Raw genomic sequence first — 135,053 nt, 5'->3', positions numbered from 1 at the left:
TAAGGCACACAGAGTAAGTTGTGAGTGGGTGAGAACAAGGAGCAGGTGCCAGGTGTTAGAAGCACTCCCAACCCAGTCCTAGCATTCTGGCTAATGCTAGCTTTGAGGTTTTGCAAAGCTGCCTCTACTGTGCTGCCACCACGTGGTCTATGCTTTTAGGACTGTTCAATGAACATTTATTTGGGATTATAACCCAAATGTTTAGGAACAAGTTGCATGTGTGTGTGTGTATTTCATACAGAGAGAAAAGTGAGAAGCAACCTTCATCTCTGGAGATTTCCAGAGGACATTTGTTGACCTCTTTTTGACTTACATGGCTTGCTTGGGATGTCTCCCTGTCTGGCTCCATGGTTTGTTTACTTAGAGTCTCTCTTTCTCTCATTGCTTATTAAAAACCAGAGAGTGAGTTCCATGAAATCAGCAATTGAGGCTCCACTACTGAATCCCAAGGACCTAGCTCAGAGCTTAGGAAATAGTTGTTGAAAGTTTGAATGAATGTCTAGAACGCAAATCAGAACAACTGTTTCACTTATTGAAGAGACTGTCTTTTCCCCATTGTATATTTTTGCCTCGTTTCTCATATGTTAATTGACCATAAGTGTGTGGATTTATTTCTGGGTTCTATATTCTGTTCCATTGACCTATGTGTCTGATTTTTGTGCCAGTGCCATACTGTTTTGATTACTGTGGCTTTGTAATATAGTCTGAAGCCAGGGAGCATGATTCCTCCAACTCTGTACTTCTTTCTCAAGATTTTTTTGGCTATTTGGGGTCCTTTGTGTTTCCATACAAAATTTGAAATTATTTGTTCTGGTTCTGTGAAAAATGCCATTGGTATTTTGGTAGGGATTGCATTGAATATGTAGATTGACTTGGATAGTATGGTCATTTTGACAATATTAATTCTTCTAATGCAAGAACACGATATATCTTTCCATCTGTTTCCATCATGTTCAATTTCTTTAATCAGTGTCTTATAGTTTTCTGAGTACAGGTCTTTAACCTCCTTAGGTAGGTTTATTTGTGGGTATTTTATTCTTTTTGATGTGATGGTAAATGGGATTGTTTCCTTAATTTCTCTGTTTGATAGTTCGCGGTTAGTGTATAGAAATGCAATAGATTTCTGTATATTAATTTTGTAACCTACAACTGTACCAAATTTATTGATGAGCTCTAGTAGTTTTCTGGTGGCATCTTTAGGATTTTCTATGGATAGTATCATTTCATCTGCAAACAGTGACAGTTTTACTTCTTTCTTTCCAATTTGGATTCCTTTTATATCTTTTTCTTCTCTGATTGCTGTGGCTAGGACTTCAAAAACTATGCTGAATAAAAAAAGTGAGAGTGGACATTGTTGTCTTGTTCTTTTCAATAAATGGCGCTAGGAATACTGAACAGCTATGTGTAAAAGAATGAAGTTAGAACATTCTCTAACACCATATACAAAAATAGACTCAAAATGGATTAAAGACCTAAATGTAAAACCAGGTACTATAAGACTCTTAGAGGAAAACATAGGCAGAACACTCTTTGACATAAATTGCAGAAATGTTTTTTTTTTGATCCATCTCCTAAAGCAAAGGTAACAAAAACAAACATAAACAAATGGGACCTAGTTAAGCTTAAAAGCTTTTGCACAGCAAAATAAACCATTGACAAAATGAAAGGACAACCTACTAAATGGGAGAAATGTCTGCAAATGATATGACTGATAAGGGGTTAGTATTCAATGTATTTAAAGAGCTCATACAACTCAACATCAAAAAAACAAAACAACCAAATTAAAAAATGGGCAGAAAAACTGAATAGACATTTTTCCAAAGAGGAAATGCAGATGGCCAACAGGCTCATGAAAAGGTGCTCAGTATTACTAATCATCAGGAAAATGCAAATCAAAACCACAATGAGATATTATCTCACACCTGTCAGAATGTCTACGATCAAAAAGACCAAAGATAACAAATGTTGACAAGGATGTGGAGAAAAGGGAACCCTTGTATGCTCTTGGTGGGAATGTAAAGTGGTGCAGCCACTGTGGAAAACAGTATGGAGGTTCCTCAAAAAACTAAAAATAGAACTGCCAGATGATGCAGCAATTCCACTCCTGGTTATATATCCAAAAAATAATAATTCAAAAAGATATATGCACCCCAATGTTCATAGGAGCATTATTTACAATTGGAAGCAACGTAAGTGTTCATCAACAGATAAAGACAAAGAAGATGTGGTGTATTTATATAAGATAGATAGATAGATAGATAGATAGATAGAATACTACTCAGCCATAAAAAAGAATGGAATTTTGCTGTGTGCAGCAACATGGATGAACTTGGAGGGCATTATGCTAAGTGAAATACGTCAGACAGAGAAAGATAAATACTGTATGATATTATATGTGGTAACTAAAAACTATAACAAACAAGTAAATAGAGCAAAAAAGAAGTAGACTCACAGATACAGAGAACAAACTGTGGTTACCAGTGGGGAGAGGGAAGGGGAAGGGGCAATATAGGGGTAGGAGAAAGAAAAAGGTTATTATGGGATTATATGAAATCATATGTGTGAAACTTTTGAAAATTGTAAAGCACTGTAGGATTTAAAGAATCTTTCATTCAATAAAAAATTTTCTAAATAAAAATAAATTTAAAAACTAAAAAATTCATCCTTTTCCCACTGGGAAAAAAGCAAACAAACAACTGTTCCACTCCTCAGAATGGCCTTTGGTTTGGAGCCCCATAGACTGTAGGGCATCACCCTGGGATATCTCCCCTATGATGCCTGGCATCAGGCACAGGGCCACATTTCAAACTCCCACCCCACTTCTGCTCTGGGGTTTTGCTCTCTCAGGAGGCTGCATCCAGCATGGGGCTGAAGGATGCCCTAGAAGGAGACAAGCCTCCCAAGCCGCAGCCCTTCCTGCCTCTTTGAGTGGTCCCTCCATGGGAGGGGCAGAGGAGGCACCTAGCGGGGCACCCTTCCTCCTACCCACACCTTTTCGTAACATCTGGTGCTGTCTTCCCACACACTCTTGTCACATCCTGAGGAAATCATCTGTGGCAAGACGAAGTGCGACAGAAATTGTACCATCTTATCGGTAAGCCTGCGCAAGTCCTGTGCCTTCCCTGACCATCTGGTCCATACATGAGGCAGTGGGGTCGTAAGGGAGGGAGGGGTGGGGCACGGGCCCCTCTGGGCACCTCTAAGCCTCTGAGTCAGCTTACATGCTTACCAGCCCCAGCTGACTGTGGGCCAGGATGCCTTGTGGGACTCTGTCCAATTCTTCCAGTTCAAATGACAAAAGCCCGACTCCAGCTACTTGGGTACAGCGACGTGGGCTGGCTCAGGTAGTGGGAGCAGACAGTGGCATTGTTCACAGAATGTGGTCATCAGGCTATGGGATCAGAGTTGGCTCCACATCCCTCTCCTTCCCCATCTTTTGTCATTGCTCGTCTCTCCTTATTTGGGGTCTTGTTCTTAACCTGCCCTAGAGCAGACAGGCTTTCTCCAGGTGGGGAAAACAAAATGTGAAATGTGGCCACTGTGACACTCAGTTTGGCAATCCCACTGGAACAAGTTTCTTCCACATGGCATCCTTGTGTTCCATTTTTGAAAATTATGTAAAGCTTCCTATTGAGGCTAACGATGTATATATAAGTTGTAAAGAAAACCTGTCATTAGGAATGCCCATTTACCCTCCACCCAGCTGGAGCAATCAAACATCACAATATTCTGAGGCGTCTGTTGTTTCCCTCCACTGCACCCCTGCCGCTCCCTCCCTCCCCAACGCAGAAATGCAGAACCCCAGCTGCCTTTTCGTTGAGTTTATCACATTTGGATGTGTCCTTCAACAATATCTCCTTTTGTTTGCATCTTTTGAACTTTATCTAAGGTATCAAATGACGTGTTTTTCTCCTATGACTTACATTTTTCTTACGTCATGTTCCTAAGATTCATCTGTTGATGCGTATAACAGCAGTCCTTTCATTTTCACTGCGATTTTGTATTCCATTGTTTGCTCCAATTTTAAAATCATTTTCAGTAAAATGTGTCCAGTTTAAAAATGTAAAATACTTTTAGATTCACAATGATAACATCTTACATAGCCATAGTACATTAGTAAAACCAGGAAATTAACACTGGAAAATGTACCCAGTTTTCCTTCTGCTACTACAAATAATGCTGTTGTGAACATTCTTTATGTGCCTCCTGATACACCTGTGAGAAGCTTTAGCAAGCTGTGTTTTGAGTAAATAAACTGAGGTATAGAATTAAGTATATGTTTAATCTTATGCCAAACTGTTTTCCAACAATAGTCCTCAGCTCATATAGCTCTACACCTTCACTTATAGTTTTCATTTTCTTCAAGAGAGTCTTGACTCTTCTCAGCTCTTTGCTATTTAACGAACTTTTTAAAAGCTTTTTAAAAATTTGAAGTATAGTTGATTTACAGTGTTTCAGGTGCATAGCAAAGTGATTCATTTATACATATTATTATATGCATTTTTAATTAAACTTTTTATTTTGAGATCATTATAGATTTACAAGTAGTTGTAAGAAATAAGACAGATCCTGTGCATCATTTATCCAGATTCCCTCAGTGGTAGCGTCTTGCAAAACTATAGTACCATATCACAACCAAGATACCGACAGGTGCAGAACATTTCCATCCCCACAAGGGTCCCTCATGAGGTCCTTTTATACACCCTCTTCCTCCTGCCCCACCCCTTTCCTAATCTCTGGTAACCACTAAACTGTTCTTTGTCTCAATAATTTTGTCATTTTAAGAATGCTATATAAATGAAATTATACAGTATGTAACATTTTGGGATTGGTGTTTTTCACCTGGCATACTTCTGTGGCGATTCACCCAGGTTCTGAGTATCAATAGTTGGCTCCCTTTTACTGCTGACCAGTATTCCATAGTAGGGATTACCACAGTTTGTTTACCATTCACCCATGGAAGGGCATCTGGGTTATTTCCAGTTTGGGGCCATTACAAATAGAGCTGCTATGAACATTCATGTACAGGTTTGTTTGTTTGTTTGTTTTCGTGTACAGGTTTTTGTGTGAACATAAGTTTTTATTTCTCTGGGATAAATACCAAGGAGTGCAATTGCTGGGTCATATGGTAGCTGCATGTTTAGTTTTTTTTCTTTTAAAGGAATAGCCGAACTCTTTTCCAGTTGGTACCACTTTATATTCCTACCAACGTCACATGAGGGATCCGGTCTCTCCACATCCTCACCAGCATATGGTTTTGTCACTATTTTTTGAGCCATTCTGTGAAGTGTGTAGAGATATCTCACTGTGGTTTTAATCTGCTTTTCTCTAATGGCTAATAATATTAAACATCTTTTCATGTGCTTATTTCCTGTCTCTATATCCTCTGAAATATCTGTTCATGGCTTTTGTTCATTTTTTAATTGGATTGTTTGCTGTTTTACTGTTGCATTTTGAGAGTTCTCTATATATTCTAGGTATTAGTCCTCTGTCAGATATGTGGTCTGCAAATATTTTTCTCCCAGTCTGCAGCTTATGTTTTCATCCTCTTAACAGGGTTTTTTGCAGAGTAAAAGTTTTCAATTTTGGTGAAGCCCACCTTACTGATTTTTTTTCTTTTAAGAATTGTGCTTTTGCTGTAATGACTAAGCCCTAAGTCTCAAAGATTTTCTATGTTTTTTCCTAAAAGGTTAAAAATAGGTTTATGTTTTACATTTCAGTTCATGATTCACTTTGAGTTAAATTTGTATGAGCTATGAAACTTAGGTTGGAGGCTTATTTTGGGTTTTTTTTTGGTCTATGGATGTCCAGCTGCTTCAGCACCATTGTTCTTCCTCTAGTGAATTATTTTCGGCCATTTGTCAAAGATCAGTTGGGCCTTGTTACTGTTGGGGAGGGGGTGAACATCCGGTCTCCCCACATGGTCTTCGATGACACTACAGGTGGGAGTCACTGCCCACCTCCCCCCACCCCATACTGCCCAGTGGGGACAACAGGCCCAGCTCCCATCTTGGCCTTCTCTGATGCCCCCATCCCAGCTGAAGGATTGGGGCACCTTGATCTAGCTTAGAGATGGTAGAAGTCTATACTCACCGCTTGGACTTTACTGCGGTAGGTAGGTGGGAGTGGGGGGACCTCACAGTTTTTCTGCAGTGTTTGACTAAAAGTTTTCTGTCTTACTAAGCTGCCCCTCTGCTGCTCCATTGACTAGAGAGAGCAAGCTTTGGTTGGGGCTTTATTTTTGTCTGTGCTCAGTGGTGTTTTTTAGTCACTAGCTTCTTCAGCTCCAAGTCCAGGACATAAGAGATAAAAGGAAAACCCAGGGAACTCATCACCATGTCATTCCTCAGGCCCTAAGGTCCAAAGCTGGTCTGCCTTCTTCTCTCCACCTTTTAGAATTTTCTTATGTTTGTTTTGTACATAATATCTAGAGTATTTAATTGTATTTAGCAGGAGGAACAGGGAAAAGTATGTTTGCTCCACCTTTCTACCTACATATTTTAATGTAAACTTTTATTGAAATGTATCATGCATGCCTAAAAGTCAACAAATCACAAGTGTACAGCTTAATGAATTTTTCCAGAGTGAACATATCTATCTAACCACCACTCAGATCAAGAACAGGAATATTTTATATATATATGTATAACTGAATCACTTTGCTGTACACTTCAAACTAACATGACATTGTAAATTAACTATACTTCAATTAAAAAAAAAAAAGAAGAGGAATATTGCCAGCATCCCAGAAGTCTCCGTCATGCCCCTTCCCAGGCATTGCTCTGTTCCCACAAAGGAAAGAACTATTCAGATATTTCAGCAAAGACTGGTTTTGCCCATATTTAAACTTTGTATAAGTGGAGTCAAACAATATGTACTCTTTCTTTTATATTTATTTATTATTTATTTATTTGTTTTGGCTGTGCTGGGTCTTAGTTGCAGCACACGGGATCTTCACTGCAGCATGTGGGATCTTTAGTTGCAGCGTGTGGACTCTTAGTTGTGGCATGCATGTGGGATCTAGCTCCCTGAGCAGGGATTGAACCTGGGCCCCGTGCATTGGGAGCATGGAGTCGTACTCACTGGACCACCAGGGAAGTCCCGAATAATATGTACTCTTGCATCTCTGGCTTCTTTCATTAAATACTGGGTTTGTGAGAGTCACCCATGGTGTTGCAGGTAGTAGTAGTTGATCCATTTTTGAGGTTGTATAGTGTTCCACGGTGTGAATATATCAGTTTATTTATCCATCTGTTGTAGAGGGACATTTCAGTTGTTTCCAGTGCTTGGTTATTACAAATATTGCTGTTATGAAAATTCTTAGATGTGTTTTTTGATGAATATATGTGCCAGATATACACGTGTATTTCTTCTGGGCATATACCTAAGTGTAGAATTGCTAAATCATAGAGTATGTCTATTTTCAGATTTAGTATATACTTCCAGCTTTCCAAAGTAGTTGTACCAAGCAGCAGTGATACATGAGAGTTCCAGTGTTTCACATCCTTGCTTACACTTAATATTGTCAGTCTTTTAATTTTAGACATTCTGGTGGATAGGTAGTGATTTCTCACAGTAGCTTTAATTTGCTTTTCCTTGATGCCTAGGAAGGTGTTATCTTTCTTTAAGGAGGATTTACATTTGTTTATGCCAGGCACTAGGGAATCCTAGCAAACGGTATTCACTTAATCCAGTTTCAGAAACTGAAACGCTTTGGAGACGGACTGAAGTCTCTGTGAGAGCTGGTCTCCTTGCAGTCCAAACTGATGACTAGGCTGCACTTCTCTGGGTTCTCATCCCAACATGAGTCTCTCTTCTTCAGTGAGTCCTAGACTCCAACTATCTACCCCATTCCTTTGAGCCTCACTAGTACACCTCCCAGACTCTCGGCTGACTTGTCCAGAATTAGTAAATGCTTCTGGGCCAGAAGTAGTCCAAATGTTGGGCACACCTTCCTGGATTCCCATTTTCTCCAAAATCTAGGCCCACTACGTCTTTGCTACTTTGTTCTCTCTCCAATACCTTCAAGTATATTTTTAAAAACTGTGCCTAGTTTTTCTTGGTATCCGGAATGAATCACCTAAACTTCTATCAGAAGAGGCATGGGGTTTTTAAAAAATTACTTCTTGTTCCTTCTTCCTTTTACAGATATTCTCCCTTATACCTTTGAATATATTTGCTACATTTGCTATACTTATTTTACACAGTTGATCTGTATGCATTGTGTCCAGTTTGTTGTATACCTTTTATAGTGGTTTTAATCCTCAAGTCTCTCCTGGTTTTGGCTTGTGAACTCCCGTGTCCCTTGTGGTTATCAGCTGTCCAATCAGATAATGAGTAAGGGATACGATGAAGGTCTGTTTTTGTCACTCCTGGTAAGTATGAAGGGTGGTGTGGGGATGACCCACACCAGATGGAGAGCCCTGGGTTCTCCAGAACTGCTACTCAACCTCCTTCTTGCTTTTGTGTCACAGAGAAATCTCTCTAGTCAGGGACTCCTAGATTCTTCGAAAAAAGCAGCAATGATAGAAGACAAAGTCTTTAGAATGGTCTCATGAGTGGGGTCACCTACTGTCCTTGAAACCATCATCCGCCATCCATGAGGGTCTGGAGGAGACTGGGATGGAAGAGCAGATGTCTGGGCATCTGGGCAGCCTGCATGTGCTTCATCAGAATCCCAGACGGGCATGGCTCTGCTATGAGCCTGGCACCCCGAGCAGCCAAGTTGCTGCCGCTCATTCCTTTTCTCCCGTGACAGGCTCCAGCCAACCTCCGGGAAATACAGCAGCAAGGAACGAACAGAACTTAACATCTCTCCACCACCCTTTCTTCCCACCTGTGTACCTGCCACCCCCGCCTCAGACTGCTACTAACATTTCACATTAGTCACCCAGCTTAGTCTCCCAGGGGTTAGTCACAGTGTTTATATTAGTTTCTCCGTCTTACTTCTGTAATTTCTCTGTCATTGATTTCTTGGGGGAGGCAACCAGAAGACAGGGCTAGTTCACTATATTGCACCTCCCTTTCTCTTCCTTGAATTCCTTATCATCATAATTAACGTTCTCTTCTTTTTCCTCCTTCTTCCTCTTTCTCCTTTTCTTTTTCAACTTTAGGTTTGATTAGAGTTTCCTTATCTCTACTTTGCAAATTACTCTGCAAGAGAGTCTTTAAAATTTATTTTTATTTCTACGCTATTTCCTTTTGATTTGTTGTGATGTGTGTTTTTCGTAAATCGCCTTTATCCAGTCATTCTAGCTATGAATCACTCATCTGAGTGAGAAACTGAGCTTCTCTCCCATCAAGTTCTTACTGTGGTCCATTGAAGTGAGGCTTCCAGGCTGCTTAACCTACATAGGGTGGGGTGGGAGTAGATGTTAAACTATGTGTAAATTAGCAGGTCACATTCAATAGTGTCTGGATGGCCAGAGAGCTGAGCAGTGGGTGGATTTTTGAAAGGTTTGCCCACAACAAAAATATCAGGCCAATGTTGGAGGAGGTCTAAAGCAATCCAAATATGGGCAAAATTTCTGCCTCATGGTCTGCGGCTGTCATCTTTGCTGATGACCCTTCAATAAAGAGGGGATTGGTTATTGTGAGAAGATCAGAAGTTTCAGTTATTGGGGAGATTGTTAACAGTGGGCTCCATGCTTAGAGCCATAAGATCCACAGTCTCTGTTGTAAGAATTTTCATATGGCTGAGAGATGATTAGGGTATGAGCTCACAGACCTCCTTATTGCTCTCATGGAATGCTGTGGTCTTCTCTCTTTTCTTCTTTTGTTCAATTTTTTTTCTTTTTTTTATACAGCAGTTTCTTATTATCTACTTTATACGTATTAATGTACATATGTCAATCCTAATCTCCCAATTCATCCTACCCCCACCCCACCCCCGCTTTCCCCCTTTGGTGTCCATATGTTTGTTCTCTACATCTGTCTCTATTTCTGCCTTGCAAACCGGTTCACCTGTACCATTTTTCTAGATTCCACATATATGCGTTAATAGACGATATTTGTTTTTCTCTTTTTGACTTACTTCACTCTGTATGACAGTCTCTAGGTCCATCCACGTCTCCACAAATGACCCAATTTCATTCCTTTTTATGGCTGAGTAATATTCCATTGTATATATGTGTGTGGTCGTCTCTTGATGATGGGAAATGGAATGAGATCACAAGAGAATCTTAGAGGGCTACCGCTCCTTATTCTATGGAAGGTCTAGATTTCAGAGTTATCAGTGATTGGATGAATTGAAAAACTGTCTGGATGAGTAGATGAATTAATAGAAAGGATAAAAGGATCTATGGGAGATGGAATGGACTAATTTTTGAATGGGTGGCTTTGTGGGTGAATAGCTGAATAGAAGACTGTCCGGAAGAGTGGGTGTAATTATGTATGGATCTATGTACATGGGTGGATATTGGAGTAAATGAATGTAGATAAATGGATAGACAGATGAATGGAAGGGTGGTGGGTGGACTGACAGACAAAATAGGGGGTGGATAAATGGCTACATATACATGCGTGTAAGTCTGCATCATGTGTGTGAATGGAGGTATGATGAAGTAGGTAGGTGGATGTTTGATGGATGGATGGGGATAACAGATGGATAGAGCCAGAGCTACATAGGTGGGAATGATGGATAATGAGCGAGTGTGTAAGTGGATGAGGGCAGTGGATAATGGATGGATGACAAAAGGGTGAACTTTGAAATCAGGCCTGTGTTTTCATCTTGACTTTGCATCCTAGCTCTGTGACATAGGGTAAAATCCTTTAATTTCTCTAAGCCTTGGGAAAATTTTAAATATTCAAGAAAAAGTAAGCCGTAAGTGAAAAATTTAAGGGGAAGTATTATTGAAAATAAATACTTCCAAGGATAAAAACATTCAAGAAATAAATATCAGAGAGGGGTTAAGGTTTTTCTGGAAGTTAAATGTCTGTAAATCAAAATGTAGATTTCAGGAGTGGAGAAGCTGTGTTAAGATTTGGAAATATTTAACTATGAAATAATAGTAATACCAAATATTTTACAAATTGTAGTTACAAACTAAAATGTAAATACTATTTATGTAAACATATTAATATCACAATATGTGATGATGTGAAGGAGGGGAAGGAAGACTTTGGATCTGGTGTCCTCATCTTTCATATCAGGGAGTCCAATGATAATGCCTACATTGAAGTATGGAAAGTAAAAATGATTACTCTCATATCAATGTGTTTTTTCCCTCTAAACTCCCTTTTCGTAATTATAGAAGGATATTTTACAAAACTCTCTTGAAGTGAATAAATATTTATTTGAAATTTTATCATTGTTTCATGTTCCTTTTGATTTCTTTTTCAGGTTTTAACTACAAATGAACTGAAATACAATAACATTACAAATAACATATTAAAAAAATCACATATTTATCAAAATATTTCAATATATATACACTTGATCTTAGCCAAAAAGCTGAGAAGTGATAAAATATTTCAGTATATCTATTTAGCTTTTCTGGAACACATACATGAAACGACGTCTAGAATGATACCCTCCTAATGTAAATATTAATTATTTATGAGTAGTGGCATTTGAATTTCTTTAATCTCTACACAGTGCTTGAATAATTTATAATAAGTATGCATTCTTTCTACAAAACTCATACTGGTTTTACCTCATATGAAAGAGAAAATTAAAAAAAAATAATTCTCTGCTTATTCAGATCTTGTCATCATTACTGAAGTAGTTTATTTGTAGGCGTGCTCTGTAACCCTCTAGCTCCAGGCTTACTGTTAATTCTCTCTGGAATGCAACCCTTAATCTCAGGACATAGAAACTGCCATACTCGCTTTATTTTGTACGCTTGTTAGAGAAAAGTGTTCCTTTTTAAAGTGTGAATTATGTGCCCCACGAACGTCCCAGTGCAGTGAGGTGGGAGGAGAGAGGAGGGTGTGCCTCCACAGATTCCCAATCAACACATAAGAATCATGCTCATGGACTTCCTTGGCGGTGCAGTGGTTAAGAATCCGCCTGCCAATGCAGGGGACACGGGTTTGATCCCTGGTCTGGGAAGATCTCACATGCCACGGAGCAACTAAGCCCGTGTGCCACACCACTGAGCCTGCGCTCTAGAGCCCGTGAACCACAACTACTGAGGCTCTGTGCCTAGAGCCTGTGCTCCGCAACAATGAGAAGCCCGTGCAGTGCAACGAAGAGTAGCCCCCGCTTGTGGCAACTAGAGAAAGCCTGCATGCAGCAACGAAGACCCAAGGCAGCCAAAAATAAATAAAATAAATAAATTTATTTTAAAAAATCATGGTCATATGAGGTTATCCATCCAAAGACGTGGAATAAGATTCAGTGGTATTCAGATAGACAGTACAGTGATTTGTAGATTCCTGACTCATTGCCACAAATATTTTGTTCTGTCCCCCTGCCCTCCATGTGCCCCTGTGGCCTGAGGGGGCCCATCTTTGCAATCTCACACAAAGTCCAGTGAAAGAGTGTGATTTTTAAATTCTAAAATGTGTGTAAGCATATTAAATGAGTAAAGAAAATTCATGTATAGAGGACTGGACTTTATAAAAAAACAAAAGCTTTGTTCTTTTCTTTTTTCAATACATGAATTGTTTTTAATATTTACTTATTTATTTTCTTATTAGTTATCCATTTTATACATATTAACGTCCATATGTTAATCCCAATCTCCCAATGCATCACACCATTCCCCCCACACCCTGCCACTCTCCCCACTTGGTGTCCATACGTTTGTTCTCTACATCTGTGTCTCAGTTTCTGCTCTGCAAACTGGTTCATCTGTGCCATTTTCTAGGTTCCACATATATGCGTTAATATATATTTGTTTTTCACTTTCTGACTTACTTCACTCTGTATGATAGTCTCTAGATCCATCCACATCTCTACAAATGACCCAATTTCATTCCCTTTTATGGCTGAGTAATATTCCATTGTATATATGTACCACATCTTCTTTATCCATTCGTCTGTTGATGGGCATTTAGGTTGCTTCCATGACCTGGCTATTGTAAATAGTGCTGCAATGAATATTGGGGTGCATGTGTCTTTTTGAATTATGGTTTTCCTGGCTATATGCCCAGTAGTGGGATTGCTGGGTCATATGGTAATTCTATTTTTAGTTCTTTAAGGAACTGTCATACTGTTCTCCATAGTGGCTGTATCAATTTACATTCCCACCAACAGTGCAAGAGGGTTCCCTTTTCTCCACACCCTCTCCAGCATTTGTTGTTTGTAGATTTTCTGATGATGCTCATTTTAACTGGTGTGAGGTGATACCTCATTGTAGTTTTGACTTGCATTTCTCTAATAATCAGTGATGTTGACCAGCTTTTCATGTGCTTCTTGGCCATTTGTACGTCTTCTTTGGAGAAATGTCTATTTAGGTCTTCTGCCCATTTATGGATTGGGTTGTATGTTTTTTTTTAATATTTAGCTGCATGAGCTGTTTATATATTGTGGAGATTAATCCTTTGTCTGTTGATTCATTTGCAAATACTTTCTCCCATTCTGGGGGTTGTCTTTCCCTCTTGTTTATGGTTTCCTTTGCTGTGCAAAAGGCTTTAAGTTTAATTAGGTCCCATTTGTTTTTTTTAATTTTTATTTTCATTACTCTAGGAGGTGGGTCAAAAAAGAAAAGATCTTGCTGTGATTTATGTCAAGGAGTGTTCTTCCTATGTTTTCCTCTAAGAGTTTTATAGTGTCCGGATGTATATTTAGGTCTCTAATTCATTTTGAGTTTATTTTTGTGTATGGTGTTAGGGAGTGTTCAAATTTCATTCTTTTACATGTAGCTGTCCAGTTTTCCCAGCACCACTTATTGAAGAGACTGTCTTTTCTCCATTGTATATCCTTGCCTCCTTTGTCATAGATTAGTTACCATAGGTGCATGGGTTTATCTCTGGGCTTTCTATCCTGTTCCATTGATCTATATTTCTGTTTTTTGTGTCAGTACCATATTGTCTTGATTACAGTAGCTTTGGAGTATAGTCTGAAGTCAGGGAGTCTGATTCCTCCAGCTCCGTTTTATTCCCTCAAGTCTGCTTTGGCTATTCGGGGTCTTTTGTGTCTCCATAAAAATTTTAAGATTTTTTGTTCTAGTTCTGTAAAAAATGCCATTGGTAATTTGATAGGGATTGCATTGAATCTGTAGATTGCTTTGGGTAGTAGAGTCATTTTCACAATATTGATTCTTCCCATCCAAGAACATGGTATATCTCTCCATCTGTTGGTACCATCTTTAATTTCTTTCATCAGTGTCTTATAGTTTTCTGCATACAGGTCTTCTGTCTCCCTAGGTAGGTTTATTTCTAGGCATTTTATTCTTTTTGTTGCAGTGGTAAATGGGAGTGTTTCCTTAATTTCTCTTTCAGATTTTTCATCATTAGTGTATAGGAATGCAAGATATTTCTGTGCATTAATTTTGTATCCTGCAACTTTACCAAATTCATTGACTAGCTCTAATAGTTTTCTGGTAGCATCTTTAGGATTCTCTATGTATGTCATCTGCAAACAGTGACAGTTTTACTTCTTCTTTGCAATTTGTATTCCTTTTATTTCTTTTTCTTCCCTGATTGCCATGGCTAGGACTTCCAAAACTATGTTGAATAATGGTGGTGAGAGTGGACATCCTTGTCTTATTCCTGATCTTAGAGGAAATGCTTTCAGTTTTTCACCATTGAGAATGATGTTTGCTGTGGGTTTGTCATATATGACCTTTATTATGTGGAAGTAGTTTCTCTCTATGCCCACTTTATGGAGAGTTTTTATCATAAATTGGTGTTGAATTTTGTCAAAAGCTTTTTCTGCATCTATTGAGATGATTGTATGGTTTTTATTCTTCAATTTGTTAATATGGTGCATCACATTGATTGATTTGCATATATTGAAGAATCCTTGCATCCCTGGGATAAATCCCACTTGATCATGGTGTATGATCCCTTTAATGTGTTGCTGGATTCTGTTTGCTACTATTTTGTTGAGGATTTTTGCATCTATATTCATCAGTGATATTGGCCTGTAATTTTCTTTTTTTGTAGTATCTTCGTCTGGTTTTGGTGTCAGGGTGATGGTGGCCTCATAGAATGAGTTTGAAAGTGTTCCTCCCTCTGCAGATTTTTGGAAGAGTTTGAGAAGGATGGGTGTTAGCTCTTCTCTAAATGTTTGATAGAATTCACATGTGAAGCCATCTTGTCCTGGACTTTTGTTTGTTGGAAGATTTTAAATCACAGTTTCAACCTCATTACTTGTGATTGGTCTGTTCATATTTTCTATTTCTTTCTGGTTCAGTCTCGGAAGGTTTTGCCTTTCTAATAATTTGTCCATTTCTTCCAGGTCATCCATTTTATTGGAGTAGAGTTACTTGTAGTAGTCTCTTAGGATGCTTTGTATTTCTGCGGTGTCTGTTGTAACTTCTCCTTTTTCATTTCTAATTTTATTGATTTGAGTCCCCTCCCTCTTTTTCTTGATGATTCTGGCTAATGGCTTATCAATTTTATCTTCTCAAAGAACCAGCTTTTAGTTTTATTGATCATTGCTATTGTTTTTTTTTTGTTTCTATTTCATTTATTTCTGCTCTGATGTTTATGATTTCTTTCCTTCTGCTAACTTTGGGTTTTGTTTTTTCTTCTTTCTTTAGTTCCTTTAGGTGTAACATTAGATTGTTAATTTGAGGTTTTTCTTGTTTCTTGAGGTAGGCTTATATAGCTATGAACTTCCCTCTTAGAACTGCTTTTGCTACATCCCATAGGTTTTGGATCATCGTGTTTTCATTGTCATTTGTCTCTAGGTATTTTTTGATTTCCTCTTTGATTTTTTCAGTGATATCTTGGTTATTTAGTAATGTATTGTTTAACCTCCATGTGTTTGTGTTTTTTACGTTTTTTTCCCTGTAATTTATATCTAATCTCATAGCGTTGTGGTCAGAAAAGATGCTTGATATGATCTCAGTTTTCTTAAATTTACTGAGGCTTGATTTGTGACCCAAGATGTGATCTATCCTGGAGAATATTCCATGAGCACTTGAGAAGAAAGTGTAATCTGCTGTTTTTGTATGGAATGTCCTATATATATATCAATGAAATCTATCTGGTCTATTGTGTCATTTAAAGCTTGCGTTTCCTTATTAATTTTCTGTTTGGATGATCTGTCCATTGGTGTAAGTGAGGTGTTAAAGTCCCCCACTATTATTGTGTTACTGTCAATTTCCTCTTTTAGCAGTTGCCTTATGTATTGAGGTGCTCCTATGTTGGGTTCATATATATTTATAATTGTTATATCTTCTTTTTGGATTGATCCCTTGATCATTACATAGTGTCCTTCCTTGTCTCTTGTGACATTCTTTATTTTAAAGTCTATTTTATCTGACATGAGTATTGTTATTCCAGCTCTATTTTGATTTCCATTTCCATTGAATATCTTTTTCCATCCCCTCACTTTCAGTCTGTATGTGTCCCTAGGTCTGAAGTGGGTCTCTTGTAGAGAGCATATATATAGGTCTTGTTTTTTTATGCATTCAGTGAGCCTGTGTCTTTCAGTTGGAGCATTTAATCAATTCACGTTTAAGGTCATTATTGATATGTATGTTTCCTGTTACCATTTTCTTAATTGTTTTGTGTTTGTTTTTGTAGGTCCTTTACTTCTCTTGTGTTTCCCACTTAGAGAAGTTCCTTTAGCATTTGTTGTAGAGCTGGTTTGGTGGTGCTGAATTCTCTGAGCTTTTGCTTGTCTGTAAAGGTTTTGATTTCTCCATCGAATCTGAATGAGATCCTTGCTGGGTAGAGTAATCTTGGTTGTAGGTTCTTCCCTTTCATCACTTTAAGTATATCATGCCACTCCCTTCTGGCTTGTACAGTTTCTGCTGAGAAATCAGCTGTTAATCTTAAGGGTGTTCCCTTGTATGTTATTTGTCATTTTCCCCTTGCTGCTTTCAATAATTTTTCTTTGTCTTTAATTTTTGCCAATTTGATTACTATGTGTCTTGGCATGTTTCTCCTTGGATTTATCCTGTATGGGACTCTCTGTGCTTCCTGGACTTGGGTGGCTATTTGCTTTCCCATGTTAGAAATGTTTTCGACTATAATCTCTTCAAATATTTTCTTGGGTCCTTTCTCTCTTCTCCCTCTGGGACCCCTATAATGCGAATGTTGTTGCATTTAATGTTGTCCCAGAGGTCTCTTAGTCTGTCTTCATTTCTTTTCATTCTTTTTTCTTTATTCTGTTCCATAGCAGTGAATTCCACCATTCTGTCTTCCAGGTCACTTATCCATTCTTCTGCCTCAGTTATTCTGCTATTGATTCTTTCTAGTGTATTTTTCATTTCATTTATTGTGTTGTTCATCTCTGTTTGTTTGTTCTTTAATTCTTCTAGATCTTTGTTAAACATTTCTTGCATCTTCTCAATCTTTGCCTCCATTCTTTTTCCAAGGTCCTGGATCTTTTTCACTATCATTATTCTGAATTCTTTTTCTGGAAGGTTGCCTATTTCCATTTCATTTAGTTGTTTTTCTGTGATTTTATCTTGTTCCTTCCTCTGGTACATAGCTCTCTGCCTTTTCGTCTTGTCTATCTTTCTGTGAATGCGGTTTTTTCCCCACAGGCTGCAGGATTGTAGTTCTTCTTGCTTCTGCTGTCTGCCCTCTGGTGGATGAGTCTATCTCAAAAACTTTGTTCTTGAAATAGGTAGCTTGTGAGTATAAAATTAAACTATGTATTAACAATTAAGCTCCCATTTAAAAAGTAAATATTGTGCTCTGACAAGACAGAACAAATGTATGCAGATATTTTGGGGTAAAAAGCTATTAATTAGAACATTTTAAGAGCAAGATGAATTTTGAACAATAAGTATTAAAATTTATTACAATTTATGCTGAATGTTAAAACTGATAATCCTATTTTTTCTCACATAATGTTTTTTCCCCTATCAGACAGTGCAGACTGAGGAAGTGGGGAATAAAAAAGTCACTTCTTTATTCTATTAAGTTAAAACAAATCAGACTTTTGGTTTGAAGCCATCTCTGTCTAAAATAAGTTGCAGGGCAGGTGGTGCCATATAACATGATAGTATTGGCCCTCAGTTTAAAAAATCATAAATATAAAGGTAAATTGGTGAAAGTTTTACAATTGGAAATGCTTTCTATTTGAGGCACTTCAATACAAAGACCATTTATTTTAAAAGATAGTAACATGTTACTGTACAATAAAATCACAAGTGTTGATTTTAATCTAAAATTTACTCAAAAAACTTAATTAAATAAACCCTTGTAAAATCAAATCTTAGGTGTGAGTTTTACTTTAAGGACGATTCTGTGTTTCATCCATGGGGCAATGGTGCAATTACAGAGGTGCCAAAAGAGATGCATCCATGTCATTTTGACTCTTTATACTGTGAACTATGATACACAGAAGCACATAAAGCATAACTGCATGGCTCAATGAATTATCACAAAACAATATATCCACCAGGAGTTCAAGAAGTAGAACGTTGCTACAATCACAGCAGGCATCCTCATGCCCTTCCCAGTTACTAAGCCTTCCTTTCTTCCCAAACTAACCACTTTTCTGACTTACAACATGCAGTTTCATTTGAGTGGTTCTAGAAGCCTGGGGTTTGAATTCTATTGGGTTTCAGCTTTTCACTCAACGAAATGTTTGTAAGATCCATCCATGATGCTGTGGTTACTGTATTCATTGCTGTATGTATTGTATATGTATGTGCTCATGTATGTGTATGGTGCAGTTTCCAGGTGGGGCTATTATGAATGATGTTGTTATGAAACATCTTGCCGGTGTCTCTTGCATGCAGGCAGTGTATTTCTGTGGGTATATGTATAGGAGTGGGATTTCTGGGTCAGATGATATGCAATGTGTTCAGCTTCAGTAGAAAATGCCAAAATGCTTTCAAAGTGATTACACCAATTTACACCCCCACCAGCCACATATGAGCATTCCTATTCTTGCCAACACTTAGTATCATCAGTCTTTATAACTGTGGCCATTCTGGTAGAGATGTAGTAGAATCACTCTGTAGTTTTAATTTTTATCTCCTGAATGACTAATGATATTAAGTACATTTTGATATATTTGTTGGCATTTGGATATCCTCTTTTGGGAAGTAAGTATACAAGTACTTTGCCCATTTCTCTGTTGGGGGTATGTTTTTCTTGTTTACATGTATAGGGATTTTATGTACAGATTCTGGATACAAGTGTTTTACTTATTATATAAGTTGGAACTCTCTTTTTCTTCTCTGTGGCTTGCTGTGTCACTCTTTTAATGGTGTTTTTGCTGAAAAGAAGTATTTAATTTTCATGTAGTTCAATTTATCAATCTTTTTAATAGTTAGTGCTACTTGTACTCTACATAACAGATCATTACTGAGGTATTCCACTTCCATTTCAACTTTGGAAACAGGCAGTTTCTTATGAAGTTACACATACACATACCCTTTGATCTAGCAATTTTTACTCCTAGGTTTTTCCCCAAGAGAAATGAAAACATAGATCCATAAAAAGATGTGTGCAGTTTTATTCATAGTAGTAAAAAAAATTGTAAACAACCTAAATGCCCAGGTGAATGGATAAATTATGGTATACTCATCCAACGGAATACTAACTAGCAATAAAAATGAATGAACTTGTACATATCCACAACCACATGAATGAATCTAAGCAAAAGAAGCCCGACACTGAAGACTATGTATTGTGTGATCTCATCTATATGAAATTCTAGAAAAAGTAAAGTTATCTGTAGAAGTAAAGCATATCAGTGGTGGTTGAATGAGGTGAGAGGATGGGGTAGGGAGGTAAGTGTAGTATTGACTGCAAAGGGGTATCAGAAAGTTTTCTGGAGGTCATGGAAACATTCTATATCTGGATTCAAAACTCACTGAAGAGTAAGTAGGCTTAAAATTAGTGCTTTTTGTTGTATGCAAATTATATGTCAATAAAGTTGATTTTTTTTTAAGCTTATTTCCTATTGTCTCCGAGGTTTTGGTCTAATCACTAGGAGGCTAGAGTGCTGTTAACTGAGATGGGAAAGTCAATGAAAAGAGGTTTGGGGAGAAAGGTGGGAGTTCTGCTTGGACTTCATTCTCCAGCAGGCCCCAATCAGCCATCTGCAGTCACCACTGTCTCTCACGGCTTCTAGCAGGCAGTCATCTATCTGGAGGTTATTTCTCAAACACAGCCCTTTGCTTCTGGACTGGCCCTTTCCAACATTCACCCGGATTTCTGGTGGCTTAGCTTGAAGCTTTAGGGGTGTAGGTATGTGTGAAAATTTAAATACCCACAGGGGCTAAGCACGTGATGTGGGGACCTCAGCAACCCTAAGAATACAGGGACCACCTGAAAGGGTGGTCTCTACTCAGCTCCAGTTCCTTGTTGTAGGACTTGAGTACTGGCCCAGGGTTTTTCCAAGAAAAAACCCCCGAGATTCAAACTCTCTCAATGATTGCAGCTAATTTAAAAACAAATGTTAAGTGGGCCAGTTAGACCCCATGTGTTGGGCCCAGAGACAGCCAGTTCCCAACATCTATTTTTTAACAAGGCACATTCTGGTGCAGGGACCTGCTCCAGCAGCTCTCATGCGAACCCTCACACTCTGGGCAGCTCAGCCTGGCCACCGGGAGCCTGTGGGCCCCTGGGAGTCTCCTGCTTCTCGCTGGTCCCACCCTCGGCTCTGGACCTGCTGGGGCATCTCAGCTCTGACCTTCTCTAGCAGCAGTGCCCCCAGCAGCCACCAAGACAGGAAGGAGGCCTCCTTCCTGAGAAGCTACCTTTGCCAGCCTGGCTCCCTTTCCCAAGTACAATGCAGCCCCAGCGGCCTTTTAAACCCAGAAATCTGGTTGCATCTTGCCTCTTAAAAGCATGTTGGTGGCTTCCCATTACCCACAGGCAGCATCCAGTTACTAAAGGAGGTGTAGACGGTACGTGGCACACCTTCCCTCCAGAGCCTGCTTCCCAGCTACACTCCGCCTCCAGCAACTTGTAACTGTGCTACCCACCCCCGACCCCCCTCCAGGCAAACATACCACAAGCTTCTCCCCTGTGAGTCTCCAAGCCTGTAGCTCCCCCTGCCCAGAACACCTTCATTCTAAGGCCCCTGCTCCACAAACTTGCTCCCACCCTTCAAGATTCAGCTGGAGTTCACCTCCCCTACTCCTGATCCCTAATCCACTAGGGAACTGGCCTCTCTCACCTTTGTGATACCACCACATACCCGCCTTTGCCCTGCATTCCGATGCAGGCATCTGTCTGCACTTCTCCTCCATGGCACTATTGCAACTGGAATTATTAGCCAATCTCAACCGCACAATTTGTGTGCCTTCTTGGTTATGTCTGTCTTCCACCGGGGAACGGCTTCTATTTGTTTTGTTCACCGCCACAAGCCTGGTGCCCGGCACTTGCCTGATGCCCGAGCCTGCGACAGGATGGGCAATTGGACACTCCCCGAGACGGACAGGGCCTGAATCGGACATAGCTTTCTCTCTGGTGCCCGCTTCTGTCTCAGGGCCAGACCCCAGGAGGTGCTCCGAGAACCGGAGTTAAGGAGGGATGGGAGGATACCTGAGCGCCCTGCAGCCACAGAAAGATGGTTCCCTGGCGGCGGCGCTGCAGGGAGGCTGTGACCCCACAAGGCGGGCTGGGGTGACCGCCCTGCCCACGACACGTCGGAGAGCGTGGGGGAAGACATGTGTGCCTGCGGGCCCTCTCGGTGCTTCCTGGCACCCTTTTCTCTACCTTCCTCGTTCTTGAATGTGTTTACTGCACTTTCGTACTGAAAATACAGATAAACAGACTAAATGGCGCTTTATCGCGCGGCGGGGGAAGGAAATCTTCTCAAGGACACGCCAGAGGCAGGCGCCGGCGGGCTGAGACCCCGGGCGGTCCCGGGGTGTCCAGGATGCGGGAGTGGGGTGGGCGAGAGGAGCCCGGCGGGCCCCAGGGCGCCGGGGCGGGGACGCTGAGCTGCGGGAGGCGCGCGGGGCCGGGCCTCGGGGGGCCCCCGGACGCGCTTGGTGGGGACGCAGAGCCGGTCTCCCCCGCGCCGCTCCAGCGGGCGGGGCGTGGTGCCCGGCGTCTCACCTCCGGGCCCGGCGCGGCGGGCGGCGCCCCCTGGTGGCTGCCTGCCCCTAGGCCTCGCTCCCATGGCGCCCGCGAGGCGCGGCTCTGCAGACCCCAGCGCCTGCCCCGCGCCGCCTTTCGGTGGAAATGAGAGAAAAGGGCCCCGGACCACAGTCCGCTGTGCCTCAGGTTCCTCATGGGAAACGGCAGGATAATTGCATCTCACTGGGCTTGTGGTGACGATTAAAGGTGCAAACGTATGTGAACCTCTTAGGACAGAGTGAGTGGGCGCTCAACACACCTGATCTATTGAAACGCTGGGCTGCAGGAGCCCTTCTGGAATCTCGGTGTGAATGGAGAGGAGGCTGGAGTCAAGGAGCCAGACGGGAATAGCGTGAAACCTGTCTCGGTCTTTCGCAGTGGGGGACCCAAGGGAGAACTCATCCGAACCCGCTGCTTCCTCTTCCGTAAGCTGGTGGTAGTGAGGTGTAATGAGGGCTGAGGTTTAAACAAATGTTGGGCCCGGTCTGGGATCTCTGAGGTCACGTTTATGGAGCTGGTGTCTGTAGAAGGGGCTGCACGCTGATGGACCACAGATAAAGGAGAAGGGGGTAGCAACACACTGAAGGCCTGGATGGATGCCCCTTTAAATTACCTGCCCCGTTCTGCCCTGAGACTCAGACTTTTTGACTCCCAGCTCAAGTCTGGGGTTCCAACAGGCTCAAGTAGGGAGAGAGAGGAGGTGGGAGGGGAAGAGAGGGGATAGAGCAGCTTCCACCCCACGCTGGGCTGGGGCAGCCTTGGAGCTCTGGCCAAGAGGGAGGACGCAAATGGGTGGTTCCTCCAAGCACAAGACGTGGGGGCTCCCTGGGAGCATGCCAGGTGTGCTGGGGGTACCGAGAGGACCGCTCCCTGAAGGATGGCAGGGCCCACTCAGGAGCCCTTTCCCAGTGTAGACAGAGCCCTGGAGGGGACCTGAGATAGAAGGACCTTCCTGGGATGGGTTGGCTGGGGCTCTGAGGCCCTCCTTCCAGGCCCAAGTGGGAAGAGGTGGGCGCTGATTCAGCCAGGACCAGGGGGTCCCACCACTCCTGGCCACCCTCAAAACCCTCCAGGAACCGCTAAGCCCAGACACGACTGCCTCTCCAGAGATGACCCCTGCTCTCCTTCATGCACCCTGTGTCCAGTGAGTTCTCAGAACTCCCACAGGTTTTCCTGCTTCCTGATCTCTGCCTGGAATGTCTTTCCCTGAACCTTGGGGTCTCTTGAAATCTAGCCCATCCTGCAAGGATGGATCAAGCCCCTACTCTGATCTCTCAGCCGAATGAGCTCTCAGCACTTGTACCTAATTCTTGCTCCTAATTATGTGACCTTGGAGGTTAGGGATCATGTGTGTATCATCTTTTGTCCTCATCTACATCAGGTACTAAGTGAATAAAGGAAGGCACAAGTCACAACTGGGAGGGCCTCGTTTTCTCCATTTGTAGGGTAGAACTAGTCGTGCTGGCCTTTCAGGGCTGGTGGAAGCTCTGGGTGAGATTCCTGCACAGAGGATTGGCGCACCCCCTCTTCCTCCTCAGACCCCTTCTCTCTGGCTCCTCAGCCTCCCCGCTCCCTTGGCCATTTGCCCCAGAAAGTCTCTCCCATCTCAGGAGTACCCTTCCCCGACCCCGCATCTCCCTCTGCCAATACTCCATCTGCTTCCTCTGAGCCAACCTTCCTGCCCACCTCCCCGTTCCTCGGCAAACTGCCTACGGGCTCAGCTTTGCCTGGAAATCATCTCCTCACCTTTGGGGACCCAGTACTGATGCTGCCTCCTTTGGAGAACTTCTTTTTGCTGGACCCCCTCCCCCAACACCTGATGCACTTGACTTAAGTGTCCCAGTGAGCACCTACCTCCATCCAGGTTCGCCCCAGTGGTGGAGGAGCCTAGCACTTATCCATATCTGCTGTCTCTTCTGAGCTCACAAAAGGATTATCTTTCCCTATCCCTGTGGCAGTTAGGCAGGGACACCGACTAGTTCTGGCCAAGGGGCTGGGAGCAGAGGTGAAGCCTGTTACTTCTGGGCCAAAACGTTTACTTACCAGTGCAAGACCTTCGAGGACTGCCTGGCCCTGCCTCATCCATCATGGCAGCATGTTATGAAATGGAGGTACTGAGCCACCGCTTGGAGGCCACTGCCCTGAGGGTCACCCAGAGCCGCAGTAGACTAAGACGTAAACTTCTGTTGTGTCATATTGGTGAGGTTTGTTACCCAGCACAGCCAAGCCTATCCTGACTGAGTTTCCAGTTAAAGGAGTTTGTTAAATGAATGGATGGCTTTGTGAACTGTAAAGATCTGTGCACATTTTAGTTACTGTTATTGTCATCAAGCTGTAGCAGGTGCCTGGGATCAGGGACTTCAGCAAGCTGTGGTGACCCCTGTGTAGCACGGCAATGACACTGCAGGGGTGGGGTGGAGAGCGGATGAGTGGGTGAGCGGGCAGGGTGTATCTTGGGAGAAAAACTTTCTCTCACTTATAATTTGCCAAGGGCTTGTCCACGACCTGTTTACATATTTAATCTCTGGTTAAAGGTTATAATGAATTCTGTGCTGTTGGCAGGAGATGGACATTTTTCCCAGCTATTTAGTTCTTGTGGTTGTAAAAGATAGTATTTCTCTCTTGGATTCACAGTTTTTATTTTTGTTTTATTTTCTTTCTCTCTTCCTCGCTCTCTGTCTCTGTCTCTCTCACACACACGCACACACACACACACACAGTCCCTGGGAATCTGTAATATAATATTTTAATATTAATTTGATAGTGACTGGATTCACCCCCAGATTAAATGTATCTCTTCATCTTTGAATGCAGCTGGAGAAAATCACAACGTGGCTTTGTTTCCTAAGCGAGACTCTGCTAACCCGTCACCAGGTGGGCGTGTCTCCTTGAAGGTCTGTCTGTGTGCAGCTCTCTCAAGGCCTTTTCTCCTAAAAGCCTTTTCCTCTTTGTCCCTTTTCTCCGTGACTCTCCTTTAACTTCCGGTGCTATAGGGCTGACGCGACCCTGGTTAATGAACAGTTGTAACGTTCATTACTTGAAAAGCAGGTGGGTAAGTGAAATATTACCTGGTTCTCTCCACCTCCGTTACCTACCTTGCTTGGCCCTCAGTAGATTCCCCCACCTCCATCCCATGGGCTAGTGAACTTCCGAGGGAACAGACTGACTCAGTAGGGGAGCTGGAGCAGACAGAGAGGTCTGGACAGCCTGGTTTGAGTCCAGATCCGGCCAGTTATTATTTGCATAAACTTGACTACACGGTCACTTCCTTGATTTCAGATTCCTCATCTTCAAATGGAGCCTTAAGACCAGTCTGGCCTCCAACATGGGGCTATGATAAGGATCACCCCAAAGGGCTATGGGCCAAAGGATGATTTATGTAGATGTGGCATTTAATTCTCACTGCATTTTCCCTCTCCTGTGCCAAGAAGGCTCAAGGAAGGATGGGATAAAAAGGTTCCTGCATACCCTTCCTTTCCTGGCTTTTTTGTTCAGCCCCCGAGGGGCTGGGAGAGGGAGTGGAGCAGAGGGGTGGGCTTCCTAGGACTGGATGTGGGGATGGGGAGCATCATTGCGAGTACACAGGACCCTAGTCTTGGGATCTGGCCTCTTCAGGGTTTCCAGGCTCAGGGAAGAAGCAGGGCTTCTAGGAGGCCTCAGACTGGGAAGGGACCAAAGACCCACAGTGGCAGGACCAAAGACCCACAGTGGCAGGACCCAAGGACATGCAGATGGCTCTGAGAGCCAAACACAAGGCTGGTTGAGGTTGAATTTCCGGCCAGTCAGCAGCATGAGGGCCTGAAGTCAGATACAACCAATATGAAGGAATGACAGTGACACATTTTGCACTCTCAAGCTTGTAGAGGGAGAGTTCCACCCTTAGGACTGGTAGAACCCAATATAAGTGTGGGCTCTTGCATTGTTTTCCATGTCCACTAGCCCCTGATTGGAGCCTTCTCCTCCTCCAGCCACCTTTGAGCTGACCACAGGCCCAGTGTGGGTCCGTGTCTCAGTGGTCTAAGCACACGTGGACATCCTTGAGGCCCTGATGACCCACCACACAGGGTCTAACAAGCCGCATCAGCCTCACACGAGGGGCCAGTTAAAAATGCCACGCCTGGGCCCCCTTCAGCCCCATATAAAGGGCCTCTGGGGCTGGGCGGAGAGGGTTGGGAATCTGCATTTTAACAACACACTCTATGAGAGTCCAACACTCAAGGAAGCTTGTTAAGCTTTGCACCGGAAGTGAAATGAAGGTGACACCATTATAGTCCCAGCTGGCAGGTTTGCTGTGGGCCAGTCGTACTGGCTGTGACCAAGTGATCGGCGATGATTACGATATTAGTTCTCTTTTGTGTCATGGACTTAGCTGTCCATGTCCAACCCCACTTCTGCATATAAACTCAAGGGCAGGGATCAGGGCTCCTGAGAGCCCAGCACTGTGGGGTCTCGACAGTCACCTGCAGAGATTCACTGAAGGGACATGAGGCACCTGCTGCTGCTCTGTACCAGGATGATGGGTTAGAGTGGCATCACCTCCCATCCCCATGGCCTTGGGCCCCCAAGGGTTGGGGCAGGGGCAGCTCCTCTGGCCAGAAGGTATAGGTTCTGTCTGCTCTCTAGCCGATATACATGACAGTACAAATTCATGACCAAATTATATCAACAGCAGAATTATAATATATTAATAGCAATATCATAATAGAAAAAAGGCTTGGGAGGGCAACCATCTTCCAGAATCTGAAGGTTGGCATTCATTCTTCATGAGCTCAGCTGAAGACAGTGCCTTCAGAATTTGGTTAAATGGCAGCGAGAAGGACCAGGGTTAGTTGCAGGGAATCATTTTCCAAGCAGGCCATTTAAGGGCCTGAGGTTGCATGGAGCCTCCCTTCCAGAGTGAGATCTGTGGAAATAGAGCTGGTGGCTTTGGAATCAGGCTGTCTGCGACAGTGGCTTTCACAAAGACTTCGGTCCCATGGCAGTGTGGCCGTTGACATTCCACCATATGAGGCCTTTCTGGAGGTGGCTTCTGGACGGGTCTTCCAAGAGCAGTGGCACTCAAGAGATCTGCATGTGGCCACGACCAACTTCCAGCTGCTCCAGAGGACATGGCGAGTCAGCTCCCTGTTTGGTAAAGGCCAGGAGCGGGCTCAGTCCGATGGGGCGTGGACGGTCAAGGTCTTGTTGACGATCTCCGAGTTCTTGCTTGTGCAGCCCCAGCCCTGCCCAGTGAGCCCACTCTGGGAGGAGGCCTTAGTGTAGATGGAGGGCGGGGAAGCTCCGGGAGAACCACGCGCCAGCGCCGCCTTGCACAAGGTCGGTCTCCAATAAATAAAATACTTGTGGACGAAAGGCCTCCCTTGCTGGTTTCTGACTCTGAACCTGCACCCACAGCGAAGCGCCTCTCAGCCCAAGTCTGGAGAAGGCGCTCACGCCTCTGGAGGCGGTGAGAAGAGGCTGAGGAAATGCTGATGCGTGTGTTCAGGGCCAGGAGAGTCAACCTCTCGGGCCTCTACTTTGTGGGCTGCAGATGGCCGAGCAGCCTGGCAGCTTTTGACATTCCCTGGGCTTCATCACCTGTTTTGCGGACATCCCTGATGGCCTCCCTTTACTCCACGACACACAGGCTAAAGTCCAGACGAGGGAGCCCGTGTGAAGCCACCTCATCTGCGCCTGGGGAGGCTTGTGGGGGAGGGGTTCTTCCCACCACTCTGAGGTGACGAGTCCTGTCCTCACACCGTGGAGTGGGGCCTGGGCATCACGGCTATCCACAGCCGGCCGCAGGTCTTCACCACAGCGTGGCATTCTTAGTTCGAGATATACCCCCAGAAAGACAGAGATAAACATGCACAGACCCGTGTACGGAAGGGCCTAGAGTTAACGTGAACGGCATTTGGATGGCCCATCCTTGGGTGTCAGTCCCAGCTCTGGCGCCTGAGCGTGGGTAACTGAGAGGGGAACAGCTGGCCGTACTTCCCAACGGGGAAGCTTCCAAAGTGGCCTCTTGGGGCAGGAAGCGAGGATCTGAGGGGAAGGGAGCCAGCCCCCCCTGGGTTCTGTGCTGGTGCCGAACCCGGAGGCAGAGGGCGCTGCAGCCGGCCTCCTCCTCCCCCAGCCTGGTTCTGGCCAGTAAGAGCTCAGCCCTCCCTTCTTCCTCTGGGCAGATACCCAGAGGTCTCTCCGCCTGGGAAACCACCCACTACGGGGCTGGGGGCGCAGAGCTGCCTCAGTGAGCATCCCTACTGCGCAGAATGAGCCTGGGCCTCTGGGGGCCCCTCCCAAGGGGCCAGGGAAGACCCAGCCCTCCAGCTCTGTGCCCCCCCGGCCCGGTGCACAGCGGCCCCAAGGGACCCTGGGGTGCTCTGGGAGGGGGGGACAGGGAAGGCAAATGGTGGTGGGGTTTTCTCTCTTATTTAAGAAATGAAAAGGAGATGCCGTGTTAACGTTAGTAAATGTGGGCAGGTGCGGGGCAGGGTCCGCTCTCGAGAGCAGAGCGGCGGCCGAGGTCGCCTGTCAGATGAGGCTGGCGGCCTTCTCCTGCACGTTGTACTCCTTGTTTTTCTTCACCCGCCAGCTGATGTAGAGGAGCAGCAGCGTGCCCAGAGCCTTGTAGCCCACCTGCAGGCCCAGGTACCTGTGGGGCAGGAGACAGGCCCTGTGAGGGGTGTGGAGGCTCTGTGGGCAGCATCACAGCGGCCCGGGCCAGGGGTCCTCACCACTCAGGGCAGGATCCGGGCCCACCCAGGTGGGGCCGCTCTCCTCATTCCTTTTAACCCCAGGACCACAGGCCTCGCAGGGAGTAGGCAGGGAGTAGATGTGTGACTCCCAGTCCACTGCTTCTCGTCCCTGCCCTGGCGACCCCTGGAGGGCCAGAGAAACACTGCAGACCCAGCCGCGTGGAGGGTCCTGCTGCCCAGCACAGCCAGGAGGGGGCACCTTCCCGTTGCCTCTTGGTCTGCCCCTCTCCAGGCCTTCCATGCCACTCCCACGCCGTTTCCAGATCCCGTCCTGCCCCCTGAAGCCCACTCTCCCTGCTGTTTCTGTCTGTGTGATGAGGTAGCAGGTGAGGTGGCTGGAGGAGGTGCCAAACTCAGTGGTGCTGCAGCTGGGTGCTGCCTGCCCTTGGCCTCTGCCAGGAGCCGTGACGGGCCACCTCTTTCTGAGCAGTGGGAGGCTGGCCTGGCATCATCATCCCACAGCCACGGCCTCTCCCTTTGAAAAACCTCTTTCTGCTGTTGTTCCCGCCCCCCGAGGGTGAGTGGGGACCGCAGAAGGGGGGCCACAACAGAGCAGCCCCTGAGTCTTGGACGGCTCTCTGTGGGCCCTGAAATGCCGGTCACCGGTGGCCCCGCTCCCTGCCCAAGGCAGCTCCCCTCCTGCACTCTCCCTTGGAGGCCTGAGAGCCTCACAGTTGCCACCGGAGCAGATGACGGCCTCTGCTTGGGCCTGGGGCCTGGCACGTCGTGCGGGCCCTCACCTGTCTCGGAGAGAGTCGTTGTCGTAGTAGATGCAGGCCCCTCGCCTTCCAGAGCACTGCGCGCCCCAGCGGATGCAGGAGTAGTCGATGGTGAGGCCGTAGAGGGCTGGAGACGGCAGCCAGGCTGGCGTCAGTGGGAAGAGAGTTCAGAGAGCTCAGGTCACGTGGAGCTGCCAGGAGAGGCACCCGGCAGGGTGGGGAGCGAGCCCTCTAGCACCCCTGCACGGCTCACGGGCATGAGCACGGCTCTGCCCCACCCTGGGAACCACAGTGACTTTGGAAAGCAGAAGAGCTTTCCATGAAGCCTGAATTATTCTTTCACCAGAGGCTTAGAAGAGAAAAGGGGCCTGAGCCATCCTTCCAGGGCAGAGTGAGTCGCAGATGTCACCGTGGGCCTGCTCAGACAGATACCATAGTTCCCACACTTGGGATTGCTAGGCTCCACTGGGTGGCAGGAGGCTCTCAAGGACACCAACTCCTCGGGTCCTCACAGCAGCCCGGAGGTGGGTGGGTGTCCTCATTTTAACGGGGAGGAAGGTGGGCTTGGCTGGCTCACCTTTGCATAGGCAAGCGGGGTTAGGGCTAGACTTTGCACCCTAGTTTTTGGAGGTTCAGATCCCACATTCTTCCACTACACGAAGCTGCCCTGCTGGTTTAGACAACACCCCCAGCAGACCCCCAATACCCTGGCTGCTCAGAACCTCCCAGGCCCCCTGAACTTCCCCACAGCTGAGTGGCGAGAACTGGTCCAGCAGGGGCCATGCCCTACGGCTGCTGAATACTCGGATGAGCCCCACATCCTTAGCTACAGCTCCAGGCAGTCACTGGACCGGGGAAGGGCTTGGCTGGATCCACACCTGGGCCAGGCCACCCCATTCTCAGAACCACTCTGAACAGCCTCTCAGACTCTGTTTTGGGCCCTGTGGGAAGCTGCTTCTGGAGGAAAGAAAAAGGCAATCTTCTGCTTCTGGCTCTGCCCAGAGGTGGGAACCTTCAAGAACCAGCCTCTCTATTCAGACCTGCTGGCTCCCAAATCTCCAGGTGAACAGGGGATGGAAACTGGACACAAGGACTGACCTTCCTGAATGCTGTTCCCTAAATAGAGATAAAGTCCAGAAAAATTTTAAGCCAAGTCCCAGTGGGTAATTTGAAACTTGCCAAGTCCTTTTTTCTACCCAGGGTGGAATTGCCTTCTCAGGTGATGAATGGATCCCTCCAGCCTGGGTTTTCTATCTGTGGTGGCCACACTGAGTTATCTGAGCTCAAATGACAAAACAAAGGCAGCAGGTGCTTTGAGCCTCAGGAGAGGGGCTGTTTTCACGGTGGCTGGAAGAAGAAGGGCAGGGCTCTCCAGAGCCCATCCTGGCTGCTGTTGGGCTGGGCAGAATGTAAGGTTTCCTTCCCAGTGGAGGTTTCAGAGCAAGTTATAAATGATAAGTTATAAATGGAAAGGCACTGTGGTGACGACCATACCTCTGCCACCAGGACAGGATAGATTCCAGTGTCCTGTGTCCTTTGTGCTTGTAATATAGGCCAGAGGAGCAGAGTCTGAAGGGGGGTTTCTGAGGCGAGAGGAGCAAGTGGCCAGAGACCGAGAAATCCCACTGACAAAACTGATTCACTCCTCATCACCCCACACCTCCCCCAGATTTGGTCGGAGAGGGCCTCCTGCTCAGCAGGCCCAGGAGAGACATCACCCACACACCCCAGTGTGATCATGGAAGCTGCTACGGGGTGAAGTGCAGATCAGACTCCCAGATAATAATGCACCATGAGCTCTGCAGGATTTTCAGCGTTTAAGGTCAGAAAGTGCACCCTGATCACAGATGAAGTCCCTCCACTGCAGTCACCGTATTCCCGCTGCAGTGCATGCCCCCCGGTCCTCAATAAATCTGTCATTTTATCTGGTCCCTTTACTTAGTGTGAATCCGTCCTGGAATCAGTCCCTTTACTTAGTGTACCTTCACTGCAAGGGTCTCCATATTAGTGCCCTGTGTTTATCTAGTGCTTGGAGGTGTCCAGAAGGGACAGTCCAGCGTGAGCAGTCTGGGAAAGGACCTGCAGGGCAAGCTGGGTGTTCCCTGATGCCTGCAGGCAGCTCGTCCTCCTGTAGCCAGTCCTGATTGCTGTGCACAGTTCCCTTCCTCCTGGGTTCTGGGCTGCTTGAGAGCAGGCAGGGTTGGTCGGCAGAGGGCCCCACTTTGCTAAATAGAGGTAGGAGGAGTGTATTTTGTCAAATGGAAAGGAAGCCAGGGCTGGGCTCCGCTGCCGCTGCCGTTCTGACTGGGACAGGAGCACGAGGTTTTGTTCCTACAGCGAATTCTTGGAGAGAGATGAAGAAATACTTGCCTTCAATGTTCTATTAGGCATTCTCAGCTGCGTCCACTTTTCCTTTTTCTTACATACTTTCATTTGGTGTTAATGCCATAGATGGAATCTTTCCTAACCTCGAGTGATGGGGAAACCGCCCATATGGGATTGGGCATTTACTGTTGTGTTGATTGTGTACAGCTTCTCTTTACGACAGAGATGAGACGGGGCTTTCCCCGTCCCCACCCTGCACCCCACAGCTCTCTGATTCCCCGTCATCTGGGGCCACGAGGAGGGGGGCATCTCTGACACTTACCCAGCAGACGCATCAGCAAGAACTGTACTCCGATGGCAAATGACTTTTCCTCCTGGTTCACCACGCTGAAAAGGCACACAGGAAATCAGCAGTGGGCGGACTCAGGGCTGTGCCTTCCCCCCACCGGGGCAGCCACAGCCTCAGGGCGCGTCGGAACCTGCCCTCACGTGGCCTGGCTGGGTTCCCCGGGGCCCCGAGCTCCCGTTGCTCCTCTCAATGGTTCTCAAAGCATGATCACTGGACCAGCAGCGTCAGTATCCCCTGGGAACTTATTTGCAAGGCAGATTCTCAGGCCTCGCCTCAGAAGAAGAGTCAGACACTCTGGGGATGGGGCCCAGCGATCTGTGTTGGAAGAAGCCCTCCAAGAGATTCTGTGCACACTCAGGTTTGAGAACCACTGGTCTCTGTGATTTTCTGGGCTGCCCAGAGCCCCCTCCAAGAAGCAAAGGGCAGAGCGTCTGGGAGCGGAGAGGATACTGAAGGCTGTGTTTATGGCCGCAGGTCTGAACAGCTCCTGTGGTGTTTATAGCAATAGAAGACAGCCCTGATACTAAGTATAATTAGGGCCCCTGGGCTGTCGGCTCCTGTGTGCAACTAAAAGAATCCTCTACTCTGGGCCGGCTTCGTGGGCATGCGACCTGTGTGGCCTCACAGGGCCCCACCCTCAGAAAGGTCCCGTGTTTGCTTTAGTGCTCTGCTGTGGCTGGCTTGAAATTCTTAATAATTTTCAAACCAGGAGCCTTGCATTTCCATTTTGCACTGGGTCCTGAAAGTTATGCAGCCAGTCGTGCTCCCACCCTTCTTCTCTAAAGAGGAGAAAAGTGCTTGGCTGAGGAAGGAGGTTCAGAGAGAGAGAAGGCAGGCTGTCTGGAGGAGGTACCACCAGGCCCTGTCATCCCGGCTGGGCGTGGAGCAGAGCGAGGACACGCCCTTCCACGAGGTGGGGGGCCAGGGGCGGGCCAGCTGGGGCACCAGGCTCCCCTGTGCCCTGAGTACACACACTCCTGAGCGGGAGCTGGCTGGGGGAAAGCATTCGGGGGCTGAGGGGCCAGCAAGGGAGGGAACTCAGAAGTAATCCCCAGGTCTCTGCACACGTTTTGTTTTACCTCCATAGTTCTGCTAGCAAACTGGAAAGGGACCTTCTTTCAGCTTCTCAGAATACCCACTGGGGTGAAGCAGCGGGGAAGCACCCACTGGGATCCCCCAAGTGGGAAGTGCCTCAAATCTCAAATCTCATGGACACTCCCTTAATTGCCCATAGATGCCTTCAGTGGTCCAATCCATAGTAGAAGCTTCTGTGTCTTGGTCCTTATCCCTGGGCAGACTCCTCTGGATTCTCAGCTAAATGGGACTTGGGAACCCCAGTTTGGCTTCTGATAGAGATTTTGAGTTCCTTGTACTCTCTGTCTCTTCAGCCCCGAATTAACGCTGGCTCTCTGACCTCTCTTTCCTGATACATTTTCGGCAAACCTTCACTCCCAGCCTGTATTTCCATGCCTGGCTGGAGGCCACGACTGATACAAATAAGGTTTGGGTAACCTACAATGCCATCGTTAAGCCTCCCCTTCTCCATACTACACAGCATCCATTCTTTCATCTTTCCCAGTGGGATTTATCTTTAAATCATTTTGGGATACTGGGGCCTCTTCTCCAATTTCACTCCAGCCCCTGACCAGAGATTTTCTAGAAAAGCCCACTCTGTGGTTGAAATGGTGCTTTGCCTCCACTACTTCCCCATCCCTGGGGCTTGACAGCCCTCTGGGAGGTGATCTAACAGGGATGCCCTTCTCTGCTGCTCAGGGACTTCCTTATCCTATTCCCTCTCTTCGTCATGGCCACCCGCACACCTTTCTCAGGATCACTGGGTCCACCATGGTCCATCTGACTTGGGGTGCAAGAAGGGAAGCCCACTCAGGGGCCTTGGGTGAAAGCACGGGTACTTGGAATGCACGGATGGGGAGCAGTGGAGGAGAGGGTGGTGCTCAGAGGCAAGGTGCTCCCAGCGTCCCTACACAGTCTTGCGGAGTATGCTAAGAATGCAAGATCCTGACTGTTCGCTTCGTGGGCCATTTCCCAGGGTTGTGGCTGCAACGAGCATCCTTGAGGCATGAGGTAAAATCTTCTAGACCAGCAGCAGGCTTGGTCTATATAAGCAGTGGCTCTCCTAAGCTCAGTGTTCCTTAGCTGTGACCTACACCCACTGCAGGCGAAACATACACCTGAGCCCCTCCACGTCACCCAGTAGGACTTGGGGGGCATGGATAAATGATGCAGCATGAGGTTCACACTGCTTGCTGTGCTGTGAGCAGCAAAGTCCTTTGGCTTTGACCCGGGAGTCTCCCGGCCTCTGCCAGCATCCTTGTGCAACAGTAACAGAAACAGGAGCTTGGTAGTTTGCAAGCTAACTTGTAAATAAGGTAAAATCCCAGACCCTTCCTCATCTCCTAGTCTTCTGGGGAAACTAGGTCATTGCCACCTAGCTGGCTGATAATAGTAATAGCAATAACAATAATTTGGTTAATAGTGATAATTAACCAATATGCAGAGCACCTTGTATTTACAAAGCAATTTACCATATAACCCTGACACCAATCCTTCGAGGTCAATATCATTAACCCCCTTTCATCCACGAGGAAACTGAGACTCGGTGAGGTGGGCAACACCCAAGGACTTTCAGCCAGTACACGGCAGAAGTGGGCCTTTGACCCTGGCCCTGGGCTTCCAGATCCTGTGCTTTTCCCTCTCTGCTTGCCAGACGGATGAGGACACGAGGGAGGCAGACAGGGGGTGAATTATGCCCACTTGGTTGAAACCTTATTTTCTCCTTCGCCGAGGGTGAGGTGAAGGGAGGTCATTCCCTGTCCACACCTCAGGGGCACCTCAGTGCTGTTGTAACAGGATACCTCTGTCCTCCCCTCCCACCTGGCCAGCCCCTCCCTTCTGACCTGGCTCCTAGCACACTGCGCTTTTCTCATTTCCATCCTTTCCGTGGCCCTCATTCTGTCTCTGGAACCTTCCTCATTTTCCTTCCCCGATTTTATGTATCCAACTGAATTCTCCTCCACCCTCTCAGTTCTTTTAGGACTTGAAGATAAATGAATCTACAGGTGTGCAATCAGGCAGCCTGGCTTGGTCACGTGGCTCAGCCGTCAGGCTCTGCCCTCCCTGTGCGGGATGGAGGCACAGGGACCCCGTGAGACACAGAGTGAGGCTGCAGCGAGGGACTCCCAACAAGCCCGGCATAGAAGCCCCCGCCACTGGCGCACCAGCATTATCTCCCTGTATCACCCCAAGAACGTCCAAGGACACTGAGGGGCACGAAAGGCAGGAGAGCTGACAAGGGGGCAGCTGGGCACGAAGTGAGGGAAGCGTGGGGAAGGAGAGGCACACTCACCGCAGCACCATCATGTAGAGAGGGTTGTGGGAGATGCAGGCTATGAGCGCCACAAAGGAGATGAGGAAGATGGCCGGGAGCAGGAAGTGGGCGCAGGGGATGGGGCACGGGCCCGTCTTTGCTGAAGCGGATCCTCCTTTCACGCAGCTGCAGTTCGAGTAGGTCTTGGAAGGAGAGGGAGGGGAACGGGGGAAACCTGCTGTCATTATTTCGATTCCACATACTTTTAAATGCCTGCTCCAGCTCTCGCTCCTCTGCCCTCCCTGGGGAGCTGGTGATGCTGGATGCAGAGGTTGGACGGGAGACCAGGTGGGGGTTTCAGGTGCCCCATGGATCCTGCCTCTGACCACTATTTGGGCAACAGAAACCATCTTTACCAAAACCAGTTGTCCAGCGTGGGCTGGGCTCTTCCCGCAGTTACACCCGCATCGGGATATGTAGGATTCCACTGCCAGGCACGGCCCATCCAGTGGGGACCGGGGCCTGGGAGGGCCCTCCTCTGGAGCAGCAGTGGTTTTGTGGGTTGCTGTTTTTGCTCTTTGTGTGTTTACTTCAGGGATGTTAAAGGAGGATAAAAATAGGAGGAGATAGCAGTGGGAACCCAGAGGAATCTACTGTACTTTCTGCCTGAGAGGAATTCTTCCTGTCTGCAAAGGTCTCTGTCTCAAGTCTGCAAATCCATACGGCTCAACACTGTTGTATAGCTCTCCTTGGTGGCCACTGCCTGTCAGGTGGCCTTCACCTTTTCTCTCACATTGTCTGATAGACCAGCCTATGGTCCAATTACTGTAAGTGTCAAAGCAGTTATAGGGGCAAGATTAGAACTAATGAACTGGTATGCTTCCTTCTACCAGGCATTGGAACTATGTACCCTTTTTACTTTGGCTGCTAGGAAGCTCATAGTTAAGTTATATACAGTGTTGCTGCTACCTCCCTCAGTCTGGATTTTTTTAAACATAGATACTTTTCCTTATAATTTGCTATTTTTTCTTGATATTATGCTAATGGATTTTGGTCTTGATGTGCTTGTGCTGTTACTGGAAACCTGTCAAGATTATTTCTGGAAATAGATGTCAGAGGTAAGTAAATAAAGATAAGAAAACCACAGAAGCCACCACAGGCTCCTCCAACTAGAAGGCAACTGAGAGAGCATCTTGTCCAAGTTCTTTGTCCTCCTGCTGCCTGAGAACCACGCTCCTCTGTCCGCAGAGCTGGCTGTGGAAGCAGCCTTGTCCTGTCCTCTCAGGGGAGGATGGTAAATGGGTGTAGCCTTGCCTGTGCCCTCCACACAGGCTTAAAGGAATAAGATGCATCCTCTCCTTAGGGCATCCTCAGGGGAACTGCACAGACTTCCCAGTGCTCTTAGGAAAAAGAACATCCAAATCCTAACCTGACCCCTGCCTGCTCCCTGGCCGAGCTGGGTATGACACTTCTCCTCACTCCCTGGCAGCCCTGGCCTTCTCTCTTTTCTCCTGTGCCAGCTCATTCATGCCCTGGGGCCTTGCAGCTGCGTTCATTCTGTTCCTTTCACTCCCAGGTCTTCATAGTGTTTTCTTCTTCTGGTGGTTCAGTTCTCATGTCACCTCCTCAGGGAGGCCCCCAGGCATTCTCTGTCCCATTAAGTCTCTTCATGGCATGGGTTACTTTCTAAAACTCCCTTGTGCATTTATTTGGTAGAATACAAACTCATGAGGGCAGGGACCTGGGCTGATGGGTTCCCCCCTGAATACTTAGCACCCGTGGCTGTGTCTGGTGTTTACTAAGTATTTGCTGAATAACCGCACAAACGACTGGACTTGGTTTGCTGCTGTCTGGTCCTGGGAGGCTGGGAGCCGTAGTGCTCTGAGGGCTGGCCAGGACCTCACCAAGTTAGCCTGGTGAGTGTGGGCTACCTGAGTGGGAGGCTGTGGCCGGGAGATACCTGGCCTTGCACGGACATGCCCCAGGCTGAGGCAGCACCCTGAGTTCTAGTCTCAGATCTGCTCCTAAATAGCTTCAGACTTCAAGCCAGTTGTGTGGCCATAGGTGAGTGTCGAGAGGGATTGAACCCAATGACCTCTATCACCACTTCTGGCTCTAAGCTTCCAGGTCCACATCACAGACGCCCTCTGCCCTCGATTTATCTGGGCCAGTCCATGTGGCCTTGCAACACTGCCAGGACACAGACAGGCCCATCAGGATCCTTCAGGGTGAGACTGGCAGTCCTCAGCTGAAGGAATGCTCTGGCTTGTTTCTGCTCTGAGCATTGTTAGGCCTCAGGAATGTGAATTTGTTGGACATCGGCCAATCTTTAATTGACTTTAGGCTGTAGACATCTGGTCATGACCCTAGGGAAGGGGAGGTGGAGAGAGGGTGGGTGTGGCCCAGAGGCCAGGATGCTGGGAATGAGTGGGGTGGAGCCCTGCCCATCCCGAGTGGAGGAGCAAGCTGCAGGGGCACACACTCGGCAGTGGCCCGGGGCCCCTCCGGCCCTTACCGGTTGCTTGGAGACTATAGAGCTGACGTTGATTTCACTGCAGCCAGCATGGCAAGGGGAGAGGTACTCAACCCCATCGTCTCCACAGACCGGGTGGAAGATGGAATCTGGGCACGAGCAGTCCCTGCGGCAGGCGGGAGGCTGTGGATGTATAGAACTTGATGTGCTGCCAGCAAAACAGGAAATGGGAATCAAACAAAGCAAGACCAAAGGAAAACCTCTCCACTCCAGCCCAGCGTGAGTTCCCCGCCTGGTTAGTGTGCCTGTGCGTCTCTGTTTGTCTTGGGCCAGTGCCACCCAGGGATCTGAATTATGTCTATTGGAGCCAACAGTGAATTTGGCCAGTGTTCATGGCACCTCTACTTCTTCTGCTAGTAGGATCCCAAACTACTAGTCGTTGGAAATGCTTGGTTGGCAAATCCCCCACTTCGGAAGGGGTCGAGACAGCCAACCAGTCAGGACTCTGATGAGAGAGATGGCAGATGCTATGGGAGAGTCACAGGCAATAGTTTCCCTTCCCTTCTCTTTCATCTGAGCTCGGGCTGAGGCCCCTTGAGGCAATCCAGGGTCTAGATGGCTCCCGTCTCTGGGTCTATGTAGCCATCACCCAGGTTACTCCATTCCCCTGAGCTTCAACCAAGGGATTTCACTGGCTGATCTCACCAATCTTACCATATCTGATATTCCTGATCTTCTTAGGGGAGGGTCGGGATTGGGGCCGATAAACCACAGTTCAGAGCTTTGCTAAAATAATTATACTAATCCTAGTTAATGGGCATCTCTCATGCTCCAGGCACTGTGCCCGAGGGCTTTTCATGCGTGCCAGCCATCGCAGTATTAGTGGTGCTCCTTTTGTGGATGAGGAACCTGAAGATTAGATAAGTTAAGTAACTTTCCCCAACCAGTAAAGAACAGTGCCAGAACTAGGACCTGGTCTGATGACAAAGCCCCGTGCTAAACTCCCAGTGAAAGCCTTCTTGGTCTCTCTCAATCCACAGCCAGAAGACCAGGACAAACCAGGGGGTGGGGGGGTCCCATCCTGAGTGACACTCCCTTCCCTCATACCCACCAGAGACAGGAGAGTTTCTTTCAAAGAGAAAGAGAAAACACCAAGGCTGAAAAGTATGGCATCTCCAAGTATTGCAACCTCACCGGGCAAAATCTTAAAGAAGAGCTGTTGAAAGGTGGCTCCCAGGAAAAAAGTAACGGCTCCTTGCTCAGCACACTCCCTCATGGGCCTCAAAGCCCTTCCTGTACACATGAAGCCAGACTTAGAACTTAAAACCATGTTGCTTTATGCAAACCGACAGGTATACTTTACCTGCCCTCTTCCTCACCTGCCCTAATTTTTCAAGTCTGCCATCACCTTCCTTGTTCTTTCTCAGATCTTTGCAGGTCTCCGTCTCTCATCTTTCTTTGACAGCTCAATAAGACTCTGTAATTTTAGCCGGTACAGAGTGGATGCTAAAGGTAGCTATTTCCTGGTTCCTGAGGCTCACAGCACTACAGATTCATCCTGAAACCAAACTAATTAGTTTTTGGTGCTGCTTAAAAAACCGAACCCTAACCCTGATTGCTGGTGCCCCACTAGGACCCTCTGATTTCTTCTCATAATTGAGCACACTATTCAAGATCTGATTTTCTCAGTTGCCACATAAGAGATTAGATCAGCAAGGGAAAAGGAGAGAGGACAGTTGAAGAAGCAGAAAGGAAGACGTGTGGCAGCCACAGACAGGCTCTGGCCCCAGCCTCATTCCCACTACCTGCGGGGGTTGACCTCTGCCACGACTGGGGTGGAGCAGCCCATGAAGAACAGAGGGGCACAGAGGATCATGGAGATGGTGATGATGGTGGCAGCCACGCGGGGAATGGTTTGCAGAGAGAAAACAAAACGCTTCATGAGGATTCCTCCAAACAGCATCCCCAAGGCCGCAGCAGGGAGGTTCACAGCACCTACAGACGGAGAGAAGCTGGTCTGGGTGCACAGGCCTCGCAGTGTGTGTGGGCCGCACACTGAGCTGGACCACAGAGAAGGGGGCATGGCTTCCTGAAGCGACATTCAATATGATTAATTGCAATAGTAATAAACGACATTAATTGAGCATTTACTGCAGAGTTATCTTGACATGGCAGACTGCCCTGCCTGTGCCAAGAATAAAGAAAGAAGTGGGGCCCTTGCAGCCAGAGGGATGTGGGTTGAATGTGCACTTATTAAGCGCCTTTCATTACCTGGCCCGTCCTTGAACTATGATCACATGGGGTTAGCAAGGCACTGGTGGCGCTCCCTGCCTGATGTGCTAGTCAGAGGCCAAAGGCTAGAGGCGTGAAGTCACAGCCAAGAGCCACACAGGAGGCCAGGGGTCACGCCCTGACCACCTTGCCACTTCCACATGGTCAAGCTCACCTGTGAATTGGGCCCCATAATTCCCTTGGGTACTTGGTGGGACCACATCAGTGCTTCTCACCCTCAGCTGCAAAAAACACCGATGCTGGATGCTGGACATTCTGCTTTCATTGATCGAGGGTGGGGCCTGGGCGTCCGTATGTCTTAAAGCTCTCCAGGGGAGCCTAAAGTGCAGCGGGGATGGAGAATCACTGGGCCCCATACTCCTTATCCAGGTGAATGTCTTCAAGTCATTGGAGAAGAAGGAAAAAACCCAGAGGCATCTTGCCCAGCCCCCAGTTCAATCCTCTCTCTTTCCTTTGTCGCCTCTGATGATGTCAGGGCCTTTGGGAGGCAGTCAGGCTTTCAGCCCCTCTGACAGGGTGGAAGTCATCCCCCAGCCTCCACCCACTCCTGTCTGGAATGATAGGGGCCTAAGAAATCTGCCAACCTGGAAGAATGCCAACCTAGACTGCCAACCTGGAAGAATGTCCTTAAAATTCTTTCTCTCGGGCAAGAACCCTCTGGCTCCTGCCTGTGTCCGGTCTGGGGGCTCCTAGCCCTGGGGGGGTGGCGGGAGGGCCCAGCTGCGGCAGCACCCAGGGGACTCACCGATGAGGAAGTTGGCATAGGCCGCGGAGGCGCCGTACTGCTTCTCCAGGAACTTGTTGAGGAAGGTGGAGAGGCCGGCAATGACGGAGGAGAAGGTGCACTGGGCCAGGACCACCAGCATGAAGAGTGGGCTCATCAGGAGGCTCAGGAAGATGCGGGGGAACCCTGCCAACAGGCTGCCATCAGGGCCGGGCCTCCGGGCAGCGGTCACAGGGTCCGCGACACCGGCCACTGCCCTTCCTCCCCCCGGCCCCCCTCCAGGCAGCTCCTCTCTCTTCCTCAGGGCAGAATCCAGGCCCTGAGCTGTTCAGTGGCCTGTTGGGGGCACACAGCCACTCGGACTCCACTCAACATGCTCATGGGCTGAATGAAAGGAGGACAGGCCTGGAAGAAGTCAGGCGGAGGGTGATTGTACATGATGGCCGCATCCATGGGAAGGGAGGGGAGAGGAGAACGTGGGCCAGGCGGTGTGGGTGGGGCTACCTCTGTCTGAGTTTGGGTCTCCTGCTATCTGCACAGCAGCAGTCACCAGGGCCCCTGGCAGAGCCCCTCGTGAGGGGTTGGCCAATTTTAGACCACCTGCTTTTAGTGCCCCTCACCACACCTACCACCACTTGGGCTGGGCTACCCCGGACCGCCCCCACCCCAAGCCAGCCCTCCCAGGGCTGCCGGGTCACTCAGTTACGTTTAATGAAATCCACCAGGGAGCTTCTTGACTTGGCCTCTTCCATCTTCCTTGCCTCATCCGCTATGGTAGGAGTCCTCTGAAGGCAGCGAAGGGGGTGAGGGTTAATGACCCAGGTTCCCTGCAGCCACCTTCCCTGGGCCCTTGATCCTCTGGTCTTAGTGGCTCAGGGCTGGGCAGTGGTCAGCCACCCCGAGTGTGCGTGGGAGGGCGTCCAAAGCCATCATCATCTGTGTGTCGGCGAGCCCGTGCTTGGCCCCCGACCAGGACGCATCCATGCCAGGGCCTCCCAAGATATTATTTCATACCATCTAACAGCTGGCTGATGCCAAAAGGCATCTGAGTGGATCTCACCCCTCGTCTGTCTGTCATGGCTACACTTCTTTCCTGTCCTCGGATTCCAGGGGCTGTGGGCTTCTGGGACGCTCTGGTCTAGAATGACCTCTGTTTTCCAGCTCTCTCTTTCAGTCTCCTCTATGGAGTCGCTTCTTTCTTCTGGGCCCAAACTTGGGTCCTGTTCAAGGCTCTGACCTGGCTCTCGGCCTGCACTTTCTGTGCAGACCTCCTCATTGAACTCGCCTTCCACTTCTGAACTTGTTAGCTGCAGCCTGAGGCCCCCAGCTCTGGACCACCACACAGACGCAAGGCCCCTGAGCTCTGACACCATTAGGATCCCCCAGGGACTCATCAGCAGGCCTAGGAGCTCCCATTCATCTAGTGCTTTCTCCACGGTGGGCACCACACCCAGCGCTCTGCGTGCAACCTCCCATTCCTCACAACCTCCTCCCAAGATAGGGACTCTATCTCCAGTATTTTAAAGCGGAGGAGACTTAGGAGCAAGGAAACTTGCCTAGGATCCCTCAGCTAGTTGACAAGTAGCAGAGCTGGATTCAGATTTGCCTTCCCCCAAAACCACCCCGATGTGCTGCCAACCTCTGAAATTCTTCCTCAAGACAAGCGGAGGCCCCTCCACCCTCGCCCCTCCTCCAAGCTGGGCCTAGATCTCACACACCTCATTGCCAGACGTCCAGCTCTGCCTCTGGCTCTGAACCTCAGCACAAATTTTTGCCCCTCTCAGCTCACTGCTGAGTCCTTCTCGGCACCCCCTCCGAGGACATCTACCCCTGCCCTTGCCTCATCTGTCCGGCAGCCATGGCCTTGGTCCTCAGCTGCATCCCCCATCTCTACACTGGCCTCATCAGATCTCCAGCCTTCATTCCTTCCCAACTCGCCAACCTCAACCTTGACCCAGCTGCCATGTTGTCACCTGAGTGGGCACCAGTCACTCAGAATTTCATGGGATCAGAACAAGTTTTAGACCCTTCAGTCTAAGGTCAAGGCCCCCACCCAGACTTCTCCCCACTGTTTTCCATTCTCATCCTTCCCTGATTTCTTTCCCCAACAGATATGACTGGAAGATGCAGGGCAGGGCAGTCGGCTCAAAGTATGCTCCACTCACAGCCCACCCTCACGCTCTGCAGCGCTAGGAATCCCCTTCTTACTCAGTCCTTTAGGATTAGACACGACCGGCCCTATCACATGCAAAAGTCAACTGCTCCAGGTCACATATGCAGCTTTTATTGGCTCTTAATTCTTTATCCCACTTTAGATGAACTCAGTGTTTCCCCAAACTACATTCCCTGGAGCCCTCCTAATCTCTGAGATGCTAACACGGTAAGGGAACACTGATGAGATACCATCTTTTGGAAATTCACAAGCACTCTCACCTCCCAAAGTCTCTCAGAAGTCCTGTATCATGAAACTTGTTTAGATTTCACCCAGAATTTACTTAACCTGCTGCAGCTTCTCAGCTCTGTTTATTTTCTACCTCTACCTACTTTTATGAAACTCTCATAATAGGTAGAATTGTGGGTTCTCAGAAGCTTACCTCCATTCCTCTGGGCATTGCTCGAGGAAAGAAAAAAAAGGGGAAAGAGGTAACAACCAGGCAGGCTGAGGAAATGAGCAGACCCAGCCACCAGGCTCCTATCCATCGGGGGTCTCCGGGGCTCAAGTTAACTGCAGCTGAAGAGAAAACAAAGGACACAAGTGTTTGTTGGATGAATGCATGATGTCACCTTACTGATCGGGGGAACTTTCTTCCCATGATGCAGAAGAGGTAAGCTGTGAGCTAGCATCTTCATCCAGTCGGCGTTCTCTCTCCAGGCCACTCTGGTCTTCTCAGAGAACGGAGGCCACTGGGAGGATCAGTGAGGTTAACTCCGGCCTGCAAGCGCCATTTCATTGGTCAATTTTCAAACCCATGCATGTATTCTTGGTTTCCAAACCTGCACTCTTAATCACTGGATGCTACTGCCTCCCAGCTTTATTGATCCCTAAGAAAGGAGGCCTCATAATCCTTAGATGCTCAAAAAAACAACCACCAACAGAGTAGGCTACCAGGCCTCTGAAGGAGATGCTTTCTTCTTTGTAGTCTCCCATCCACGTCTAAGGGTCTGCCACTGTGTTTCTCTCTGTAAAGAAACTACATGGGCATGGAAGGAGGGAGAAGATAGCAGAACAGCCCTCAGCCCAACACTGTCCTGGGCACTGTCCCTGGTGGCCTGGGAGCTCAGTTGTTAGTCTCTTTGGGCAAGGAAGAGCCAGGACCCAACTCAGGAAGTGCCAGTGAAGGGCAAAGATGGCTTGACCCTGAGCAGACAGCTCTGTTAGCTTTGCCCTTTCATTTGAAGTACAGGTGGATGACCCTGAGCAGATGACCTTGTGGTCAGACAGTTCCAGGGACAGGAGTCTATGGGCTCTGGCAGCATGACTGGGTTAAAGCCTGCCCACATTCTTTGTGAGACAGGCAGGTTCTGATCTGGGTGCTGGGCACTGGGGGGTGGGGGTGGGGTGTTATTCCTGAAGGTCTGGCTTGGACCTGCCTTCCAGCCACATCTGGCCTGTGGGAACTTACGTATCACCCACACACGCCCCATGCATTGCCCCCCTTGGCTCTGCCCGGATGGTTTCCTCCACTGGGAAGGCCTCTCCCATCACCACCTGTGTAATTCCACCCACATGGGATGCAGACCTCACCTCCCTGGGAGGCCCTCCCTCATCACCTCATCAAGTACTTTGTCTGTCCCTCTGTTACACTGCCAGCCTTCCCTGCCTTGTGGGAGGCTGGGGTGTGTAAGGCAACCTCACAATAACCATATGCCCTTGCAGGGTCCATCCTGGGGTCGGCTCCCTGAACGGTTAACTCAGTACGTGTGCTCCTGTCTATGGACTGTACTTTCTCATCCTAAGATACACAGTGGCTTCATCCAGATCACTTTTTAAAGAGCTCACTCCTGTCAACCTCAATGTATATCAGGCATGTTCTAAACACTGCAACATCTCTATTTCCCTATCATTAGCCCCTTTTTACAGATGAGGAAACTGAGGCACAGAAAGGATGAAGGTACTTGCCCAAGATCACTCAGCCAGTAGAGGAGGTGGAACCAGGATTAGACACAGGCTCTCTACTACCTGTGCCCACATGGTTAAACACGATGTTACACCCCTCTGGATGGGAGTCATAATCCATGTGTGTACTCTATGTAGTGCTTCTTCTTTTCCCAAAAGAGCTCTTACCAATATTTTTTCAAGCAATCAAAACCATCTTAGAATCATAGAGCTCTTTCTAATACCACCACCAAGACAGGCAGCTGTGGTGGCAACACCTGAGGCCCTGCCCTAGGTCTCAAGGTTTCCCGCTGCAGAAAGTGTGCTTTCTTAGGGCATAAAGTGTGTTTTCTTCAGCAGCGCATCCCCCTTGCCCACCCCCACCCGCTGGAGAGAGGAGGCCCACCTGTCCGCTGACTACAGGAGGGAGGGAGGGAGTGGGTGGCGAGGGGGCCGTGAGCATTTAAAGTTCAAGCTTCATCCTTGTCCTGACCGGCTGGGGGTTGTGGTCCTGGCACACACTCACCTGTGTCCACTCTGCCGTAGTCCACAAAGATCTGTAGCATGACCGAGCCCAGCAGGTACCCGAAAGCCGGTCCGAATACAGAGATGGCAAATAAGATGGCTGGAAAGGGGAGGAGGAAAGGAGGCTGAGAGGGATTGAGAGGGTGGCAGCCTCGGGCTCTTTCCCTTGCTGAGGGCTTCCTGAGACATCACCCCATCTGTCCCCTGGCCCTGACAGGTCCACACCTGTGGCATTTACTACAGACACTCAAGATCCTGAGATGTGCGGAACCAAAGTTGTTTCTCCTCCAGCCAGATGCCAGAGAGATCCGCTTGCTGGGACAGAAGCGACCTCCTCGGCATTTACAGATGCTGGCCCAGGTGCATGTTGGTGGGCAAATCTCCTTGCAGGTACAGTGTGGCAGTGGCAGCCCTGGGGGAGCTTGTGGGCCACAGAGCCTGTGGGTGTGGTCTGTCTGGTCTGGGCCATGGGCCCTGAGGATGCTCAGTGTGGCTTGTTCTAAGGGAAGGACTTGGTCAGTCAGATGGTCATGTGCTATCTGCTTTGCATATGCTTCTTTGAGGCCAAACTTCTCCCTAAGTGGATGGCTCAGAGAACATGTGTGCCCAGCCTGTGCCCAGACGTGACAGACGCAGTAGCTACTGCTGGTCAAGGAGCTGCCCGGTGCCTGCCCTGGGACCAAGGGCTCACATACATCGCCTCAGGTACTCCCACGTCCCCAGTGCACAGAGACTGTGGGCCCCATCCTGCTGGTGAGGAGCTGGGGCCTGGGCTGGGACTCAAACCAGGTGTGTCAGATCCCCAGACCTCTGCACGCATTGGCTGGGCCACGTCAGGACCCGCCCCCATCCCGCAGCCCTCTTCAAGCCCGACTCACAGATGTACAGGGGCGAGTTGTTGGGCTCCGAGAAGTCGTCCACATAGGAGATCCCGAACGGCTGGATGGGCACCGTGCCGATGCCTGCCAGCAGCTGGGCCACCACCATCAGACCCCACATGCTGCTGGTCTCCTTCCGGGAGTCCTGGGTGCTGCTGTGGCACCTGCTGGGGGGCAGGCCCTGCCAGTGTTTCTGACAGAGCTCAGTCTGGAGGCGGCTGCTGTTCCCTGCAATGAGACAGAGGGCGCCCGTCACCCCCACCCTGGAGTCCTGGCCGCATCAGCTGGCTTCCAGACCCGGACTTTCTCTCAGGCCTTCTGGGAGCGGAGGGGAGAGGGTGGGCTCCCTGCCCTGAGGCGGCGCAGCCCTTGTCGGGTGTGAGAGCCATCCTCGTCTCCCGGGGATCCATTCCTTCTCCTCTCTGGGTACAGGTGGGGGGTTGGGCATGGAGGGATCAGTACCTTCCTCCCTGGGAAAGAGGGAGCCAAGGTCAACACCCAGGCTTGTCGGCCTTCAGCGTCCCTGTGCGCAGCCTCAGGCTCGGGCCCCCAAGGTGTGGTTCACTTTAGCAGGACAGAGGTCATTCTGTCCCACAGAAGATGGTGTCACCCCCAGCCTGGGATGCTCACCGGGGGTCATGACCCCCAGAGCCCTCACTCCTAGATGAACCCGGCATTGGGTCACGCTAAAGAGCCCTGTTGTCAAAGGCATTGAACGTGCTTACCCAACCTGGCAGCTCCCAAGGATCAAGAACCTGGGAAGCTGAAGGGACTTTGAGACCCTCTGGTTTAAATCCTCCTGTTACAGATGGGGGGCGAGGCTGCACCCACAGGAGCTAGGCTGCACCTTCTGTGAGGGCCCCAGAGGCCGCAGTGTGGCCTGTGGGCACCAGTGCCTATGGCTTTGGGGACCTGGGCAGGCTGCACTGCCCCTCCCATGCCACTGTTTCCCATTTGGCTCACACTAAACAAAGAGCACTGTCAGCTCTCCGAGGCCTTGACGGCTCCTGAGGGCTCCTTTCCGTGAGATACCTTCTTTTCCAGCCTTGTAGAAGCCAATGGAAACTGCTAACATCACTGATCCCTCTCCTTGGAGTCCCGTTTCACTCTCATTTGTGGCCCTCCCAGAGGTGGCAGAGCTCTGAGCTGGGTGGGCCTCAGAGTCCCACAGAGAGGAAAAGTGAGGGCCGTGGACGGGATATGTCCATCACACTAGACTCTGCCCAGTGCTGTTGAGTTCAGGGCTACCCTGGACGGTGGGGCTGGGGAGGGATCTGCCCTCCTATCGTCCCCTAACCTCCCGCAGACACACATGCTTGTCCAGCCTGGCCCCAGCATCTCCTGTCCTCTATACTAGTGCCTGTGTAGGACATGTTTAAAAACCACTGGCCTAGGGGGCTCCCCCATCGATCAGGGGGCCCCTTGGCAAAGGGGGCCAAGACGCCTGTCTGGTTGAGGTCATCCAGACCTGACACCAGCCGTGTGCAGGGGAGCTGTGTGCACCCAGGCCAACGGCCAGCCCCAGACGTTTGGGAGTGTCCCTCTGTACCTTCACCCTCCCACTCCACACCCGCTGTCCCACCTTTCAATTCAGGGTTTGGATAGAGAGTGGTCTAACCACATGGGTAAATAGGAGGCGCCTCTTAGAATTAGAGTGGGGAGGTAGCCTTACTGACATGCAAAGACAGCTGTAACATCTTGTAGAGTCAAAAAATAACTAGTAGGGCTTCCCTGGTGGCACAGTGGTAGAGAGTCCGCCTGCCGATGCAGGGGACGTGGGTTCGTGCCCCGGTCTGGGAAGATCCCACATGCCGCGGAGCGGCTGGGCCCGTGAGCCATGGCCGCTGAACCTGCGCGTCTGGAGCCTGTGCTCCGCGACGGGAGAGGCCACAACAGTGAGAGGCCCGCGTACCGCAAAACAAACAAACAAACAAAAACTAGTAGTTTAGAGAAGAATATGATCCCTAATTTATAAAATGTATGCGGCCTAATGGAATATACAGAGAAAAACTCTGGAAGACCATGGTTCTCTCAGGGTGATGGGATTGTGATGATCTTTGTGTGTGTGTGTGCTTGCCTCAGTGTACTTTCTAATTTTTCTATAATGAACACAAGATACTTTTGAAATAAAGCAACAGTGAAAGCTTTTAAATTAAAAATATTTTTTTCATAAAAATATAGAGCCAAAATGTAACAATGTCTCTCTCACTTCTTATTTCTTTGTTCCACAGCCATTGCCCTGGGCCTGCAGAAGTCAGGCCCATCACACTAGGGCTGAGTTTCTCTGCCCGCCCCACCTTCCCTGACGCCTCTCCTTGCTTGTGTATCGGGGCTTTCTCTGACTTACACGCTTTACTGTAGAGATCCAAGTTCCAGCGCCAGAATTTTTAAGTTTCTATTTACTGCACAGGCAGACACTGCCAAGGCTGTGACGTACATTTTGTCCTGTTCACAGGGGTTATTGGCCCACATAAGTGGCTGATCTGGGGCAGAGCTGGTATTTGAACCCATATGTGCCTGACTCAAAGTCCTTAATGAAATCAAATCTGAAATGGCAGTTTTGAAAAGACACAACACACATTTTTCAGGGATGGAGGAGCCAGGCCTGGGGAGAGTCCTCTACCCATCCCTAGTTACATTCAAACACATGAGCCCTCTGACCTCTGTAAGTGGCTGGGAACTTCCTCCCAGGTAGAGGTATCCTGGAAAGGGGCTGGCTGCTGGGAGTTTTGCTGAAATCCGAGACAAAGAGACGAAACAAACACATGGTATAAAGAGTCAAGAAATTGGCTTTGGTGAAATAAGCCAGACACAGAAAGACAAATACTGTATGATCTCACTTATATGTGGAATCTAAAACAGTCAAACATAAAGAAGCAGAGAGTAGAATGGTGATCGCCAGAGGCTTGGGGGAGGGGTAAATGGGGAGGTGATGGTCAAGGGTATAAGGTTTCAGTTATGTCAGATAAGTTCTGGAGATCTACTAGACAGCATAGCGCCTCTAGATAACAATACTGCACTGTATACTCAAAATTTACTAAGAGGGTAGAACTTAAGTGTTCTTAACACACACACACACAACACTAATAAAGGGGCAGGAGGAAACTTTGGGACGTGATGGATATGTCTGTGGCTTTGATGGTGGTGATGGTTTCATGGGTATATTCATCCTCAAATTCATTAAGTTTTATACATTACTATGTAGAGCTTTTTACATATCTCAATAGAGGTTTTTTTTTTTTTAAAGAAAGAAAAATTGGTTTTAGCCCCAGGTAGCTGTGTGATCTTGAGCAAGCTTCTGAACCTCTCTGAGCCTCAGTTTCCCTTTAGGCAGAGACCATAAGGTGGCCGGATAGGGAGAGTCCCTGTGGGTCATTAAAGTGCTAGAAGGCTATGGTTCCAGAAAGGGGAGCAGGCATGAAAAGTTGGACCCGCTGGTTAGTCAGCATGGCTGATGGCTGTGCCTGCCCCTTTGTAGGAAGGCTGGTGTGCCTCAGTGATGCTGCAAGGGCCTGATTCTCAGGATCGTCACTTTAGTCTGGAAGCACAAAGCTGTGAAATGTTCCTGCTGAGAAAGAGCCACTCCTCACCACACTCAGGAACCCTCCCACCAACACTGCCCCATGCCCAACACTCAGAGACGGGGCTGTGGTGCTGGCAGACTCACGCCCATCCCCAGGGGGAGGCCCAGGTGGCTGTGGGCTGGCAAGGCCTATAGATGTTGGAGCGGCTGGACTGGGAGCCTGGGACCTGGGTTCTAGTCCTGGATCTGACTCCTCACGTCAGTGACCTTGACTTTGAGAGACCTCAGAGGATTCTGGGGAAGGGGCCATGCACTGCAGAGGGTGGGCGGTAGCCGGAGGGCCAGGCTCACAGCACACTCCGTGCCCTCAGTGCGGCAGCCACACGGACACCCCAGCGGGTGAGCGTTTACACGCTGTGGGCTGTGCTAGTCTTTAGAAAAAGACCCCACTACCCTTCTCAAGACCATATGGGCAGGTTCAGGAATGAGGGCGGAGCTGGTTGCCTGGCCCTGGCCACCCTCTGACCCGTGCTACCAACTGGCCAGGTGCAGCTGTGTGGTCACTCAAACGGTTGGCCACTCGCCCTGCTCACCTCCCTCCGCCAACTTTGACTGAGGTGACACACATCCAAATGGCTTGTAAATTAAAAAGCTGCTCAAATGGGCAAGTTCTCAAATGGGCATTTCTTTTCAGAAGATTCAAACAAATTTCGAGTAGATTTTGTATCAGGAAATGAGCACAGTTTGGAGTTCCCTAAAACCGTGGGCTACTGTCACTTGCAAATGTGTTTGGCTGAGCTGCCTGTCTCTGTCTAGGTGTGACAGCAGCTCCCTGTCACATGTTGTCTTGTGGGCTATGGGGTGGCAGGGCCAGGTCTCCCTTAAGTGCAAGGGTGGAGTAAAGATCCCCCAAAGGCAAATGACCACACTGGGAAAGAGGTGCAAAGAATTGGCCCCTGCTCCCAGGGCAGCCACTGAAGGACCACACCCAGGCCCGTCAGCTCCCATGGACGATGCCTGCCGCACAGGGAAAAGCTGGGATGCTAAGACCTGAAAAGACACCTGGACACACCTTCCAAAGCCTTCTGTCTGCTGTGCTACACACATAATCAAAGAAGCAACCGCAATGTTGCCAAAATATTGGTCAAATCAAAACCACAGTGAGATACCATTTCATACCCTTCAAAAAACAGAAAACAAGTGTTGGGTAAGATGTAGAGAAATTAGAACCCTTGTGCATTGCTGGTAAGAATGTAAAATAGTGCAGCCACTGTGGAAAACAGTATGGAAACTCTTCAAAAAAAATTAAACATAGAACTACCATATTATCCAGCATGTACACTCCTGGGTATTTACCCCAAAGAATTCAAAGCCGGGACTTGAACAGATATTTGTACACTGGTGTTCATAGCCAAATTATTCACAATAGCCAAAAGGTGGAAACAACCCAAATGTCCATCAGATGAATGGTTAAACATAATGTGATATACACATGCAATGGAATATTACTGAGCCTTAAAAAGGAAGGCTTAATACACATGCTACATACAAAATGAATGAACCTTGAAGATATTATGCTAACAGAAACAAGTCAGACACAAAAGTACAACCATTGCATGATTCCATTTATATGAGGAACCTAGAATAGACAAATTCACAGAGACAGAAAGCAGAATGGTGGTTGCCAGGCAGGGGCTGGGGGAAGGGGGAAGAGGGAGTTAGTGTTTAAGGGGCACAGTTTCCATTGGGAAAGATGAAAAAGCTCTGAAGATGGATGGTGACAATGGCTGTACAACAGTGTGAAAGTACTTAATGCCCTGAATTGGACACGTTTAAATAGCAAATTTTATATTATATATATTTTACCACAATAAAAAATACAGCCTGGTATCCACAGCATACCAGAGAGCACGTGGGGAGGCACCAAACCCAGTGCTGTTGGGGAGAGGGTTTGGGAAGGATTCCCAGAGACAATAGCCTCTGAGCTGAGAAGAATCAGCAAGAGACAGAAGAGCAGTGCTGAGGAGGGGAGAGCTCAGAGGTTCAGCGGGGTCGGTATGCAAACAACACCAGGGCGAGGCCCAGCTGCTCCTGGAGGGCTGCTGTGTCCCGCAAAGGGGACTGGATTACATCCTAAGGAGAGCCCAGAGGGTGACGATCAGGAGTGGGGGCAGTACAGCTAACACACTGGAGAGATTAACCAGTTTTCTAAGGCCCATGTGTAAAGAGCAGAACTGACCCAGCCAAGAGCTACTTCGATGGTAAAATAGGTGAGGCTGCGTGTTGCATGAGAGGCAGGCAGGGAGTGCTGATCTACTCCACGGCTGCGAGCACGGGGATGCTCGGCCCACAGCGGGTGTGTCAGATACACAAGGCCAGGCTGGCTGTACGGAAGCAGGAGCCTCAGAAACAAAGGGCCAGAGAATAAGTGTTTCTTTTCAGAGTTCTAGTTCTTGATTTTGCTGATTCTTATTATTTTACTAAAGTCACATTTATTAGAACATTGTTGCTGGCAAAATTATTTTTTGTGTGCCATTTAGCGGTCATCAAAGATTGTAAAAATGTTGACTGGCTTATTAAGTCTTTACATGGCATGTTGCACGGTGCACCAATGCCACAAAAATCCTCATGAAATTTCACCTAATGAAGTGTCCAGGAGGCACAATTCTCTGGGGATCTTTTAACTGTTATCATTAACTTGTAGAACGTCAGATTACATGTCAGAAACTAACTGCCTTTATTAAAAATGTGTATTTGGGGACTTCCCTGGTGGCACAGTGTTTAAGAATCCGCCTGCCAACGCTGGAGACACAGGTTCAAGCCCTGGTCTGGGAAGATCTCACATGCCACAGAGCAACTAAGCCCGTGTGCCAAAACTACTGAGCCTGCACTCTAGAGCCCGCGAGCCACAACTACTGAGCCCGCATGCCACAACTGCTGAAGCCTGCACGCCTACAGCCCTTGCTCCCCAACAAGAGAAGCCACCATAGTGAGAAGCCCATGTGCCACAATGAAGACTAGCTCCCCACTCGCCACAGCTAGAGAAAGCCCGCGTGCAGCAACGAAGACCCAACGCGGCCAAAAATAAATTAATTAAAATAAATAAATTTTTAAAAATGTGTACTTTAAAAGATAATCAATTGGCCCCAAATTAAATCCAAGTCTACTGAGATCTTCTTGGGCTATTCTACATTCCAAATTGATTCAAGATCTCCCAACAAACTCTCTTTTCCTTATGCCTGCCCTAAATGGGGCCAAATCCACCCCAGACCAGACTGTGGCACAAGCGAAAGGGAAAGATCAGTTCCTCCACCTGGGAAGCAGCAGCTTGCTCTCCGTCCTGGAGGCGGGGTGCGGCGGTAGGGAGGACCCGCTGCTCCCTGACGTGTTGTGTTGTGGTGAAGGTGTTTGTCAGAGACAAGGTCTGAGCTTTCCAGGAACTCACGCCTGGGCCTCCCTGCGGTGATGGCCGTGGCCAGCTCACTCTGGTGAAGACAGAGTCTTCTAGAGTTTAGAACATTAGGCTCTTCTCTTAAAAAGAAGAAGACAGGGCTTCCCTGGTGGCGCAGTGGTTGAGAGTCCACCTGCCGATTCAGGGGATGCGGGTTTGTGCCCCGGTCCGGGAGGATCCCACGTGCCGTGGAGCAGCTGGGCCCGTGAGCCATGGCTGCTGAGCCTGCGCGTCCGGAGTCTGTGCTCCGCAGCGGGAGAGGCCACAACAGTGAGAGGCCCGCGTACCGCAAAAAAAAAAAAAAAAAAGACAGTGATGGAGTGAGAAGACCTGTATCAGGACCCATTGGCAGAACTGTGGGACTCAGCTTTCTGCAGCCCACCCCACCCCTCTCCTCCCTGGAGCAGAAGAGCTCGGGCCACATGAAGGAGAGAGCAACCTCTCCCCGCTCCTCAGGCGTTCCAGCAAAGGCCCCGCACCCAGTCCTCTCCTTGGACTTAGAGAAGCTCACCACCCTCCTTCTCCCACCTGCCCACCATCAGATCCTGTGATATGGTCAGAGAAACGCCTGCTTCTTCCAGCTACCACAGACTCGGGGGCCACCCGCCTCCGCCTTGAGGGGCCTGGGTAAGGGAGGGAGGGTGTATGTTCGAACTGGCTGTCAGTCTGTTTCTCATCTTCCCTGAGGCCCACTTCTGGAAGGCTCAAGTTTGTCAGAGCACATTCTTCTTCCCACAAGACACCAGAGGTCTAGCCGTGCCAGTTTTCACAGGGCTAACTAGAAACAATTCGGGACCTCTCCCCTCCTCCAGCTACCCCCCCACCAGCCCAGATGCACGCCAGTCAACCCTCTGACTCATCCCACAATTTACATACGCAGAATTTCAGCTCTAATTTCTGAACCCCTCCGTGGGTTTGCAAAGTGGGGACGCGGTGGCAGGAAGGGCTACCTCCCTGGAATGGGACCCACGGAGATGGGTGGAGCTGGGCAGACTAAGGCCTGGCCTCTCCGTTGTTCAAGGACACACGTTCCAGGTGCGGCCAGGCTGAGGCCAGCGGGCTGTCAAGGGTCTAATAAGAGGTCTCTGCACAAAGATCCAGCGCTGGGGTCAAGAGAGGACCCTAGAAGGGTTGAGCAACATAGGAAGGCTGTGGTGAGTGGGCTTTCCTTTGAGTAGTCCTTCTTGTCTGGTAGAGGAAAGAGAGAATTGTGCCAGGAAACAAGAGGGCAGCACCTTGAGAGCCACCCATTACCTCCCTGCTCGGAAGGGGGCACCGTTTGCGAGTGAGTAGGGCCACATGAGGAGGAGGTTAGCAAGGCCCAAACCTCAGAAGTGACCCATAAGAGAACAATAGAGAAAGGCAGCGGTGTTTCCAGAGAGTATTCTGGAAGCGTGCCCAAAATACCAAGCCTCGAGCTATCAGCAAACTCCTGGAGCCTCATTCAGAATGTTCCACTCTGAAAGACCTATTTCCTCATCCTCCTAAATTCGGCCACTCAACAGTTCTTCCCGAAACTCTGGCCACGCCCACCGGCCAGCCTGGAACAGGCTGTCCCGAACTTACCCATGATTGAGATCTCAAAGTCATTTATAAAGTGACCTGTTTGCATATCAGAAGTGATTGGGTCCCCATGGAGTTCACTTGTCAGTCCATCGTGCCCCTGTGATAACACGTGTTCTCTTCCAGCTAGACTAAGCCTCCACTTAGAAAATGATTTCTATGGGCACGTGCATTCTGACTTCTATTTTGGGAAACTAGGAGAGCATATTCTTCTGCACTAGCTGGGGGTTGGCAGCTGGTGGAGCAGTGCAAGGAATTCATATTTTGAAGTCAGACAGACCGGGTTCAAATCTTGGTTCCACTGCTCACCGGTCAGGGGACTCTCAGAATCTTAGTCTCTTCATCTCCAAAACAGATACAGATAATCATACCTACCTTGTAACATTCTTATTCAGATGCAAATGAATAACAATGTCATAACCTGGGATATAGTGATCACACAGTAAGATCCATATTCATCCAAATAGGCCAGAAACGGAGAAATTTAAACAGATGAGGGAGATGGCAGAACCCTGGAGACAGGCATTATGGCCCAGGTTTTTAAGGACTTGGGGACTGGATCCAGAAACTTAGAGACAAGTAAGATCAGCGCTGGTCACTAGCAACGGATGGATGTAATAGAGGGGTTGAGGGCAAGTGGGTTGCTTGCAAGGATTCACATCCATGCAGGAAAAGAGTGAGCTTAGGTGAGTGGAAGAAGAGGGATCCCCTGCTCTGCTCTCAAGACTGACTTTCCGAGACTGAGACTGAGGCTGGACGGCCCTTCTGCACCGCCACCCTGGCACTAGAGGGGCCTTGGGGAAATGCCTACTTGTATTGAGGAGGCCATGTGACCAGTGAGCTGGGCATGAGAGGGCAGGTCCACTGTGCGCTGTGTGACAGGCTGGGCACCAAGCTGCTGGCAAGGGGCTTGCCTCAGCCCCACCCTACCCCCCTCCCCACACACGTGCCCGCCCCTGAGGAACTGCCACCAGGCCTCGGAAAGAGGCATCACCCAGCTCAGCTCATCATCAACACTGTTTCTTAGTGGATAGGAGGGAAGCAGGACACACCCGAGGCAACAGGATGGCAGCTCAGAGCCATTTAATTTTACTATTCAAACAGAATGTGCACCCCCCAGTTGGGAGTGAAGCAGGACTTATTGTTCACAGATTTATTAACAGGCTAATGAGGAGCAATTTGAAGGGGGAAATAAAAAAAAGGGGATTAGCTGAGCCAACATGAGTTCATCAAGAGTCAGTCCTGCCAAGCCAAGCTCATTTCCTTTGTTAATGGGGCTCCCAGACTGGCAGGAAGCCAGAACACGGTGTTACTTGAGTGGAGGAAGCCTTCTGACAAAGCCTGTCATGATATCCTGACAGATATCCAGACCAGAGGCGGACACGTGGCTGAGTCCTCGAGGGAGAACTGCTCAAGGCGTGCCCAATGCAGGCGTGGATGGGGCAGTGTGACCTGGGAGACACCACGCAGCACCGCTGTCCCAGACCTGGGGACAGCTGAGAGCAGCTGACAGATTTGTGAAGGACATGAATGGTGTGAAGCCGGTGGCAATGGCAAATAAGACAGTCCAAAGGCTGAAAATTCAAAATGAGATCCCAGGCTACAAGGATGGGCTCCAGCCAAAGGGACTGAATCTTCTGGAGTCAGCTGCGGCTGCTGTACCAAAGAATCATAGCCTGGGAGGCTTACACACAGCGGAATTATTTCTCACAGTTCTGGAGGCAGGAAGTCCAAAATCGGGGTGCCAGCCTGGTGGGGCTCTGGTGAGAGCCAGACTGCTGACTTCCCGCTGCACCCTCACGGGTGCAGACAGCTCTCTGGCCTCTTCTACAGGGCCATGAATCCCAACACGGGGCTCCACTTCCATGACCTCCCCGCCTCCAAATACCTGACTTCTCTTTGCCATCTCGCCCTTTAGATCTCTGAGCCTCACATCCCGTGACGGTGGCCAATCCAAGCTCTGAATCCTCAAAAGTCCTTTTGTTCCTGAGAGAAAGAAACTGCTTCTGCTGGTTTCCTGCCTCATGGTGTGGGTCGCTCGCTGCCCGAATGTGCCTGATCAAGCCTTTGGGCCACAGGAGGTGTCTGGGCACTGCAGCCTCGAGTGTGGCAAGAAGAGCAGAAGCTGCTCCCTGTGTCCTCTGGGGGTCCTTGGGGGCCCAAGGCCTCAGGCAGGAAGCATCAATGGTTTCTTCAAACCACAGTGCCCCAGGGCACAGGGGCTGGCACCCTGCTTCTGTGGGGCTATCCCCGACTTCCTGACTGTTTTCCTGGGGCAACCATAGCCACTGGAATAGTAACCAGCCTTCCTTTTCCACCCTGGCTGATGACTCTCCCCAGGAGACCCTCCCTGCTGCCTTGGGTGGGCCCAAGACACACAGTCCACCAGGGGTCCCTGGGACGCCGCTCTCCCCAGAGGAGCAGGACGCAGGACGCAGCCTGGCCCCTAGGCGTCCCTCCTCTCCTCACCAGACATGGAGCAGGCCTGCAGCCCCCAGCCTCACCCCTGAGCAAGGGAAGTGAGGAACAAGCCTCCAGGGGAGGGGGAGTCACCCCCAGGTCTCTCCTGGGGCCAGGGCTGGAGACCCAGAACAAGGGATCCCGCCTCCAGGCCAGCCAGGGTGGGTCGTGACTCTCCCACAAGACAAACGTTAAGAGAGCCTGACAGAGGCAAACGCTCTCAGGTCAGCCGCTGGGGCCATGCCTTGGAGATGCCCGTTCTCCGCGGCCCCAGCTCCTTCCCCGGCCTTCCCCTGACACGCAACACAGCAGCCTGGTGTCTTCTGTCATTTCTCCACACGCGTTTCTCTTCTTTCCTATACTGTGTGTTGAAAATGTGTTCCACATCAGGTCTCGTTAGCTTGGCTGTGCTCATCCGTTCAGGGCTGTTTCCCTCTCAGTTGACTTGATAATACCCATGTGTTTTGTGACTCGCCCCCCCCCCTGCTGCTTTCCCCCCCTTTTCAGGTTAAACAGATCCAGCTGGCAGGGCCATGCACCTCCCGCTCGACCGTCCACCCACTCTCCGCCCCCAGCACACCCATGCTCCCCCCGCCTCCCTAGGCACCTCTACCCTAACAGCGGCCCTGCTGCCCCCCTCGTCCGTCCCCGCCTCCACCTCCACACCCACGCAGACCCCACACCTTCCACCACCGCCCCCCTCCACTGCTGGCCACCTCCTCACAGAGGAACGCCTCCCTCACACACACTCACGCTTCCCCTGCAGACACACTCCCTTCCCCCACAGTTCCCAGCGGGTCCCTCTGGCACCACGGCTGGGTGCTCCCCGCTGAACTGCCCTGAGCTCAGGGCCCCTGAGCGGCTCCCCCAGTGGAAGGACCCTGCGTGGCACTGGAGTTCTGCTCCAGGCCGGCGTGTCCTCCACCGAGGAAGGGGCACTGTCACTCAGGAGCCCGAGGCTCCCGTCCCCAGGCCTGCCCACCACCCTCCTGCCCAGGGACGCCTCTGATGAACGGAAGTGTGTGAGGGACTGGCAACTTCATGAGCAGAGGACTAGAAAGCCACTCTTCCCTTTCTTTTTTTGACTGCTCCAAAAATACAACAGACTCCCCCCTGCCCTGCTCCTCCCACAGGAAGCCCCTCCTGTGTGCATCCATTGTCTGGGTGGGGCTGACTTCCCTCTAGACTTGGCTCAGGACCTCTCACAGGTTACACCTACTCCTACCAGACACTTGTTTCCGAAGACCCTTCTCTTGTCTCCCGGGAGAACTGGTCTCGGGTTGGCCTGTTTCCCACCTATCCAAACCTCTCTGAGCCTTCCAGAAGTGGTCTTAGAGGCTTTGGCTTGGTGGCTAGGCTTTTCTCTAAAGGCGCCAGGCGTATTTCCGGACCCCACTGACATTTAGAAAATCTAAACATTCATAAATGTCTGCATGGCCTTTTTAAAATTAGCCATGAGTTGTTAAAGGTCTCTATGATTCCCACAATATTCAGCTCCTCTTTAATTTTTTTCCCTGGAATACAGAGTTACTTTTCATTTCCCATGTTCATTTCTGGAGCAGCTTTGCTCCAAGGGGAAAGAGTCAGCAGTCAACACATGATAATGGGTCTGGGTGTCCTTGCTCATGAGGAAGAGATTTCAAATACCACATCAAGGGCAGGCAAAGAGAAATGTGCTGAACAGCTAACACGGGCGAAGCACTTTACCTATACTATGTAGTTTTAATTTTGCCCTCAGAACACACTGAAAGTGGAGGTATTATTGTTCCCACTTTACAGTTGAAGAAACCGAGGTTCAGAAAGATGAACAGAGCTTGCCTAAGCAGACTTAGCACCTAAATGGCTGAGCTGGGATTTGAATGTCTATGCTCTCTCTACCCAGCATACCAGGTGGCTCCAACTTAAGGGTCTGGGAATAGAGCAGAACAGCAGCCTAAGCTTCAACCAAGAGAAATCCCATGCCTCACATGTAAAGGCGCAGCAAGGGCTATACCAAGGAAGGGGCCCCGCTCTGGCTAGAGCAGAGGACAGCCGTACAGTGAGGACCAGGGAGAAGCTGCCTTCAAATGCCCGCAGGACGCCCAGCGCATTGGCTGTGAGCTGTCAGACTCTCCAGAGGAAGCAGGCACTTCCTCATTTGGGACCCTAGTTGTCCAGCATATTACATGTATTGTTCCCAGCACCGCTTGTTATAAAAGCCGCCGCTTAATGGTTACTGCAGGTGCCAGCCCCTTGGCTAAATTCAGAGCATGCATCCTTCGGCCCTCGCAGCCCTGCGGGGGAGGGTCCATCTTATACAGGTAGGAATTGAGACTCAGCTGCAGAGGAAGTGGCCTAAGGCCATGCTGTTAGGGGGTTTCAAAGCCCAGCTTCAGACCCCGGACCGTCCAGATTCATGACATGATTCAGGGTGGCGCGTTTAATGAAATTTGTGTGTGCCTGATGGCCCTGCATAATTTAAAACTGAAGTTCCCATAGAAATACATTTGAAGTAAGAGTCGTATTTCAAACTTTTCCCACGAAGTGAGATTTTATGAATATTTTTGTTTGCACATATTAGCATAGCACATGCCCCCGCTGTACTGGCACCCACAGCTCCAGCTAGATCCCAAGGATGTGGCTCCTGGGCCAAAGTCCTCCTTATCCCAACCCCCTGGCACTGGGAAGATGCCCTGAAGTTAGCCCAGCCCTGAGCACTTGCAGCTGCTGCTCTGATCCCAGCCAGCGTAAAGGAGACTGTGTCCTATTGTTGCAAATAGAATTTACACAAACAAAAAACAACAAAGCTCACGCTCCTGGACAGCGATTCCTCCCTGCAGGCTGGCAGGCGAGCTGTGGTCCCTCTCACAGTCCCCTTCTTTCCTCTCTCAGTGGAGGTGGGCTAAGAGCACTGAGGCAGAGAGTGTGCCTTCAGAGCAGGGAGGATGGCGGTGGAAAGGACCCAAGACGCCCGCCCATCCCTAACAAGGAGCAGAGTGATTGCCTTCAGAGGCCCGCAGGTCTCCAGCCACTCTCTGTGGTGGCTGCTCTGCGTGATGCAAATGCCCTTGGTATTTGGCCCAGGCTGGGGGAGCCAGCCCCCAGGCTAAGCAGGCCATGGTGTGTGGCGCCTAGCAGGATGCCCTCCCCGAAGCCTGGCCCCAGCACCCCAGGTTCCCTTGCTGATTTCATTAGCCCAGTCTTCATGCTGACGGGGAAGGGCAGGGACCATGGGTCTGGAGCAGGCTTGGCACATGGCTCTCTGAGGTGGCCAGCAACTCCTGACTCTCCTTCAGAGCTGGCCTCAGACCCCTTGTCTAGACCGAGGGGGAGAAAGAGCTTAGACCCCTAAGCTTGGGTCTGTCTTCCTCCTGGGCCTATTTGAAGCAAGACTCAGGCTTAAAGAGTCCAAATAGATCCAAGGCCACAGTGAATTTATGGTAATCATCAGTGATCAGTCTACTGGTGATTACAAGGAAGGTGGGGAAAAGATTCCCAACCCAACAAACATTTCATCATTACACACCACTGTTCCTCCATTCTTTTTCCATTCCAGCTACCCACCTCCCCACTGTAGGTCTCACAGCCTATAAAGCATTCCTGTTTGGCATTCTAAGTGACTCCCCTCTTGGATCTGATCTGCATATATGACTAAAAACAAGCCTGGTATTTAAGGGAACAGGAATCAGTTACCCCTCCGCGCATCCCCGGGTGGCCCGGCTATCCTCAGACATCTTCAACTCCAATACAGCAGACCGAGAATAAGCATTTAGGGACTGGGCCTCTCACTTGCTGCTCCTCACAAAACCACTGCCACATACCATATCCCTTGAAACAAGTACAAATTGATCCCATGCCAATACATTATCATAAAATTGGCTCCAAAGCAGTGATGTTCCCAGGGTGCCAAGTAAATGCAAATACAAAACCACCCTTGGGGCTATTTCCTACCCAGACCACACAAAATTTCCACAGGGGGAAGAAAAATCCCCCTGCCAATGACCACACCATCAAACATTACAGAACATAAAGGAAACACTCCACCATAAACAAGAGCAAGCAGACACAGAATGTGGGAGGATTAGCAATCTCAAAATTTGCGCTAATAAAACAATCCAAAAAGGACTATAAAATAAATACATTTAAAATAGTTGAAGAAACTAAAATGAAAATAGAAATCATAAGGAAATACCAAGAAACCATGAAAATAGGGCAGATAGATTTGAAAAACTATTTGAAAATAATGCTAAAGGATGTACTTCAGGAAAAAGGAAGTTAAATCAACAAGGGTGGGTGAAATGCAAGAAGCAACGGTGAGCAAAGAAACCAGTAAACTTGTGGGTAAATATAAATAAGTACTGAACTATTTATAAATAACAACTGTATTAATAATGACCACTGGGAGGAGGGTAAAGACAGGCAGAGCTAAAATATAGTCAACAATAACATGGAAGACGGGAGAGGATGCTGGGCATCCAAATATCCCAGGATCCCACCAAAAGCACAGGAGGATTGAGTGGGTGTCTCACAAAGTTGGTTGGGGTGCTTCTGGGGCAATGGATACCACTCTGAGCTATGCTGTCCTCTCCCACCGGAAAGTTTCTTCAGCTTTTCTCCCCAGAGCGTATCTGAAAGTCAGAACCTACAGAATCATGTACCCTCATCCCCTTGAAGCAAGAGTGGGAGGCCACTTACCCATGCTGGTCACGGTGTATTGGTAAGGTTCTGAGAGGAAGTGTGGGAGGGTGAGGACAAAGGCCCCCGAAGCCAGGAGGAGACCCCCCATGCCGATCAGCCGCGGACGGTGCACCCGGCTGCCAAAGTAGCTGACAAAGATGATGAGGATGGCGTTGCTGATCTGCAGAGAGAGCAGAGGAGCCAAGTGAGACCAGAGGCTCTGTCCTCACCCACCCACAGAGTGGACCGGACTGTCACAGCAGAGAGGCAAGAAGCTGCCTGGTGTCACCCAAGGGCCCAAGCAGAGCTGTGGTGCCAGCTTTGCCGGGAGGGCCAAGCATGCAGTTTCAGCTTTCCCCTGTTGTCAGAAACCCTTCCCAGCCTCAGCCTTCTAGACCAGACCAAGAGAAGTATCTAGAGACCATGGGAAGCTCAACCATTAGGACCAAAGCTTTTGGGGCCAAATTCAAGAAAGCTTCCTATTCTGGCTGGCTCCTAGGAACAGTACGTGTTCCCTAACTAAACTTCCTAAGGACTCTGAGTTCATAGTCAGAATAACCACCAAGCAACCTTCACTATCTCATTTCATCATGCAACAAGTCGCATTTTTGCAGACGACACAATTAGGGCTCAGAATATTAAGTAACTTGCCATGTCCATGAGGTAAGGAGGTGGCTCAAACAAGGACTGCCTGAGTTTAAAGGGCCTCGCCTTAACTACAGTGGTCTACTGCCCCTTGGAGAAGTGAGTTTCTGCCCCAGCAGCTCTGCTCCTAATCGGCTCTGGCCCTCCCTGGATTGGCTTCCACCTCTGTGAATGAGGGATGAGGACTAAAGCGCCCTAAGTCCCTTCCCGGGTGGAAACACCAGTAACTCATGTTCCTGGTGCTCCCTGGAAAGCGTGCTCTCTGAGCCCCACCCAGAGCCAAAGAGGGGAACCAAAGGCCCCAGCTTGGGGAGCAGGGTCTTAAATGGTAAAAGGGGTGCTGGCAGATCTTCTGACCTCGACTCCATCCAAAGAGATGGTCCTCTGCCCCAGAAGGTGAGTCCACCTGAACCAGAGGAGCCCTGGATGTCAGCACTCATAGCCCCTACTCTGTCCACACCACAGTCTCCTTCCGGCCGTTAAAGCAGGTGTCCCTGTCTTGGGAAATAGGGACCAGAGTCTTGGTATGTGGCTCTTGCCAAGATTGTCGATGACCTCCTCATTGCCAAGTCCGCTGGCCAATTCTCAGTTCTCTTCTCACTTGATCTCTCAGCACCATTTGATTCAGTTGACTGTTTCTGCCTTCCTGAAACACTCCTTTCGCTAAGTTTCCATGACACCATGTTCTCCTAGTTTGCTGCCCCTGGTTGCTCCTTCTCAGTCTTCTTGGCTGGTTCCTCTTTGCCTCTGATCTCTCAACTCTCAGAGCTCAGTCTCCATACCTCTGCTCTTGTCTTGGGAGCTCAGCCAGTCCTATGGCTTTCCTTGTTCTGTATGGGCTTCTGATTCCCACAGGCCCGGCGCATCCCAGAGCTCATTCCTCACCTTCCACCCAAAACCTGGTGCCCCCCTCCCCAGTCCTCCTCCTCTCAGTAGATGGCACCTCATCCTATGAGTGGCTCAAGCAAAACGTCTGCGCATCATCCTCGACTGCCCTTTCACACCGACATCCAACCACCAGCAAATCCCATTGGCCGGGCCCTCAATGGAAGCCAACCACTTCTCACCACCTCCACCACTACCACCTGGTCTCAGCCACCATGGCACCCTTCTGAGCTTTGCCTTCTACCCACCGCCACTCTTGCCTCAGAGCCCTCTATTCTCCTCCTAGCGGCCAGAGTGGTCCTGCTGAAATGTCAGACCGTGTTCCCTCTGCCCAAATCCGATACGGGAACAAAAACAAAGTCAGTCCCAGAGCCTCTGAAGCCCTGAGGAGCCTGTCCCCTTCCCCATCACTGCTCTGACCTGCTCTCCTTCTGTCCCCCCCACTTCCTCCACCCCAGCCACTCTGCCTCTTGCTGCTCTCTGAACACAGGGCCTTGGCACTGGCTGCTCCCTCATCTTACATGTCTGCGGGGGGATCCCTTCTCAACGAGCCCTACTTTAGATCTCTGCTCAGGCTGAACCTTCTCATTAAGGCCTTCTCTGAAAAAGAAGGGGGTCAGGTGGGTGAAATGGGTGAAGGGCGTCAAAAGTACACACTTCCAGTTATAAAATAAACAGGTCCTGGGATGTCACATACAGCATGGCGACTATAGTTAATAACCCTGTACTGTATATTTGAAAGTTGCTAAGAGAATAGATCTTGCAAGTTCTCATCACAAGAAAAAACCGTGAACCATGTGTGGTACTGGTTGTTAGCTAGACACTGTGGTGATCGTTTTGCAATATATACTTATCTCGAACCATTATGTCGTACACCTGGACAGCTAATATAAAGTTAAATATCCATGATATCTTAATTAAAAGGAGTTATTTTAAATATAACTTATATTTGTAATAATTAACAGAAATAAATTATAATATATTAAAATATATTTATAATTTAAATATAATTTAAAGAATAAAGTTATTTAAAATGTAACCACCGTGCCCCTCCACGATTTTATTTTTCTTCATAGCATTTACTCTAATCTGATCCACCATGTTTTATTTATTTCTATAAATAAATGTCATATTTATCAGTAGAATGATATATATGAGCAGAGATTTTTGTCTGTCTGTTCATTCCTGTCTCCCCAGCACCTAGAATGGTGTCTGACACATAGCTGGTGTAAATGGTAGGTTTTTTCAAGAAGAGGACACGATTGCCCAGAGACCCCTCCTGTGTGGCCAAGAGTAAGAATGGTTTATGACACACAGAGAAAGGGGACGTGAAGGTGGGTAAGGAGGCAGCCTAGTCTGATCGGGAAAGACGTGGTTCTAGGACATTCTGAAACCAGCACCTGGAAACAAAGCTTCATCCTTATGCTTCCTAGATTTCATTCCCTTTTTGTTTCCCCATCATTTTGCATGAAATGATTGTAAATGTCAGAGCATATCAGCTAAGCTAACTGAAGCTGACTTGAAAAGGTCTGGGAGAGGGATGGGAGAGGGCCCCGAAGGGACCCAGGGAGGAAGGATTGGGGGGTGTCCCACCCCATCCACCTGGAGCGGCCCTTCCTGTGCTCCCCCCAGGGCCTGGGCTGGCTTCTAGGAGGGAAGCTGGGCCTCTACAGCTGTTATGGCTGATGGTGGCTTAAGACCTTGGTTCCCAAACTTTCCTTCAGCTGTGGCTTTCCTTTGAAAAAAATTATTTTCCCTAATATTAAAAAAAAAGAAGAAGCTGTTCTAGCTGAGGAGAACAGGGCCTCTGCAGCCTGGGCCTCAGCCCCTTGGCCCGGAAATGGCCCCTAAAACAACTCTGTGGACTTCGTGTTAGAGCATCTGGAGGTTATCACACAGCCCATTTGTAACACATCCCTGCCCATGCCTCAAACCAAAGGGGCCCAGGGAAAACTGATGGGGGGCATTAAGGGTGGCTGACTGCATCTGCTCAGCCCTGGCCGTGGGTGGGCCAGGGAAGCCGCTACTTCACCGGGCTGGATGCCCAACGTCTTCCCTGCCAGCCAAGCCCTCCTCCTGCCGCTGGCTTGTTACACCCAGCCCTGGTCTCCTCTTTTCCTCACCCTCTGAACCCCAGCGAGACTGGGTCCAGCGTGAAGGCTCCCGTCTCCTGGAAGCTGGCTGCACACTCCAGGCATCCAGATGGGTTCACCTTCCCCTCCACCAGGCCTGGTTCTTTTCTCACACCCCTCAGGCTTCTGATAGGCAGCCGCCTTGTGGTCTGCGGTGCCTTCAATCCTGCGCTCAAGCAGCTGCCAAATCCTGCCTTTTCTTCCTTTGCAGCACTGCCGGGGTCCTCTTCTCCCCCAGCCTCTCAGGCCTGGCTGTGACAGCCGCCCAGCCATCTGACTTCGGGATACCCTGTCCCTCAACTCAAGTGTCTACCAGGCACCTCTTCCAGAGGGTTCGTCTTCACGAGACTGTGCACCCGGGCCTGGCTCTGCTCAAGAAGCCAGGCCAGTCCCTTACTGCTCACCCCAAAAGCTGGGAGCCTTGAGCTTGAACATGAAGCCCCCTCTGATTTGGCTGTTCTCTGCTCTTCCGGTAAGACCCCTACTTTCTTGCTCAGTCTGTTTCTAAACGCTTAAGTCAGAATCAACAGGATTGTAGAAAGCCCTTTGGCTGAGTTCCTCTCCTCCACACAATCACCCATCCACTCCCCCTCAACACGCACAGATACACACACACACACACACACACAGATACACACACACACACAGATACACACACAGACGCACACAGATACAGAAATACAGACAGACAGACACACGGATACACACACAGTCTCAGGTCACAGATACACACATATAGTCATGCACACAGACACGCACAAATACTGAGACACACAGAGAAACAGATATACACACAGACACACATTTTCCCACTAAGCACACACACAAGATTGTTAGGTTCAAGGAATTAACTTTCTTATGATGTTTGCCTCAAACCATGCCCATAGGCATGTTCTAAAACCTGACTGTTGAAAAGCTCATCTAAGTTTAGAAAAAAGAAAATTTAATGGGTGAATTATTTTCATTTTTTATTGAACTATAACCTGGGGAAATATTTTGCCCCTTATTTTCTTAATCAGTCTCCTGCCACAGACACACGGATACACACACAGTCTCACATGTCCCAGCTAGCTACTCCCTGCCCCTTGAAAAATCCAGTTGTTCCTGGGCCCACATCTTTGTTCCAAGCATGGGAAAAATAAAAATGAAAATTTAACCATCAAAGATCATAGATTCAACTATCATGCAAGCCATAGTGGAAGAGAGGATTAGCCTACACACCAGCTCTGAGATTGATTAGTAGATGTGCCTAGAACACTATGTTGAGAAGGATTCAGAGTCTGGACTCAGCAGAAAAGAAGACTGCAGTTGATTAGTGATGTCTGCCAGGGTAACGGGATAGGACTGTGATGACACAAATGTCAGAGATTTGTTTTTCTTGTGTCCTTCGTGAATGAAGACAACATGTGCCAGAAGCATTATCAAAGTCACAGGCCAACACATAGAAGGGTGCATTCTGTGTGAGTGGTGCCAGGTCCCTGTCCTGTAAGAGAGCACAGCCTATGTGGAGGGGAAGACCCCCGTCACTGGGCATCACCAGGAAGCTCAAGACACAGATGCACAATCAGGTAGACAGAGGCATACGTATGCACGTGTATACACACACACATACATTAAAACACACGGACACAGACACACATCCAGAAAGCAGTGAAGGCATCCACGTGGGCCTGGGGGTTCAGAGGAGGGGGTTTGAGGCCCAGGAGGCCAGCAGGCATGACTGATGGGCCTCAGGGCTGTACGTGTGCAAGTACGTGCACGTCACAGGATGGAGGAACAGTCCATGGGGAGGAGGAGTGCGTGGCGACCGTCAGACGGACCTGGGCTCCCATCCTGGCCGCACTACACACGTGTGTGGCCACTGGGATGGGGGTAGACTTTCTGCTGCCAGCTTCCTGTCTGGAAGACATGACTGTGAAGAGAGCCCTCCTCCAAGGACGGCAGAGGGATCTGGCACAGGCGTGGCGGAGAGGGCTCCTGAGGGGCACTGCCGTGTGGGCCGTGGAGGGCGCAGGAGTCAAGGGGAAAGGGGCGTTTCCAGCAGGGAGCAGGCTGTGGGATGGGGAGACTGGAAGGTGGGGGTTGGGGGACGTTGGAACACTTCCCACCTTCTTTACAGCCCATTCCAGAAGCTGTCTGGGGAGCCCAGACTCTACTGGGTCGGTTGTTGGCCTGAATTTCGCTATGTCAAGGGAAGATCTAATTGCATCTGGGCTCCTGGGAGGGGGAGGCCAAGACCTCCATCCCAGAACAGTGGGCCTTGTGGAAAGAAAAGACAGGAGCCAGGCCCAGGGCCCATCTCCTCACCTGGAGCCGACGATGCTGCAGCCACGATGCAGGGGCTTGCTGCCTCCCCTGCCCCTTTCTCCCTGGCTTCCAGTGACTCCTAGCTGACCCTGCCCTCTGACCTCTCACCCTGGCCTCTTGGCCCACCCTATCTTCCTCTAACTTTGATGTACCATCAGTGAGGGACAGTGTAAACTCCACGAGGCTGGGAGGTCATACACCTCTGACCTTGCCTGGCAGTCAGGGCCATTGAGCAGCTCTGTCTCCTGTTGCCCTCCTAAGAAGGAGCTACCAGCCTGGGGCTGCTTCCCTAGCTGCATGCCTGGGGCTCGTCTTGCCCTGGACCAGGGATGGGCAGAGACCACATAACCTCGTGGATGGTCACAGAACTCAATTAGAGGCACAGAGCTTGGAGGCAGCAGGCCTGCACAGCTGGCACAAGCTGCTGCCCTTGCTGAGCCCTGGTGCCCTCAGCTGTCAGCAGGGAGGAGCAGAGTACCTGCTCGCAGGGCTGCTGTGAGGAGGTCAGGTGCCTCCAGAGACTCTCAGCTCAGCGCCTGGTGCAGGGCAGCCTTGGGAAATGTAGCTGGCTGTCTCCATCCCCCATGGGTCCAACCCCGCCCCCCCCACCCCGTTCTTCTGCTCCTCCCAAGGCCCCTCCCGGATGCTGTGATCAGGGTGGTGCACAAGTGGGGTCTGATGGTCTAGAGCATCCTGCTTACCTCATTCAAGCTGGAAATGAGACCTGAGGAAGAACTGGAGAGGCCAAAGCGCTTCTCAATGGTGGTGAGGCTGCTCTTGAAGTAGGCGCTATACAGGAGCTGGCAGAGCTGCAGCAGGCCATGGCACAGCACGAACACCTGGGGAGGAGACCTGGATGGTGAGGCCTCTGGACAGTGAGCCCTGACCACCCACCTTGGCCCTCCATTCTGGGGCACAGAGGCCCAGCAGCCTGGCCCCGCTCCCCTGTTAGTTGGGAACACTTTCTCCATCAGGTGGTCCTAGGGTGAAATGTCATCATCCTCGGACCAGTTTCACCCACAGCCTTAGTCAACACATGTGAACCATTCCCATCATTCCTGCCATTCTTGTCACATTACCATCAATGGCAGGAAAACCACAGGGTTGAAGAAGCAGCCCTGAGGGAAAGGACTCATGAGCCATGGCCCAGGGCATTCAGCACCTGGAATTGTTCTCTGACAGCTCTGCCCTCCCTCCCGTGGCCTGTGAGGGCTGAGGGCCACATTCGTGTCACTCCCAGGGGCACAAACAAGCCAGGGGTCACACTGCTCCATTCCTCTTGACCTGCCTTCCGTTCTCCTCCCTCCATGAACACCCATCCTCCCAGGCCCACCTCTCATACCCCAGTGAGGCTCCAGGATGGGCTTTCACACTAGCCCATTTGAATGAAAACACTAGCCAAGCTTGTTACCACCTCTTATGCGGGGTATTTGTGACTGTGCCGGCTCCTCTCCTGAGTGGATGATGAGGCCCTGGAGAAGGCATCCCACCCTGCCCCATATGCCTTGTCCTGTGGGTATGAGTAAATGTGACAAGTAAATGTGGTTGATGGGGAGGGTGGAGAGGGCTTGTGGTATCTGGAGTCGGCTGCAGGCTGAGCTCTCCTGGGTCCTCGACTATTGGGCTGAGAGCAGGCTCAGAGCTCAGAGCCCAGAGCCCCACAACCTGAGCCCCCTGGAATTGCCCCTTCTGGAGATTCACTCTTCCTCCAGGGAAGGGTGGGGTGCCATTATGTTTCGTAGTCTGCCAAGGCTCTTCCCTTAATTGAAGGGCTGGCATCTCAGGAGAGCAACTGGGGCTCCACCTTCATTTCCGTTTCCTTGTAAAGCCAAGCCAGCCCCTCCGCAGGGGCCCCGCTCCAGGCTGTGGGATCAGAGCTGACCTCCCCTCTCCTACCTGTCAAGGCAGAGCCTTTGTGAGGCCAGGGTGCAGTCCTAGTTGCCTGCCCGTGCATCCAAATCCAAGGAGGTCATCAGGCCACAAAAGCAGACACGTGTCCGAACCACCGCCCCCCTGACCCCGGAGCCCGCGGGGCCTCCTCACTCCTCATCAGTGGCAGAAGGAAGCCTGTCCACCTGGAGTCAGGGGCAGCCCGCCACCCCTGCCCCCTTAGGGAGGCTCCACTCTGCTTCATTTCATATACTAGAATTCTTAATATTCTGTGATAAAGGTACCCTGGAAAATGATCTAGTCTCTCTTACAAATGGGGAAACAGAAGTCCAGAGAGGGAGAGGGGGAATCCTAGCGCCCCAGAGTTGGGGAAACCAAGGGCCTGCGAGGGTGGGAACTGGCCATGGCTGCTCCATTGTGTGAGAGGCAGGCCCAGAACCAGTCCCCGGCAGGCATCTCAAGTGCCTGGCACTAAGCCCACAGTGCCTGCCACATGCAGGACAGAGGCAATTTGGTCTTGGATGCCTTGCCAGATCCTCTTCTTCTGACCGTCCCCTAAAGGCTGATGCCCCCCCCCAAACTCTGTCTGTAGTCCCCTTCTCTGCACACGGCACCCTTTCTGCACACATTCATTGGAAACCCCATTTGTGGTGCCCACATCTCAGACCCTCCTCCAGAACTTCCCCCAGACCTTTTACACTCAAGTCCATCTCATTGTGTGCTGGACGTGTCCACGTGGACATTCTCAGACCCCTCAGGCTAATCGCTTCCCAAATAGGGCTCAGGGTCCTCCCCCACAAACCTCTCTAGTTTTTCATTGATTCCCCACCACCTTCACTCAGTTCCCTAAGCCAGAAACCGGGAATCCTCCTGGATGCCTGTTTGTCACTCCCTGGCATTTGGTGCCACTGCTGAGCCCTGTGATTTCACCTTGGCATCTCTTGTATTTGACTGGCCCTTCATCTCCAGATTATGCCTTGCCTCAGGCCCTCTCCCCTCTCCCCTAGATTCCTTCAGATTCCTCTCACAGATCTCCTGCCATCCCCTCAAACCTTCCATCCCACCACTCCAGAAAGAGCTTTATCAAACACCAATGTGAGCAGGTTACTCCCAAATTAATACCTCTCACTGGCTCCCCACTTCCTACAAGATATAAACCAATGCTCATGATTGGTATCCAAGATGCTACAGGTCCTAGACCCTGCCTGCCTCTTTGGCTCCACATCCTGCCGTGGCAGATCAAGTTTCACAAAGATGGCTACACCAATATCTCCTGTCCCACATACACCTCTAACGATGGGACAATGACATTCGTTCATCAAGAAGTGGGCTCTGTACTCCCTCCCTTTCAATATGGGCCAATTTTAGGTATTTGCTTCTAAGGAAGAGAAGGAAGAAGAAGTGATGCTCTGTGACCCCTGGGGCCAAGTCCTGAAAGTGGATAGTGAACCCCCAGCCCTTTCTCTCTTGGGACCCTTAGACCCCAGACATAACACTATAAGGAGGCCCCGTCTTCCCTACTCACGGGGGGTCCACATGGTGGTGTTCCAGCCAACAATTCCAGTTAAAGTTTCAGCCTGCAGCCAGCATCAGCGGCCAGACATGTTACTGAGAGCCTTCAGAGGATTCCAGCCTCCAATGCCAAGTGGAGCAAGAGTGAGCTTCTATAGATGGCAGATCCGTGAGCAAACTAAATGTTGCCATTGATTTAAGCACTAAGTTTAGGGCTGCTTTGTTATGCAGCACTAGAGCTAGAACACCTTGTCCTTCAAACTGCATCAAGGTCACACCACCCCACAGCACACACTCATTGTCTGCATCTTTGCTCACAATATGCACAAAGTCATCTTCCTCGCCTTTGTCTGGATAACCCTTCGGTGGCCCCCTTGCCCAGCACAGGGCTCAGGTACGTGTCAAGTTCAAGGTAGCTTCCGAAAATCCCGGCACCTGATGCTGACTTCTGCGAAGAGGTATCTTGATGCCTTGGCACATGGCTGGCATTTAGGGTGACATCCAGCAGAGGATGAGGGCTGTCATAACAGCCTGGGGGAGAGACAGTGAGGGCTGAACCAATGTCCAGGGCAGTGGGGAGGTGGGCAGGGGCCGATCAGAGGCTCCTGCAGAGGTTGAGTTGACAAGGTTGTCACTGATCCCAGGTGGAAGAAAACGGGCAGTGTTTCCAGCCTGAGGGCCAGGAACGGGGCAAGGCTGTGTGTGAGACGGGGACCCACGAGGAGGAGTGTAGATGGAGAGGGTGGTCAGCGAGTTCAGGTTTGGAACACCCGAGGTTCAGAGCATAAAGCTCAGAAAAGACTGTCTCCCTCTAACCAAATTAGTAATGAATTAACAGGAGTGACTAATCTCTCCTCAGTTCCCTAGCAGTCTCATGAGAGGAAGGTGAAGATAGTGGGGGGAAAATCTGTCTCAGATCTTTTCCTGAAAGATAAGCCTTTGCTTTTTCCAGTAAATACAAAAATCCCTTCAGATATGAGGTGGAAGACTCCACCTAGAGCCAGCGGGTGCCTCCTCATCCCACACCCCCCCACACACCAAAGAGCCAACCACACGGCCAGCTTTCAGCCACTGCGGTCCTGTCAGGTCGGGGTGCCCCAGCAGAAGATGCCAGGTAAAGAGAAAGAAGTGGATGGGTGGTTCCAGCAGAGCTTTCTGGCCTGAGCCGCTCAGAATCACAGCCATCTGGTCCCACCTACTGAGCTTATGTGGACAGGACCCAGGCTGCTGAAACTTACCAAGTACCCACTCCATGGCCAGCATGACATGGAGCAGCAAACACTCGACACCAGGCAGAACACCATGCGTGGACGCAGAACTCCACCCCTCGCGAGAACATGGGGCTTATGAGAATAAGCAGACGGATTGGTGGGAGAAGGAAAGGTGCGCTCGTTGGGTTGCAACCCACCTCCTGCCACCACCATTTAGACAACATAGTGTTGTGGAATTTGATAGTTTGGGTTTGGGAGTCAAACAAGCCGAAGTTCACATCCTGACTGTAAGGAACAGCAAGACCTTCGGCCACGTATTTGACCCTCTGACAGCAGTTTCCGCGCTAGTAAGTGGAAGCTGTGATAATACCTGTTCCCACTGCCTTGTGAGGCTTGCACGAGAGAGTCTGTGTTTAAAGGCCTGGCGCCCTGCCTGGCCCACAGAGAGTGCTCCACATTCTGGGGGGATATGTAATAAGCCCAGGCTTCCTCCACTCCCTCCTCTTGCCCAAATAATTGAACCTTTCTGTTGCTTTCACGTCTCCTGTGGCATGAAAACTCTAGGATAGAATTTCCCACACTGTCTTAGGCAGATCACCACTTGCTTGAGATGCTCCAAGTTGAAAGGATTCCCAGGAGAAAAAAGTTTGGAAAACTTTGCATGCTATAATCCTCCCTTGCAAATATTTACAATTCACATTAGCATATTAAAGGCTCTAAGAAAACCTTGGGTAAAGACCGTCTTAGCTTTGTTTTACCCAACTTTCTCCATAGCTTCTTTAGCCATGTAACCCCCTGCATATATATAAAACAGATTCTAGCATTTTGCAGAATACAGCTTAGGGAAAGATTCCATGTCCCTTTTGAAAGAAGCTTATGGTAGAATCTGGGTCTTGAGATTTCTTCACAAAAGGAAAAGAAAATAAAGATATATTACATGGGCTATATTATCTTTTTAAAAATAGCACACCAGTATTTTCTGTTTCCTCACTCTACTTTTTTCCTTTTTCATAGCACTTATTGCTTCCTAAAATTACATCATGCATTTGACTTCTCACTTACGGACATCTACCCCCACCAGAATGCAGACTTCGCAGAGGAAAAATGATGTGTTTTTAAGATGCCACATACCTGTTGTCTGGAACAATGCCTGGTCCTTAAATGGGGCTCATTCACTGTCAAGTGAATGAATATGTCTTTAAATAGTCTAACTGATGAACCCTCTTCCAGAATATACATCCATCAGAGCTGCAGATTTGTTCCAATGATCTGTCCTCAATCATAAATTTCCCTTTCAGCATTGCTTTTAATCAGTCTACAAGCCACAAAGTTTACAAGGTACAAAACATCATTTGTCAGCTCAGCTGCCCCACCTACTCACTTGGCTCGGCTTGAAATCATTTTTGGATATTTCTAAACTCAAATTAAAAAGTTAAAGATTTGCATTTATGTATGAAGAGACTTTCTGGGGTGGTAGAAATATTTTATATTTTGATTGTGGTGGTATTTACACAGGTGTATGCATTTGTCAAAACTCATCAATCATTTAAAATCTGTGCACTTTATTATATGTAAACTATACCTTAATAAAGTTGATTTAAGGATCTTTTAAAAAAGATCTGCAACCAGGAAGGTATTCAAAATAACGTTCTGAGCCTTTGCAGGGAATTCCACAAACAGTTTTTAAAAAATACTGTGAGTATGGGCAATTTCATTGGAGTAGGTCTGTTTATTTAAGGGGTTCACTTTGAAACCATCAAAACCCATGTAAATATCTATGTGTGTGTGTGCTAACGTAAACATCTAGGTTTGTGTGTGTGTGTGTGTGTGTTAAAACTATACATGTCTTTAGGCACATCTTATAGAAGAAAGCTCGAAGGGAAAGTTAATGCAGGGGGAACAACATTCTTGTAGGGTGTGGTGGGCAGGAAGCTCTAAAACTTCTAACTGTTCATGTTCACAGCTCTATTCTTTTTCCAATCTTAACAAACATGAAGAGGAAGTTCGACGAGGAAGGAAGCAGGGAGATTGGAATGGTCATGAAGATCTTTCTTTAACAATGAGGACTCTTTTTACCACCTTTGCCAGAGAGCTAAGAAAGGTTGAAAAGATGCTGAGATGCCAAGTGAAGGTTCAGAGTGGGGCCCCAGGCCAAACTTCAGAGCTCTAAGTAAGTAAATAAGTAAGTAATCAGACTGTAAGGGTAAACCATTAGGACAAGGGGTGAAACCCTCACAGCACAGGACGAATCAGAAAGGATCAAAGTCCAGCCTAGCCGTAGGTTCCTCTGCTCTACATGTTCATGACCCTCTTTTCCAAACTAGACATAAGAACTATGATCTGAGGCAGCCAATGAGAGTTACAGGGACACTGGGAGAAGTTCTGCAGTGTGGACCCCACAGGGTTATTACCTGTTTAACCACTGACTGTTGTCAACCAACTCTGATTTCGTCCACACGCATCCTGATAAAGGCAAAACTCTAGAAAATTCAGCTGATGCCTTAGGTCCACTAGGATGTGATGTCTCTGAGATAGTTTAATACACTTAGGGAGCCCAGGAGTGGGAAGAAAGCCATTCAGGAGCAGGAGATGAGGCTGGACTGGGACATCGGCTGTGACCTCCCAGTTTGGAACAATGCTCTGATCCATAAATGGCAGGTGTCAGCAGTCTAAATGGAACTATTCTTCGGAAGGAAGGAAGGAGGGGAAGGAGGAAGGGAGAGAAGGAAGGAAGGAAGGAAGAAACGGGAGGGAAGGAGAGAGAGATGAAAAAGAGCTCAGGGAAACCTTAATCTCACCCTGCCCAGCAGTGCAGGGAGGGCTCAGAGGAGCGCTGAGGGCTGCTTGCAGCTCTCCTGAGTGAGCGAGGAGACTCCGAAGTGCCGCTTGCTTTAGCCCCTCCAGCTTCTACGGGTCAAAATCTGGCCCCAGGGCCCATGCGGTTCCTCCTCTCTGGGCTGGAGTGGACTGCAGTCCAGAGGCAGGAACAGCTGGAGGCTCACATGTCTCTGGGGCAGCACCAGAGCTGCCCAGCCATGGTGATAACCCAGCTGGGTTTGAGCCACACTGGCTTTCAGAAGCTCTTTTTCACGGTCAGCTGGAATCCCTCCTACAATCATAAATCCACTTACATTTATTTTCACTTTTTCATTTTTTTCTTTTATTTTGAATCAATGTATCATATGCGCATGTTTAAAAAAATTAAGTAATATGGAAGGGCTTAGAACGATAAGGCCAGCCCTGAGCTCAACTGGAGCCCACCGCCAGTACTGCAGTGCAAGGACAATCAATCACCTCTGTTTTTAGTGTTTCTGTTGATTACATCCACGCATCTCAGAATAATATGCTTGCTCTGCAATTTCTTGATTTATCACTTTTGACTGTGTGCCATGATAAAAGAGCATTTAGCTCACTTATTCAGGTCCCACCCCTCTCCCTATTCCCCCCAACTTTTAATAGTTCTATCAGTATTTGTATCCTTATTGAACCACTTCACTGTGTGGCAAGCAAGCTGGGAGCCAGGAGCAGGGCTTCCGCCCTGGGGGCGCACCCGCACCAGCTGACGGCCCCTTGGTTCATGGAGAGAAGGCTACCTGTGCTTTCCCTGGGGTAAAGGGCTGCTCGGTACTAGCCCCTCGGGTTCAGCTTCACGTGTCATCTCTGCCTTCTGCTATGTCTGCCCACTCTGAATGCGCCGTTCCCCATGGCTGTGTCGAGTCCCAGGTCCACAGGCTCCCCCGCTGCCGGTCCCACCCACGCACTTAAGAGCCCGCCCTCCACCACTCTGTTCCATCCATCAACACTTCCGTCTTGCTGAAGCTATTGGACCGTTTCATCCACTCATAATCCCTCTCCCTTTCTTTTTTCTGTTATTGGTCTTTACCATTTTTGAATTCATTGCTCTTATCCTAATGAGAGTGTTGGAGATGAGGGGAGACAAACGCGATGAGCCTACCGTCTTGAATTATGAACCCAATCTACCTCCTGATGAGGACTCCAGTACACAAATTAACAATTCTGTCCCCACTTTTTCAATGGGAAAAAAAAGAAGTACGTACTTGTCAGTGGGCTAAGTGGTCAAACCAAAAAGTGTACCAGGTCCTTCTCCACAACCTTCCCTCCCCCACCCCCAGGACACTCATGCATCCGGACGCCTCATGATTTGACTAGAATCTTCCAAAATGGTTGGCATGTCTCCAACAGAAGGCACATGGCTGGAGAGTGGTGCTTGCTTGGGGTGTCTCCCCATCTCCGCTTAAATATTTCTATGTTTTTAGTGTCTCTATTCTCATAGTCCATGCTCAGTCCTGGATGGAAGTTCACCAAATGGGTAAGGCCTGGAAGGTGAGGCCCAGGGCTCAAGAGGCCCTAATGCAATGGGGACAGAGAAGGAAACTCAGAAACGGTGACTCCGGCTGTTTCCCAAAGATCTCAGAGAGGCAGCATCTGAAAGGGGAAGAGGGTCTGTGGGTTGGCTCCTCTGAGGCCCCTCAGAGCTGGAGGGGAGAGGGGATCGTTCCCCCATCCTGCCAAAAGAAAAAGGAAGCAAAGCAAAGGTGTGTCCTGGAGTAAAGGCCTTCGGCCTACTCACCCCTCCTGTACCTTCAGCAGGGTGTGACTTTGGATCCAAACCATGGCCCAGTGGCCCCAAAAGGGAATGTCTCTTCCAAGTGATTCAGAAAGTCAAGTATGTTCCTGTGTAGCAAGGATGCTGGAAAAAACATAAAGTTCAGAGATTCAAAATAGCTAGCCTAGGGTCCAAGGTGGTGGTAGTCACAGTAGCAGGGATAGAAGGTATCTTTAGTATCATTTGTGTTATTGTGAACTAGAAAAAGGCTTTGATAAGACACAGTCCTGGGGACCCTTGGAGGTATAAAAATCAGAACAATCAAAGAAAAACACAGATTTTCCTCACAGCTTCCTTGTTCCCTAAGAGGGCAGTGGCCAGGCTGGAGAGCTGGGACTGGGATCCTGCCTGGGAAGGGAGGCCAGCTGAGCCAGGGCCCCGACAGTACCTCTGCTCAGTGTAATTGTCCTTTCCAGGGCCCCCAAGCCAGCCTCTACTGTCCACACCGTGACCTTCCTGTCCGGCGGGTTCTCCTCTGAGGTCTGTGGGAGCTGCTCCAGGGAGGACTGGAGCCTCAGTGGAGGCCAGGAGGCCACCAGAAATCACAACAGGCCCAGAGGACCACGGTGCTGAAGTGGCCTATCCCACCGTTCATACTCCTGGGGGGCGGGGTGGGGCTGGCCAAGTACCTCTAGGAGCCAGGTGGCCAAGGAATTGGGTTAGACCAGGATCTTACGGCCATTTTTTAGTTTAGTCCACTCAGCTTAGAAAAAAATCTCACCTGAAGGCCTCTAGGTAAGAGAAAATTTAACTGGACAATGGAAGTCCCAGTCCGCATAATTCTGTGGTTTTTGTTGTTATTGTGAGCTAGGAAGGGCCTTTGATAAGACCGAGTCCTAAGGGCCCTTGGAAGTACAAAGATGGGCACTATCTGTAAAGAAACACATGGATTTCCATGGCAGCGGCCCTGTTGGAAGCGACACGGCCACAGAAAAGCAAGGCAGACGAGCTTCCTAGCTCCTAATACCAGTAAATCCTCACACGCTTTTGGCTGTGGTGGTTTTGCTCTGCTTTTCCCGGTGGTGCGTGTCTGAAGCTCAGCCCCAGGGATGAAGAAGGCAGATGGCTGCGTTGACCTGGTGGCATTTGTGAGGGAAGATGAAAGAGCAAAGGGCGAGAGACCGCCTGAGCTGACCAGGACCTGCAGTGTGGGCTTTAGAAATCATAGATGAAAAAAAAATTCTGGAAGAGATGAAACATAAGCGCATGAGACTAGATGAATTTATCAGATTAGCTAGAAGCATGGTGCTCAAAGTTTCCCAGAAATATAGAAACTTTGAAACAAAATTATCATTGACATTTATGTATATATGTGTCCAAATTCTTCTTCAGAAATTTCCAAAGTCACTTTTTTTTTTTTTAAGTCAGAAAAGCTTTCCCTCACAGGAAACAAGTGCCATTTGTCTTCTCTGGAAGTTGGCACAAGATCAGTTTGTTAGGTGAAGTAAGGAGGCATTAGGGAAACTGCTTTGAATCCATTTATGGCAGGAAAAGAACATTCAAACTGTATTAATATAGAAACTTCACCTATTTTATATTCTTCCTATTCTTTGTGTAACAGGATGGGATGTTAATATTTTTCCTCACCTCCCTGAAGGGTTTGCAGATTAAGCTCTTCCCTTCCTGCCCTCAAGGAAGGGGAATTTAGTTTTTCAGAGAGAGAGAAGGCGGGGTGTGGGGACGTGGTATCAGAAGAGCCCAGGACCCTGGGAGCTGATGCCTGGGAAGCCGGCCAGGAAAGAGGGACCCCACTGCCCCAGAAGCCTGGCTCATGGCCACAGGGAAGCACTGAGGGGCTATTTTCCTCACTCATCTTCTTTGTTCTGTCTTCCTGTTTGTTGGTCACCCTGTATCCTCTGCATCTGGCTGCCTATCTGGCACATAACAAATGTTCAATAAATATCTCCTGCATAAAGTGAATCCTCATACCACCCTGAGAGGCAAATATGATTCTGCTGGTTTATGGCTGAGGAAACTGAGGTTCAGGGAAGCTTACAAAGTTCTCATGTCACACAGTTGGTAAACTGTAGCAACCGACTGAAGCCATGTCACGCCCTCGTTCTGCTCCACCCAGCAGCCCAAGCGCATGAGAGTCTGGGCAAAAGAAGGCATCGCTGACATTGTTTTCACCAAGATTGCTGGTTACCTAACTGCCAAATCCAATGGGCTCTCCAACAACGGCTTTACCCAAGTCCTGCAGCATCTGACACTCCTGTTTCCCCTTACCATCTGTGATGTCATTGCCACTCCCGAGCTCTTGCAGTCTCTCTAAGTGTTTCTCCTTAGAAATTCTTGTGGGAGCTCTTTCCTGCCGCCCCACCCGAGCTTCTGTCCTCAGCCCCCTTGCCCATCTCTCTGCACACACTCACCCTGGGGGTCCTACTCGTCCACGCCAGAGGTCATCCTCGGCAGTGTGCTGGAGCCTCCAGTCCACAGCCAGGCTGTGGACCCCCCACCTCAACCCCCTGCTTCCCACGCAGTTCAACTTTACTCCCAATGATCAGTATCTGAAATTCACGCCCCAAACGACTACCAACTATCGTTACCCGGCGCTGCCTCCTCTGGGTTCCAGTCCTCGCCCTGCTGCTTCGACCTCCAAACCAAGGCTCCAGCCCATGCCGCATCTCCACCTCCACTGCCACCTCCCATCCAGACACCACCTGGCCACTACCACAAGTTCCTACCCTTTCCCCAAGCCCACTCCTTCCTCCTCCCAATCTATTCTTTAACCAGCAGCCAGAGTGATCTTTTAAGAAACTTTAAGTATAACATTCGCCAAAAAAAGGCACAAGTCACAAGGGTACAGCTTGATAAAAATGTCACATGCCGAGGACACGTGAGGGACCAGCACTCAGACAGAGAAACAGAACATTTCCGGCTTCCCAGACGTCCTCCAGTGCCCTCTCGGTCACCCGCCACCCCCCCAGGGGAGCGGCTCTCCTGGCCTCTAGCAGCACAGGTTAGTTTGCTAGTTAGTTTGTTAGTTTTACAGAAATACGATCATATAGTGTGTCAGCGTGACCTTCCGAAGATGGACACCAGAGCCTGTCACGACACTGTGAAAAAACCCTCCAATGGATTCCCACCAGCTCAGATCAAAATCAAGCAGAGCACCCCAGCCTACAGGGCCCTCCCTGTTCCAGCTCCCATCCACCTCCGGCCCCGCTGAGCTTCCCACCACCATGGCCTCTCCTCGGGTACTAAGCTACCTACATTCAGTCTGGGGTAACAGGCAGTTGAAATTTGTAAGCTGTTTGGAAAACTCATGGCCCATGTGAGACGATGTGTTGCCTCAGAGCCTTTGGTGGTGGGGCCCATTCTCTCTATGGAGGGAGGGGCTCTTCATTCCCACCCCCTCCCTTGCTTAGCTTCTACTCACCTATCTATATGATGGCAAAGAATGTCCCTCCTGTTACACATTCTCCATTGTTACTTCATGGCCCTGAGCCCACACTACAGTTACAACCACCTTAAGTGTTTGGTGCCCTGTGGCAATCCTGGCACCCAGAGCATAGCTGTTGCCAGCCAGTGGGGCAGAGGAAGAAAATGACCACAGAAGCACTGCTGCTACTTTATGAGGAAGAGGCAGTCCACTCAGCAAATATCTGACGATGAACAAATCAACAGGAAAGAATGAATTTCAGGGAATGACACCACCCGTTACATAGGCACCTGTAAGCCGTAAGTAAGTGGATGTAAAATTATCAATGTGGATCATGAATTCCTTGAAGAAATAGGTTTTCTTTTTTTCCCCCTTCTACTATGCCCATTTATCTCCCAAGGAGGTAAATCAATTTCTTAGCAAACCCTTGTAAATTCTTTCACTGTCATCAGGGTGACACCCAGAGCCAGCTGTACATCAGAGCTCCCAAACATCTCCATTTCGAGAAATGAACCCCTGGACTTATCTTCACCTCTTAGCCCTGCCCGGTTTTTTAGGAGAAAAGAGACTGGAGGCATACTGAGCAGTGAGGGAGGGCGTGTCTGGGTGTCCCCCCAAGGCTGCCCGGCGGGGAGTCTGAGGTTCCATCGGGAACAGTGGGTGTCCCGCTGGGACAAGAAAGGAGCCCTCGCCCAGCGAAGCGCTGCCGGCAGCCTGTGCCCACCCCCTCAGAGGCTGCCGAGCTCCTGATAAACCACAGCACGCCCAGCCCCTTCAAAGCCACTGTGGAGGTCTGAGAACCCAGCTTTGAGAACCTGTAACAGAGTCAAAGACAGCAGACGCCTGAGACGAGGGTGGGCCCGTCGCCCACCAAGAGAGGCCAAGGCACAGGCGTGCGTGGACACCACGACGCTGGGTCGGCTCATCGTCCCACTGGCCCTCTCGCTGGCTGCTCTGGTGTCAGAGCGCCTCCTGAGGCTGTGGCATTCCGGAGCCGCACGGACGCAGAAGGCGTGTCCCGCCGCCGCCGCCACCACCGCCTGTACTCACAGAGGCGGGGACTCCCCTGCAATAGGCTGTCACTGGCAGCGACGCTCTCCTGCACGGAAGCATTCCCACCCCCCAGCCTGATCACCCCGGCATTCCTCTGCCTGCCGGGGACCCAACATCCATAACCACGGCTGTTCTCACAGGTGCCTGCTTCCTTCCGAGACCGCCCCCATCACTCCAAAAGCCACGGCAGCTCCCTGAAAACTCCGTCCCAAGAGGAGAGGCCCCCGGCAGCCAGGATAAGATGTTCCCAGCAGATGGTCCCTACACAGGACAATCGCCACACTTCGTGGGCATTCCCTCCCTCTGCTTTTCTGGCGGCAGGTGGAAGGGTGGCAGGAGGAAAAGGCTTTGTCCAACATTCAAACCTCTCTATCCCATCAGATGCCTCAAGAGGATGACGTGTTCTCCCTAAGTGCTGAGCACAAATCCAGATCCCACCACCTGCCCTCCTGGAGATCCCTGGAGGGGCGTGGAACCTGGTGGTCCCGGCTCCCCACTGACCGCTGACAGTCAAAATACCAAGGATGTTGACCCAAATGGCTGCACCTCCTGCAGGTGACTCTGGCAAGGAAACCAGGATATCTGTCACCACCATGCCCTGTGGGCCTCCACTTCACCTCCCCACAAGCCCCTCTCCCCTCCAACCCCCCAGGTGGTCCCCCAGCATCCTCGTTACGATCCTCACGACTGATCTCACCTCTCTCTCCACCCTACTCCCTCTGCCTCTGCTAAGGACATTCCCTATCACCTGTGCTGTCCCGAGCCTCTTTGTTGGGTATTACGGGCTGAATTGGGTCCTCCAAAAGATATGTCAAAGGACTAACCCCTGGTACCTGTGAATATGACATTATTTGGAAATAGGGCCGTTGCAGATATAATCAAGTTACGGTGAGGTAATACTGGATTAGGCTGGGCCTTAATCCAAAGATGGGTGTCCTTATAAGAAGAGCAAATTTGGGTACAGAGACACAGGACACTGGAGGCACAGAATGGAGTGATGTGGCTAAAAGCCAAGGATTTCTGGCAGTCACTAGAGGCACACCTGCAATTCCCTTGGTCCTCTTCCCTCAGTTCAGTGAATGAATCCTGTCCCTCTGGCCCAGATGTCCCCAGCTGACCCTACTAGAAACCTGGTTCACCTCTCCCGGGCCCACCACCCTTCCTCCTCCAGCTTCGGAGAGAGTCTGCGCTCACCTGCTCTCCAACTGACTGAGGAAGCAGGTTGCCTTATTTTTCAATTGTTCAAGTCCCTCCAAATTCACCTGGTTATTTTCTAAAGTCCGCTATTACTCATCATTATTCTCTGTGGACAAACACCAAGACAGCCGAGGCCTCCTGCGCTGGTCACCCATTTCCTGCCTCACTCTCTCCCACCCTTGATTTGATTGCCTCTGGGCTCCACTCCCCTGCCCTGGGTGCCCCCCTCTCAGTCCCAGGCTCATCTGCCTTCTATCCACACCTGGCGGGACCTGACTGCTCACGTTGCATAAGGATTTTCCCCCAACACAGACCTCTCCTCTGTGGGAGCCAAGTAGTTACAGGAAGCCCGTGTGGAGTGGAGGAGCCTTCCTTCTCTCCACAAGCTGAGACTGTTTCCTTCCTTCCCTTCAAAGCTGTCCTGTAGGGTGGTGCTCTGCCTTCTCGGCTGATAGCACATTCTCCCAGGTAGCAGAGGCAGTCTGCAGGCATTTCTCCACAGGCCAGAGAATGTCTACCCACCATTTTTTTTAGGCCTTGTGAAAGACAGAACTCCAGATTGGTTGGCTTTTCCACACTTGCTCTAAACCTGAGCCTGCAACATGTGTACCTGAAAGAGGCCTCCTCGCCTTGTAGGGCTGTGCAGCCCCGTCACACTGAACTTGAACTCAGCCCTCCTCATCCAGGTTACAACTCCTTGTGCATGCTGCCCTATGCCTAGAACATTCTCCTGCCCCTTCCCTTGCCTCCTTGCTGGCCTGACTCCCCTGTCAAGCACTGTTTGAACATCGCTTCCTTAGGAAGCCTTCCTGGTCCCTTATTTAGGCTACTCCGCTGCTGACACATACCCCCACCGGGACCTGTGGACCCCTCTCTCCGACGCCATCAAACTCGTGATTCCAGAGCAGTGATTCGGGCATCCGCTCCTGAAGACCCTTATTTACTTCAAAACACGCACAAGTCAAGACATCCTTCACTGGAGGCTGTGTCTCCCTATGAAGACTGAAATGGAACCTCCCTCTGGCAAAGGTGCAAGCACAGTTTACAGTTCCTATGGTCTGCCAGCTTTGACAGATCTTATTGGGGGCTGTGTGTGTGTGTGTGTGTGTGTGTGGCAGGGGGTACATTATTGCTAATTTTGCCCAGAAGGAACATTTGAAGTAATGTGATAAACAAATATTTATCGAATATCATTATGGGCCAAGCATATTCCAGGGGAGACCAAGCAGCGCTAGACTCCTCTGGGGCAGTGTGTTAATAAGATGAGGTATGTGTACACAGTAGCGGCAACTACTCTCAAGGCAATATGGCAGATGCCAAAGGGGCTCAGGACACATGAGGGTGAGGGAGAGGTCCCTGGAGAAAGGGAGGCTGGCTGGACTTAGGTCTTTGAGGATGAGGAGAACATCAGAAAGTGGAATGGAAAAAAGGGGCCATCCCAGGCCCAGGAGGCAAAATGAAGAGTAGAAAAACACAAGTGTGATTAGGGGTCAGGAAATCACCTGGTTCGTCTGAGGAAGTTCTGGCTAAGTGAGAGGAGAAAACCAAGTCAAGTAAGAGGATTGGTACCTGAGAGGAGCCACAGACTTTTCTCTCTCTCTGGCTATCACTGACGACTTCTGAGCAGGGATAATGCATGTCAAACATTTTTAGAAAGGTTAAGCTGTAACAGAGTAGAGGCAGGGAGGCCAATGAAAGATCTTGGGGCAAGGTCGAAGAAGCCTCTCGTCAGGGGGTGGCATTCAGCAGGGACACCAGCAGGGGAGAAGGTCATGACCTGATGACTAAAGAGAAGTGGGGGATGGTGAGTGGGCATCTGAAGACCAAGGGAAGGGAAGCAAGGAGCTCAAAAGACAATGCAGAGCAGGTGAATGGTGGAGGCAGTGGTGGGCTGTGGGGCAGGGGAAGACCCAAGTGGACATCCAGGGAGCCATCCCTGGTTTCAGGCTAGCCGGCAGGTACCTCTAGGGAAATATGCCCTCACTTCTGACAGCTCTTTAACCCCACACCCCAAGAAGAAAGGAGGAGATCCCCTCAGGACCAAATGGAGTCCAAGGACTAATCACTACATTAAAATGGTGACTCAGTAGCTACTATTTGGGGTCTTGAAATAAATCCCCCTGGGGCTTTATGTTGGCACTCTTTGAGCAAGACCACAGCTGTGGGAAGATGTCTTGTCCTATTATCTCTGTTACCTTTTGTTCCTTCTCCCAGAGGTCAGAGCCCCATGCCTTGTTAGACTTCACACAGCTGCAAGTCACTGTCTGTAAGATGGACAGGTTGCCTGCAAGGAGCCCCAAGGATATCTCCTAACAGAACTTCACTTGCTAAATTTGCAGAAGAATCAGGAGGACAAAGGGGCTTTTGATGAGGCTCTCTGGGACATGTGAATTCTGACTTGAAAGATAAAGGATCTGGCACCTGACAGAGGCTATTTGATTTCTAATATGATTTGGTCCAAGTCCAGTCTTTTGTCTAGTCTCTAAATGGGTAGAAGTCTGCCCATCTGGTCCCCTTCTCCAGGGGTGGGCAGCTTTGTCACTGAAGGCTGCATCAGGATGAGGGTGGTCAGGGCATCTACTTGGTCTTCTGTAGTCACCCCCGGCCAGCACAGTGGCCTGGGACATCTTTGTCCCAAGGAGCCTCTATTCCAGCTCTACTCTCTCCATCACTTCAACTTATTTCTGGACTTTTCTGGGCTGAGGGCTGCTCCTTCCATGGCCTCACCTCCTGGACTTTCCTACGTGCCTCCCAAGGTGTTCCCCTTGCCCTCTGCCGTGTCTGCCTTCCTTCCCACTCCACTCTTCAGATCAGCAAGGAGCAGGGAAGAGGGAGAAACAGTTGTGGGGCCTGGAGAGGGGAAGGTAGAAGAAACTGGGTGGGATCCAGCCCTCGGCTGACAGGAGAGGATTTCAGTCAGCACCTCAGAAAATGCCCTAAGCCTTTCTTGGAAAAGTTTCCTCAGGTCCCAGGTTTGGCCTGAGAGAGGAAAGGAAGCTGTTAACACGGAAAGGTCAAGGCAGGGGGCCAAGTGAGGCATGGCTAGCCTCTTTCCCATCACAAAGCCACGTTTAGATGAAAGCAACTGAACATCCTTTCCTGGTACCCACACCCTCCGTTGCTCCCTCCCACCCCCGCTGCCCAGGGCCCCAGGGAGCGAGCAGGGGAGTGGGCCACAGGGGTCTCTACTGTTGCCGGGACGGGTCATTTAGGCTGTGAAGGTCTTCTCTGTGCCATGAAATGGCCAGTCTAAACACAGGAAATGAGGGCAGGAGTGGGAGCAAGGGGAAAGAACCAATTCCTCAAATTCCCTGTTTACCTACGGTAAGCTTTAAGCTATAAATAGCATTAGTTACAATGCCCCTGACCTCGGCCTCCAAGAACATCTGCCATTTCCAAACTACCTGTGGGAAAAAAGAAAGCAAAATGGAACTCAGCCTAGCAGAGCACGCCTGTGTGCCCTGAGCTCCCTGGAGATTCTCTGAATGCCACCGTGTGGCCGCAGTGCTCCTCAAGGCCAAGAAGGCTCTGCTCCACCCCACCCACCTTCCTTTCTCCACAGGGAGCTCTGGGAGGCCTTCGCTGGCCAGTCTAGAATGCTTCCCAAACTTCCTCCCTTCAGTTCCTCTCCACACGAGAGACTCATGTTCCCTGGGAACCATTTCAGTTTAATACGATTACTTCCCATCAATCACTTTAACGAATACCTTGGAGACAAGAATATCACAGCCACCTCAGTGCCCTCTGCCTGTGAATCAGTGCTCTGATATGTGCCTTGCCTTAGAGCAGAGGTTCTCAACCTTTAGGGTGCATCAGAGTCGCCTAGAGGGTTTGTTAAAGCAGCATGCCCCACCTCCAGCTTTGGATTCAGTAGATCTGGGATAGGGCACAAGAATTCACATTTCTAACCAGCTCGCACGTGATGCTGAGGCTTGCTGGTACAGGGACCACACTTTGGGAACCACTGCCTCAGACTCGAGTAAGTCCCCCTGAACTCTAACCCAAATCCTTACTTCTGGGCACTCCTTTCCTGGAGACAAGGCCCAACGTCTGTGTAAACCCTTTACAAAGGAATGGGGGTAAAACTGAGACACACCCTTGATGTTTCTGCCCTCCCCTTAGCCATCTGCCCATCTGGGTACGGGGTCTGCTCGCACAGTGAGGCTCTGTCCGCGCTGTCGTGTGGGCCGAGAGCACCCCACAATTAGCTCTGACTAGGAACTTCCATCCACCTCCCAACTCCTTTGAACTGCCTCGCGTGGAGCTCTTGACAGCAAGGGCAAGGGAATGTGATTTCATCTTCCACACCTGGTCTGTTTGGCTGGACTCTCTCCTGGCAGGTTTCAAGACTCCTGAATGAAATCATCAGTAACCATCTTCAGATGGGGAAAGATTAGCTGGACAAATACTCGACGCCTACCAGCCGCAGCCCTGGGAGGAGCAGACGTGAGCTCACCCACCTTTCCAACACTGCGGGCGATTCATGTCTGCAGCCCAGGGGGCTGTGACCTCAGCAGCAGGTCACAGAACAAATACTGGTGGGCAGCGTAGGAAGGGTCATTGAAACGCTGGTGATATGCTGGGCATCTGCTCTGTGTAGGGGACGGAAGCACAGCCCGATCATGGAATTTTCAAACTGTGGTAAGGAGAGGATGGAATGACCCATTGCAAGCCTCCTTGTGGAAGCTCGCCCCTAAGCACAGCTTCCTCCCATCAGTGACGTCAGCAAAGCACCTCTGGCCCCCCACGCCCCTCCTTTTTCAGGGCTATTGCCCAGGGGTGCTCACCTCTCCTTCCTGCAGGACATTCTGCCCCATACTGTCCTGAATGTCACTGACCTTTGACCTGGGGCAGTGCTTTTGACATGTCAATTTGGCCACGCTACAGTCCCCAGTTATTCAAACACTAATCTAGGTGTTGGCTATGAAGGGAGTTTGCAGCTGTAATTAAAATATATAATTTTAAGGAAGATTATTTTAGATAATCTGATAATCTGGGTGGGCCTGATTCAATTAATCAGAAGGCCTTAAAAGCAGGGTGGAGAGAAAAAGAGAGAGAGAGAGAGAGAGAGAGAGAGAGAGATTGATTCCCCTGAATAGGAGCTTTGGCCCAATGCCTGTGATCATCCTTTCCTGACTGCCTGCCCTGTGAATTTTGGATTTGCTTATTCAGCCCCCACAACTGTATAAGCCAATTCCTTGAAATTAATCTCTTTATATATATATATATATATATATATATACACACACACACACATACACACACATACATGTGTGTGTGTTTGTATCTTCTATTGGCTCTGGTTTGATTAAATCCTACAGTAGAGAAAATAATGGCCTCCCCAATGCCTGTGTACTGATATTAGAACCTGTGAATACGTTGTCTTACATAGCAAAAAGAACTTGGCTGATATGATTGAACTAAGATTCTTAGCATAGGGAGGTTATCCTGGATTATCTGAAAGGATCCAGTGTAATCACAGAGGTCCTTATAAGAAGGAGGCAGGAGGGTCAGAGTCAGAATAAAAGATGAAAAGGAGAGATTTCAAGATGCTGAACTCCCGACTTTGAGGATGCAGGAAGGGGCCAAAAGCCGAGGAATGTTGGTGGCCTCTAGAAACTAGGAAAGGCAAGGAAACAGATTCTTCACTAAAACCTTCAGAAGGAGCACAGCGCTGCCAACACCTTGATTTTAGGTATTCTGTCTTCCAGAACTGTAGGAGAGTAAATCCATGTTGTTTTAAGCCACTAGGCTTATGGTGATTTGTTACAGCAGCAGTAGTACACTAATACAAACCCTGGTTCATATCAACCCTCCCCGTCTTCCCCCGCTTCAATGCTCTCACTCAGGCCACTTCTTTTCCCTCGGCAGAACCACACCTCCCCTTTTTTGACATCTCCGGGGGTCTGTTCTCCAACTTTCCACAGGAAGACTCAACGGCCTTGTCTGTTCAGCCCCCCTCCTGAGAACAGGGCTCCCCCTTATTTTAGAAAAAGGTACCTATTCAACTATGAGAAGCCCCCAGAGACTCCACCTTGCCTCAAGGCACGTGACCCAGCTGAATCAATGAGGGTCCTGCCCCAGTAGTTTTTCAGATTGGAACTAAATGAAGGGCAGCAGGTAAGCTGGTTGCTGACCATGACTCAGCCATGAAGAGGACAGAGGTTTACAATGGAAGACAATGACGAGAGGAATTAAAAGAGGAGAGAGGAGATGGAGCCAGCTGGCACTCCAGGCCACCTACCCAAATCCTTCACACATTTTTCTATTGTGTTTCTTGTCTTTTTCTTGTTGGTTAGCAGGAGATCTTTGTATAGTCTAGATATTAGTCCCTAGTCAGTTTAATTTAATTTTATTTTTTTTGAATTTTATTTTATGTATTTTTTATACAGCAGGTTCTTATTAGTTATCTATTTTATACATATTAGTGTATATATGTCAATCCCAATCTCCCAATTCATCACACCACACCCCCACCCCGCCACTTTCCCCCCTTGGTGTCCATACATTTGTTCTCTACAGCTGTGTCTCTATTTCTGCCCTGCAAACTGGTTCATCTGTACCATTTTTCTAGGTTCCACATATCCTAGTCAGTTTTAGACATTGCAGACATCTCACAATCCGTCTTTCTTTTTGCCTGAAACACTATTTTCTGTTATTAAAGTAGATAAATCTTCCTTCTTTAGTTGGTATTCTCCTGATATATCTTCTTTTGTCCTTTGATTTTCAACATTTTCTTTTAAAGAGCATGAAACTAGATTCTCTCTCTCTCTCTCTTTTAGGCAGTCTGTCTCTAGCTTTGAAATGGTGAGAGTACTCCACTTTCTGATAAACCTAGATTTATGTCCACTTCATTTTATTGTGCTCCTATTTACCATAATGTTTCTTGTTCGTTTTTGCCTTTTATTCTCCTCTTTTCCTGCCCTCTTTTGGTTGATTAGGTTTCTACTTTTTACACTCTTCTGCTTTGGAAGGTATGCATTCAATGTCTTTACACTGAATGATTACCCATACATTTTAACTTAATGTTTGACTTAAGAAAGACTAAAGTTAATTAATTATTCCACTCTCCTCCCAAGCAAGCCAAGGACTTAAGATTTTAACTCCAAATTTCCCTGCCAATTCTCCATATTATTGGTATGTCTTATTCTACTTCCATCTTTTCTGCCCTCCATAAATCATTATTATTTTTGTCTATTCACAATCAATAATTACTACCATTCTGTATCATCTTTTTCTGTGTTTGATTTCTTGCTTTATGAATTTCATCCTTTTGTAGTTTATTTTAGTAGGACTCACGATTAGTAAATTCTCTGCCTTTGTTTGAAAATCTCTATTTGTCCTCTTGAATTATCATTTAGTTATAACATTTGAATTTGGTGGTAATTTTCTTTCAGCATATTGAAAAGTATTCCATTATTTTCTAGTATATCTATTTATTTTGAGAAGACTGTTATTGGTCTAATTATTGAGTCTTATGCATAAACTATAATGTTGCTCTAGTAGCTCTTAAAGTTTTTCTGTCTTTACTGTTCTGCAGTTCCAGTATGATATGTATAGGTGTACTTTTTTGTAAATTCCTGTCAGAACTTACTGTGCTTTTTTATTTTGAGGTACCATATGTCTTATTAATTCTAGAAATTCTCTGTCATTTTTTCAGTATTGACTATCACCTTTTCATTCTTTTCTTGGGGACTCATTTCAGACTTATATTGGACTTTATTTTTACTGTTTTCATGTCTCTTAACCTGCCTTTTAGAGTTTCCACTATTTTTCTTTTTGTTTTGCTTTTTACTCACGAAACTATACTTTATTCAGATCTCATTAGCTTTTCTCTTTTTCTGTCCCAGGATCCCATCCAGGACACCATACCACATTTGGTTATCAGGTCTCCTTAGGCTCCTCTTGGCTGTGACAGTTCTCAGACATTCAGACATTCCTTGTTTGGAGGAGTACTGGTCAGGTATTTTGTAGAATGCTCCCCAGTTTGGGTTCGTCCATGATTTTCTCATGGTTAGACTGAGGTTATGTTTTTTGGGAAGGCCACAGAGATAAACCGCCCTTCTCACCACATTAGTTAAAGGGTACATATTTTCAAGATGACTTATCACTGATAATGCTAACCTTGGTCACTTGGCCAAGGCAGGGCTTGCTTGCCAGGTTTCTCCTCTGTGAAGTGTCACAGTTTCTACTTCTTTATTCCTCTGTGCTGCATTCAGGTGACTTCTTCAACCCTATCTTCCACTTACTAATTATCATTTTGTGCAGATGTCATTAAGTTAAGGACTTCAAATTGGGAAATTATCTAATCTGTTAATTAACCAATCATTGTATCTAATCTGCTATTTAACCATTTGCTGAATTGTTACTTTCTGTATGTATAGAATTCCCATTTGTTTCTCAAATCTGCCTGTTCCTTTTTCACAGCGTTTGTTCTTTCCTGGTGTTTTCTATTTCTTCTTACACTTCTTTAAACATTTCAATGTATTTTTATAGTCGCTTTCAAAATGTTCCATTATCTTAAAATCTTGAGGTGCTAATCTTCCTCACTGAATATATGTACTGCCTGTGGCTTATGGTGGGTCATTTCCTGTATAACTGTTTATCGTAAGCTCCTGTTCCACGGACATTGTCTTCTCTTGGGGATTCCAGTTGGTCTGGACTGTAGAAGTATCCCTCCAGAGTGGTTTTGCTCTTGTGTCTACCAGATGACAAAGAGTTGTCACCAGCCCGGAATGAATTTCTTATCCTAATTTATATGCTTAGAGATTCCCATACTGTGTGGATAGTATACGTTCTGCTTCCAAGTCCATGTGGCATGGACTTGGTGTTTTGATTTCTCAGCGGAATTATTTTACCCAGAGGTCCTGTTAGAGATATACCTCTAACCTGTAACAGGGTGGTGGGCAAAGTTTTACGGGTTCCTTTCTGAGCAAGGGACCCAGTTTCATGCGTGAGTCTTCGTGCCAGCTCCCCATGTCATCTTCGGTGCCTGTAGGATTACTAATACCCAATCTGCAACAGGAGTTTCTTGAGGGTTTCTTTACACACAGCTTCCCCTCAACCCCTGCTGGTACAGTCATTGTTTGGGTGTCCAACTCATTCATCATTTCTTGCCCCTGAAGATTTCACTTTCTTTCTTGCAAGTTCAGCTCCGCATTTAAATATTTGATGGTGTTCTATTTTATGCAGTAACTCTAGGTATTTGTAGTAGGAGGGTCCCATGTTTTGTAAACCTATCATATGGATGAAAACCACAATTCACTATAGTTCTTCATGACCCATCTTATCCCAACTAACCAGAGCCTTTGGAAGACAGGGACCTTGCCTGATTCATGGTTGTATTCCCCATGCAGCGGCTAAATAGCAGAAGCGTGAAGGTGGCATGTTAGAGTTCAGAGTCTGCGGTCCCAGATGTATTGAGCAGAACCCAGTTCTGTTTCTACCTTCTCCTCCCTCACAAAACCCAGTTCTTTCCCCTCTTATTTGACACATCTTATAACTTTGCATCTATTTGTGCATCTGCCCACTGTTTACATCTCTCATGAGGGCATGGCCCACTCTGTTTTGTTCATCATTGTACCTCCAATGGTTGATGGTAGGTGATCAATAATTACGTGTTGCATGAATAAATGAACAAATGAATGCATCTCAGGCAGCTGTCCTGACACCATTCCTAGCCTCAGAGTTCTGAAACCCCTGGTGTTTATGACATCAGCAGAGTCCTGCCTTGCAAACAGTGGGTCACCAACTGACTCAACGCTCACCAAAATGACTGTGTGAAAGCCAACCCAGGGATGTCATCACATCCTCCCAAGTATAAAACTCCAGGCTCAGGACCAGACCTCAGGCAGCCCTTAGCAGATCCTGTCCCAGACTCTGCCCTCACCACCTCCCCCTGAGGCCCATTCTTCCTAACATGGCACGGAGCTGATCAGGTACACTCACTCCTCTAAGATGTTTGGCCAACCCTTAGGGCTGGATTCCCAAACTCTGAGCCAGTCCCTGGGAGTGGGGCACCAGAAGAGCAGAGAGGCCTTCCTGGACAGAAACACTTCTCAATCTTCCCAGAAAAGAAAATGTTCCATAGTTTTGCCTCTCTTTAAGAGTTAAAGCATTGTTATCTGACTTCACCTCCATCACTGAGGAGCCATAAGACTCCAGCGAAATAATAGATGTAAAAACGCAGTGACAACAGTGATGGGCACAGGAGTGGTCCTTATAGACAATCCCGTCCCCTGGCTGCCCTCCTGGCCGCACCTCTGGTGCATCCTCAGGGACCTGGAGATCAGCCTCCTCCCACCTTACGTCTCACTTCATAGACCACAACGACAGATCTCGTGGCACCAGGCAAAGGTGGGTGTCACCGCAGACTTCAGGGCTTTTAACGGGTAGTTTTTTCTAATTATAAATGCAGGACATGTTTATTGTAGAAATATGGAAAACATAGAATGTCACAAAGAAGAAGAAACGATTTATAGGATCCCACTCAGAGCACCATCTCTGTTTAGGTATATCCTCTTTAAGTCTCGTGACTTTTAAAAATCTGGATCATCTCTTCATACAGTTGTCCATCCTGCCGCCTCTACTTAACATTATAGAACGAACCCTTCCCTCAAGTTGAAACTTTTCGCAATAAAACTTTAAAACATGTCTTGTAAATATCTCATAGATGGATGTCCCATGATTTATTTATTGCCTTGCCAATAACTAGCTATACGAGTCGTTTCCTCATTACAAGTTTCTGAACAGACGAGTTAAATGATAAAACGTTGTTCAGCAGACTGGGTTTCCATTTATTTGCTCAGGAAGGTTTTCTAAGCCACTTGGTCGCTGTTCCCACCCCACGCCGGGTCCCTGGTCTCAGCGCTTGTGTGCTGTGGGTGAGACAACGTGCCACAAGAGAGGAAGACTGAGGAAGAAGGACTTTCCGGGCCACCAGTGTCAGATTTGGTTCAGGAAAATAAAACAATAAATAGGAATAAGCAGCCCTGCTGTGTCTGTGAGTATGGGGACGGAAGTAGCAGAGTCCTGGCTCGGCTGGTTGGGGTTTGTGGTGGGAAATGGAGAGCAGCCACAGAGGACAGGGTCTTAAGACAGAGTGCCCGAATTGCAGCTCTGTCACTGTGTGATGTGGCAGTTTCCACAAGCTGCCTGCCACTTTCCTCCACTACACAACGTGGACAACATGCACCTCGCAGCACAGACAGTGTTTCTGAAAGGACCTGCCCTTGTTATTTCACTAAATTTGGCACACATGGGTGCCCCCCAACAAAGCAATTGCATTCACAACTAAATATCCACATATCCCCTTATGCTTTATCACACAGATGTGGCCTAATAAAACGTGTCCGTCTTTGTGATGATAGCTCAGAAAGTCATAATTGCTGCTAAAAATATGTTGGTGCTGAGGGTGGGAATTCTAGATATTTGTGACTTTAAGGTAAACCAATACAGGCTTGAGTAACGCCTGTCCCCACTCCTTGTTAACTGTACTTGTTTATGTATTAAATTCACATGTTGACTCAGTGGGCCTGCGCTTTTCTGGGACACAGAGGGAGGAGGCTGGAGCGGCAGCGAGCCCGAGAGGGCAGCCTCCTGACAGCAAGCGCAGTTTGGAAATGAAGCGGCAGCCACAGGGCCCTGAGGCTCACTTTCCAAGTCAGTGACAAGGTCCAGGGCTGGAGACAGTCTGCTAGACAAGGCCGGTTCTACCTCGCTTGGGCTCGGCCAGTCTGCGTGGGTGGGATGTGGGCGTTACAGCCTGGGGCACAGGCGCGGGTCCACAGGAATGTTCCCACTGGCATTAGGCCGGACGCCCTCCGTAAGGGTCTCTGTCAGGCCCCCTAATGATAAAGTCAGGGACTCTGGTCCTTGTCTACTTGCTCCAGGGAGATGTCGCCCAGCTGGAGACCGGGGGGGGGGGGGGGTGGACCCAGTGACCTGTCCAGGGCTCTTGCTGGACTCTCCATGAAAATTCCAAGTCAGGGAGAAGCGAGAGCTGGGGTGAGAAGAGAGAAAGACGGGGGTAAGACGGAAGAGTGTGAGAGCTGGGGCGGGAGCAGGCCTTGGGCTCCTGAGAGCATAACAAACTGCGGGGTCCCAATCATGGGAAGGTCTCTGCTGGTTCCAGGAAACCCCGGGCCCACCAGCCTCCCTAAAGCCTGAGGTCCCCTCGTGAGTGATAACCAGAGCCAGCGAGGAAACCTTTGTGATCTGGGACAACAAGGGTCGGAGGGCCACATGTGCCCCTCAGCAACACCCACCTTCAGAGCCTGGCCTGGCTTTTAGAGGAGGGTAGCCCAGGACACGTGGCTTTCTGTTTCAACCTAGTTAGAGGACTTGTGGGAGAGGGGAGACTGCTTTCTACCAGAAGCAATGAGGAGAGTGGCCAGGAAGAGGGGGCTCTGCTAGCTTCACTCTGGGGGGTATACAATTCTGAAATTCAGTAATTCTATAAGTGAGGGGCACCATGTTTCTATAGCTCAGTTTTATCATTACTCGTATGGATTCTATACAGTAAGAGGTTAAAAATGCTGCACAAATCACAACGGGCAATGAAGGCAGGGCCAGGCGGGAGAACTTCCATGTACTAACAAGAGGCAGAAGTGGGCCCTGCCGCTTGGTTTCTCCCTGGAAGCCTCCAGTTCCTTCCTGTCACGAGTCCTTGAGGCTTATTTCCATCGTTGGGCACCATCCCTGGCTCTCCATGGGCACCTCCCCTGCCCCACAGTCAGTGGGTGGAAGTCCATTCTTGTAAAATGGCAGTGGGGTGACCAACTTATCTCAATCTGCCTAGAAGTCTTCAGTTTTAAAACGGAAAGTCCTGTGTCCCAGGAACCCCCTCGGTCCTGGGCAAATCGAGGCAGTGGGTCACATTGAGAAGCAGGGCCCTACGGGCCATTGTTTCTTGGAAATGTGGGTGTCTCTTCGAGAGCTGAGTGCAAGCAGTGAAGCCTGGGGAAGAGCCTCCCACTGCAAACATGCAGTAAAAGCTCACGAGTGAGCGAGGCCCAGGCTCCGACATCCACACTCAGCTCCCCACCACTTCCCTCAAATGCACTGTGAATCAAAGGCAAAGCAGCACAGTTTCAGAAGGGCCTGGAGCACAGGCAGGAAGGACATGTAAAACAGGCTGAGAATGTGGTCAGTTTAATTCCATCCTGAAATCTCTCTGGCAGCCAGTCGGGCAGGACAAGTGTGGCTCCGGCAGCCTGCCGTCCTCCCCCTCCCCTCTGCCACTGTCCCCTTTCCCCAGGCCAACAGGGGCCTCACTGTGTTCTCTAGCCGGCTCCTCTCCTGGGGTGTCCCACGGGCTCAGCCCAGGAACTGTCTGCTATTCACACCCCACACCTGTCCCACTTACATTTCCTAGGTTCCCTCTATGCCCAACAAGCTGGCTGGGTTAGAAAAACCAATTCTGACTTGAGGCCTGCTGTGTTGTTTCCCAAACTCCACCTGGGGTCACATCTGGCAGACGTGAGCTAGACATGGCATAGCTTCCTGGAGCATCAGTGTTACTCCAAGATTTGGGGGGAAATACAACATATTATTTGTAAGCATGTAGATATATTGTGGAGGAAAATATAAAATACACTTGATTCTAGGATGAAACATAAAATTCTACAGAAATGTAATATCCATGATTAGTTAAACCACATTTCCCGACACCACCCTTCATCCCCTTGTCCTACTCCATTGTGGAGACTGGTCACTCCCTTCTAGAATTCAGGGCATCTTGGTGGGCAGATTGACAACCACTAGCTTGCTATACCCTCCCTGGTGCCCTCTGCATTTTAACGGAGGCCTTCTGTGCTCTAGGCCAGCATCTCTCAAGGGTGTTGGATGGAACATCTTTCAGAACATAAATAGGTATGGCTGATGTTTGGGTAAACAAAATAAAACTTGTCATCAGATTCCTATAGGACTTGGTGCACACTAAATGATAAAGAAAGGGTTAGTTTGCCCATATTTATAGAGGCAGCGGTCAGCCCTGTGGGGGTCAGTGCCAATGCTGACCAGACTGAGTGTCCCACAGGTCACAAGTCCTGGGGTTACTGAGCCGGCTGGTGCCTTCTCCCTAAGCCACAGCCTCCATAGCATCTCCACCCAACAAGGCAACGAGGCTGGGAAGACAGCTCTGGGCGACGGCTGCTCACTGGATAGGATCATCCCATCCATCCAGTCCACAGTGTAGTCTGAGACTCCTGGCCTTGGGTTCATCCTTCACCCTGATCAAATTTAATCCATCCCAGGGAATCAAGGTCCACGAAACCAAGAGTGCTGGGATTGATCGCAGACAACCAGGCCAGCCGCACCCTCCTCTTTTGCCAGGTTTCAGAGCAGGTCTCCTGGCAAAGCTCAGACCCAGCTGGCCCTGCTCCTGGTCTCATCTCAATCAGCAACTTAGCACGAGATGGGAATCTGAGAACCTGAAAGAACCTCAGAGATCACTGCGCTCAGGCCCCAAGGTTCACGGACGAAAGAATCCAGAACTGAGAGGCATTCTGAGGCCATGGGAAGAAAGGGGCTGGGAGTGAGATGACCCTGGTGGGAATTCCTGCTTTGCCATTGACTGGATATGTGGTCTTGGATGTGCCTCGATTTCAAGTATGAAATGGAGATGCTGATACCTCCCTTGCAGGGCTGGCATTACGCATAGAAAAAGCTTAAGAACTTAGACTGAAAAATCAAATTCAAGGGAAAAGACAACCATTCAGCTAAGGCCAGAAGAAAAGCTGGAAACATGTAAATATGTAAGATCCCATCCACCTACTAAAAGCAAGCTTTAAATCTGTCCTTAAATCTTCCTAAAAGGCAAAGTAGAAGAGAAACTGAATGGGTTATAAGGTTTGGTAATCATTCCATTGCAGAATGAAAATCAAGTTTTACCTGATATCAAGACTTGCTATTTAGCTACAGTAATCAAGACACTGTGGTACTGGCAGAGAGATATACACATACATCAATGAAGCATGATAGAAAACCCAGCATGGACCCACCCAAGTACGGCCAACTGATCTTCAACAAAGATACAAAGGTAATTCAATAGAGAAAGGAGAGTCTTGTCCACAAATGGTGCAGGAACAATTGCATAACCACAGGCAAAACAATGAACCTTTACCTAAACCTCACATCTCTACAAAAATTAACTCAAAATGGATTATAGATTTAAATGCAAAATTATAAAACTTTTAGAAGAAAACAGAGGATTTCTCCTTCAGGAATTAGGATTTGGTGAAGAGTTTTTAGACATGACACTAAAAGCAGTATCCAGAAAATTAAAACACTCTGGAAAACAGTTTGGCAGTTTCTTTTAAAAATCAACGTGCAACTACCATATGACCTAGCAAATGCACTCCTGGGCATTCACCCCAGAGAAATGAGAGCTTATGCCCACACAAAAACCTATACATGATTGTTCATAGCAGCTTTATTTGTAATAGCCCCAAACAGGAAACAACCCAAAGGTCCTTCAGTAGGTGAATGGCTGGAGAAATCACGATACATCCATGCCATGGAATAGTACTCAGCAATAAAAAGGAACAAAGGGCTTCCCTGGTGGCGCAGTGGTTGAGAGTCCACCTGCCAATGCAGGGGACACAGGTTCGTGCCCCGGTCCGGGAGGATCTCACGTGCCGCGGAGCGGCTGGGTCCGTGAGCCATGGCCGCTGAGCCTGCGCGTCCGGAGCCTGTGCTCTGCAACGGGAGGGGCCACAACAGTGAGAGGCCCGCGTACCCCCCTCAAAAAAAAAAGGAACAAACTATTGATACATGGAACAGCTTGGGTCGATCTCAAGGGCATTATGCTTAATGAAAAAAGCCAGTCTCAAAAGGTCACACACATATTTCATGACTCCATTTATATAATGTTCTCAAAATGATAAAATTACTGCGCTAGAGAACATATCAAGGATAGGAGTCGGAAGACCTTTGTGGAGATGGGATAGTTCTGTCTTGAAGCAGTGGGGTGGTGGCTCCCTGAATCTGTACACACGATTGAATGGCCTGGAACTATACTCACACATCATGGCAATGTCAATTTCCTGCTTTTGGTATTACACTGTAATTATGTAAGATGAAATCCTTGGGAGGAACTGGGTAAACACAGGACCTCTCAGCACTGTTTTTCCTATGCATCTATAATTATTTCAAAATAAATCCCTCTGCCACTTGTTCTGTGGCAACACAGGTCACGAATTCATCACCAGGAGACACGAGGAAAGCTAGGAAGGGCTTTGAGCATAGGTATAGGAGGAAAGGGTCTAAGTGACCTTTGACCACCACCCCACCCGTTCCCATGGTTCTCCCTCCCCACCCCCCAAACCATCCCCCAAAACTGCCTCCCCAACACACACACACAAGCAGGGCAAGGTGGGCCTCTCAGGGGACAGACACCCTGGAGATCATAAAATATGCTGTCCCCAATGTCAGAGAAATACATCCTGGGGAGGGAGGAGCATATCTTAATCCACCAGGTTGATGAAGGAATTATTTTGGCCCAGACGGTTCTCTTCAGAGTGTCTCCCCAAGCATGGATTGCAGGTTGCTGGGATATAGCACTTTCCTCTGGAAACTGAGAAGTTGAGTCCAAACTGCTGCCCCATGATTGGGAGTCAGAGGCCTCAGGACGTTACGGACACAGGCCAGGACAAAGCACCTCTCCCTCATTCGGGGGCCTCCCTCCCAGGTCACAGGTCACAAGGGCCACCCAGGCCAAGCTGTGAGATTCGTCTATCCCGAGATTCGTCTATCCCTTTCTTCCCACTTTTCTTCCCCAGCCTTCCATCCCCACTGACTGGATATCCATTATTTCCCTACACTGGGGGCCCTGGTGTGTTTAAGTTCCCAAACTTTGGGCAGCAATTACCAATCGACCACTCCTTCTATAAGACAACCTCAGTTTGGCCCCAAAAGTTTCATTTTCAGAAGAAACAGATCTCTTTGAGGCTGCCAGGATAAGTTAGCCAAAAGGCTCCCCGCTAACTCCCCCACCCCTGCCCCATAATTGCTGAATGAGCCTGTTTTTAATTTAGAGCTTTGGAGTACTGGATGCCAAACTGCTCCCTCTAACCATGACTGGTGAGCAGGTCCTCTAGTTCTTAAGAATGCTGTAACCCAGAGGCAATTGAGACTGTCTCTAGATTAAACACGATTGTATTGACTCCTGCAGAAGGAAGTACCAAAAACTCAGCCTGAGCCTGAGAGTCACCAGGCTCGAGATGAGGTCGGGAGGAGTGAAGGGGTCTGAGCCTGTTAGTGCTTACGCGGATCTGTGCTGCAGCCATGGCAGTGGCCCCTGGTCACGGCTGAGATGTGTGTGTCACCAGGGCCTGGAGAAAGCCCTGACCACTTGGAACAAGCACATCTGAGGAATCTCCACACGCTAACGCTGAGCTGACCAGTGCCGTGCGACAGAGAGGGCCAGGCGCACAGGGGTTAGGGGTTCTGACCTGGAGGCTCACGTTCCTGGTTCCTCTACACTCCACTCTTTCTGGTTATGTATCCAAGCCCAAAGGACCAGCCTCACTAAGCCTTGTTTTCCTCATCATTAATGGGGACAGTAACAGCATCCAGCTGACAGAGCTGTAATGAGGACGTCATATGGGTGAGATATTTCCATAGTTCCCAGTAAATTCAGACAGATCTGTTGCTGTTTGCTACTATTGCTATTTTTGGGTATTATTATTAACTGTAGTTTTTCTTAACTATTAACTATGTCTCATAGAATGAGGCATAATTGGTGGAATAATCGATCCTAAATGACGTTTGAATTCACAGTCTTGTTTGTTGAGGCGGGAACTGACCTCACAATGATGCCAATCCCAGAAAACCTAGTATGGTTTACAAAGCCATTTCCTCTGCCTCATTCCACATAATCCTTATGAAGGCCTTCTCTACCCTGCCTCCGGGAGGAGGGAATTGTTCATGTTGCCCAGTTTTTTTTCACATAAGGACTCCGAGGCTCAGGGATACTTCCCTGTGTTACCTAGTTAGTAAGGGGATGGCATGGGGCTTGGATCTGAGTCCCCTGGCTTCATCTTCTCTCCCTAAACCATGTGGTATGTGGCGTTTTGCAGGAATGTCATAAAGCCTATTGGTTAGTCTGTCCCAACAACGAGGAACCTAGAAAAATGATGGGTCCTCAGGTTGGGTGTCCTGTGTTCCTCCCATGTCACACATGTCATGACATGTGCAGTCCATACCCCCCTGGCAGGGTGCATGGCAGCCACCAAACCTCTCACTGGGAGAAGGAAATCTCTCATCAAATAGCAAAGCCCCCAGAAGCCAGCCCTACCCCGTGGAAGAAATGACTTCAGGGAGTTTAACTAATGGAATTCCAGCCCCCAGATGTGCCTTGAGATATCCAGTCTCCTAGCTGGTTTCAGGCGGATAAGTGAAGCTAAGTGGAAGTTGCTCCTAACTCTGGTCTTAGAATTACTATGGATCAACGGAGGCAATGATTAAAGGAATCTGGTTTTTAGAGTTCAGAAAAACTCCTAACTGGTATGAGCCTTCCGGAGGCCGATTGGCCTGCACCCAGGCCTCAGGCACATGTGGCTATATCATCGGCATGTGATAAATTATCTTATTTTTATAGATCTTCAAAGAAACTGCTGTCATAAACTCATTTATTTTAGGGACTCAGGGCAGGTCTAAATGGATCAATCTCGTTTGGGGTTACCCTCGCTGTCAGCTGTCCCTCCTGCTCCCAACCCTAAGAGTGGTGAAAACAGAGAGAGTTGTCCCCACCCTGGCTCCCTCCTGGGCCTCTCTCTTTTCAGACCACCCAACTGTTGCCCCTGCCCTTTCCTCCCAATTCCTAATTTATAAACCCCAAGTTTTCCACAATTCTCTGCTGAAACTTCTCTAAACTCCTTTAAATGATGGAACCAAAACCACACACAGTGTTCTCATCAGGGTCTGGCCAAAGGTGAGGAGATTTGAGGATTATTTTAAACGATCTCAAAATTTCTATGTCTTATTTACGTCCAACCATGGAATCAATTCAACCTTTATTTAGTGTGGTGTGGGGAAAGAGCAGAAGCAGGAGTGGGGAGCCCAGCTCTACTGCTAACAATATGAGTAAGTACATAGATGGGCTCCACTGTGACCTCCAGATCCTTTTCTGTTGGACACACATAACTGGCCCACAGAGACCCCCATCCTCCATTTGTATGTTCTGGGTTCCCCTTAATTGTGCCACTGGAGGCATTACCTAGCCCCATCTGATTGTGTGATTGCCAGAAACAACCTCTCTGCACCATAATTCCCACCCTGACCCCAAGGAGCCGTGACCTGGGCTTTACAACCTCCCACATCCTCACCACAGGAGGTGCATTCCTCAGTTGCTTCTGCCCTCCCAGAAGAGGCAAAAAAGCCCGAGTGTGGATTCAACCATTCCAGTCCTCTTGGACCTGTGAGGAGGTGGAAAGCATTCCTGACCCCCTGGGGGGTCCTCACCACACTACTGCCTACACCCCTTCACCTACTCCCCATAACTTGCCAGGCACCTGCCTAGACTTTACGGAATAGACTGCGAAAGCCACTGCTTTCCTGGGGCCAGTTCCGGACCAGGAAAGCTGGTCCAAGAGCTGCAGTGTTGGTTGCCAGCCTCGGGGGAATTCTCAGCATTGCAGGCAGCAGCCCGTTCAGGTAGCAGAGCTCACGCACTGCCGCCCTTGGGGAAGACGAAAGCCTAGCGGAGAACAGCCCTTCTGCCAGCCACCCAGGGTGAGATAGGCTCTGATATTCATCTCAGAGTGACCCCAGCCTGTCCCCTACAAGGCGCCAGACACGGGCAACTCCAAGCCCATTCCCTTAACGAAGTAACTGCCCACAGGAGCCCAAAAAGGTGCCCCGGAGATGTTCTTTTTCAAAGAACAGAACAATTCCCTAGGCTAGTGCCAGGACTATCTGAATAGAGTTGGCCCAATAAGCAAGTACTTTCATCGCCCTGTTTCCTACCCTGACGAGGGCGTGTGAGCACGCGCGCGAGCACATACTCGCACAAACACATGCACACACGCACACACGCCCAGCACGCGCTTCCCTGGCCAGGTGGCCCCTCGCCGGCGGCGCAGGGCCCGCGGGGATGCGTGCCGGAGCGTGACACCGACGGATGGACGGCGAGGGAGGGAGCCCGCCCCCCCAGCGCCTCCCGAGCGGCCGCAGCACTGACGCCGGGACCCCGCCGAAGGTGCGCCCGGCGCGGCTCGGACCAGGACGTCCCGGGTTCTCCGCTCACCTTAACGTTGCTGAAGATAGAGCGGGGACAGCGGCCGGCTCGGCCCGCAGAGGCGCCGCTGCCCTGGCGCGCGCCGGGCTCGGGTAGAAGCCCCATGGTGGCTGCAGCGAGGGGCCCGGGGCGGGAGGCCGGGCGAGCGGGGCCGGGACGCCTGGGCTGCGGCGGGCGGCCGGCGAGTGGCGGGTGCGGCGTTGGTGGCCGGAGGAGGCACGCGGCGCGGCCTGAGGAGACTGAGCGCGAGGGTGCGCGCCCAGAAGTTTTATAAGTGGCCGCCGCCGCCACCGCCGATGATGAAACGCGCGCTCCCTCCTCCCTCTTTCCCTCGGGTGTCAAGGGCGCTGCGAGCCCCCGCCCCGCCGCCGCCCCCTCAGACAGGTGTGACGCGGTGGCCGGCTGCGCTTGACCTCGTTCCGGCCGGAGTTGTCTCCGCGCCCGCAGCCCTGCAGGGACCCGGGAGGCTCGACCGCCCCGGGAGAAGGTCCCGCCCGCTGGAGGGTGGGGGCGGGAGGTGGCGGGCCCCGGGAGGGGGAAGTCTGAGGGAGGGGGCGGGAGGCTGCTGAGTGGGGGGGGGGGCGCCCGGGGCGCTGACGGGGCGGGGTGAATGCCGCGGGGGCCCCGACAAGGGATCGGCAGGGCTGCGGGGGCCGGAGGAGACTGGCGGAGGAGCGAGGGGCGCCGGGGGTGCCAGCGGGAGCCAGGGGCGTCGGAGAGGCGCCGACGCTTGTGAAGGGAAGCGGAGCCTCCGCGCCCCTCCCGACGCGCTCAGGAAGGTTTACGGAGTAGGTCTCTGCTTGTTTGCACTCGTCGAAAACCTGGGCTCTCAGTTCCGGTGATGGCTCTGAGACTTGCCGAGGCTCTGTTTGCGTCCAGGACTGATTTATATTTAAACTGCTCTTTGCGCTGTAGAGGGGCCTGGTAACAAAGGTGGAGAGGTGGGGGCCGCCCCGGGCTGGGCCTGGACTCTCTGGACGGGAGCCAAGGTAAACTGGAGGTGCTGTCGAGTGTCAGCATGGCTGCGCCTGGCCTGGAGTGTTGAGGGGAGGCGGGGGAGGTCGTGGACAAATGGGATGCACTCACTGATCTCCTTTTCAGGGCTGGAATAGAACAAACGCTTACTTTTTTTTCCCCAAGATCTTTTCCACCAGGAGAGGTAGTACAGAAAAGAGAAAGAAGGTGACACTTTCACGAGAAGGGTAAGAAGGGTCTGCCCAAAGGAGCTGCAGTAAGGAATCCAGTTCTGGGGGTATTTTTCTAACTCCGTAATTCCTGTAGTTATCTGCAGAACCAACCTCTTCAAGCCCCCACCCTCACATCCCCCTCCTAGCTATTCCCAAGAAAAGATGCCCCTCAACTCCCAGGAAGATTCGGCTAAGACAGGGGCCACAGGACAGATGGACCATGTAGGTTTCTTACTTCTACCCAAGGCCTGATGCCTTTCTGGGCCTGGTCTGGGCTGTCCGATGTCCAGGGGCTTCTCCTTTCTACCTGTGGCCCAGGACCCTGGACACAACAACACACAGTGCTGGAGGGAAAGCCACTGGACAGTGGGTGGCCTTGGGCCACTTTACTCACCCACAGATCGAGGGGCATCAGAGAGGCTTTCCAGAGCCCTGCAGCAGCCCCAGATCCAGAGTAGGCATGAAACTCTGGTCACCAGTAAGCCGTCTCAGAGAACTTGCAACACAAGAACGGCCTTCCCCACAGAGCACTCAATGTGTGCTGGGCGCTGGGCTGTAGCAGCCATGATGGACTGCGCCAGGCATTCTGCCGGCACCCCCAGGCACGATGCCACAGAACCCCAGCATTAGCCCGACGGTTATCAGCACTGTCACAATCTGGATTTTACAGACGATGATGAGGTCAGCCAAAAAGAGTGACTGGAAGTCATACCCCCAGTAAGCAATGCAGCTGGAACCTGAACCCTGCTCTCCTGACTCCAAAGCCCAGACTTGCAGCACTATGCCCTTTGAAAAGCTATCTATCCCAGCAGTGAAACCAAGCAGAGACCAGAGAAGGCCCAGGCCAAGGTCATGGTCACATTAGGGCCACCGTGACTGGAGCCTCTTCCTCAAACCTTGAGTGAGTCCTTGCCATGGTCCTCTGACAGAATCCTAGGCAGGGTCGGCCTCTCCAGCCCTCACCGCGTCCTGACCCGTTCATCTTGCCTCTGCCCACTGTCAGGACTAGCATCATCTTTAAAGAAAAGGTCTATTCAGAAATGCCCACGGATGGTTATCTGCCATCATCTGTCTTTTCTATGGGGAGTGCAGCTAAATGTAATGGAGACCCAGCTGAAGTTGGGGCCTCAAGGAGATTTATTTGTCTTTCATAATAAGAAGCCACTAGTAGGTAGTCTAGGGGTCATGACCTAGGTCCCTTCAAGATTCCTTAGTGTGTGACTCCCGTCCTTATGGCTGGCTCATCATCACAAGATGGCTGCTCCACCGCCAGCCTCCTCTCCTAATTCCAGGGAGGAAGTGGAAGACAGAAAACAGGAAGGGGCCGTGAGCACATCAGGGAAGCAAATCTCTCCTGTGCACGCTCAGCTACCTTTCCTTAAGGCTTGTTGGCCCAAACTGGGTCACATGGTCACCCATTAGAAGGCGGCTAAGAATTGTAGTTAATACTCTAGCTGCTTCCTTTCAGCGTCTACACATAGGGTAACCCATTTCCCTCAAAGAACACCCCCAGGGTCTGTTTCTAAGACTCTTCCCAGATCCTTTGATTTCAGCAAATACTTTTTAGCACTAGAAAAACAAAGACAAAGACAGTTCCTTGTGAACTCTATGAACTCAGGGTGGGGAGTGAGGAGAGGAAGCATCAGTGTGACACAGGAAAAGAGCTGTTGGCCTCATCTGCTATGGGAACACAGTTAGGACCCTAACTCGTCCTGGAGCAGCAGGGAGGTTTCCTGGAGCAGGTGACTTTCAAGCTGAGCCCTAGGGACTGCCAGGATTGGGAGGATTAAGGTGAAGGAAGGTAAATCTGCTCCATGATTTGAGTCTGGCTGGAGCATGAGACCTGGGGACCGTGGGAAGGTGTGCGGTGAAGAGGTTGGGACACGAGCGGCATGCAGTGAAGTGTAGGTCTTATCCCCAACATAATGGACAGCCTTTAAAGGCTTCTGAACAGGAGGTGACGTGGGCTGTTTGGCATTTTACATGGGCCTTTCTGGCAGCGGGGTCAGAGTGCAGTGGGGCAGTCTAGAAGGCATCTCAGGAGCTCTGCGGGGATGACTCCCAGGGTCTGACTTGGGCAGCCTGCATCAGTGACACCAGCTACTGGCAGAGGGGACCAGAAGGGGCAGCAGCAACTGGGGGAATGCGATGCGTCCTCCTAGGTTCCTTTTGAGTTCAGACGGCCTGGAGCACATGCAGGCAAGGCATCCAGCAGGCAGACTGGTACAGGGGTCCAGTGCTCAGGGCAGACGCTGAGCTAGAGATTGTGGCCTGGACATCGGCATGGAGGCAGTGGGTAAGCCTCAAGAAAGGATGAGTCTCCTGGTGAGAATGTGTTGGAGAAACAGGTCCAGGACCAGCCACAGCAACATCCAGGTCACGCAGGGGATGTAGCCAGTAAAGGAGACAGAGGGGAAGAGTCCAGCATGGAGGGAAGTAAACCCGAGAGTGCATGTCCACATGTTGATATAGCCCCGGGGTAGTGTTTCGAGGAGGAGGAGGTCAGGAGCATGCCTAGGACGGTGAGGAGGGAAGATAAGACCCAAGGATGGCCATCGGGCTGGCTGTAGGCTGGCACCGAGGACCTTGGCAAGTATTTCCGGTGAGTGACATGATTAGAAGCCAGACAACGTGGGCTGAGGAGGAGCTGGAAGGGAGAAAGTGCAAACGGAGGCCGGCAGAACTTGCCCCAGGGGTGCAGAGGGAAGAAGAAAGGTAAAGGAGCTGAGCAGCTTCTCATCTGAGCCCTGAAACCTCCTGCTTTCTCTCTGCTTGAAACTGGAGCAGTTACATGTCCCGCCTCCAGGCTTTTGTTCATGCTGTTCCTCCTGCCCTGCTGCCTGCCTCATAGCACTGGGCTTCTACCCTTCAAGGGCAGCTCCTGTTACTGCCTATTCTGGGCCCCCATAAAAACAATAGAACCTGTCACATACAGTATCCCCTGTCACTCAGGAAACTAGAGGTCATTATGCCCATTTCACAGATGAATAAACTGAGGCTTGGGGCTCTTCCCCAACACATGCCATGTGTTCCTGCCTTTATTTTCACAGGTTCCATTGGAGACAATACATGTGTTGCTGAGGGCACAGACCCCAAAGTCAGACATAGATGCCACTACCCTTCACAAGCTGCGTTACCTTAGTTGGCCTGCTTAACCTCTCAGCTTCTCTGAGAAGCTGGGGCTGTTATAAGTGTGTGAAGTGGTGCCGAGAGTTCCTGGTGCTGGTGTGGGAACTGCCGGTGCCTGGTGGTTGGTGGGATTGATGGTGTTCTCTTGCTCCAAATCAGCTGTGAGCTCCTTGAGACAACGGTTCTGTGTTCATTCTCTTTGCGTCCCCTATTTGGCCGAGCATATCCCGTTGCTTTAAAATGTTTATTTAATGGAATTGAGCTGAAATGAAGTCCAAAAAGACCCAGTGACTGGGAAAGGCCTCATTGCTCCTGAGGCCTCCAAGCCCTTGCTGTCTCTGTCAACCCCCTACTGCCTGCATTCCGGGCCCCTCCCTTCTGCCCCCTGGAGGCCTCCTTCATCAGCCTTGTTGTCACTGGAGGCTGGCCAGGGGCCCCTTGGTATGTTTATCAGTCCCCGAGCCACACCCAACACTCCTGCAGCCACTAATGGGGGTCTGTTGACAATTTGGACGCAACTACGATCTTGCATTAACTCTGCCCACCTAGCTCCTTGTGTGCCAAGTTGGGGGGGTTGTGGTGAGGGGGGCCCAATGACCACCCCATCACCAAGGTGGAGGGCACCCCTGCAGCCAAGTGCTCCACCACTTTGTCAGTGACACTGGTGGGGAGGCCTGGTCCCCTGTGAGCCGCCCTGGCCACTAGTTTATATTTTTATTGGACAAACATGCAGTGTTGACAGTCCTTGCCCCGTGCTGGCACAATGCTGATTCATTTAATCCTCAAAACAGCCCAATAAGAGGGATTACTTTTATTAGTGCCATTTTATATTTGGAGAAACTGAGGCACAGAGAGGTTAAAATAACTTGCTCAAGGCCACACAGCTAGGAGGTAGCAGAGCCGGGATCCAAACCCCGGCCTCTCGGTATAGAGTCCCAGCTCCTGGGGGCCCCCGCTCGCAGCGTTCGGGCAGGACAAGTGTAGTCCCCCACCAGATGGACCTTCAGGGTTCTGAAGCCACCTTGGGCCTCACCCATCCCTGCCCCCTCAGAACCTCCGCTGCCAGCAGCACACCCAGCCCAGAGTGCTCTCCCTGAGTGGGGGTCTGAGCACAGCCCAGGGCCTCCGGGACCCTTCTAGATCCAGCTCTGAGGGCCCTCCATCCCTCTCCCCTCTGCCTGGCACCTTCCCTCCTGCAGCCCTGGGCCCCAGAGGCCACTTCCAAGCCTCCTCTCTGTGAGCCCTGCCTCTTGCCCTCCCAGCAGCACCTGCTGCTCGGCCACTGGGCCCCTCCCGGGGTTGACCTAGCTCCCCACTCCCCATGAGAAAATGCAGCAAAGAGAGGAAGGGGCAGGGGTCCCGCTCCTGGGACCCCAGCTGCGTTGCATGTTACCTGGGGTACACCAGTGCTCGCTCAGGGTGGGGCACACAGATGGGACGTTTGCTTTCTTCCAGGAAGGGCTTCTCAAGGCCTTGGTGTCCTGTTCCAGCTCTAGGTCTCACCCAGTGCAGGTCGCTCACTGCTATGGCAGGAGATGCAGCAGGCACAGGAAAAAGAGAGACCACAACAGGGCTGGCCCTGTACCCCTCCCTGTGAGTGAGAAGTCCAGCCAGGCCCCATCCTCTGTGCTCCATCAACCTGGGTTCAGGTTGTCCCCAAGCGGTGTTATCATAGCCCGTCCTCCTGCGTGATCACCAGTCAGCCTCCCTGCAGGGCTCGGACTTCACCTTCCTGATCCTGCTGGGGGTCATGCCACACACTGTCGGCGAGCATCTAGAGTGTCCTTGGCCCTTTGAGGGCCTGGGGCCCGTGGATCCTGTTGTTTGGATGTTACCAAGTAACCAGAAAACCAATGCTTTGTCTCTTTGCCATGACGCTTGTTTTTGAACTGTTTGTTAATCTTTATATTATAGTCTTTCAAAACTAATTTAACTGTGTTTGAACTCTACTCCACCCATCATCCCACACCACTGTTAAAACTTTACTCAGGTTTCTATTTTTCCCGTTTCTTTCCAATAAGCATGTTTTTACTTAGAAAGATCACAGTATAGCATTTAGCTCTTACTTTTTACAATAAGCATTTTTCCACGTTGAGAGGGGCTTGTCACCATCTCTTTGAATGGCTGAGTGGGCAACCAGGAGTTATTTAAGCCCTCCGCTGTTGTTGAATGTTGGGCGTGTCTCTAACTTTTGTCCTTTACACACAGGGACTTGATGGATAACTTTTTGCAGAAAGCTCTTTGCCTTTGGACTGCTGGCCAGCAGTGTAATTCAAACACCTCTAGATATTTTCCTCTGTGATAGTCAAAATCATTCCTCCTGCTGCATTTCTACCCCTTAGGTCTTGTCTCCTCACCAGTGACACCCCTCCTGGCCCCTGTAGAGGAAAGCCAGCACCCCAGGGGAATGGCCTGACTTGCTACTGTAAAGTCCACCCAGGCCCTGGGAACCTCCTGGGGTCTTTCTTGTCTCCAGTAGCCCAGACAAAGCCCTGGAACTCAGAGAGTCAACTCAGGGCTGATCCCCAGATGCCAGGTGGTGTGGCTGCCTTGATCCGACACTCTGTCCCCCATCCCCAGTCCTGGAGAAGGAACTGTAGGCACATTGTGTGGGCACCTTCCCGGAGAGAGCTGACTCCTCACCTGTATAGTCAAGGCATTGGGCTCCATGGTCCAAAGAGGGACCTCTTGTTCTCCCAGCTCTGTCAGCTTACTGGCTGTATCACCTAAGACAAGTTGCTCAACCTGTCTGTGCAGTGCTCGCTTTCTCCGAGCTGCGTGGGGAGTGAGCAGCTCCGTGGTGGTCACCATATTGTTACCGTTGTTGTTTTCTCCTAAGCCAGCAGTGCTCCCTCCTAGGCCCTGATCCCTCCTCAGTTGTTCCCTGCTTTCCCCTTCGGAGGCTTCCTTTCTCCAGAAACGTCTCCCCAGAAGCTTCTGCTCAACGGAGCCTGGGAGACACTTAATCCAGCCCCCTCTGTGGAAGCTGAGCCTGGGTGGGGGCTGTCACCTGTCACCCCAGGCCAGAGGTCGTTGAAGGCATGAGGGGCCCAAGCCTGCCCATCCCTAAGGAAGCTTAACTGGAGCCCCATCCTCCCCTAATGTTGGGGATGGAGTTGGGGGTCCAGCAGGGGAACTGCAGGATTAGGACTCCTTCCAGGCCCCGTGGTCTCTCCTCCCCGTCGTGTCCCCTCTGTGTGCACTGGGAGAGGCCAAGCGTCCCAGTCCCAGCCCTGGAATTCCACACCCTCGCCTGGGAGCCCAAGGCCTGGGCTCTGTCGTGGCTGCAGTGTGAGGGTGCACACACACACACACACACACACACACACGTGTTTCCTGCTCAGAGGTGCCCCTCCTTTCCTCACCCTGCCCTCTCCTTGAATCTTCACACCTGTCCACAGCAGGGTCACCCCACGGAAGCCCCAACGAGGACACGCGCTGCACACCTTTTCCATTTCCTAAAGTTCCCACTTGGCCTGGACGACGTCCCTCTGGGGCACCTGGATCCTACTCTGCTCCCTGTCTGTCGGGCTCTGGGTCGAGGTCTGGCCTCGCGCTCCCACTGGTCCCGCCTCACTTCTGGAAGGAATTTGCTCTTTCGTCAGTCTTGCTTCTTCACCCATATCTCCTCCTCCTGTGTTTATCCAGGTCTGTGGCCTCCTCCCCGGAAAGGCCTCCAGCTCCCTGTTTCCTTCCCTCCCACCCTCCACAGCTCCCAAGGGTATTCTGGGGCCTGCTTCTGTCTCCTTCGAGGAGAGGGAGTGGGCCCTGCCTGGCTGTGCACACACCCTCCGGCGCTGTTTGGACTGACCCCATATCAGGTGGATTGTGAGCCTTTGGGGCAGGGACCAAGTGTAAACATGTGTGCAGACAGCAGGATGCCACCTGGGGGACAGAGCAGGAGCCCGACTGTCACTCGGGCGGGAGCAGCTCATGGGGACACGCTTATCACACAGACCTCACTTCCCAACTGGACAGAGCTTGGCCTTCCCAGCTCCCGGGCCTGACCTGACGGCACCAATGCTTCCTCTGACAGTTACCCGTTCTGCTGCTCTGCCCTCTGCCTGCCCACGCTCTGCCAGGAAGCATCAGCTCTGCGTTCTCAGCGGTACACTTTGGGGCCTCTAAAGCTCCGTGGGGCCCTTCACCTGGGCTGGGGTCCCTAACACACCCTGGGCCCTGTTCCCCGTGCGCTGAGCCACCTGATGAGGTCACTGGGAGTCAGGCCTCCTCCCTGTTCATGGGTCACCAGGAGCGATCGCCTGGGGGTGTGGCCCCATTGCTGGGAATTCGGGAAGAGAATGTTGACTGCTTCTGTGCGCAGCCAGCTGGGGAGGAGGTGGGGGCGGGTGACCGGGCAGGATTTGAACCCAAGGCTGGGGAGTCCACAGCTCCCTCACACTGGGGTGTGGTGGGGACTCCTGCTCTGAGAGCCTCCCTCTAGCCACAGTAGTAGGAATGATGGCCAGAGAAGTGGGCATCTCCGGCTGGCCCCTCCCCAGATCTGTCCTACTTCTGGTGGAAGCACCCGACCTTCCTTTGGGGTACCCCCTCCCCACTCTCAGGTTATGAGGTTAGGTGGGTGGACCCTGCTGGGGCAGAGGGCATGGGGCCTGGCCCTCTACTGGAGCTGTCAGGACAGCATGTTCTCTCCTGGGGCTGCCAGCAGGGGGGGTGCCTCCCTCAGGGAGGAGTCTGGGGCATTCTGGGAGAATCTGTCCCAGGATGCGACCATTGAAGGAGCAGGAATGTGGTACAGAGGTCACTGAGGCCTGTGACTGTGTCCTTCAGGCCCTGGGTCCCGCTGGACCTCAGCATCTGGACGCTGTGATTCTGTGAGCCAGTTTAAGCTGTGTGGTGCTGGATTTCCTGTTGCTGGCATGTAAAAAGTGCTAATGAATCCAATAAACCAAGGTTTGGGCAACACCAGGCAATTCACAGAGCAGCCTCAGAGCTAGGATCTCACTTAACCTGGGAGCTGCCTTGCGAGGCAGGTCTGGTTGCTACTACCCTTCTTTCAAAGAACGAGAACAAAGGCAAGAGGTGAGCGTGGCCTGGTACCTGGGTCTTCTGAACACAGACCTCGTCCTTCTGCTGGGTCTCAAGTGTCAAGGAGCCCTAATGCCATGCTGGAGTCGGGCCCTGGAGGTTGAAGACACAAGTGTGGAAGCCGGACTGCCCAGCACCTGGTGAGACGGCCGAGCTGCAGAGGCTCCGAAAACATGTGGAGAAACAGCTCCGTGGGTGTACACGGTCACTAAAATCATGCTCACGAAGAATCTGCAATAATAAGGAAAACGCTGTGACATGATGTCAAATTAAAAATAGGACAAACTGGGGGCTTCCCTGGTGGCACAGTGGTTGGGAGTCTGCCTGCCGATGCACGGGACGCGGGTTCGTGCCCCAGTCCGGGAAGATCCCACATGCTGCGGAGCAGCTGGGCATGTGAGCCATGGCCGCTGAGCCTGCGCGTCCGGAGCTTGTGCTCAGCAACGAGAGAGGCAACAACAGTGAGAGGCCCGTGTACCGCAAAAAAAAAAAAAAAAAAAAAAGGACAAACTTATAGATTACGCACACACACACACACACACGTATAATACTTGCAATTATGTTTTTCAAAAAGCTTGTGCATAGAATTTTTTAAGACTAAAAGAAAATACAGCAAAATGTTAATAAAGATGATCTTTCCATGGTGGAAATGTGAGTTTTTTAACTCATTTTTTCTACATCTTTCTCATTTCTATGATAAATTTACCTTACAATGAATCAAATATAACCTTTATAAAAAACAAAAGAAAGAAGGAATCACTTGGTCACACAGCAATTTTCCATAAGTACCATTTTCAGAATTGAAACCAAACTGATCCCTTGTCTGGAAGGGCATCGGGGAAGCTACTCCTGGTCCAGCCCTGCCGTAACCACTCTCCCCTGGTGCTCAAGTTCCAGTCAGTGAACGCGGCCGAAATTCACATGCATCCTGTTCCCTCCTACGAGAGCTTGGCTACTCGGAGGGCTCACGTCACACCCCTGCTAGGCGGGGGCCCCCCTCATGGTGCACTCCAGCCTACAGCAGCCTGTGGGGAGCTCCGGGCATTGCCCCCCTCTAACTGGGGGGGTAAACCGAAGTTCAGGGAGCCTAAAACTTTGCCCTCAGCCCTAGGGCTGGTGAGGGGCAGAGCTGGAACTTGAACTGCAACCCGTCTGATTCCAAAGTCCACACCACTGGCCGTGCTGTGACGTGGCCTCTATTCTAAAACCTTCCTGGGTCACTCGTTTATTTGTCCCTTTCACAAATATTTGCTGAGCATCCACTGTGCCCATGACACAATTTTTATTCACAAAGGAGACTCGGAGGAAATCTGAGACAACTGCGTACCCCAGCAGCTCATAATGCAGCCCAGCTGTCCCAAAGTAGAGCGTGTGCAGCCGGGTGGGGTCACAGGATCATCCTTTGGGCAGCGGCCTGAACACACCACAACTTCTATTACAGCTGTTTTCTGTCTAACGATTTTTCATTTCTGTCTTTAAGCATTTATAATATACATGATATAGTGACATCCCTATAAAACATACGTGATAAATCTTTGATTGGCATATAATCTTGTTTATATGTTTAGATACATGAAACTGTACATTGGGATGATCAGGAAAGGCTCGTGGAGAAGGTGGGAGCTGCACTGGGATGGGCTTTATCCAGGCAGAGTGAGAGAAAAGGGCATCAAAGGCAACACGAGAACATCACCAGCCACAGCCCCATGGGGAGGTGTCCGGCCTAACTCAGGGAGTGGGATTTCGGCTCGGAGCCTACAGAGCATTGGCTGGCCCTGCCCGCCTCTGGGCCCCTGTGTTTCAGCTTGTGTTCACCCAGTCCAGCAGCTAGGCTCCTACCCTGGCCCGGGACATGGCCCTGAACTCAAGGTCTTTGAAGCCAGATCCTCTGCCTCCTCCACCCCTAGACCCTCCATGCTTCCTACCAGACCCAACTGCTCCCACCGTCCCGCCCCTTCCAGCCCAGCCCACCTTGAACCCTGGGTCTGTGGTCCCCATCCCCCACCTCCTCAGCCTCTGCCTCTCTGCTCCCTCCACCTGCATCTCGAGGAACTGGCTGCCCTCAGGGCCCACCTCCCTGTGCCCTCCTGGGCAGAGCTGCACACCCTCCAACACCCAGGCCCAGGCAGTGGTTGCGGGGCTGGCTGGAGGCTTTCCCCTGGGCCCCAGAGGCCACTTCCAAGCCTCCTCTCTGTGAGCCCTGCCTCTTGCAAGGCTTGGAGTTCCAGCCCAGGCCCCCTCAGCCCCTCCTCATTTCTGTCTCCCAACCTTCCCCAGGCCCCTCTCCTCATTTTCCAAGGCCATGACTCTGACTCAGAGCTTTTCCTCTCGGCCTCCACATCACTGCCCCCGGGCAGCATGGATATCCACATGGACTGACCCCCAGCCCCCACCCCACACCCCACACCCTCAGTCCTTGACCTCCTCCACTTCGGAGGCCTTTCTCTCCCAGCAAAGGGGTCACCTGCAGCCACACGCGGGGTGCCTCGCTCCCCTGGGAGCTGCTCCACCCCCAGAACACCCACATTCTACTCCGGCTCATCACTCTGCACCCAGCCTCGCATTTCACAGCGTCGAGTCACACGGTGCTTTAATGCCTTCAGTTCTCCCATTTATCTGTCCCCACCTACTTTCACTTCCTTCCAGCCTAGAAACCAGAGAATTTCTGGCAAGGGCTGTCCCTCTTCTTGACCAAGAGTGACCAGCCCTCAGGCTGTGCCCTGGGTCCATCCCCTTCTGCTTTCTTGGGCAGTAATTTGCTCCTTCAGATTTCCTCCATCCCCGCTGCAGCTTCAACTTTCTCTCATTTGTGAACCTCTTCCTTCAGCAGACTTGCTTCTCTTTCCATGTTTCCCCACATTAGTAACAGAGGAACCATTCACGCCTTGGCTTCCACTTGCCTCTGTCCTCTTTTTTTGTCCTCTTTTACGGTCAAGCTTCCTCAGATTGTCTCTGTTTTTCTCACCTACCACTGATGGCTCAACCCACTGCAAACTGGCCTGGGGATTTCTCCATCACAATGGACTGCTCGTGACAGGATCACCAGGGACCTTGTTAACTTATTCCCTGGACGACTGGGTTCTTCTCCTGGCAGGCTCTCTGCAGCCGCAAACACGTGCTCGTGGAGGCTTTCTTCCGGCTTAGTCTGCACACCGCCCCCTCCTGCTTCCCCTGCCCAGACTCCGGCTGCCCCTCAGGTTCTCTCCCAGCACCCTCATGGTATGTAGCCCTCAAACACCCATGGGAGAGGCCAAGAATTTGCATTTCTTACAAGTTCCTTGGTGCTGCTGCTGCGGCTGGTCCACAGACCATGCTTTGAGAAGCACCACTTTGGAGGAAAGTGCCTTGTCCTGAGCCCCTCAGTGAATAAAGCAGGCTCATTGCAAAGTGGGGCCCTGCCACCCAGACTGGGAGAAGGTTCTGGCTCCACTTGGGCTCTGCTTACAACAGTGAGGCCCTTGACCTTGGGTTGGACTGACTCCTCTCTTGGCTCAGTTTCCAACTTATTCTTGGTCCTCGTTGCTGTGGCTGGAGAGCAGGAAATAGGTATTAATGGTCATTACTGGTGCTAAAGGTGGAGGTAGAGGGCAGTGATGGCCATCCGAGGGTGCTCTGCCTGCTCCGGGGTTAGACTCACACCTTCCTTTCTTACCGCTGCATTTTATCTATGCCACATTCTTTGTGGTTTTAAAGGCACACAAAGCTATGCTTCCTCAAAGACCTGAAAAAAGGTATCTAATAATTACACTCAAAATTATTACTCAGTTTCCTCTAAGGCCATGAGCTCCCTCCCCAGCACCCGCTTCTGGGCTGAGGGTCAGAGGACCCTCTATGCAGGGAGATGCCCCCCTGAAGAGGAAACAGTGAACTTATTCCTGCTGTAGGAGCTCGCTCCCCAGGGGCTGAGCCTCACAGCTGCCTGGCTCCTTCCTCTCTGCCCCAGCAGCCTTCACTGTGAGCCGCTGCCAAGGGTCTGCCCTGTTTCCCACAGCTGGCGTGGACTGGCGGGCTGATGATATCTGCACAGGAAGGAGGGCTGGCATGCTCGTGCTCATGAATGCACGAAGCCGCTGAGGCAGGGGTTGAGTTTCTTTGCATGAAGGCTGTGACACTTTCTTTGGTAAACACTGTAATAACATGGTACTCATTTCCTTACCGCGACCCAGATCTGACTCAATCATTCAAAACAGCCACACTTTAATACAGCCCATGGAGCAGTGCCTGGATCCTTGCCTGGCACTCAAGAGATGCTCGATAAATATTTGTTGAGTGAATGAATGCATTCACTCCAGTATAATCTGTCCATTCCAAGAGATCTGAAGTGATCCTGGCTACTCTTATCTAAACTGAGTTATTCCTGTTTCTTTTTTTTTTTTAACATCTTTATTGGAGTGTAATTACTTTACAATCGTGTGTTAGTTTCTGCTTTATAACAAAGTGAATCAGTTATACATATACATATATCCCCATATCTCCTCCCTCTTGCGTCTCCCTCCCACTCTCCCTATCCCACCCCTCTAGGTGGTCACAAAGCTCCGAGCTAATCTCCCACTAGCTATGCGGCTGCTTCCCACTGGCTATCCATTTTACATTTGGTAGTGTATATATGTCCATGCCACTCTCTCACTTCTTCCCAGCTTACCCTTCCCTCTCCCTGTGTCCTCAAGTCCATTCCCTATGTCTGCATCTTTATTCAGGTTCCTGCCCCTAGGTTCTTCAGAACCTTTTTTTTTTTTTAGATTCCATATATATGTGTTAGCATACGGTATTTGTTTTTCTCTTTCTGACTTACTTCACTCTGTATGATAGACTCTAGGTCCATCCACCTCACTACAAATAACTCAGTTTCGTTTCTTTTTATGGCTGAGTAATATTCCATGGTATATATGTGCCACATCTTCTTTATCCAGTCATCTGTCGATGGACACTTAGGTTGCTTCCATGTCCTGGCTATTGTAAATAGAGCTACAATGAACATTGTGGTAGATGTCTCTTTTTGAATTATGGTTTTCTCAGGGTATATGCCCAGTAGTGGGATTGCTGGGTCGTATGGTAGTTCTATTTTCAGTTTTTTAAGGAACCTCTATGCTGTTCTCCATAGTGGCTGTATCAATTTACTTTCCCACCAACAGTGCAAGAGGGTTCCCTTTTCTCCACACCCTCTGCAGGATTTATTGTTTGTAGATATTTTGATGAAGGCCATTTTGACTGGTGTAGTTTTGACTCATTGTAGTTTTGATTTGCATTTCTCTAATGATTAGTGATGTTGAGCATCCTTTCATGTGTTTGTTGGCAATCTGTATATCTTCTTTGGAGAAATGTCTATTTAGGTCTTCTGCCCATTTTTGGATTGGGTTTTTTTGATATTGAGCTGCATGAGCTGCTTGTAAATTTTGGAGATTAATCCTTTGTCAGTTGCTTCATTTGCAAATATTTCCTCCCATTCTGAGGGTTGTCTTTTCATCTTGTTAATGTTTTCCTTTGCTGTGCAAAAGCTTTTAAATTTCATTAGGTCCCACTTGTTTATTTTTCTTTTTATTTCCATTTCTCTAGGAGGTGAGTCAAAAAGGATCTTGCTGTGTTTTGTGTCATAGAGTGTTCTGTCTATGTTTTCCTCTAAGAGTTTTATAGTGTCTGGCCTTACATTTAGGTCTTTAATCCATTTTGAGTTTATTTTTGTGTATGGTGTTAGGGAGTGTTCTAATTTCATTCTTTTACATGTAGCTGTCCAGTTTTCCCAGCACCACTTATTGAAGAGGCTGTCTTTTCTCCATTGTATATTCTTGCCTCCTTTATCAAAATTAAGGTGACTGTGTTTGGGTTTCTCTGGGCTTTCTATCCTGTTCCATTGATCTATCTTTCTGTTTTTGTGCCAGTACCATACTGTCTTGATTACTGTAGCTTTGTAGTATAGTCTGAAGTCCAGGAGCCTGATTCCTCCAGCTCCGTTTTTCTTTCTCAAGATTGCTTTGGCTATTCGGGGTCTTTTGTGTTTCCATACAAATTGTGAAATTTTTTGTTCTAGTTCTGTGAAAAATGCCATTGGTAGTTTGATAAGGATTGCATTGAATCTGTAGATTGCTTTGGGTTGTATAGTCATTTTCACAATGTTGATTCTTCCAATCCAAGAACATGGTATATCTCTCCATCTGTTGGTACCATCTTTAATTTCTTTCATCAGTGTCTTATAGTTTTCTGCATACAGGTCTTTTGTCTCCTTAGGTGGGTTTACTCCTAGGTATTTTATTCTTTTTGTTGCAGTGGTAAATGGGAGTGACTCCTTAATTTCTCTTTCAGATATTTCATCACTAGTGTAGAGGAATGTAAGAGATTTCTGTGCATTAATTTTGATCATTTCAATAGATGCAGAAAAAGCTTTCAAAAAAATTCAACACCTATTTATTATAAAACCCTCCAGGAAGAAGCCATAGAGGGAACTTACCTCAACATAATAAAGGCCATATATGACAAACCCACAGCCAACATCATTCTCATTGGTGAAAAACTGAAACCATTTCCTCTAAGATCAGGAACAAGACAAGGTTGTCCACTCTCACCACTATTATTCAACATAGTTTTGGAAGTTTTAGCCACAGCAATCAGAGAAGAAAAAGAAATAAAAGGAATCCAAATCAGAAAAGAAGAAGTAAAGCTGTCACTGTTTGCAGATGACATGATACTATACATAGAGAATCCTAAAGATGCTACCAGAAAACTACTAGAGCTAATCAGTGAATTTGGTAAGAGTAGCAGGATACAAAATTGATGCACAGAAATCTCTTGCATTTCCTGTTCCTTTCAATCCTTCCCTTTTTAAAGTTCTCAGATGGGGCAGAAAACAAATCCTCTTTCATCCTGCCAGGACATGGAGCAGTCATGTGCAACCAATGCACACATGAAAATCCCTACCCACGGGCTCCCTCTGCACTCAGCCAACCCAGCCCTCCCTCCATGGGCCCCACCCCAGAGGGAGCCCCGGGCCAACTTCTGATGACCCCCCACTGGGATGTAAGTGTTGCCTCCCCTTCTCTGGAGATCTAAAGCTCCAGGAATCTGCAAGGGCAGGTGTCCCTTGGTGACTGTGCTGGTGTCCCTCCCCCTGTAGATTCCTCATGACATGATGCTCCTCGTTCCCAGGCCTCAGGAGATCTGGGGCCTCAAAAGAGGACTAAAGAACAAAGAAGAGCCAGGAATGTGAGCCAGGGGTCAATGAAAGGCAAATGAAAGATGTTTTTAAAGAATTGATTTTGTCGCCAACTTGTAAAATAAACTTGCTTTTTGGAGCCAAGAGTTGGGAAGATTGCACCCAGCTCTGCTTCTTTTCATGCCCAGTTTCTCTTCTTGATCGGGCTCTCAATGCCAGAACCTCACCAATGCAGGCATAGCCCTCCCCTGTAAGGAAGTCACAGTCTTACTGGGCAGACATAGCCATCTTCATCAAAACGGCCATGCAATGTGACCAGGTGGCAGAGGTTAAAGAAATCACTCTACAGCTCATGGTATCATAAATGTTTATTGGTGAATTTGGTGTCATATTTTTCTAGTTTTGAACGAATTAGAAAAAAATTCATAACTATTTACAAAAATGCTAAAGTTTGTGTAGCTAAACTCATGTCAAGTACCCCCTACCGAAAGTGGTCCTTTCTTTTTTTTTTTTTTCTTTTTTTAACATCTTTATTGGGGTATAATTGCTTTACAATGGTGTGTTAGTTTCTGCTTTATAACAAAGTGAATCAGTTATACATATACATATGTTCCCATATGTCTTCCCTCTTGCGTCTCTCTCCCTCCCACTCTCCCTATCCCACCCCTCCAGGCTGTCACAAAGCACCGAGCTAATATCCCTGTGCCATGCGGCTGCTGCCCACTAGCTATCTACCTTACTACGTTTGTTAGTGTGTATATATGTCCATGACTCTCTCTCACCCTGTCAAAGCTCACCCTTCCCCCTCCCCATATCCTCAAGTCCGTTCTCCAGTAGGTCTGCGTCTTTATTCCTGTCTTACCCCTAGGTTCTTCATGACATTTTTTTTTCTTAAATTCCATATATATGTGTTAGCATACGGTATTTGTCTTTTTCTTTCTGACTTACTTCACTATGTATGACAGACTCTAGGTCTATCCATCTCATTACAAATAACTCAATTTCGTTTCCTTTTAAGGCTGAGTAATATTCCATTGTATATATGTGCCACATCTTCTTTATCCATTCATCCGATGATGGGCACTTAGGTTGTTTCCATCTCTGGGCTATTGTAAATAGAGCTGCAATGAACATTTTGGTACATGACTCTTTTTGAATTTTGGTTTTCTCAGGGTATATGCCCAGTAGTGGGATTGCTGGGTCATATGGTAATTCTATTTGTAGTTTTTTAAGGAACCTCAATACTGTTCTCCATAGTGGCTGAACCAATTCACATTCCCACCAGCAGTGCAAGAGTGTTCCCTTTTCTCCACACCCTCTCCAGCATTTATTGTTTCTAGATTTTTTTGATGATGGCCATTCTGACTGGTGTGAGATGATATCTCATTGTAGTTTTGATTTGCATTTCTCTAATGATTAATGATGTTGAGCATTCTTTCATGTTTTTGTTGGCATTCAGTATATCTTCTTTGGAGAAATGTCTATTTAGGTCTTCTGCCCATTTTTGGATTGGGTTGTTTGTTTTTTTGTTATTGAGCTGCATGAGCTGCTTGTAAATTTTGGAGATTAATCCTTTGTCAGTTGCCTCATTTGCAAATATTTTCTCCCATTCTGAGGGTTGTCTTTTGGTCTTGTTTATGGTTTCCTTTGCTGTGCAAAAGCTTTGAAGTTTCATTAGGTCCCATTTGTTTATTGTTGTTTTTACTTCCATTACTCTAGAAGGTGGGTCAGAAAGGATCTTGCTGTGATTTATGTCATAGAGTGTTCTGCCTATGTTTTCCTCTAAGAGTTTGATAGTTTCTGGCCTTACATTTAGGTCTTTAATCCATTTTGAGCTTATTTTTGTGTATGGTGTTAGGGAGTGATCTAATCTCATACTTTTACATGTACCTGTCCAGTTTTCCCAGCACCACTTATTGAAGAGGCTGTCCTTTCTCCACTGTACATTCCTGCCACCTTTATCAAAGATAAGGTGTCCATATGTGCGTGGGTTTATCTCTGGGCTTTCTATCCTCTTCCATTGATCTATCTTTCTGTTTTTGTACCAGTACCATACTGTCTTGATTACTGTGGCTTTGTAGTATAGTCTGAAGTCAGGGAGCCTGATTCCTCCAGCTCCGTTTTTCTTTCTCAAGATTGCTTTGGCTATTCGGGGTCTTTTGTGTTTCCATACAAATTGCGAAATTTTTTGTTCTAGTTCTGTGAAAAATGCCATTGGTAGTTTGATAGGGATTGCATTGAATCTGTAGATTGCTTTGGGTAGTAGAGTCATTTTCACAATGTTGATTCTTCCCATCCAAGAACATGGTATATCTCTCCATCTACTTGTATCATCTTTAATTTCTTTCATCAGTGTCTTATAATTTTCTGCATACAGGTCTTTTGTCTCCTTAGGTAGGTTTATTCCTAGATATTTTATCCTTTTTGTTGCAATGGTAAATGGGAGTGTTTTCTTGATTTCACTTTCAGATTTTTCGAAAGTGGTCCTTTCTTTGGGCAGTGTTGCCCCAGGCCCCCAACCTCAGAAGACTCCCCATATGCCACTCCAGCAGATGACTGCTGTCCCCCGAGGCCAGCCAGGCAGGCAGGGCTCATGCTGGATGGGGTTGGGCAGCGCTGCCCAGCTGGGCCATGTGGCCCAAAGTCAGAGCCCCAGGTTTCCCTCTCTGGGCTTGGATGCCTGACTTGTTGGAGCAGAGCCCCTGGAGAAGAGGGAGCAGGAAGTCCGTTCATCAGTCAGCCGAGGCCAGGGTCTGCCTCCCTCTCATCCTGGCCCTTTGCCTCCACAAACAAAAAGCAATGCAGCTCCTCTCTCTCCCATTCCTTCTGTCAACATCTGATGCAGTTCGTGACCTGGCATCTTCAGGGAAACCACGACGAGAAGATATAGGAGTCAACCTGCCAGCGATTTCAGCCCAGACTGATGTCGAGGGAAATGTGGCTACCACCCCCTCGAAGCTGGGGAGCGGGCAGAAACCCAGTCCTTGACCCCTCCCAGGGCTGACTGGGGCATGGGCACCTCCCTAGAACCCTGTGCTGTGATGCGGGGCAGAGTGTGTTTCAGATGTCGTCTTTTAGAGCAATCATCCCAAAGTGTTTCACAATCATATGAGTAAACACATCAGCCTAAAGTGTGATACTTTACAGGAAAAATTAATAAGCTTAGCTAAGTTTTCAAATATTGGATATTTTTCAATAAATGTTGATCCATTTGCATATCTCCAATCCACAAGTATTATTAAGAAGATGTATTATTGAAGATGAAGAATAGAGAAACCTTATTTACTATTTAACTTACAGATGCATACAGTGGTATCATTAACCTGGATAACATCCAGCTCTGAGCTCACATGGGAATCAGTCACAGTGTCTTTCGCGCCTGAGGGCAATGTTGAGCTGAGGGCTCTTGTCATGCTGCCTTTTTCCTTTCTAAAAATGTGTTCGAGCTGCTATAACAAAACACCATAGCCTGGGTGGCTTATAAGCAACAGATATTTACTTCTCATAATTCTGGAGTCTGGAAGTCCAAGATCAAGGCACCAGCAGATTCCTGGTTCATGGACAGCATCTTCTCGCTGTGTCCTCACAGGTGGAAGGGGCAAGGGAGCTCTCTGGGATCCTTTTTATAAGGGCACTAATCCCATTCTTGAGGGCTCCACCCTCACGACCACATCGCCTCCTAAAGGCCCTACCTCCAAATACCATCACCTTGGGGGTTAGGTTTCAACATATGAATTTGGGGGACACAAGCATTCAGCCTATAGCAATGCACCAAGAAGAGGAAGAAAAGCAAGAGACATGGTGAAAGCATAAACTCAGAGCACTATGCAGCTGGTGACCACTGCAAAAACTGATGCACTGGAGTGACCTCTGGGGGGATGAGGGTCTGGGTATCAGTAAGATTGGCTAGAGGCTATATGCACTTTCTAGAACCCAAGAGAGGGGCATTATGCCAGGAGCGGCCTGGGCCGGCCCACACATGTAGATCATTGACAAACCTCAGTTCTTTACTGCCAGTTACAAGCTGCTTGCAGAGCCTCTGACACTGGATGGCACGTACCAGTGGATGTAGGTGCCAAGTTAGGGTCCCCAGATAAAATGCCGGATGCCCAGTTCAATTTGAATTTCCAACAAACAACAATTTTTTTTAGTATAAGTATGTCCCAAATACTGCATGGGACATGCTTATACTAAAATATTATTTGTTGTTTACTGGAAATTCACATTGAACTTGGTGCCCTTTATTTTTACTCGCTAAATCTAGCAACTAGCTACACTGGGTGCCTGATGGCCTTTCTGGACCAAGTCAGGGTGCTGATGACAAGCATCCACCTGACCAGGCCTCCCCAGACACTCAGGTCAGGGGTGTGCCCTGGCCAGGTGACAGCAAAGCCACTCTTGAGTGACCTCCTAGAGAATGGGGCCATTGAATCCATTCCACAAGCGAGGGTCCTCATCCTAGCATTTCATCTCAGACACAGGTCAGTGGGGTGAAAATAAACAATAGCCAAATTTAACGTGAAGACTGTGGGTGAAACTGAATCTAGATGCTTTATATCAAACGTGTCACTGTTTCTTTTTCTGAGGTCACAGATGTCAAAAGTTTAATGGGAGAAGGACTTAAAAGAGAGTTCTCTCTATGAACTTTTTCTGTGAATTGGGAAAAGACTGCCATTATCTTATTTGAAATGCAGAACGTACCTATTCCAGCCTGAGAAATGTCAAGGATCCACCAGCACACAGCTTGTTAACAGACTTGCAGCACAGACAGACACCTCGGAAGCAATGGGAGAGGGATCCAGGAGAGCAAGCCTCAGGCAGAGCTGAACAATTTCACAGGGACCAGGAGAGGCGCAGCCGACCTGAAGGCAAGCGGTGTTTTGGGGGAAGCGGTGTTGCCTAAGGATGCACAGTATCTGTGGGGGCACACGGAGGCCTGGAGGCTATGTGTGTTTGTGGTGTTGTCATTGTTGGGGGCACTCTGGAGAATGCAGAGCCCAGATGACTGGCCATCAGAGCCCCAGGCCCTGGGAGGGCAATGCGCCAGGGCAAGTCAGGCATAGCCCAAGTGGGAGGGGGCATGGGAAGCTGAGGGTTGCTAACCCAGAGAGAAATCCGGGTCTGCTCATGGCCTGCCCTGCCACACAGAAGGGACCCTTCTAGGAGTAGGGGGGAACCTGTCTGAAGGGTTGGAGACTAGAGCTGAGAAGCCCAAGTTTATTACCCTGGGAGAAGTCTTGGGGGGACCCCACGGCCTGTCGGGTGAGTGTGGCCCGAGTGGGAGTGGGCAGGGCCTGCCTGGCTCCTGACCGGGCAGGAGGGGACAGTGAGGTCCATGACAAAGTGGCCACACAGAGGGAGGCACCCTGCGTGGCCTGGGGAAACAGAGGTGTAGGGAGCCACGGTGTCTGATTTAGACTGTTAGCACATGGGTCGGGGGTTAGCTCCTGCCTTTACCTGCTGTTGGCCCATTGGCCAGGTGTCTCCCACCAATGCCAGGCCTGACAGCTGGGTCGGGTCCCAGCTCCGGCACCATCTCTGTGTTACTTTGGACAAACCATGCCTCCTCTTGGGAGCTGTTTTCTCAGCAGCACAAAGAGGCCCGTTCCATGTGCTCTGGGAAGTCACAGCCTCTCTCATCGGGTGGGCCGTGTTGGCCCAGCACAGCCATTGGCATGGACCAAGCAGGTTCTGAGCCCGCGGCCTCCATGCAGCATGGCCTGCCTTGGCACCGGAGCCGGGCACCCACAGCCAGAGCTGCCCCATCTTTCTCGGTGTTTCATCAAGGGAGTCTGAAAGTGAAAACAACAGAAAGAAAAGTGAAACCAGCCTCCCCTCCCTGGGGGAAGGGCAAAGCAGCAGCAGCCCAAGTAGCACAGGCAAAGGTCACTCTGTGTCCCTTGAAATGAAAACCCAGAGAAACCTTTGGAACTTACTCATTCCTGTCTTCCATCAGCAGTTCCTGTACGGCTCTGGTTCCTGGGACACAGCAGGCCCCGTAGAGGCTCTCATCACAGCCCTGTCAGCCAGGTGACCTGCTGGCTGCACCCCACACCCCCATCCTGCGCCGGGGCCATCTGAGCCGCTGAAGACAAAGGGTCATCTCCCCACGCGCAAGCCACACACAGAGTCACACACACGCCTGGACACGCACGGCCGCCTGTGCACGGGACCGCACTCACACCTGTGCACACGACCCAACCTCAGCTACCCCTGCAGCTGTCCCCAGACACAAGCCTGTGCACACCCATCCTGGCATGAGCACGCTCACGTGCACGGACACAGGACACCCTGCACTCTGGCACAGCTACCCTTCTTATGTGTGCTCACACCCAGTGCACACACACACACAGACAGGGGCACAGCCTCCCTGCCGATGGCCATCAAGCCCCCGGGGCTGCCGTTCCTCTTGGATTAAGTAGGGACACCAGCTCTCTCCCTCCACTGCCGTCCTGGAATGGTCTCCACCTCCTTGCTGAGCTCGACCGACAGGGCAGGGCCCCATAAATGCATTTCGTTCTGTTTGCACTGACCCAAAGGGCACTTGAGACCCAGCCCTTCAAAGACCAAGCCACCACCTACCAGCTGCTTTTCCCCACACATTTAACATGAAGCGCTGGAGGAACTTGCATCCTGGCCCCCTGGGCTCTCGGGCAAGTCGATATGGTTCTGTTTATTTCCGCGTTAGAGAGACTCTTCCAAGCTGCCAGAAACACAGACACTCCAGTTGGTTGGAGTGATGGCTGTTTTTTGGAAAGGAAGACAGGAAGGACAGAGAGAGATACACAGGCAGGACCTCGGCAGTTGTCCTGAAGTCAGGACTTGGGTTTGGGTTTAACTCTAAGAACAGTGAGCATTTGTTGAGCGTCTGCCCCGCCTGGGTGCCGGCACGGCCCCCAGACACCCAACGTGCGTTATCACATGATGCTCACAGCAGTCTTATGGAATAACTCCCATCACTGGCCATTTGAGGAGGATGGTGAGGCTGAGAAGGTCTGTGACTTGCCTGCAGTCCTACAGCTAGTAAGTGCAAGGCTGGGAGGCAAGCCCACACTGTCAGGGACCCATCCATGTGCCCAGGAGACCCCCTCATCCTGCCGCTCCCAGAAGCTGGCGTCTGTAACTCTTGCCCTGGTGGATCTGCCTTTCTCTCATGATGACTTCCCCACACCTCTGCGTGTCTGTCTGTCTGTCTGTCTCTCTGCTTCTCACTCTGTGTGTCCTGATTTAAAAACTCCCTGAGAGGGGACACTCAGTGTCAGGCGGATTCCAGCCGGTGGGAAACAACTTGAAAGCAAAGCCAGCAAAGCACTGGCCAGACTGGGCCCACGCTCCAGCTCCTTCCTTTCCCACAGCGAGCAGCTGCCTTGGGGCAGGGCCCTCAGCTGTGGTCAGGACAGCCAGTCACTCTCGGAGCCCCTGGGGATGGGGCAGAGGCTCCACCGACCACAGATTGTCCGGTGTGGTTTCAAATGCTATGACTGGAAATCTTTCCTGAACATATTTCTTGTTTTCCTAACTTTGTAAGATTCATCTAGTAAGCATAATTGAACATCTACAAAAATTAGTCAGGATTTTATGATTCCTGGGACATCCTTCTGCATTCCAACAGCATCACACAGCCGAAGTGGAGGGTACGGAGAGCTAATGTGTGGTGGTAACCAGGAAACTCCCTAAACGTCTTTTTAAATATTCCTGATGGGTTATTTGTCTTCATGTTAATATAGAGGCCACAACGAGGAGGAAATTCCCTGGCAGTGGGTTCAACGAGCTTAGGCGGCGTCGTAGTATCTGCTGCAAATGCAGGCAGGCCCCCTGGGAGAGGCGGCTTCCTTCCCCCAGGACCTTCCAGCCCAGGCTGCAGAGGGCCGCCCGCACGGAGGGGCCTCTGGGCACGCCTACACATGAGGGGCCCCCAGCCAGCTCCTCGGTCATCTGCCTTCCCAGGAGCTCCCCCCGCTGACAGAGAACAGAGGTGGGGCCTCCGGTCCCTCAGCCCCGTAACACCCGCAAACACAGGCTGCTGCTCCATCCTTGGAACTGTCAGGAAAAGCCCATTTCAATTTGGTCCTTTGCGCAGTTAGATTAGGGGCCACAGACCTCAACATCAGCGTGTGGTCCAGCTTCTGTTAGAAAACATCCATATTTGCGGAGGAGCTTGAAGGAAGAAGCAAAAGCCCCATACCCTTCACTGGAATAATTGAGTGGGATGGAGTATTCACACCCAAAACTACAGTCTGATTTCTGGACCCCGTCCAATGTCAAACAGAATTGCCTGTGGATCTGAAACCCTGCGTGCCAGCAGCTACCTCGGAGGCAAGGCTTTTACAGGACAGCCAGCTCCTTGGAGGCTGTGCCCCGTGCTGACCAAGGGGGACTGACCTTTGGAGTCTCCTTCAGCCCAGGTGGCAGTCGGGCGCAAGGCCGTGGGGCTGGAATTTGGACTTCTCTCCCCACAGGCCTGGGTGTGGGCAGCCTGGGTGTGGGGAGTGTTGGCCTGGCCTGCAGTCTCCTGTTTTCCTAGGTCAGGAGCCAGTCAGATGAGGAGATGGCCTCAGACCACGTGTTGCAGTGTGACAATTACACGACAGTAGACTAAGGCGCACAGTTATGCCTCGATTTTTTAAAGGGGTGTGTGTGGGTGTCCTTGTTTTGCCAAGAAAAACCTTGGTTTTTTCCCCCTTACTCTGCAGAAGAAATAAGATACATTCCACCACGGTTTCACAGGACTCCTAGCCCAGCACCTAACTTGGAAACTCTTCCAAGAGGGTCCACATTCATAACGTTGATATGTGGGTCTCAGTGCCCTGATCTTTTTAGCCTGCATTACTAACAGAAGCAGTTTAAAGGGGTGTGTGACCTGAAAGGGGGACAGGGTGGGAGGTTCTGGGGGGGCAAGTGGACCCACCATAGGCCACAACTAAACAAATCTGGTGCAGGAGAGGAGGGTCTGGAGATGAGCTGCCCCAGCGGAAGTGATCCCTGAGAGGAGTGAGGGCCATGCTCGGGCAGCCCCCCAGAACCCCACACTCTCACGGGAGGGATCTACACTACCACTGCCCAGAGGCAATTCCTCCACACGAGCAGATCTCCCAACCCTGAGAGCCCAGCACCCCAGACAGGGCCTCGGAGCACGTGAGGGACGAGGCAGGTGGGCACGGGGCCCTGGGTGTGCGCCAGCCCTTTCCAGAGAGAACAGACTCCTCTCCTTGGAAAAAGGTGAGCAGAGGCTGCACTTTCCATCCCAGTCAATGTGATCAGGACCCTCCCAGACACCCGCTCCTCGTGGAACCTCAGCAAGGTGTGTTCCTGAGGGTCTTTGTGCAGAGACGGCCCCCACGGTGCCAAGTGGACTCCTCTTGAATTACTGGGTATTTCACTGAGGGACACAAATGGACAGCTCCAGGACCGAGGGAGGCAGGGCGTGAACGCAGGGCCCCGGGGGACTGGTGTTGGGGTCAGTATGTGTGTCTGGGGAGGGGTTTCTGAGCAGGAGAGGAGGCGAGCGCTCAGTTCCTGGGCTTCCTAACATTCCGTGATCTCATCCAGACCTACTCTCTCAGCTTCCTAGGGCTGCTGTAACTACAGTTCTGCAGTCCCGAAGGCTAGGGGGCTTATGCAAAAGAATCTTATTGTCTCACAGTTCTGGAGGCTGGAAATCCAAGGTCAAGGTGTCAGCAGGGTTGTTCCCTCTGAGGCTTCTCTCCTTGACTGGTAGATGGCCGTCTTCTCCCTGTGTCTTCACATCGCCTTCCCTCCGTGTGTGTCCATGTCCAAAATTCCTCCTCTTATAAGGCACCAGCTATATAGGATTAGAATGACCTCAAGGACCTCTTTTAATTTAATTATTTCTTTACAGACCTTACTTCCAAGTGTGGTCCCATTGTGTGGGCAGGGCTTCAACATGTGAATTTGGGAGGACGCACTCCAGCCCATAACACCTGCCAAAGCAGCAAGCTTCTTAACCCAGATGGCAGCTGGGCATCCCACCCGTCAGGGCAATCCTACATTGCCCACAAGGTATTTCACATGTGCTTTCTCCTTCAATCCCTATAATCCCCCTGGAGTCAACAGAGAAGGCAACTTTGTCTCATTTCACAGATGAGCAAACAGAGGTCCTGAGAGGTGAAGTCAGTGGCCCTGAGCCCCCTGCCAGGAAGTGAACTTTCTGGGCTGAGTCTGGGCCCCTCAACTTCTCGGCACTGTTCCTTCAAACTCACTGCTCCAGGGACCAGAACATTTCCCTCCAAGGAAGGAAGAAAGTATTTTCTCTGAGAAGAGCTTCACACCTGAGTAAAGTTCGCAGGCACCCAGTCTGCTCGTCCTATTTAATGTCCCAGAGCTTCACCTCGTAACATTTATTTGCTAAATAAAGTCACTTCTCCCTGCAGTTGGCTCTCATGTGGCCACCGTGGGCCAGGCAGTCTGCGAGGCCCCTCATGTGCATTATATCAAAGTATAAATCATACTTCACAGATGAGAAAATGAAGACTTAAGGAGGTAAAACTGAACAGCTAGTCAGCGCTGGAGGGGAGCACTGAATCCAGATCAGGTCGATTCACAAGCCCATGTCTTTCTAGGGTAGTGACCTCAGCAAATTCAGTTATTCAGCAAGTGTTCATTAGGGGCCTGCTCTATGCCAGGCACCGTTCAAGGTGCTGTTCTAGCTGCTTGGTGTTCATCCGTTTACAAAGGAGACACTGACCACTGGCCTTGTGGAGTTAGAGTTTTCCAGAGGGAGACAAACAATAGGCATAATAAATAAGTAAATGTGTTATATGTTGGAAAGTGGTAAATGCTGTGGAAGAAAGAAAGGCAGCAGGGTGGGGGTGATCAGGAATGCTGGGCTGGGTAAGGCCAGGTTGCAGCATTGAACGGGGTGTGCAGGGAAAGCGTCTGAAGCACAGACTGGAGGGAAAGTAGTTAGACCGTGAGGATGCCTGGAAACGAAGGCTCCAGGCAGAGAGAACAAGCGCAAAGACCCTGGGCCAGGAGGGTGCCTGGTGCGTTGTAGGGACAGCAAGGTGGCTCTGTGTCCAGGTGGGCAGGGAGGAGGGTGCAGGAGGGGAAATCAGAGCAGAACAGGGCCAGCTGGGTTGGGCTCACAGCCAGTGCCAGGACCTGGGCTTGGCTCTCAGAAGTGGGATCCCTGCTGCTGTGTTTTGGACAGACGGAGAGGGAACAGAGAGGAAGCAGAGACACCAGTTAAGAGGCTTCTGAGATAATCCACACAGTGGCTTGGACAAGGTGGTACTGATGCCACAAGTGCCAGATTCTGCTGCTGTTGCTGCTGTTTCTCCCTCTCCCCATCTCCTCCTCTTCCGCCTTCTTTTTGGAAAGTCTGTGGAATGCAGCTGACTGCATTGCAGTCCTGGTGTCTCCAGTGAGCAGCTCTGAGGCCAGAGAAAGCTGCTTCAACACTCAGAAAATCAGTTTTCTCCTTTGGAAAATGGGGTAAAACGGGGTTAACGATGCCAGCCTCCCAGGGCAGTTGGAGAATCACCTGTAGATGGATGGATGTGGGGCGCTTAGCAGGCAACAGATGCTCAGTCCCAGCTGGCTCTGTCCAGGCCCCTCTAACTCCAGGGCCTGAAACCTGCCTCAGATCGCGGGGCTCTGAGCCCTCGTCCCCCTGCCCCAAATGGGAATCCTCCATACGTGTGGCTCACAGATGGATGCAGCCCTTTGCGAGGCCCCAAAGGCAGAGCCCGTAGTCATGGGGGAACAAGCTTAGAGAGGCCCAGGGACCCAGGGATGAGCTCCATGTCTTCTGACCCTCAGGGGAGGGAGCTGTGGGCGAGCACTGGATTAGGAGTCCAGTAACCTGCATTTCTTTTCTTTTTTTAAAAATTGAGATATAATTGACACATAACATTACATTAGTTTCAGGTATACAACATAATATTTGTATTATGTTGCAAATGGTCACCACAGTAAGTCTAGTTAATAGCAACCTGCATTTCTGCATCAACTCTGCCAGGTTCTAGCTCAGTGTGCTTGAGAGACAACGTCCTTCTGGGCCTCAGTTTCTCCATCTGTCAAATGGGTTGACAAAAATCTCCGTGCTTCTCTCCAGCTTTCTGGAGGTTTTCTGGGCCTGAGGGAGCCCAGACAGTTGTGGAGTTACTCACTTCCTTATTTTCCTACATGACTTGGCCCTATTTCCTGGCATCCACCTATCCCCAGCCAATTACTTGGTCTGAGCCATTTCTGCAGGAAGGGCTGGTGAGCCGAGCTGGGATCAGGAAAATGCTGGGACAAACCTGGGTTACACAGCCTAACGCCCTCCCCTCAAGATAGGCACTGCCTCTAAGGAGCTGTGTGGATGGAGGGTCATGGAGATCCAGCTGGAAGGTCTCTTAGGTTCCCATCTTACAGCTGGGGAAGCTGAGGCTAACAGAGGGTAAGGGAATGGTCCAGGGTCTCACAGAGGTCACTGGAAACATCTGTTTTTTTGTTTGTTTTTTTAAATAAACAACAAACAGCTTTATTAAGGTGTAAGTGGCATCCATTAAACTTCACATGAAGTGCACAGTTGGATGAGTTCTGACACACATACACCCCCATCAACCCAGCTCCACAATCAAGATCCTTAACATTCCCATCGCCTCCAGAAGTTTCCTCATGACCCTTTGTCCCGTCTCCCTCACCGACACTCCAGGCAACCTCAGGTCTGCTTTCTGTCCCTTTGAGTTTTTGCATCTATTTTAAGGGAGTGCTGACAGGGCTGGTGGGCAGGCTGGGTGTGGCCTGGGAGAGAAAGACAGCGGGGCCACCAGGACTGTGGCCTGAGGACTGGAAGGCTGGAGCCACCGTCCTTTGAGGTGAGGGAGGGGGAGCTACCCAAGCTCAGCTTTGGGCACGAGGCGGGCTGTCCAGTCATCCCCGTGTGGGGAAGGGTCAGGGGTGGTCAGCCACAGGAGCCCTGAGTTCTAGAGTCTGGGCTGGAGACTGGCAGAGGACTGGAAGCCAGGGACTGCCAGGCCTCCAAGGAGCGAGTGTAGGCGATGGCTGGACCCTGGCCTCCCACTAAGTGGTTGGTCAGGGCCGGCTCTGTAGAAAAGGTCTGCTTCCCTCCAGGGGTTAGGCCTCCCCGAGCCCTGGAAAGGGGGCCCTCCAAGGGCAGAGCGTCGTTCAGTTTGCCCAGTGCCCGCACAGGGCCTGGTCCCTGGGAAGAGCTTGGAACACGTTTGTGGAACAACCGGGCTAGGAGGGCAAGGAAAACTCTCCTCACCTCTGCAATGTTTGCAGGAACCATTGCTTCGCAGAGCGTGAGTCACAAGAGCAGGATCTGTGACCCTTTACTGGAGGGCGTGTACCCAGACGACGACAACCGCTTCCCGTGGGCCTCACCTCTGGCCGGAGTTTTTGCAGAAAAGGAAAAAGCAAGATGACATTTGACTCACCTTTCGCTAACATTCCCTCAGCTGACCTCCCAATAACCCCATCAGTTAGGTCCCTGCTTCACAGATGAGGAAAGTGGGGCTCCAGAAAGAAGATGGGACCAGTTCTGAACCCGCTGTCTCTGAATCCACTGCCAACTTGGTGACCCTTGGTGGCATGAAAGTTTGAGCAAATCTGCCTTTGGCCATCCCCAGCTGAGCACTGCCCCTTTTCCAGGGCTCTGCTCTCTCTGCAAACCTATTGCAAGGCATTTTGTCCTGTTTGGACTAGCCACCCGATCTCCCTGCCCAGCCTCACACATTGACACTCCATCCTACCCTTTCATTGTGAGCCCACACTCCCCAACCCTGCTGTGTCTTCAAGGACCTTCTCTGGGCCATGCATAACTTCTCACACCCCAGGTGTGTGCAGGGCCTCATGGCAGTACCTTCTGGAAACCCCAATCCTGCTAGAACATTCAACTTACCCGATAAACACAGTTGGGCAGCTCCCACAGTGTCTGGCCTGGCACACAAGAGGCAGGCACTGTCCTAGCCATCCTGGGCCTGGAGAGGGGAAGTCAGTGGGTCAACCTCAGGTCATTAACTTTGACCATGAAGCATGTTCTGAAGGAAAAGGTTAGGGCATGGGACAGAGGGACCAGCCATCCCAGGGTCCACAAAGGTGTTCCGGGGAAGGGAGGGGAGAGCTGGGGCTGAAGGATGAGCAGAAGTCGCCAGGGGAAGATGGAGGAGGGAGGGGGCCGGGTTGTGAGGGACAGAGAAGGCCTCTGTGCCTCAAGAGGGGACACCAGGCAGGGTGACTGGGGATGTCCCGATGGGAGGCGGGACCAGAAGCAGTGTGTCTTATCCACCAGAAGACACACACACCCTTCCCTCAGGCGGCTCGGTGGCTGGGGCCCAGGCACTGGGAGTGGGCAGGGGCCTGGGGCCTCATGGCACCCTTGGAGAGGGAGGCTCCCAGGTCAGTTCCTGCTCAGCAGAGACCAAGCAGCTCCAAGAGCTTTGCCCAGCAGAGAGGGGGGTGCCAGTCCCCACACCCTGTCCATTGCCGGCTCCATGCAGCCCAGGAGGCCTGGGCCTTCCATCTGCTGAGTTTTCTGACTGAGGCGGAAAGGCCAAACCCTGGAATGTGCTGACCTCTGCCTCCTGCAACGCCCAGGAGCTAAGGCCCATTCTTCCCAGTGCCAGAGCCCTGCTGAAGCCAAGGGTGGGCATGGCCCAGCACGGGGCAGGGCCAGGCAGGAGGGGTATTTCCACTAGGATGGTTCCCAGAAGGGCCTTGGCTCCCCAGGGTCTGCTTCACCGTCTCCAGCATCCTCCTCTAGTGAGGAGAGGAAGGCCCCTGAGGCCAGGGTCAGTACAGCACGCCGCAGACGCCACAGGCCAGTACTGGCTCAGTGCTTCCTGGGCAGGGCCCTGCCGGAGCCCTTGAAGCTGGCAGCCCTGGAGCGCCTTTCAGGAAACTTCACAGTTGGTTTTGGAAACCACTCCCTTCGCATAGAAACAGAGGTATGGCCTGTGCTGGGAGGGAAGTCACCGGAGGCTGGAAGGGGCAAGGGGCTGCAAGGCAGGGCCTGGGTGTGGGGAGAACACCAACCTCCGAGGAAGCCCACCCTCGCCCTCTGCAAGCCTCAGTGGCCTTATCTGTGAAATGGAACCCACAGTTGCTCTGCCAGTGCCAGAGAAAGGGTTTGAGGTCACAGGAAGCTGTACGGTGAGGCTCTTATCAGGCTTGGGTCACCCTAGTGGGGGACGCTGGAGCAGAGAAGCTGCTAAGCTGGGGTTCTCTTTTGCCTGAGGGCACAGCAGGACCCACAGAATGAGGGGACAGGCAAGGTCT

The 135,053-nt window shown here is 49.8% G+C and overlaps 1 protein-coding gene across 2 annotated transcripts; it reads right to left on the bottom strand.

Annotated features, from left to right (window-relative positions):
• Nucleotides 1-22,264: 22,264 nt before the first annotated feature.
• On the bottom strand, nt 22,265-103,785 carry SLCO2A1 (solute carrier organic anion transporter family member 2A1). 2 transcript variants are annotated; one of them, XM_022582528.2, is made up of 14 exons: nt 103,308-103,785; nt 68,889-69,026; nt 62,237-62,399; nt 46,566-46,793; nt 45,689-45,787; nt 43,661-43,797; nt 41,773-41,851; nt 41,088-41,252; nt 39,856-40,045; nt 38,093-38,258; nt 35,617-35,780; nt 32,223-32,287; nt 29,597-29,720; nt 22,267-28,753 (listed from the first exon to the last, which is right to left on the bottom strand). In XM_022582528.2, the coding sequence occupies exons 1-14, from the start codon at nt 103,401-103,403 to the stop codon at nt 28,633-28,635; spliced, it is 1,935 nt and encodes a 644-aa protein (XP_022438236.1). In that variant the 5' UTR covers nt 103,404-103,785; the 3' UTR covers nt 22,267-28,632. The 2 variants fall into 2 exon arrangements, with proteins under 2 accessions (XP_089767254.1, XP_022438236.1); XM_089911128.1 differs by lacking the exons at nt 62,237-62,399; nt 68,889-69,026; nt 103,308-103,785 and adding an exon at nt 49,227-58,052 and having other exon boundaries at nt 22,265-28,753.
• Between the last annotated feature and the right edge of the window lie 31,268 nt (nt 103,786-135,053).

The sequence above is a fragment of the Delphinapterus leucas genome, chromosome 4 (assembly GCF_059928025.1).
Source record: "Delphinapterus leucas isolate spDelLeu-1000000601 "Yukka" chromosome 4, BTC_Dleu_Yukka2, whole genome shotgun sequence".
Classification (NCBI taxonomy): domain Eukaryota; kingdom Metazoa; phylum Chordata; class Mammalia; order Artiodactyla; family Monodontidae; genus Delphinapterus; species Delphinapterus leucas.
The sequence above is the reverse complement of the archived record's forward strand: the minus strand, read 5'-3'. Positions and strand labels throughout refer to the sequence as shown.

Excerpts from the sequence above, each read along its gene's own strand:
- SLCO2A1 (XM_022582528.2), bottom strand. The coding sequence starts at position 103,403 with ATGGGGCTTCTACCCGAGCCCGGCGCGCGCCAGGGCAGCGGCGCCTCT. Across the intron at positions 45,788-46,565 it reads CAACTCGCCCCTGTACATCT|CCATCTTATTTGCCATCTCT; the intron begins GTGAGTCGGGCT and ends TCCCCTTTCCAG. Across the intron at positions 38,259-39,855 it reads GCAGAGGTCAACCCCCGCAG|CACATCAAGTTCTATACATC; the intron begins GTAGTGGGAATG and ends TTTTGCTGGCAG.